Source organism: Astyanax mexicanus, chromosome 12 (genome assembly GCF_023375975.1).
Source record: "Astyanax mexicanus isolate ESR-SI-001 chromosome 12, AstMex3_surface, whole genome shotgun sequence".
NCBI lineage: Eukaryota > Metazoa > Chordata > Actinopteri > Characiformes > Acestrorhamphidae > Astyanax > Astyanax mexicanus.
In genome coordinates, this window is record NC_064419.1 from 29144232 (window position 1) to 29288410 (window position 144179).

The 144179-nt window shown below is 37.6% G+C and overlaps 2 protein-coding genes across 3 annotated transcripts; both read left to right on the forward strand.

Moving 5' to 3' along the window:
- Positions 1–53977: 53977 nt before the first annotated feature.
- Positions 53978–64723, forward strand: piwil1 (piwi-like RNA-mediated gene silencing 1). Its single transcript, XM_049486154.1, has 21 exons — positions 53978–54109; positions 55400–55503; positions 56319–56430; positions 57481–57609; positions 58001–58215; positions 58313–58434; positions 58551–58631; positions 58929–59126; positions 59220–59328; positions 59416–59542; positions 59632–59749; positions 59950–60064; positions 60156–60343; positions 60430–60502; positions 60878–61078; positions 61375–61478; positions 61615–61685; positions 62537–62690; positions 63280–63405; positions 63511–63658; positions 64063–64723. Exons 2-21 carry the CDS (start codon positions 55435–55437, stop codon positions 64177–64179), a joined length of 2577 nt encoding a protein of 858 aa, XP_049342111.1. The 5' UTR covers positions 53978–54109; positions 55400–55434; the 3' UTR covers positions 64180–64723.
- A 2347-nt stretch (positions 64724–67070) lies between these two features.
- Positions 67071–108446, forward strand: stx2b (syntaxin 2b). Of its 2 annotated transcripts, XM_007237386.4 has the most exons (11): positions 67071–67432; positions 69564–69644; positions 70017–70116; positions 79054–79128; positions 79278–79351; positions 79466–79574; positions 83240–83316; positions 84296–84433; positions 104516–104626; positions 106302–106499; positions 106599–108446. In XM_007237386.4, the coding sequence occupies exons 1-10, from the start codon at positions 67403–67405 to the stop codon at positions 106452–106454; spliced, it is 948 nt and encodes a 315-aa protein (XP_007237448.3). In that variant the 5' UTR covers positions 67071–67402; the 3' UTR covers positions 106455–106499; positions 106599–108446. The 2 variants fall into 2 exon arrangements, with proteins under 2 accessions (XP_007237448.3, XP_007237449.3); XM_007237387.4 differs by lacking the exon at positions 106302–106499 and having other exon boundaries at positions 67073–67432.
- The last annotated feature ends 35733 nt before the right edge of the window (positions 108447–144179 follow it).

Genomic DNA, 144179 nt, shown 5'->3' on the forward strand with positions numbered 1-144179 from the left:
TATTTTGAAATATAACTTTTACCAGTTCACTGAGTTTCACTACATAGTTCTTTTTTTTTTAACAGTCTGTGCTATGCTTATAAAAAAAACGGATTGTCATAGAAAACATTTTTGCAGTCCGGAAACAACCTTTAAATTGATGCATTTTTTTTAGATGTGCAGACTTGAGTAACTTTTTAATGTTAAATTTAAGTTTATAAATGAATTGTATGAATTAATTTATAAATTACACACATACATGTATTATATCATTAATATTATTATTATAGATAAATATAGGTTTCTTTTATTTTTGGGTGTGTCCGTTCAGAAAAAAATGTGACTGATATATGACCTGCTGTCAGGTCAAGTGTTTCAGTTGTATTTAAAATATGTCACTTTGTTAAGCACAGATGCAGTTTAACAATCCTATTTACCACTCTGTTATTTTACCTCACAAAGAAACACTGTTTACAAAAAACCCGTGGGAAAAAAATGCTAAGCTCCACTTTTATTGGCTGGTTTATGGCAGCGGCGACAACGGCTCACAGAACCCATTTATTATAGCGTAGTTTTAACACTGTAACTAAAACACTGTAATTATTTCAGAGTCTTACCAGATCGCGGTGTTGTCCTCTTGTGTCTAGTGTCCACTTGGCGCGGTGTCTGGTTACCTAGCTTGGAGAGAAGTAGCACATAAACACACCATGGGTTGGGTGTATGTACATTTTTTGGGGGGTGTAAATATAATGAATCTGTTATTGTTACATAACAGTTTGGTTGTTTTGTAATTGGCACATTTTACAGATCTGTTCAGATTTTCTTTTACAGTAAAGGATGAACAGCAGTGTTTGAGTCCATTTTTTCATGTAATACAATTCCAGTCCAGTTTTCCAGTCTATGTAAACTCGAAATGTAAACTCTACTCATATCAAACCCTAAATATGGTTCCAATCCTAACTGTAAAACTAATGCTTTTGATAATGATAAAAATCAGATAGTTTGTTAACAATTTTTACACTGTTGATACCACTGCACTCCTAAAAAGCAAAAAGAAGCAAAGCTTGGAAGACTCATTTATGGTTGCTTCAAACTTTTAACTTTTTAATGGCTGGTAAAAGGACTATTTCGTTGTAAATGGGTTGTGTGAGTATAATGCACCTCTTTAAAGTGGTATTTTTAGGAGCGTACAGGGGACCATCAGTAACGTGTGAGCTGTTTGATGAGGTGCTTTCTGTTCATGTTCGCTGCACTCAGTGGAGCGTCAAACTCCGCTCAAGCAGGAGATGAGCCAGGAATCCAAACAGACTCCGGGCATGTGATGAGAGGGCATGATGATGGCCTCATACAGTGCAAAGCTCAGGGCCCAGCATGCTCCCGGCTGCTGACCTGTGATCAGTCTCCATGACCTAAATCAGAATCGCAACCATGAAACTGAGACTAAAACCTGCTTCTAGATCAGCGTTAAATCAGTCACACCTCTGAGCGCTGGTGCTGGCCTTGTTTAGCACAGGCCGGGGGAGAGAGAGAGAAAGAGAGAGAGAGAGAGAGAGAGAGAGAACAAAAAAAGTTTGATGGCATCAAAGAGATTAAGAACAAAGCTGTATTTTTAGCCTTTTTTTTCTTTGTTTCAAACCCAAACGGCTGGCTTTCATATTTTACTCCTATTAAAATTAATCTATTCACTTCCATGTTCCACTTAAACAATACGTAAGCCAAAGCTTTAAAGTTTGTTTTGGTTTCCAGGGTTTTTTTCTCTCTCTTTTTTTCCTGCAGTTTATAATTGTAACATCAAATCGGATCAGTTTTGAAGTGTGGCCTTTGATTTAAATGATGCGGTTTCGCCATTGCAGGACGGAGCTTGAAAGTGTGTCAGCATCAAACTCAAAAAAGGCGAGAATGATTGTGGTGTGATTCTGTGGCCGGGACGAGCGGGTATTTAGGCTTTTATATCAGCGGCCTTTGAAGGGCCTTGTACAGTAGGAACGTTGCGTGAAATGCAGCAGAACTTCGGATATAGACGGAACAAGGACAGCCGACTGCGTCTCTGATCCCCAAAACTGCGCTCAAGTTCTGCCTTTAAGCTAAAGAAGCTTCTGAGGTTGGGGAAAGAGTTTGGACTATGTATCTATGTGTATGTGTGTGTGTGTGTGTGTGTGTGTGTGTGTGTTTATGTGTGTGTTTGGGACCGGGGAGAAAAAGTGGCATCACTTGAAAAGCCTCTGCCCTCTTAAGAAGTGAAGCTCCAATCTGTTGCGACGGAGCGTGATATTCAAAACATTCCCACTTTTCTATGCCTTCTTGCATCTTCGGTGCGCCAAGTCAGGCTTGACCATAAAAGGACGTTACTGATGGTGTTATGCATGTCTTAATCCGGGATTGACCTGTAAGGTTCAAAACTAAGAATAGCAGTTTCCAACAGGCTGAACAGAGTAGTCTTTTAGTAGTTTAAAAGGTATTGAATTGGAAGTGGAGCTGACCCACATGACTATTTGGAACACAGCACAGTATATTTTTCACTCTCTTGAAAGTAATGTTTCTTAAAGGTTTTAGATGCACAGTTCTAGGGAAAAGGGTAAACACTGGCAATGTGATTCTCTCACTGAACAAGAAAAAAGTACTGAAAAATAGTAAATAACATTAAATTCATCTACATACCAAATAGCCATAGCACTTTGTATTATAACAAATTTAAAGCTGGTCTTTTGTCTATTGCACACACCCAAACATTGTGTTCTAAACTCTTCATGTGAATGTTGATTAAAAAATGATATAATACTGGTTTTATTTAATATGCCTAATTGCCTTTTAGCTATTCTTACCAGTAACAGCTCATTAAAACCATATAATTAGAGCATTTAAAAAAAAAAAGACTAAATTAACACTGAGCCACACTGAGATCGGTCTGTTCCCCTTCCAAAACTGTCATGTGACCCCTTTGAAAAAAAATAATCACCCACCCTTGGATTTATGGAACCTCAAGACAGGGTACAACACTGACATCTAGTGGTCAGGGGTTCAAACACAAACTAAAATGAAACACTGTCTGATACCAAACTTTAATTGTGATACTGTAAGAAAAAACAAACAAAAAAAAGCAAAACTAAGGTATATCAATATTTTCTATTTCTATCTCTATTTACTTCTCAATGTAAACCCTCAGTTGGGCACATTTCTTGTAAGTTGAACTTGAAGTTGAAATGTCTGGACTGGACTGAAGCTCTGCTTTACACTTCAAAAAGGTTCCTCACATTCCTATTTACAAAGAACTTTTCATTGAACGGTTCTTCAGGAACTCAAAAAACTTATAACCAAAGGTGTACACATGCACCAATCAGCTATAACATTAAAACAACCTGTGTAATATTGTGTAGGTGTGTAGGTCCCCCTCATGCTGACAAAAAAGCTCTGAGGATTGGAATCCACCAGATCTCTGAAAGTGTCCACCAAAATTAATGTTAGACGCAGATCCTTTAAGTCCTGTAATTTGTAAGGTAATTGAGGAGTACTGGGCACCAATAACCCAGCTTACTTGCTGTACTTCCTTGTAAACAGTGACGTGCAGACGCTATAGTCCAATGGGCTTGGGCAACTGCCCTTTTGCCTTGGCTGATATTGCCCTTCCAAAGGAGGGGAAAAAATAATATAGGCAAATATGATTTCATATTTCAACAAGATTTTCTTTATAATTCGTAATTTTGATGGGGCGTGCCCTTTCTTCAGGTTAGAGCAACTGCCCTTCAAGATTCCTGTGCACGTCCCTGCTTGTAAATGTGTAAATTTTGTGTCTATTAGTGTCTTATATTATTTATATTTATATTTAGTTGCACTTTAGTCCACTATCGCTCTATGTTTATTTTATTTTGTTTGATTTTTTATTTTTGCTGTAACTTTAGGAAGGAGAGGTACACAGTTCAATTCTCTGTATGTTCTGTACATATGTAGTATTGACAATAAAACTACTGGTACTTGACTTGACTTGTGGTGGGTACGGACCACTGCATACCGAGAGCACCTCTGACCCACTAGTTGTACAGCCACCACAATTTGTTTTTTGTCAGTACCATTTTTTCTGAGTACCAGTCAAAGGTTTGGACACTCCTCTTCTCATTCAATGAGAAGATTTTTCTGATTTTTTTTTTTACATTGAAAAATAAATATTAAAGACATTAAAGCTATAGAGGAACACATGGTAAACAACCCAGAATATATATTTTATACTTTGAGGACATATCTGCACACTCTTGGTATTTTAATCTCAGTGTCTTCATGAGGTAGAGTCACCTGGATTAGTTTTCTCAGCATCTTGAAGGAGTTCCTGGAGGTGCTGAACAATAGTTACTGATTTAGCTTGATGCTGTGAAGCTCCAGCTCATCTCAGATCACCATCTCAGTTGGGTTTAGGCCATAATTCCATATGTGTCCCTTAATTGTATTCATGTCTTTAATATTAATCTGCATTGCAAAAAGTAAAGGAAGTAACCACATAAAGAAAAACATTGATTCTGAAGGTGTGTCCAAACTTTTGACTGGTACAGTGAACTGGTACAGCGCCCCTGCATTGTAAAGTATCTAATTTCAAGGCAATAAATCTTATGTTTTTCTCTGATAAGAAATTTTTGTTTTACGCATAGTAAATGTAAGATCGTTTTACTTATTTTAAATTTGTTCACCTTATTATTAAGTCATTTAAACTCAAAATAAGCACAAAAAAGTCACCATTCAAGTTATTCTGATTCTTGTGTACAAATTTAAGCCACAAAATAAGGGATTCTTGCTTAAAGTCTTATTTTACTCATTTTGAGACTTTGTGATTCACTATTTTAAGAAATCTTACTCTGAAAAATTAGCATACCCCATTGGCAGATTTTTTATTTACATTTCAATTTACATATATATTTTTCTAGTTTTAGCCAATGAATTTTTTTCAGTATATATGTACACACTCTCTCACATGAGGGATACGATGGAATGAGCGATACAGCTATTCATTGACAAGCTGTTAACACCAGTTCAACAAGCATTTAATCTCTCTTGACGACACACACACGCACACACAAACATATTTTGATGGCAGGGATGATTTGTGTTTGGAGTCGAGAGTTTATCTCCATGTTGACTTTAATCTCTTAAAGAGCTCATCATTTATGCAGAACAAACATTAATATGGCTTCCATGCTTCCATTTCGCTTATTATTATTTCTCCCTTTAAAAAAAAAAAAAAAAAAAACCTTCCAGATCATTTGTGTAACCCCTGAACACACATATTTACTTATAATGAATAACAGCTTTGAAGATGAAAGATAAAACATCTGTCCGCCCACTAATAGCGCTCATCTCTGTATTTAGGAGGACGTTAGCAACAAAACGCTCCTTAACACAGAGCCGGGGAAGAAAGTTCTTGTGCTTTTTTTCTCATGGTCTTTATAATCTCTCTCCGTTAACCTTAAGCGTATAATTTTTGTGATAATCTCCCAACCATAACAAAGCGAAAGCATAATGCGTATGATATCTGCGGATTGCGCGCTCGTTGCTAGCCAGCACAAACATTCAGACGAATTCCACTTATTCCTCCAGAGTCATTAAGAGATTAAGGGCTGTTTTGAAGTTTTCTCAGGCCTCCAGCAGCTCACTTTAGGTGTCAAGGGCGGAGTGACGTGCGTGTGCTTGTGTGTGTGTGTGTGTGTGGGTGCGTGGATAAGTGTGTGTTTTTGTACATTTTCAGGATATTGGTCTTGACCTTGCAAATAACCAAGGAAGAAGTGCATTTTGCAAAATTATCATGCATACTTTTATAAAAAAAGCAAATTGCTGAGGTTAATGACACATGGTCCATGGAAGTATATAAATAAGTATAAGTAAATAAGTGAATCTTTACTGTAAAGACATGAAGACGTGAACTATTTACTTCCTAATGTTGCATATGCTACAAATATGCATCTATTTATTTATTTATTTATTATTAAATCAATTACAATATGGAAAATATAGCTAATAACAGTTCATCATGGTTCAATAAAATCTGTATAAAATATGACTAATTCTTTTTTGTGGACAAACCATCTACTGAATGCATTTTCACATCTGTGCCAGAAATAGGTGCATATTAAAGTATGTGAATTATATTTAGCAGAGAGACAAACAGACAGACAGACAGAAATGTACTTACACATATGCTTTTAACATTACTGTAAATTTGTATTTTTTTATAATTTTGATATTGGTATATGTTTTTTTTTACAAAAACAAAATCACTTAAAGAGTTTTATGGGAAAGGAAAAACATTAACATGCAAATGGACCAATAGAAATGCATTATATTATAAATGTTTTTTTTCCCCCCATTAACAGCTACTATTACAGAGACTGTAACAGTAGCCAAGATACAGTATGCAATATATATATATATATATATATATATATATATATATATATATATACATCTTCATAAGGTAAAAAAAAAAGTGTGTGTGCTTGTGTGTGTGTTGAAACAGGTCTGATCACACCGGAGCTACAGAATGAAATATGTGTTTAGTTCTTTGCCTTGGGGACATTCAAGTCTCTACAGCATCCCCATACTGCTAAGGCTTAAGCTCACAACACACACACACTTGCACACACTCACACACACACACACACACACATACATACACACACATACACACACACATGCAGCAGGGTTATTATAAACCATGCTAACAAGGTTAACAATAAATTGAAGCTTTTAGACACTGATTATTATGCAATCTTTTTAAAATAAAAGTACTTAAAAGGGTTCCTTGAGAGATTTAGTTTAAGTGTGAGGAACCTTTAAATTATTGAAGAATCTTCACTTGACATGAGGGATTTTTTTAATTCACTTTTAGCAACATTAGCACTGTTTGACCAAACCCTTTTTTTAAGGCCACCTGGATGGGGTCTGTAGGTGTGTGTGTGTGAGTGTGTGTGTGTGTGTGTGAGACTGTAAATATCCCTGACAACTTAGCACTCCTCTTCTTTTCAACACTCTCTCACTCTTTCCGTTCCTCTTTCTTCTTTTCTTTCTGTGTTTTTTTTCTTTTTACTTTCTGAAGTCACATGACATGTTTCTGAAGTGTGTGTGTGTGTGTGTAAGGGTGGAGAAGTTTGAAGTAGAGAGAGGAAGATATAAGATGTTTTTGAAGTGATCTATGATCTGAGTATAAGTTGGGTCAAAACTGCCCTTTGAAGGGTTTTGGGGTACACACGTATACACACACACTACACACTTACACACACGCACACACACACACACGCGCGCGCACACACACGCGCGCGCACACGCACAGTGTCTAAATAGGGCCGATGTCCACTTGCTCAGCTGTCATTGTCAGAATTATTCTGTTTGTCTTAGTGTGGTCTCAAACAGCAGACAGGAGTGTGTGTGTGTGTGTGTGTGTGGCATACAAGAGTGACAGTCCTCACATCAGCGATCTTCAAAGTCACATGTCTGCCAACCTCCCAGGGGCCTCTCATACTTCACATCTTTTTCTGAGTCTCACACACACACACACACACACTCACACAAAAGATAACTCTACACACCTCCTCTCATCTCACTAAATCATTCTCCAACCGACAGACAGTGAAGCAGGCCTGCTGGAGAGAAAGCCCCTGCTGCACTCTGCTCACTGACACAGTGGTGTAGGCCCACCTTCACCCACCAGAGAACCCTCCTTGAAGACCCTGTAAAGGTGTAGTTGAAGAAGAAGAGTTTGGTACATGAAAGTGACATACAATAAACTTCAAACACTGCTATTCCCGCCTTTAAAAATCCAGCAAAACTAGAACAGAGCTGTAAAACAGGTCAATTAAAAAAAAAATCCAAATTGTTACACAACATATTTAACTTGTTATGTTGTATGTTGTTGTTGATACTGGAAAGCAGCTAATCACCTCCAGACTCTAGTTATAGGAAAATGGATTCATTTTAAAAATTATGTATCAGTGTCCACAGTCAGAGAACTCATCTGAACATACTAGCTAATGCTAGCTTTATCTTATTTTTTCTATAGCATCTAATTTGTGAAAATAAAGTGAACTACCTCAAACTGGAGGTAAACACACATCAAGTAAAAGCACTAGCTCATTTTAGCAGTTAGATTCAATTAATTGAATTGATTTGGTGAAGGCTAAATGCTAACTGGCTCCAATCTATATATAAGATATTTATTGGTATACTTTTTATTTGTAAAACAACATCTAAACAGTTTTCATGTCAGATCATAGAGGTGTTGAATTGTATATGAAATTTTGTCCATGTAAACAACTTTATTTAACATGATTTGAGGAAGTGTGATGAACATGGCATCTTGAAGTTAGCATCATGCTAATTGGTAGCCATATGGTGCAATCATACATGCCTTGTTTGGCCTGACCCATAAGACTTTTCTGTTTGGACCAAATCAAAAAAGTAAGGAACCAAAATTTGGTCCAACCAAAAGAGGTTCAACTGAACTGTGGTTCTGTTTATTTGCAGTGTTAAAACACTTTCCAGATGATTTAGACAAACTCATTAAAGAAGAAGAAGAAAAAATGTTGATGTGTCAAAATCTGACTCTCCATTGTGTGCATCCTTGTCACGCAGCAGTACAGGTATAACAGATTGTACTTGTTATTCCTGTATCTACTGTAACTGTAGATTAATCCTTATTAATAATCAGAAATAAAAAGGCATCTAAGGAGAACTTCTTGCAAGGTGTCAGATTCAGCACAACATTGGCTACCAGTTGCTGCTCGCATCAAATTCAAAGCTCTTACAATCGCCTACAAGGTGATGACAGAACAGCTCCTTCCTACCTGCACTCACTCCTGAAGGCTTACGCTACCTCCCGGCCGCTGCGCTCCTCCAATGAACGTCGCTTCGCTTTGCCAAACACTCACACAAAGCAATCCAGACTGTTCTCATACAGAGTTCCCCAATGGTGGAACAAACTACCTTCCACTACCAGATCAGGAGAATCTCTCGCTATCTTTAAGAGACTCCTGAAGACAGAGCTCTTCAAAGAGCACTTACTCTCCTAACACCTCTAACTAACTAACTACTCTAACCTCATTTCCTTCTTATATTCTCCTTTCCTCCTCTATCCCACTTTTCCCAATTTTAATGTTGAATCAACATTTAATGTTCAGTGGTTGAGCTAATGTTGGAATTTTAACGTTGAATCAAAATAATGTCCTCAACCTTCTGCCTTTTGAATCAGCATTTTACATTTCATCACCATATCATTTCTATAAACGGTTGGATGAAGGAATGAAACAGTGTTTTACTTCTATTTGCAGTAACTGCTTTTTAATTTAACACCATGTTCATGTTCTAATAGTTTTACTGTTTTAGTGTTTTTGATATCAGATGTTGAATCAGATTGGTACTGGTGGGTAACTTTCTTTATACTCAGATTTACTACAGTGATGTAAGTTTATTGTTAACACTTTGTTAATCATAGGATTTTCTAATTTTAGTGAGCTATGGTTTATTAAAGGTTGAATGTATGACGTTGAAACAACGTTGCTAAATCAACGTTGATTCCCTTTTCAAAATCAAAAGTTGATTCAATGTTGGTTCAACCATAAAATTTACGTTGATCAACGTTGAAATGCCAGCTGCCAATGTAAACTATAGGGAGACACAGTCCATATGATGACAAATAGATATGGAAAAGTTCTTTATTATGCTCAATACAGCAGTGTAAAACCAAAATTAAGTATTTGTAGTATTAGACCCATAGCTATAGTTCAACGAATATGAATATGTATAACTCAGACATCTATGTCTCGGTTGATTGGCTACACCTGGATTAACAGTTATAGTGTAAAATATGTAGGTCACACAAAAATGATACAAGAAATGAAAAAAAACAAAACTAAAATGGAATATCACGACTTTGACCTCTTACATTACCCTAGATTCCGGCAGTGATGTGTGGATTTGTGGAGTTTCTTCTCTGTGGAATGATTCTGAATATGTTTCTCGCTTTGTGTGTGTATCTGTGTGTGTGTGTGTGTGTGTGTTTGTGCGTGTGTGTGTGTGTGTGCGCGTGTGATGGATGAAGGCTTGTCTCTCAGCAGCAGCTGCACATCATTCCATCTCTGCGGTTATTTTCATACACAAGAAGAAAACGAGTGACTCGTGTTTGAAACAGTCTTCTTCTTTCCCCAACGGGTGGGCTTGTTTTAGTTTGGTGGTGGGAGCCTTACCTGAAATTTGAAACTGAATTTACCTCAGAGTATAGTGCTTTTTTTACTGTTTTAAAATTGAATTTAAGCACTTAACTTTTATCAAGATATTTTATATTTACTCAATTATTATGTAGTATATATTAAAATATATATACACATTAAAAAACAGAGGTAAGATTCGAGTACTTTCTTGTACTGAAAGGTACAATTTTCATAACAGTACTCACAAAGGTACAACAGGGTCAGATGAGCTCCCTCTGACGTACAACGTCTTTCCTAACAGCATAAAGTACAGATCCATTTAACCATTTAACCAGCAAAAAGATACATTCGGTATTTTGTACACACTAAGAAATATAAGTACAGGTTTGTACTTAAAAGAGTACAAAGCTTGTCGCTGGGGCTGAACCTTATATTGAGGTACAAAAAAGTACCTTTCTGTGAAAGTCCTTTTTTATACCCATGTTTTTTTGAGCCAGTAAAGATTGACGATCCAAAATTCTCTGGCTTTCAAATATAAAATGCGCAATTAAAATATATATTGTTTATTAGTACAGTGATACAGAATACTGAATGTACCTTTTGGCTGGTTAAATGGTACAAATCTGTACTTATTGCTGTTAGAAATGATGTTGTACTTCAGAGGGAACACATCTGACCCTGTAAAGACTAATATTGTACCTTTGAGGGAACAATTATGAAAAATGTACCGTTAAATACAAAAAAGTACTTATATCATACCTCTGTTTTGAGTGTATCACTGTACGAATAAACACTATGTATTTTTAATGATACTTTTTTCATTTAAAAGCCAGACAATTTTGGATCATCAAGTTCTTGACACATATTGAGTTAATGCTAATGTTTATATTTTTTATAATCTTTACTGGTACAAAAAAAACCATGGTACAAAAAACAAGCCTTGTACACTTTTAAGTACAAATCTGTATTTATTTTTCTTAGTGTGTATTTTACATTTGTTAATTTAGACTCCTGTGCACAGTCAGTTCTTGTATTTGGCGAGTTAAAATAAAGAAAAATAAAAACTTAAATGTAAAAACTTAAGACTCTTTGACAAGAATCAAACTGTGATGATTAGATAACTGGGTTAGAGCATCCTTAAAACAAGCGCTTTATGTGTTTTGTAGGGTGTCCACAAGTTGTCATGGTTAGTAACTACCAGGATGCTCATTGAGGACCTACCTTACAAGGAGATACCACAGAACAACTTACAGAGGTCTTGTGGAGTCCATGCTCACTCAGTACCTACTCAGTATTATGCTAGTAGCAGTAACTTTATGGCTCATCTGTGTACATACAGTTTTGGAAAGAAAATAAGTGAGTTTCTTTGATTTTACTAAATTGAAAACCTCTGGAAAACCTTGCTGAACTGCCAGTAGTGGCATAAAGTTATCCAAAAGCAGTGTGTAAGACTGGTGGAGGAGAACATGCCAAGATGTTCATTTTACTCAAACATATACCTATAAATAGCAAAATCAGGCAAACCGATTCAGAAACTGAAGTGGTCCTTTTTTCCAGAGCTGTATGTATACAGGTAGTTCCAAGGAGGTTGTGGGTAAAGTTCTCACTCTGTGTTATCCTCCTGTCCATGTGGGAGATCCTCCTGAAGCTCCGGTTTCCTCCCACCACTCAAAAACACACAAGATAGCTGAACTGGCTGCTAAATTTCTTGGTGGGTGTAAGTGTGTGGGTGTGTGGGCATGTGTGGTACCCCGTAATGGCCTGATGCCCTGCCAAGAAGGAACTCCTGCTTAGTTTTAATATTATAAAAATGCATTTTTTTAGATGTTTTATGATGTGTTTTATGATGTATGAATATTTTAAAAAAAGTATTAATACTGTATTTATTCATTTATAATCAATCAAGTTTTATATTAGGTTATTATAACGTCATTCTCTATGTACTACAGTTTTCTTGGTCATTTCAGAATCATGTACAGCTCTGTTCATCACTGTTAAACATTCCTTTCCTTCCCTTCTTGAAGTTTACAGTTATATTGCTTTGTAAGAATTATTTGAAAGCTTAAAAGCTGAACAATACCTGTTTATACTTTTATCTGCAACCAAATCTGGTTTTATTTTATTTCCAAACTCTTCTCCCATAAACCGCTCCATCCGTCATCCACCCTGTTTTTGGTTCCCACCTGTTTTATAGTCTGAATTGTGTAACCGGACGTGGTTTTCATCACTCTGACTGACTCAGTGGAGTGTATAGAAGTGCACTGACTCACACACACACATGGGTGGTGTTCCAGATGGTGTGGGACAGTTCAGGTAGAGTTTGAGGAGATGAGGTTTCTTTGCCTGGGTGTTTGCAGAACAGGTAATGTTGATCTGACAGAGCCTGAGAAACGTGAGGGCAGATTGATGGAACAAGATCCCACTTAACCCTCATAAGTTACATTTTTGAAGGGAAAAATATTTTACCTCTTTTTGGGGGGGGGGGGGTTTGGGGTCTTTGCTGATATGCCAAAAATCATTAAACATCAGTGTGTAAAGTGATCGTGACATGTTGCCTCAGTGGATGACTTGGAAATGCCCACACTTGTGAGGTGTTATCATGTGAGTGAGGCTGAGCACTGGTTCACTGAGTACTAATGAGAAGGCAATGTGAATTATTAGACTTTGAGCAATCTTTAAATTATTATGTAATAATAAGGTTTGTATGGTATTATTACATATATTTGACAAATTAGACAATTCTCAAAATCTCAAACCTATTAAACTTTGTCCTTCTCTTATAAAACCTCACACAGGTCCAGTTAATAGTAAGTGATTCCAGTTTAATGTCATACCTTTATTATCAACTGTCCATAAACATAACCTTTATATGGATAAATGTACTGTACACCCTATCTGATTGTTACCAAAATGATGGGACATGTTTGTCAATAACATTGGTTTGTTAAATAACTGAAAGGATAGCTGGCTAACAAACTGAAATCAGTCCAATGTTGTTCCCCCAATAACAGCATAGTATTATTTGCAGCTCTAATACTATAAAAGAATGAGAGAAACTTGAAACAGCGCTGTAGCTGATTCTGGAGACTGGAGATTTTTCCCTTTTTTTTTTTCAAAAATTCTTATTTTGTCCATATAGTTACTCACAGCATGAAGCTAGGTGGACTAATGGGCTGCATCCCCAAAAATGCACCTGTTTAAAACCACTAGTTAGTAGAGCTGTGCAGGGTGTAGGGTGTGATTTGGGACAAGTTGGTGAACACTACAGTTTAAAGTGATCTGAAGTTCAATGTTAAAGGGCCTGCATGCATTATCATATATATAATGCTCCTAGCCTTCAGATCAGACCAATTTGGGTTCCAATATAGAATTAAGTCTAATCTGTCTATGAATTAGACTGGAAAATTACATTATGCCATGCTAGATTAACATGTGGACCAGACTGGAGTCTATTTCTTGCATAAGTCTAATTATTGTACAGATCAAAGCACAGTTACCATATTTACACTGAAAAAAAACAATGCGTAAAATTTACTTAAAAAAACGTTTCTGCATTTGCTTTTTTTTAAGTAAATTTTATTTCAGATAAATGTAAGTAACTTTAACTCGGTGTCAACTGTCACTGTCTCAACACATGGATGGCATGTAATACATTCTAATTAGTATACTAAAAAAATCATAACATGCCATCCATGTGTTGAGACAGTGAGACTCGGTCTGTTTACAAAATAAATCGTTGAGATTATGTTAATATTTGAATGTGTGTTTTAACTAAAATTATATATAATAATATTGTATAAATTAGGTAATTGTAATTAGGTAATACTGTATGCAGAAATTAAGTAATGTTTACTAAAAGAAAGGATTGATTCAGCAAAAATAAATTAAGTAAAATTTATTAAAATAAAGGATTGACTGAAGTTGTGTTTACTTATTTACTCTATGTAACATTTAAGTCTTGAAAACTGAGTTGAAGTTACTTAAATTTACATGAAATTAAATTTACTTGAAAAAAGCAAACGCAGAAAGTTGCGAAACTTTTTTTAAGTAAATTTTACGCAGCATTTTTTCAGTGTAATTAATCTATAGTTTTATTTCTTTAGCTCTGAGTTCCTGCAGCTGAGATCTGATTAGCGCACGTTTTTTGTGTCACGTTTTGTGATGAATCTTTTCTGGTGTTATATAATGCTTTTAGACACATGACAATTCACTTTACTGTAGTCCTGCAGGGTTAGAATGTAGCATTTCCAGTTTGATTATGTGACTCTGTGTAATCCAACCTTTCGAGAGATCAAACAGTAAGTGATGAGTGCAATCGATAACCGTGCAACAACATCAGAGCAAATCAAATGTCACTAACAGTTTTGACAGTCTAATGATGGGTATTAGGCTACATTATAGTTAGGCAGAGAGAGAGAGAGAGAGAGAGAGAGGGAGAAAATTTACACGTCTAAACTTGCAGGAAACTCTCCGTAAACATCAGGCTTTGAACCCGATGCCCATTCTCATGTCACCCTTGCATAACTGAAGCTAGACGTTAGCACTGTAAGCCCGTGTGAAAAGTGTTATGCTACAGATCAAGGAAAGATCCTCTATGGGCCGTTACCGTCACGATTCCGATAGAAGACAAACTTCCACCAAATGTACTCGTACTTGTAGGCAGTGGTGTATTCTTTAATGCATGTGCGCTTTATAAAAAAAACTGTAGCAGTCCTGCTCAGAGATTTTATCTTTTGCCAAGTGTTTGATCTGTAGATAGGATCTACTCTGCACTGGGGGGTATGAGAAGGTGCTTACACAGCTTCTTCACTGTATCTCTCTCTCATCTCTTTTCCGTGGCCTCTTTAAACGGCGAGTTTTCACAAGGAAAGGCAGTTAAAGAGCAATCATGATGGAAAAACAATTTGTACTGGGACGCTGATCAGACGACACCAGCTTTGAGGTCATAGATGAGTGTGAGTTTGGCAAAGCGAGGCCATGTGTGAAAGAACTTACAGTTTAAATGGGTTAAGGCCTATGCACAGACAGAAATCTGTCTGTATCTGTATGTATGAGTGGTGAATATGTACAGTATTTGTGTGTATATGAAGGCTACAGATTTGGGAATAATTAGCCTATATATCAGACTGGAGTTTTTTATCAAACAAAATTCAGACAATATTGCAGTTATCTATTTGTTTATAATGGTGTCTGATTGGTGGATTTAGTACACAAGTGTAATTTGTTTGATTAGATATAATTCACATACACTCACCGGCCACTTTATTAGGTACTACTTGCTAGTTCTGGGTTGGACCCCCTTTTGCCTTCAAAACTGCCTTAATCCTTCTAAGGCTAAGATTCAGCAAGGTACTGGAAACATTCCTCAGAGAGTCTGGTCCATATTGACTTGATAGCATCACGCAGTTGCTGCAGATTTATCAGCTGCACATCCATGACACGAATCTCCCGTTTCACCACATCCTAAAGGTGCTCTATTGGATTGAGATCTGGTGACTGTAGAGGCCATTCGAGTAGAGTGAACTCACTGTCATGTTCAAGCAATCAGTCTGAGATGATTTGTGCTTTATAACATGGCACATTATTCTGCTGGAAGTAGCATCAGAAGATGGTATTCTGTGGTCATAAAGGGATGCACATGGTCAGCAACAATACTCAGGTTGGCTGTGGCGTTTGAGATACGATGCTCAATCGGTACTAATGGGCCCAAAGTGTGCCAGGAAAATATCCCCCACGCCATGACAGCACCACCACCACCAGCCTGAACCGTTGATACAAGGCAAGGTGGATCCATGCTTTCATGTTGTTGATGCCAAATTCCAACCCTACCATCGGAATGTCGGAGCAGAAAAATTGAGACGTCACCAGGTAACGTTTTTCCAATCTTCTATTGTCCAATTTTGGTGAGCCTGTGCAAATTGTAGCCTCATTTTAATTGACAGGAGTGGCACCCTTTTTGATCTTCTGCTGCTGTAGCCCATCCGCCTCAATGTTCAATGTGTTATGCGTTCAGTTATGCTCTGTTGCAGACCTTGGTTGTAGACAAGTGGTTATTTGAGTTACTGTTGCCGTTCTATCAGCTGAAACCAGTCTGGCCATTCTCCTCTGACCTCAACAAGGCATTTGCACCCACAGAACTGAACTGCACCTCACTGGATATTTTCTCTTTTTCAGATCATTCTCTGTAAACCCTAGAGACGGTTGTGTATGAAAATCCCAGTAGATCAGCAGTTTCTGAAATACTCAGACCAGCCCGTCTGACACCAACAACCATGCCACGTTCAGAGTCACTTAAATCACCTTTCTTCCCCATTCTGATACTCGGTTTAAACTGCAGCAGATCGTCTTGGCCATGTCTACATGCCTAAATGCATTGAGTTTCTGCCATGGGATTGGCTGATTCAACATTTGCGTTAATGTGCAGTTGGACAGGTAAACCTAATAAAGTAGCCGGTGAGTGTAGTTTGCATAGTGTACACGAATCCACCCAGTGCATGATTAGTCCATGGATTGGACTGGAGTTTTGGTAAGCTATGATTTAGACTCTATTACTGGTGGGCTGCACAAATGACTGGTTGGTCCACAATGTAAAGTATTACACACTTAGTGATTAGTGTACAGATTAGACAGGGATCCAGTTAGTGCATGTATGTTTTACATACACTATATAGACAAAAGTATTAGGACGTATGCTCCCTGCTTTTGGAGTTGTTTCAATTGTTCAGGGTGGACTTTTATTACATTTAGCATCAGTGAGGTCAGGATGTTGGATGATCACCACCTCCCCCCACCTCATTCGGCTCCATACAGACCTATTTTATTGGAAAAACATAGTACATTTCAATGGAAGCCAATATAACAAGATTTTATTGCAAGTCATTTTGGAGCATTTCTATTGTTCCATTCTTTATCATCATTATTATGTGAAAAATAAAAGTAGAAGAATTCTGCATAGTGAATAGTGTTTTTTATAAGTTATAATGTCAAAGTCTGAACAGTTTGTTTTAAAAGGATAATGATATATGTATAATACAGCTAGGACATATACTGTATATATTGTATGACCCCCTAATCTGTTTAAGTGTGTGTGTTGAGAGGTGTTCATGCCCAGGGGCTAAGAGAAGTTTTGCCATTATTCCAGATTCTTCTGTAATGACTCTCTTTAGTCTCACCTCTGATAATTGCAATGGGCTACTTTGCTCTGACAGCACACACACAAACACACACACACACACACACAACTTTAGCAATCTCACACACTTGACAAGCCCACCTCTGGAAATGTGCATGTGTGTGCCTGTCTGTGTTTTTTTTTTTTTTTTTGGGGGGGGGGGGGGGGGGGGTAAGTATAGCATTACATGTGCACCAGCTGTTCACTCTGAGCAGTGGGTTAACAGTCTGTCTGATAATAGACAGTGACTCAGTGAGGATCTGTTGAAGGACTGAACACAACCATGTTTTGATCACACTGGAGTCCAGGTAGCCTACATTAAAAAAAAAAGTCTTATCTGATCTTTAGGAGAAGTAGACTCCAGTGTGAATTGTGGACTAATTAGACACCAGTATGAACTAGCAAGTTAATTAGACTGTCATACACTGCCTGTCCAAAGAAATGAAGCTCTTTGAAACAATGCCACAGCGAATGCATGTCCCAATCAAAGCTAAAGGCGGTCCAATATATCAATATATGAATGTATTACCTTTTTTTTACTGTCATACACTGCCTGGCCAAAAAAAAGGTCACACGCTCTAATATTTTGTTGGAACGCCTTTAGCTTTGATTGCGACACATTCACTGTGGCATTGTTTCAATAAGCTTCTGCAATGTTACAAGATTTATTTCAATCCAGTGTTGCATTAATTTTTTACCAAGATCTTGCAGCAGCATTGATGATGGTAGAGTCTGACCGCTGCACAAAGTCTTCTCCATAAGGTTAAGGTCTGGACTCTGTGGTGAACAATCCATGTGTGAAAATGATGATCTCATGCTCCCTGAATCACTCTTTCACAATTCCAGCCCCATGAATCCTGACATTGTCATTTTGGAATATTCCCGTGTCATCAGGGAAGAAAAAACCCATTGATGGAATAACCTGGTCTGTATTCAGTATATTCAGGAAGTCAGCTGACCTCATTCTTTCAGCACATACTGTTGCTGAACCTAGACCTGCAGACCAATTGCAGCAACCCCAGATCATTTGCATTGGTAAATCCAGACTGTGTAGCAATTTCTAGACTAATCAGACACTATAATGGGCTAACTGAAATAAGGTGTTAAGTGGGGATGCATAGACACAATTTGTTCCCAACTGAGTACAAGTACGTTTATTGTTTATTATTTGTGCTTGACAATACCGATACCTACTTAGAATTAAGCAGGAGCATTATGTATTAGTTTAGGTGTTAGTTTAAAGTTGTGCGATACAACATTTAATTGGTTAATTTTTGAGAGTCACATTATATGAACATATAAAAAATATTTTCCTAAACAAAGCATATTTAGTTTTTCTCAATTGCTGCTTTCACATGATGTCAGTTTTATCAGAAAAACAGGTTTTGCACAAGAAGGCAGAGCCGATTCAAAGCATGTTGGGGCCCCAAGCAAAATGGACTTAAGGCTATTGCAATGTCATGCCATTAAATACAATATTAGTAAATCTAGAACCTGGAACAGATCTGCATTTTCCTGGTAATCCTGTTAATATAGCATATTACAGTGTGTAGCCAAATTATCAGCCTGTTCAAAATCATTGAACCAATTGTTCACGTTCATTACCAGCATTGATTGCGAGGCAGGTCGCTAACATAAACATTACCCATATATTCTATTGCTAGCTTACCTGCCCCTTTATGACACCATTTGTACAAGACACGCAGGTCTTATTTATCCAGTGTAAATTATCACTTACCGCTGTCTTGTTTTTTCTCTTCTTCCTTTTCCTTTCTCTCCTTTCTTTCCTGGTTTCCTAATTAATAACTCTTCTTGATTGGCTGGCTGACTTCTGTCAGCAACTAGCCTCATCATGTGAATGCAACAACAGAGTAAAATGTATCTAATTTTTTATTTAAGGTCTAACCTTAACCGTACTAACCATAAACATAACCTTAACCCTACTAATACTAATCTTAACTCTAACATAAAACCATTTATCCTCATTTAAACCATTTAAACCCTACATGCTCTAATATTAACCATAAACTAAACCATAAATGCTCTAATCTTAACCCTAACCCTAACCATATGCTCTAATCTTAACCCCAACATTATGCTCCACACTTAACCCTAACCTAAACCTTATATGCTCTAATCTTAACCCCAAGATAAACCTACATGCTCTAATCTTAACCCTAACCTTATGCTCTAAATTTAACTCTAACTTAAACCCTATATGCTCTAATCTTAACCCCAACCTTATGCTCCAAATGTAACCCTAACCTAAACCTACATGCTCTAATCTTAACCCCAACATAAACCTACATGCTCTAATCTTAACCCTAACCTTATGCTCTAAACTTAACTCTTACTTTAACCCTATATGCTCTAATCTTAACCCCAACATAAACCTACATGCTCTAATCTTAACCCTCATCTTATGCTCTAAACTTAACTCTTACTTTAACCCTATATGCTCTAATCTTAACCCTGACTTTATGCTCCAAACTTAACCCTAACCTAAACCTTATATGCTCTAATCTTAACCCCAACATAAACCTACATGCTCTAATCTTAACCCTCACCTTATGCTCTAAACTTAACTTTAACTTAAACCTTACATGCTCTAATCTTAAACTTAAGCTATTAGTTTAGATTTCTTAACAAAATGTTTGTGTTCAGAAGTCTTTTAAAATTGAGGACCCTATAAAAATCCTTATTTAAGGTATATATAATTTTTCATATAGTCATATAGCTGTTTTCTGAGAACATCTGGTCCTCACAGAGATAGTAATATAAGAACACGCTGAAGACAGGTTTTGACAGTATTGGAGTATACAAAAACACACACACACACACACACACACACTCTCTCGTGCCCAAAGTCTCTGATCAACCAACACCTTAGAATGACGGAAGAGGCAGCCAGTGGAGATAAAAAAGAAAGGATAGACGGAAAAGAAGAAGAACTCCCATGAATGTTTATTCTGTAGCATAAAGAACAAGAGCGGTTGAAAGGCGAGGTCAGGTGGGACAGGCTATATTCAGCGTTCCCGGAGCACTCCGCCGGAGGACGAGGAAACAGAAACAGGAGAAAAGAAAGAGTGAGAGAGAGAGATATTGACAAAGAGAGAGAGAAAGAAAGAAGGGGGAAGAGGGTGCGACAGAGAGAAGAAAGAGCGTCTGAGTGATTTACATACACCTGATCCTGGGATCGACGAGAGGGTGTGCGTGAAAATGTGTGTGTGTGTGTGTGTGTGTGTGTGTGTGTGTGCGTGTGTGTGTGAAGTCGCTCTTTGATGTCTACGCCTTGTGAAGGAGTGCTTGAGAGAAAGTAAACAGAAAGTAAAGGAATGAGGCATTTGTAAACACACGGCTAATGTTCAAACTGAGTACACCTCACAGCACATACACTCATATAGGCCTTACACACATTTATGTATAGGCCGCACACACCTGGGTCAACCTAAACCAAAAGATTTATGTCTATTTTATATGTATAATGCAGGCCATTGTTCTCCACTGTGTTATGACTTGCATGTCGTCTGCTTTGCGAAATGTTCCAGACGGAAGACTGGAATAGATCACAATATGTCATCTTATGATTGACGAAAGCAAAAGGGAAGCAGCCTGGGATGAAATTACAGGTGTCAGGAACATGCCGTGTGGTGTAAAAAAGCAAGACATGGAGAGGTTAAAAGGCTAGCCCTGTTTAGAAGAGTTTAACTTTGCACGCGCACTTGTAGGCCACTTTATCAGAAGTCCCTCCTTTCTTGCTCCAACTTGCTGGTGGACATTCTGAGAATGTATAATATGTATAACTATAGATAAACTATACCATATGGGGCCCAAACATGAATGAAGTTCAACTTATAGAGCGCCTTTCTAGAAACCCAAGAACGCTTTACAATCATTCATACTCAGCACTCATCCACACAGGTGAAAAGCAGCAGCCAATAGTGTACAGCGTACTCTCAACCGGAAACAACCGTCCACCTGGAGGACTGCATCTGGCACTTCAGCATTTACCCAGGACAGAGTGGCAATTAATACCTGGGCACAGTCATACATACATTACACACACACACACACACAAACTTACATAAATACATCAGATTCATTTAGAGTATTACATTTTTCTAGGCAATTTAGAGTATCTAATTAACCTGATATCCATGTTTTTGGACTGTGGGAGGAAACCGGAGTACCCGGAAGAAAACCCGCGGAGACACGGGGAGAACATGGAAACGCCACCCAGATAGGGGCTTGAACTCAAGACCCCAAGACCCCAGCGCTGGGAGGCGAACATGCTTATCACTTAGCTACCGTGCCGCCAAACAGAAATGAAATCCCATTTGTAGCCCACTCTGGCCCCATCATTTGCCCATATGAGGGGTCCATGTAGGGCCAGTAGATGATTTCTCACATCATTCAGTTGCAGCCCAGATTGGCCCAATTAGTGGCCCACAAGAGCAAACACATACAGGGCCCATATGGAGCGAATAGATAATGTTTGTGGGCCCAACCTGGTTGCCTAAAGGGGACCCATCCAGCAGCACAAATGTTGGCTGAGATTGTCCTCAATCTTTTGAGCTGCTTTTTTCAGAAACCCCTCACTTGTAGCTCCACCTGCGCCTACAGTAGTCCAGAGCTTCCCAGCCCTGGTCCTAAAGGACCCCCTGTTCCACACATTTTTGTGTTCACCCATGAAGAGCGGGTGTATCAGATGATGTAGGGGGCGGGGTAAGTATGTTTGAAAGGCACTATATACAACTATACTACTATACTAGTATACCACAGTAGTTTTAATAGTGTTGGCATACAGTGACTGCCACTATATAAAGGCAGTCACTGTATGCCAACACTATTAAAACTATTGTGGTATACTAGTATAGTAGTACCTGTACCTGTTTCTTCTGTAGGAAGATTTAATGTTTTCCCGGAAATTTCTCTTTATGATTGAGTATGTGTGTGAGCGTGTGTGTGTGTGTGTGTGTGTGTGTGTGTGTGTGCGCGCGTTGGAAGTGGGGTGTCTTCCACGGTGACTTAGCAGAGCAGGATTGTGGGATTGTATAGGTCTAATCTGCCCCTCTTTCTAATCCTCCCAAAATACACACACACACACACACACACACACACTAATCTGCCCCTCCGCTTAATCCTCACTGCAAAGTGCTCAGATAATGAAAAGCCATCAGAATTCCACAGCTGAGGGAGCTATTGTTGCCTGGTGTTGGAGACGGATCTTCATGGCTCTGCAGCGCAACACACACATACACACACATCACCATGCTAACATACACACACACACACACACACACACATTACAGCACATATTAAAGAAGGATATGTCTCTATCTTCCCCCATACACACAATGTGTAGTAGGACATAGTCTAGACTTCAAAGATATTAGCTGTTAAGAGAAAGACAGACAGAGTTAGAAAGAAAGAAAGAGGTGAGGTGAAGAAACAAGGAGATAGAATGAGATGAAGAAATGAGGGAGATAGACAGAGAGAAGGGAAAACAGAGAGAAAGGAGAGAAATGAAGAAAGAGGGAGAGGTAGGGGATGTGAGGAAATAAAGAGAAATAGAAAGATAGACAGAGAAGTGGAGAAACAGACATAAATGTGGAGGAAAATTGAGAGTGATTAACAAAAAAGAAAGGTGGAGAAAGAGAGAGGCAAAATAAAGAGTCATTTTTTCTTCTTTGTGCCTGTAGGGGGCACACATTAGCGCTGACCATTATTCTATACAGAGTGTATGTAACTATGGAGAGTGTGCTAACCTGTTAGTCCAACAAAAACAAGACTGTGAAGATGTAACCCACTGTAATAACAATGAAATAAGTACTACAAATAAAGCAAGTATTAATCTTCTCATATGAGAAAAAGAGAAGAGAAAAAGAAAAAAGAAGAAGAAGAGGCAGAATGCAGACTGGCTGGAGAGTAGGAAGCAGTATGTGCTCCTCAGTCAAAACATTTTATTCCTATAAACTTGCTGATACCTTGGTAATTTTATGACATTTAAGCCTTTTAAGATATGTTTGGTACAGTATTTTAGACGTTTTGTTCTAGAACTTTAAAAATGCTAATGTTTGCTGTTTTACCAAAGTGACCAGCAGCAATGTAAGCTGCTGCTTCATTAGCTGTAGGCTAAGCATGCTATTGGATACATCCGACAAAAAATTATTAAGCTGACAGAAAAATCAAATTGCATTGCTACAGTGATAGTTACACTCCTATAACGCTATGCTCAGGCTTGATATCCCTTTATTCAAACTCTAGGGGAGTACGTTGCTACGTGACCCACATAGAACAATATTTTTTCTCATATTATTCCTATGTTGCATGCACAAGGTGATTTAAGCTGTGTTAATTGTGTACCAAGTTACACAAACATTAGCCTTACAGGACAGAAATCAGTAAATGTAAATGTATAAAAAATTGTGCTAACATTAGCCTTACAATACAAACACTGTCCAAAGCTTTGTCTTTCAGCACAAAAATACACAAGGTTAGCGTTACAGTACTCTGTATTACAGACTGTACAGTAAATATCATCGCTGTCCAATTAAAAACACTTATCTCCAAAACAGCGACTTTACAGGAGAGAGAAAAAAACCTTGTAAATTTTCAATGTAAAAAGAATTTATTCCAGGTCATTTTGAAGAATTTCTATTGGTCCGTTCGTCAAGAAATTTTGGCACAGTGTAAGGGACAGTTTGTCTGTTCAAATTATGTAGTAAACTAAAAATCGACAAAGATGGAGAGTGTTTTTTATTGGACAGCGAAGATATACACTTTTTTTAGACATACTACTTATTTGCCCATTTGAAAAAATATACACAAGGACAAATTCCTAAACCTTTAATTAATTTTATTAAGAAATATATTTCACATACTAAAATGTATTTTATAATACATTGGCTATTTACCAAATACGTTTAAAATTACATTTATTTTAAAACATATGGGGCATTATTAAACACAGATATGAAGTATATCTTAAATATTTCTCATGGTAAAATGTACTTTTGAACATTTGATCGTGTCTTTTTAAGAGAACTATAACCCATGTATTTTAATATATATATATATATATATATATAGTACCAGCCAAAAGTTTGGACAAACTGTCCCACTCAGTGTTTTTCCCTATTTTATTCTTTATTATTTTTCTACAATATAGTTTAATATCAACACATATGAAGTAATGTAGTAAAAATGGGTTTTGGTCTCCACAATCCCCTGACCTAAACCCAACTGAGATGGTGATTTGGGATGAGCTGGAGCCTCACAGTCTGGAGGACAAGCAGTAACTATGTTCAGCACCTCCAGGAACTCTGTTCATTTCAAGACGCTAAGGAAAAAAAATCCATATGACTCATGAAGACAATGAGAGTGTGTCGATCTGTCCTTAAAACTAAATGTGGTACTTAGAAGAGTCTAAACTATAAAACGTATTCTGGTTTGTTTAACATTTTTTGTTTAATGTATTCTAAATTGAACTTACAATGAAGACAGAAAACACATTAAATCAGAAGAGGTGTGTCCAAACTTTTACCTGGTACAGTATATGAAATTTCTTCTTCATACGGGTGCACCCAAAACCTGTCACAAAAGGTGTTGTACATCTGGCCCACAGTCAGTTTCCTGCTTTTGTCAAGTTAACAGACACTCATTCAGACCCTCATGCTGGGATGCTGGTAGAGACAGTAGCCGTAAAGCCATGAAAGCAAATCAAAACAAATCTCTCATTCACTTTCTCGGGCGTTGTCTTCATTGTGTCTTCGAGCTGGGTTCATCCGGACTCAACATCAACCACAAATAGAGGAAATCTGTTCAGAAACACAAAAGAGAACACCTGCTTCCCTTTTCTTCAAAAACAAAACACCATCTACCGGCACAGAGAGGCGACCCATTGACATCGCGATGTTGGCAGGCCGTAGCACGTCATTCCTCCAGCCTGAAAAACACTGTCAAGCAGCAGACGGGGCTTTACTATTAAGCAGGCAATTTGTGGTCAGCGAGATGAGGAGAGACTGGTTTGTTTGCTCTGCAGGGTTACAGACAGGCGTAGTTCTCGAGTAAAGAAAAGAGCACAGAAGAGGAGTTAGCGCAAAGCTAATGCTAGCTCAACAAATGCCTCAGCTAAGCTAACTGTACATATTTGGAGAGGATGATTTCTTTTCTTTTCTTTCACAGTTGAAACCTGGCAACCAACAGGGAATGGAACAAGTGAAATAGAGCATGTCTACATTATTCTGAACGTATTCACATGATATATGACTATACTTTACAGGCTTAATATGACAATTACAATATACAGTACATATACTGTATGTAGGGCAGTAGTAATTAATTTTAAACAAAACAATACATTATAATTTAATATATGTGAGCTGTTGGTGGGTTTGAACAATGCATACAGTGTCTGGAAGAGTTCACAAAGAGAAGATCAGCACGCAAACCTTCTAACCTTCTACCTATACACAAAGTTTTGACTAAAAATAGTACACTGACAAAAGTCATGGAAAAATAGTGTGTCAATTTCCATAGTTATACAACATTTAACACTCCTTGATTCACAGTGTCATGTGTGTAATGGAAATACCTCATAAATGGCATTACCACCCACAGTGGACAGTGCAGTGGGTGGTAATGATTGTGACCGGCAGTGTCTGGGTAGAATTTTCATTATTAAGAAAGATTCTTTCTCCCTTAATAATGAAAACCTTCCTTTAAAAACTGCATTTTGTGTTTGCTTGTGTTGTCTTTGACTAATATTTACATTTATTTGATGATCTAAAACATTTTAGAGTGACAAACATGCAAAAAAAATTACAATTGAAGGGGGCAAACACTTTTCTATATTTCCAACATTTTGTCGAAACCATGTTGAAAAGGGTGTCCTGCGACTTTTGAGACATATACATAGTTAACATTTATATAGAGTTGTTTGTTACATTGTGAATATATATGATGAAGGGACCAAATATAAATACTCCAATATATTTACAGAGACTATGCCATACACACACATACACACACAGCTGCTATGTGTATGTCTGAGTCACAGGTGTCAAACGAGGCCGAGGGCTGGAGGAATGTAACTCTTGGCTGGCAAACCATTATAATGATATGGTAACTACAAACTGTCTGTGTATGGAGGGTGTGTATATGTGTGTGTTCCCATGTGTCTCTCATCTGTCGGTCAGACTCATTTGTCAGACATGTAAGGGCCTATTGGAAAGCCACAGTGACATGAATCATGAATACAGGTTCGATTGGCTGGTTAAAATGGGATTGTTTCTCTGAAATGGTAAGAACCTTGTATCTCTATTTATGTTTTTAGATTTAGACTAGTTTTAGTTTTTACTATTTCCATTGTAAAAAAAATTCATGATGAACCACTAGAACCAAAAGTGTTTTTTACTATATAAGACATCACATTCACATTGGACTTGCAAGATAAGTTACAATTAAGGCACCAATTTCTGGTGTATAGAGGGTGAAAGACACTTTGAAATATGAACTAGTATATATCCCATGATTTTTGCCAGGTCCCATAAAAGCTGAAGAATGCTGCCTGACTTGCATTGAATGTGGATGTGATTTCTGATCACTTTTCTATAGCAAGACTCTTTCAATCAAAATCATTACCGCCAATGAACTGTCCACTGTGGGTGGTAATCCCTTCTATAACTTCTATGACACACATGGCACTGTGGAGTGTGAACTGTTTTCAGTCCAAATAAATAATCTATATTAAAATAAAATCATCAAAAATGTGTCCTGTTCAAGCATCACAATCACATGTCTACAGCATCAGAAATCTCACCTTGCAAACACTTTTATGTAGCGTTTTTTTCAGACACTTTTTTGCACAAGGCTATCAGTTCAGTTCTGAGATCTTCTTCAGTGCTTTCATTTATAAAAAATCAACCCTGAACATTTTGTTAAACAAAAAAAAAAGAAGAAAAAGAGAAACTTTACAGAGAAGGTCTCTGGTTTCACTTCAAAGTCAGGTTATTTTTGTCCTGAAAACACACACACACACACACACACTCAGACATACACTCTGAAGATTAACTTCCCACCACACTACTGAAATCTTCAGTGTGTCTCCTTTTGGTCCACAGCATGATGCTGAAGAACACAGGAGGGAGGAGATTACTTTACCTCATTAACACTATTCCTCTCTTTCCCTCTTCTTCCTTTCTTCTTCTTTTTGCTCTGTTTCCTCCATCATTCAATCCACTCAATTTTAAATACACTCTCTTTCTCTCTCTCTTTATCTTTCTCACACACACACTCTCACAAACTCTTACATACTTACAAAACCAAAACCATGTGCCACATTTAAAAACCAAGGTCTCTTAAAGTGAGATACTATAACTAGCCAATTAGTAACGATAGATAGATAGATAGATAGATAGATAGATAGATAGATAGATAGATAGATAGATAGATAGATAGATAGATAGATAGAAATTGGGGACAGTGGCTCTAATGGTAAGCTACACTATATGTCCAAATGTTTGTGGACACCCCTTCTAATGAATGCTTTCAGCTGCTTTAAATTGCACCCATTGAGACAATGTGGGTTGCAATGGGTGCAACTTAAATTAAGTCTAGAGCATAATTACTGTTTATCTGCCTAATGCTCACAGCAATGTTTTAAACTGTCTCAGTTGTTCTCTCCCATGCTCTCTTTTTCTCACACACTCTCACATTTTTGTCCATCTCTGTACCTTTATCTCTCTCGTGTGTCTTTCTCACTTTCTTACTTTCTTTTATCTTTCACAGTCAATTTGTTGCGTTTTGTCTGGTCGTTCACTTTGTATGTTTTTCTCAAATTCTCTCTCTCTCTCTCTCTCTCTCTCTCTCTCTCTGAATGATCCAGCATGCTTTACCCTGCCTGAACTTGAGAGAGAGAGAAAGAGAGAGAGAGAGAAAGAGAGGTGAAAAAAAGAAAGCAATGGGGGGTGGCATGAAAGGAAGGGGTGATAAAGCAAGTTGCTGAGTGAAAGTGAGGCATTACCCTCAGGCCCTTAACCATATATTCAAACACACACACACACACACACACACACACACACACACACACACACACATGATAGTAGTTTATAGTAGATTGACACACACACACACACACACCCTCCATTTGTTCCGTGACAAAGTTGGCTGGAGTTTAGAGGAGACAGTGACAGCTGCTTCTGCAGCATCTGTGACCATATTCCATTTTTCACATTTTTCAGTTGATTAAGTTCCTCGCAACACACACACACACACAAACACACACACACACATACTAAGTACATTTCTAACCAAGCAATTTAGACTGCTGACAGTTTAATTACTCTTCAAATGAAAAGTGAATAAGGCCTAATGAAAATTTTAGAGCCTCCTCTAAGTGACAAATCATCTTCTATTAGTAAGACTGAAAAAAAATCACACACAGATTCACACCAGTACTGGTTCTGCAGAAAGACCGCTTGTCGACAGGTACTGTCACTGCCTGCTGGCCCGGCCTGCTGATACACTTGTCTGACCGTGAAACTGATCTCAGGATTGGGCCGTTCTAAATGCTCTGTGGACTCAGCTGTTCACTCTTGTCGCAAACGACAGGAGGATTTACAGGCAGCAGCGCCCAGCACTACATTTCACATTTCACCCTGCGCTATGCGCTATAATTCTTTCTCAGACAAACCATTCTGTTCCCTCATTACCCTAACCCCTCCCTAGTTCCTTTTTGTTTCTTAGTATAACATACTCAAACACATCTAATGTTCTTTTCTTGGGTGTGGGATGTTGCATGTTTAAAAAATAAAGTCTCTCAAAGTTATATGCTTAAACTAGCCAATTAAATGTAGTAAAAACATTGAGGTAACTAATGCTCTAGCTAACTTTAATGGTAAGCTACACTATATGTCCAAATGTTTGTGGACACCTAGTCTGATGAATGCTTTCAGCTGCTTTAAGTTGCACCCATTGCACATTGAAACACATTGAAGCAGATGTGCAAATGCAGAAAACAAACTAAATCAAGCAAGTCTACTCTCTGTAGAAAGTAAAGCCAATAGAACAGAACTCCCTGGAGCAGATAATCACAAACCTGTTGGCACCATGTCAAATGTCAGGTGTGGGCTACGGTCTATAGGGTATAAAGCCCCCCAGCATTGACCTGCGGAGCAGTGGAACTGTGTTCTCTGGTATGATGGCTGGTGTTTCTTTCAGTAACTTTGAGATGAGCTGGGAAATTGGGGATGAGGTGGAGTACTTATCATCCAACATCCTATTCTATACATTGTATTGGCAGTACTTCTCTATATACTGTATGTACTGTGAGGCAATGTGGGTTCCAATAGGTGCAACTTAAATTAAGTCTAAAGCATAACTAGTGTTTATCTGCCTAATCCTCACAGCAATGTTCCAAACCCTGTAGAAAGTTTTCCAAGAAGTATGAAAACAGTTAATCCAACACATAAGGCCTGGTAGTAACCAGCTAGCTAGTTAGCACAGTTGTCCTCACTCCATAAGAAGGGTGCGGTTGAAAGTTTAGAGTGTGTTGAATCAGAGGGATCTGGGTTGGCAGGTGTTGGAAATTTGATCAGAAATCAGATTTTCACACAGGTTGAGTGGAAGGTTTGAGTGGAAAAATGTGTGAGAAATGGCTGTCATTGCGTGAGATTAGCGCTAACTATGTAAGTTGGCAGGCCTGCACTGTGTCATAATGTAGTGAAATAATTTAGAGATTTCCTGATGCTTTAAAGAAAAAATGGACTTTTGGTGTAGTAAAACGATAAGAATGATAAAAAGTAGGTAACACTTTATAATACTGTTTCATAGTTAATAGGTAACTAAGCAGGAACTAAGCAGTAACAGAAAGCATCTAAGAGTTTTAGATGCTTTCTGGAGAACTTTAATTAATGTCTCCTATGCAATAATATTACGTTATAATGTTTTTTTTTTTCTTCTAAAAATGGGGGTTAAGCAGAATAATACATACTGTAGTATTTTACTGTATGTTGCTAATATTTGAAAGAAACTGGGGATAATAAGATAATTAAGGTTACTACTTCTACAAATGGTGTCGCTTGCTTAAATAAGTCTTTAATATCACCACTGATCAAATAATTGTTTGTGTAAACTGATTTAGATGTATAGTTCCCCAGATGGCATGTAAGGGTTTTCAGTAGTTAATGTTGATTAATGTTGAGCAGTAATTAATGAATAGTCCTTTATTATAAAGGAGACATAATTAGTAAGTAGTTCTCCAGGAGATATGTAAGTCTCAGTAATTATTGTGGAGTTAATTGTGAACTACTATAATCATTAGTTCAATGTAATTATTCAGCACTCCCTGGTAGAGATTTAGGTGTTAATGCAGCACTATTAACTATGGAACAGTATCATAAATTGTTAATGAAGTGTTAATAAGTGTGAATAGCACACCTCTGTTCTCCCACAGCGTTCTGAGATCCAGAAATTTTAACAGTTTGTCCAATCACCCTTCAGACTGGGTGATATGGGGCATAATTTGTGCCAATATATCGCTTTTTACACCGTTATTCAGGCTCAAAGTAGCTCCACACCTCCTTGCTAGAATCTGAAGAGCCCTGACATTTAAAACTAGGCATTAGTAACCTAAAAAGTGCACAAGAAGCTTATAAAAAAACACTGTCACCCAGTCTGATAGGTGTTTGGACAAAGTGTTAAAATTTCTGGATCTCTGAACGCTGTGGGAGAACGGAAATGTGCTATTCATGTTTTACTACAACAAAAGTCACCTTTACACCGGAGTTCTCCTTTAAAGCTATTGTAATCTAATTTGTGACTTTTGACGTCATAGAATTACACCTCTAGCTGCCCTGATTTTCCACTGTAGGGAAATCCCATTCCCAACACAGTGCTTTGCTTCCAGAAATGGAACGCAGGCCGTTTTTCATTTTCCACTCATATTTGGAACTCCTGATCGAACCTCATGGCGCGCAGTGCGTCTTCATGGTCATCAGTTCTGGTTAACGGACCGTACTGATGAGCGCTCGGATTACATGGTTGAATTTATAGCCGAATAAGTCACATGTGCTGGCTCTGAAACATGACACTACATGGATGGTCCTCACAGAGAGAGAAAAGCATTTCTGCTCACAGATCAAGGTCACACACACACTATTCACAAATACACACACACACACACAGACTCGCAGATAGATAGTCCAATCAGCACAAGCTCCTTTTGTACGAAAAAAAGACGAGCGTGGCACTGATCCGTAAAATCATCACTGCTGGTGCCAAGAAGCTTTTTAACAGGTTCCAAGGACCGTGGCTTACTTTTTAAATAAAACATAAACAAGGAAAATATCAAACCCATTAATCTTTCATTAAGCTAGCCGGATAAAAAAGAATCGCTTAAAGTATCATTCGTTACCATCACTGTGAGAGCACAGGGCCCCCTGCTGACTTCAAAGACTTCCTCAAAGAAAAAAGAGCAATGGGGGGGAAGAGAGATAGATAGAGAGTGAGGGAGAGAGAGAGAGAGAGAGAGAGAGAGAGAGAGCACCGCTTAGCTATCTGCTTGCTACTTTGCGTTTGGCAAAGAACCAGCTTGTGCCTGTTTTTTTAGTGACTTAAAAGAGACAGAGCGAGAGAGAGAAAGAGAGAGAGAGACTGTGGGAATCAGTTCTGTGTTGCCACGCCGATAAGCGACCCTTGCTCACCATGACAAAGTTGATGGTCAGTAGTCATGACAGCAATTCCCTGTTTTATATATGCCATGATAGTATGTGGCTAAGTAAGGCCTACAGTAAAACTTTTTCAGTGGAAGTCAATATAAAATATTGGACTTTTCTACCCCATCCCCTCCAAACCCAAAGTACACATGAAGCCAGGTTAAGACACTGAAACCACATGAACAAATGCGAGATGGTCCCAATTAAATTTAGTCAAAATAGAGACAAAATATTAGTTTCTGTCGTATGTTTTGTCACGCTGGTCGCTGCTGAGGTAGTAAACAGCTTTGGCCCATCTGCTCTTCTTTTACGATTGATAGCAGTTAGCATTCTGTAGCATGACAATATTAGCCAGCACTAGTCTAGATCAATTTACCTATCTCAACTACACATGTGAATGGGCAGTGTGCAGGATCAGAGACTAAAACACAAAGAGATTTCTGCTCTGTAATAGATTAAAATTCAAATTTATTATTATTTATTATTGTTCCTTTAAGTCATTTTGGACCATTTCCATTGATATTTCATCATGAAATATTACACATCGTCAAGACCAATTGTCAGATTCATATTATCTAAACAGAGATAGAAGGTGTTTGTGTGAAATTGATGATAAGCATAATAACGAATATCTGTGCTGGGAGAGTTATAGCTTAACAACTGTAGTAGTGTTTATTTGTTTAAAATGACTAAAGACATTTTCACACCTGTAGTTCGTTTCTTTTGTCCAAATCAATTGATGAGAGTACTTTAAGTGTTTTCTAACATTTTCTTGGTTTGGTTTCACACAGGCACAAAGTTAAACGCACCAATGAACCACATGATCGCACTGTATCCTCTGATTGGTCAGCACGTATATCTGTACAGTTTAAAGCTGCTTTAACACAGAATGGTTGTTTTGAATGGTTGTTTTGATCCACACCCAAGCGCGATTACTGTTTTCACACCTGCTCAACCAAACCACACTAAAGATAAAAACGAACCAGAGTCCGTTTTAACCGGACCAAATTGTGCTGGTGTGAGAACATCCTAAGAATTTTTTAAATGTGAAGTTTGTTTCAATGTAAATAGTAGCAACTTTATTTTTCACTATTTAATTGAGTCTGTTGCAACAGACTGTGGCCTTTAAACTTGTCCCAATATTTATTAAGAAAATTGGCCTTTCACCTGTGTTGTGACCATCTGTTCACTGCAATATAATGTTTTAGGCAACTGAAGATGATTTTTAGAAAGGCTCTCTAGGGTCAATGTTTTTGAGGAATGAAATCTCCAGTAAAAGTTCTATCAGGAGACTCTGATGCTACATCAACTTACCTTGAGCAATCACCAGCTTTTACCTGACAAGATCTCTACTCACATCTTTTTTTTTTTAATGTATATACAGTATATACCTTTAGAGCCTTCTTTTAAAACATTGTTTTGAGTGTTTTTGAGCAGACAGACAAGAAACACGGCTTTTTGAAAATGGTAACATTGTTAAAAAACATTTACCAGATACATAACTGACTAGTATACATTCATAGATCGTCATAGATAAGGACTTAATTCCCTGGACTTTCCATTTTTACTGTTTTGGTTAATCCAATGATGGCTGTTCCACAACTGGGTAGTCAATCAAGATCACTAACAGGAAGTTAAAGAGACTGTAGTCTTGGTCAGTTAAAGACATTTTGCAACTTTTGGCACTGTTAACCTAAAAATCAAAGTAAAATGTATGCTGTGACCATTTTTTTCTCCACATAAAACAACAGTTAAAAGATCACTAAGTCCACTTCTAAGTCCAACATAACATTGATGTTCATAATATAAACATTTAAAGCTCCACTAGGTAGGACTGAGATTTTGTGCTCGTGGGCTGCCCGTACAGTAGTAGACTGTAATAAATATTTCAGGCAGATTAGTTTCTCTTTCTCGTTTTCTGGCTTTCACAGACATGTTCAGTCTCTTTCCAGCTTCTGCCAGAGTGTCTGTATGTTAGATTGTAAAGAATGAACCAGTGGTCCTTGTAGAACTGTTAGAACTAAAGGTCGGAAAGCAGGTCGCAGTTCTCTTGAGCGTTGCGGCCGCCTCGGAAAACTTACAGAGTCTGGTTTGAACTCAAAGGAGCTCCGGCACAGACACAAGAGCACAGCTATTCCTCCTATTACACCTCAGTCAAGCGCTGCAGTGAGTTTCAAGTTGTAATTTTACTTCTTTAAAAAAATAAAAAATCAAGGAAATCCTACCTTGTGCTGCTTTAACCACAAGTTTATGTATATTAATATAGACATAGTATATACATACTATATGTACATACAGCATGTTTATACTCTGTGAGCATTCACATCCCTCCATAAACCTGCTTTTCTTCCCTTGGCTTTGAACCTTTGTCGCAGAGCATCATTAAAATTGTAAATCACACACCCCTCTCCCAGCTCTGCCACTGCCCTCTGCACCCAGCAACAGCTATAGCAGCTGTGCAAGCCTTGAAGGCAGATGTAGAGCTTTGATTTGACTTTGGGGCCACAGGGCCTCAGCTAGAGCTTAAAAACTTTTTTTTTCCAAAATCTACAGGACCCGAATATTCTTGCTGATTTGTTCATCAGTTTAAAACACTAGATTTCAGAAATTTGATGAGCTTAGGTGGGGTTCAGTTGCTTGTTTGGTTTCTCACAAACCATCTCTACCTTGTAGTTTTTGGTCTAAATCTGTGGCTGTTGTTGTTTTTCTTTTTGCTTCATTCTTTCTCCCTTGATTACCTTAAACAATTTAAGTACTTTTTATTGTAAGTTTTTTTTGTCAGATACAATTAGATACAGAAGCAATCAGATAGAGTTTTGTTTCAGCTACAGATGGAACACCATAAGATGTAATTTTGTTCATTATAATTGTGCTAAGGAGGTCTAGAAATGAATTTTGTCAGTCCAATTTAGTCAGAATATTCCCAGCTACAGCCCAATTTGCTGGCAAAATCCCAACTGACCCCTCACATCCTGGACATCACCTCTTCCAGACTTTCCCCTCTGGTAGAAGGCTTCAGAGCATCAAAACCAGCACAACACAATATGCTAACAGCTTCTTCCCCAGAGCTGTAGCACTCCTTAACCACACTGGACACCTCTGAGTCTCCAACCTCACTCACTGAACTGTACTGACTGGATTTACATTTGCTCACTTGCACTTTGCACAGCTGTATAGATGTTCTTCTGTAATGTAAACATCATCTGCAACTTTCGTTAAACAATATTTAACATAAACCTACCTCAAGAATCTTTGAATACAATAATACTAATATGTGTACAGTTCTGATTTTTATTATTATTATTTTTTTTTTCATTTCATTTATCTCTTAGCTTCTATTACTCTTCAGTGCTCTTCATTTCTTTAGTACTTTTAACTATATTCTTATTCTAATTATTGTTTTTTGTACCGTGTTTTGTAGTGTATTGTTTGTCAATAGTCTGTGTAATTGTTACATGTCATACATGTGTTGCTCTCACCAAGCCAAATTCTTTGTATGTGTAACATAATTGGTGAAAAAAAAATGATTCTGATTCTGATTTAGACATATTTTTCAGCTACAGTCAAAATTATGATAACATTTTCTTAGCTACAGTCAGATTTAGATAACATTTTCTCAGCTACAGTCAGATTTAGGTAGCATTTTGTCAGCTACAATCTACGGTGGCTGAGAAAGCCCAACGCAGTGCAAATTGAAAAGCGCTGCAAAAGCACAAAACACATCCATCAAAATTACAACACAGGCGCAGCAAATAGAAAAACGCGCTGCAAAAAGAAAAACGCGCTGCAAATAGAAAAACGCACTGCAAATAGAACCACAACACAACGGAAGTGAGTCACAACACAACGGAATTTTCCCGGGGGACCTTAAAAGATACTGTACCAGCTAAGCTGCGTCTTCAGTAACGTCTCGGACTTCACTATGTGTACAAAGGACAATACGTGGCAAACAAGGCGTTTTGTGAAGCAGAACTTTTAATAATATGCACACAACCGTGGTAATCACAGGTAATAAACATTACTTACTTTTCAGAAGCTTGTTTGCCACTTATTGTCCTTTGTATACAGCTGGTACAGCATCTTTTAAGGTCCCCCGGGAAAATTCCGTTGTGACTCACTTCCGTTGTGTTGTGGTTCTATTTGCAGCGCGTTTTTCTTTTTGCAGCGCGTTTTTCTATTTGCTGCGCCTGTGTTGTAATTTTGATGGATGTGTTTTGTGCTTTTGCAGCGCTTTTCAATTTGCACTGCGTTGGGCTTTCTCGGCCACCGTAACAATCAGATTCTGGTTGATTTTTTTCAGCTACAGTCAGATACAGATAGAATTTTCTCAGATACAGATGGATTTTTTCAACAACAGTCATACAGAAGGAATTTTGTGAGCTACAGTGAGATTTGGATAAAATTTTCTCAGGTACGGTCAGATTTGGATAGAATTTTCTCAGCTACAGTAAGGTTCAGACAGAATTTTGTCAACAACAGTTATATACAGATAGAATTTTGTCAGCTACAATCAGATTCAGATATAATTTTCTCAGCTACATTTGTGTTCAAATTGAATTTTGCCATCTACAGTCAGATACAGGTGGAACTTTGTCAAATACAATCAGATTCAGCTAGAATTTTTAAATGGCTACAGTCAAATTGACACAGAATTGTATCAATTACAGTCAGAATCAGACAGAATTTAACCAGCTTCAGTCAAATTCAGTGTTTTCAGCTACAGTTCATTTGTTGGGCAACATCTAAGTTCAGAGTGAATTCTATTGAGAGCAGTCAGATTCAGACATAATGTTGTGGATCACAGCCGGATTCAGACAGAAGTTTCTCCAGCTACAATCAGATTTGGATTGAAATGTTGGTTCTGTGGATCAGTCTTGAACAGAATGCTACCATGACTATATTTGGGTCCTGATTTACGCTCCTGCCTCGGTTCTGGCACACAGCTTAGACTGGTGCTTTGTAGCCAAGCCAGGCTGGATTGGACATGGCCATCAGCAGCAGAGCTCTGTGTGGGTAAAGTGGCAGCGCTTATGGTGTTGGAGTCTTGCCAAGTGGAGAGATGGTGAGATAAGCTTCTCGGCTGGCGGCTTTTTTAGGTGTCTGGGGCTTGAGAGTGGCCAGACTGCAGTCTTTTAAAAACTCTTTATCTGTGATTTTATGTAAACACTGGAACAGTTCTCATCCGCCTTTTCACACCTCATTGTACGGGCACTTTGTCAGCTCCGCCCACTTTGGAGAACAGGATTATTAAGCAGGTCTACAATTACAGAGTGCAGCTTCTCTTTTACTGCACAGTTTTTCACACTGGAAAGTCTGGACCAAGGTCCAGGACCATAATTCATGTGTTTGTCACACTGTCTAAATTTGCAGTTAAACAAGACTATTAAATTAACTAATATTAGTTAGTAAAACTAATATTATTCCTTTGGCTGAAATTGAAACTAAACACAATTAATCACCTTTATTTTGCCACCTTTTTCACCATTATCTACATGATATAGCCTAAATATGTTTATAAAGAAAAAAAAAATACAAAACTATAATTTAAAAAAATGTATTAAACACAGAAACACTAACAAAGTGCAACATTTCAGTATAAATGATTCTGATTTATTTTTTATTTTATTTTTTTGCCATTTTCGAGCAAGTGCTTTTTCTTGCGCTGTGTAGTTACACTTACAGAGAGGTGTGCGCCAAGCTGCGATGTAGCAATGGTGTTGGGGTCGCGGCGATGCATAGGCTACAGCGTAGGTTCTCCATAGAAGTATAAATTGGCCTTAAATGCATATTGCTAGATATGTAAATCCATCTTCACATACACTAATCAGCCATAACATCACTCTGATCACTCTGACACTGAGTTTGGCACAAGTTCCCTTAAGCCCTGTGTAACGCCAGACAGAGTGGAATGATGCTAGCCGAGTAAAATGCACAGACTGGTTTATTAACAGGCAGAAAACCAGATATTACAACCAGAAAGACCAGGCAAGTCTGGTAGTGTATAAGGACAGCATGGAGGCGTGACATCCTCTAAGTTGTTGGAGGGGGTTTCCATGCATAGCATCAGTAAGCCTTAGGGACTCTGATGATCATGTTGCTGGTTCACAGTTTGTCCTTTCTTAGACCACTTTTGATTGGTACATTTTGTAGAGGTATTGACCCCCGTATACCAGAAACACCACACTTCTGTAGACCTGCCTGATGTTTTGGACATGTTCTGACCCAGCAGTAATCAGGTCATCACAGTTTGGTTCATGTCTAAGTGTCTCAGATTCTTACACTGGCCCATTTTTCCTGCTTTCAAAACTCCAACATTTAAAATTGAATGTTTACTTAATATTGCTTAATATATCCGTAACAGACGATGCTGTAGATAAAAGATAATCAATATTTATTTTACCATTTCACCTGTCAGTAGTACTAATATTATGGCTGATTGGTGTATTCCTCCAAACAAAATCTCAAATAAAGAGGATGTGCTCTCATTAAGGCCTTTCCTGTTTTTCCCCAAGAAAAGCATTCACCAAAACACGGACTAATTGTTCCCCTGCCACCATTTCAACACTAAACATCATGATTAGGCCTCGGATGTTTCTCTTAGTGTGTTTTGACTTTGGGTGGTCACCTACCCCCCTCCGCCCTGGTCGTGATGATGGAGTGGTGAGGGTTTTGCTGCAGCAGAGGAAGGGATGGATGGAGGAAAGGGTGGATGGATAGATGGACGAAGGGATGAAAGCAGAGGAGAACACTGGTTTAATGAGATGCCAGAGCAGTGGGGGAGACGGTTTTAATTACTGCGGAGGATTGGTCTGGAGGGGTGGAGGTGGGTGGTGAGTATGTGTGTGTGTGTGTGTGTGTGTGTGTGTATTTATGTGTGTGTGTGTGTGTGTATGTCTTTGGGTGGGAGTTCACACACCACTACAGGAGCATGCTGAGATCCAATGCCTTTGATGCTCACTTCAGCGTAGCGTTCTCTCTCTCTCTCTCTCTCTCTCTCTCTCTCTCTCTCTCTCTCTCTCTCTCTCCTTTTTTTGCTTCTTCTTCTCTTTCTCTCTCTCTTCCCCTCCTTCTTTCTGCTTATTAGATCAGAGCTGCTGATAGCTCCCTGCACCTTTGTTCACTACCAAGCTTTGGACCAAGAGACGTGAAAGAAAGTGTAACTTCAGTGCCCTTCAAAGAGTCACTATCAGTGTTGTGGATAGCAAGTTAATCGTCTGTGTGAGCTGTGTGTGTGTGTGTGTGAGTGTGTGTGTGTGTGCATAGGAAAGGCCAGATATTGGTCTTCTGCAGATAAAGAAAGTCTTGAATGATATAAGATCACATAGGATCACATACAAGACCAAGATGTGAACTCTAATGTGCTCTCCATTTACTCTTTTCTTACATGCAAAAGTACAGAGCACTATATAGTGCAGTATTACAAGCCACTGAATTCGACAAATGAGCAAACACTTCATTATGCATATGAGATCACTTGTGGTATGGCAGATTGTGTCACATAAACAATCTGAACGCTGACCAAATAAGGTACGACAACTTAGTAGAGGCCCAAAATTACAGTAATTTCCAAATACAATCAATGACAGAATTAATCAAACAATTTGAATTGATAAAATGATTCAAAACTCATGAAACCGGAACTTTTATCAAACACTTCTGTGTGTTAAATAATAAGGCATCTTACAAATCAGCAAAAAAAAAAAGAATAGAAAATAAGAGAAAAATAACCCTCCAATGAAAATGGATATGGACATTTTGTGAAACATTTAAATGTATTTTAAATGCAAGTTCAGGTCCAGAAAGTAAACAATGTGTAGGAAATAAATGGCTAAGATTTTAGTGAACCTACTTAAGTATTCAAATTCTAATTCTGATCTGAAGGTCCAGTTTAGAAGACCTGATGGTTGATTCATGTGAATCGTTTATGTGGTTTGCTCCCAAAAGCACAGGTTCAGACATAGCTTCTGTTCCTAAATGATAGAATACAAATTATGAGACGATACATCTAAATTAGGTTTGTTGAAATTCAAATGAATAAAAAAAATAATCTAAGTATTTTCACCCATGAAATCATTCAGAATTAATAATCAGGATCTTTCTTTATCAAGCGCTTGTTTTTAAATGATAAGGAGCAAACAGGAGTTACCATTTAAAAAATATATAGAATAATATTAAAAAAATACATTTTAGTTAATAATTCATCAAGTTTGTGAATCCAATGAACCATTTCAGTTAAACTGGTTTAACAGAGGTGTAAAATTCTGTACCTGCTGTCTGTGAAAAGAAAATACAACAGTTTGGTGAATCTAATGAACCATTTGAAATGAAAAATGAATCAAAATGAATCAAACAGACACATTCTGAATCAAAATGTCCAGTAGAGAAGGCCTGATGGTTGATTTATGTGAACCGTTTATGTGATTGGGTCCGAGCGTCCCCAGTGGGAGGCTGCCGCTCAGTGTTCCCGCAGCCGCCCAGCTGTGGCCCGACTCTTTTGTTGACTTTGTAAAAAAGATCACATAGCTTCCCTGCTCAGCGTGGAGGGACAAGGAAGCTGAGTGGGGGCTTCACCGGGCTCTGCTCTGGTCAAAATAACTCCCACACCCGCATTCTCAAACACACACACACACACTTTCACAGATACAGCTAATAAACCTGCCTCCTGCCCCTCTTTAATAAAGGATGAATGGGAGTGAGCACATGCAGGCCTTTGGGTTCAGAAATACCTGTACCTGTAACCAGCAATATTCTGAGCAGGTTTAAAAGGTGTCAAAGAATGCATCTATTGAGCATTATATTTAAATATACAGTACTGTGCAACAGTTTTAGGCACCTACGCAAATTACACTAATCCATTTATCTCAGCTATATGAGCGTTTTACCTGAAACACATATGATTTGAACAGAGGCAAATAAACATACGTACAGTAAAACGCAACAAGGAATTCTAATTTTTGACTTAGTAAATTGAAGAACAAAGTGTGGTTCCAGATTTCTCCTGGATGCCATCAGCCAGCATATGTATATGTTCACTGTTTTAATGAAGACAGGGCCTTAAAAGCACTTTTTTTTAATTGCTGTTTGTATTTATTGAAATGGTAGTGTTTCACTGAGCTAATAAACACTTGCTTAAAAGATAAGAAGCTTTACTTTACTGAAATTCCCACAGGTGCCTAAAACAGACTGTTATATAACTGTTTTGGAATTTTGCTACATTTCCAGCTCTGTTTTAGTTTAGTGGGTTTTTTTTTTTTGGAGGAGGAGGAATAAGACTTTCACTTTCACAGTGTTTCAAACTCTAATTCAAATTCAAATCTTCCAAGGAAAACATAGTTAGTTATTCTAGAGTCTCTAGAGTGTGAGCAAAAGCTATATGATTCTCCCTGAGCTAAAGAACGGGTACCTGATATTAGCTGGGTAAATTATGTTACAAGAAACAATAAAGCTTGATTTGATCACTTAGTAATTGTACACTTTTTAATTGAATTTAACCCACCTCAACACGCCACCTGTAAAAGTTTGACTTGATGTTGATTATTTTTGGTTATTTTAAAGTATATTTAGTTTGCACTTTATTCCTTTTTTAATTGTGCTAACTTTTTATTTATTTGTATTTTTTATTTACTTTAATTAATAATGTATTTTTTTATATTATTGTTTATGATTTTATGTTTTGATAATATTGTATTTTATTATAAAATAGTTTTTATTTTTTCAGTTTGTCAATGTTTTCTTGTTTAAAAGATATCTTGTTTTTATTTTTCATACTTTACCTTTTTATCTATAATTGAGTAGATCTTAATTTATTTCTCAGTTGTTTTTTTGTAAGGTTATTATTAACTGTACATTTTTTTTCAATACCTGTCTATTGTAAAAGCTTAACTACATTTAAAATGAGATTTACCCTTAATGTATCTCAGAGTGAAAATAAAGTTGGATTGATTGATATAATTTGTTACCATGATCATTTAAATTTACAGTAAATTGATACATATCTTGTTGGCGTAGCTCAGTAGGAAATCTGGAAGCAGAGAGAAACAGAATGTACTAAACATGACAGATAATCAATAGCACTGTTTGTGGTGCACACTGAATATGTAGGAATAAACTGATGTTTGGATCATGATTGTTTATCTACCAGATTCCAGCATGTCAGATATTCTGTAGTTAAGACAGTTATGTCAAATAAGATCCATTTTTGAGGATCCAATGTTTTTTTACAAATGTACAGATAAACTGGAATGGGCTAAAAAAACATAGTCCCTTTATATAGAGCAGGCCAGCATTTACATTCCTGCATACTTGCAGTTTGCAGTCTGGGTTTGTTTTTCACGCTAGCTGTAAGGTACCCTTATCGTCTCGGAAAGCCAAGGTCGAGCCCCTATTCTCTCATATCACAAACTCCTACTAATGGCTGTTTTTTTTTTATGCTGCTCAAGGATCACTGCACACAACCCACCTACTGAACTCAGAAATTACAGTGGATACAGTAAACTGATCTCAGCTCAGTGCTTAAGGGCTAATACCGCCAGCTTAGCTTGACTAGGTTTTTATCTTTGCTTCACCCTGCCCCCATTACGCCCCTACAGCAGTGCCCATAGATGTGGAGCAGGTCAAGGGCACTGCACTGACTGGCTCTGATTATGTGTTATCAAGTGTGGAAGAAGAAGCTGAGCATGCCAAAAACCACAGCACCGCCTCTGCTTGAGGAGAGCTGGAGCTCGAGGAGGCTTTGAAGGTTGCCTTTTGTTTGTGCTCGTGATGAGAGCAGTGTCTAAAAATGTTGAAAGTGGAAGAATCGCTCTGCCTCTTATCCACAAATGCAACCCAATACCAGCTTTACCCCCTGCTGAGAGAAGTCACTGCAGGCTACAGGTAGTAGCTGACGTGTGCTACGCTATTGCCATGTTTTAAAACCGTGTGTATGTGTGTGTAAACCTGCAGTTAGCAGGCTGTATCTCCCTCTGTCACACTCCTTCAGAGAGCAGGGCTAATCGGACCGGCACTGTGAACGAACCACGATAACCAATTTTTGTCAGAACTGCTCTAACCCACTCATCCCAACTGCTAGCATTAGAGATATGCCTACTCGGGCTACAAAACTGGTCTGTAGACTCACACAATAATGGGTGCAGAAGCTTCTAAACTTAAGTCATTAGCCCATACACTGGTCCCTTGACGCATATCTCGGAAACCATGCTAACTGCACATGTGAACATGTGGTTCAAAGCTCAGAGTGGAACAGGGACAAAATTGAGTCCCATTTGCTCAACTCACTCCACAGACTTCAAAGCGCTCCTTCATCTCAAATAAGTTAATTGAATTGCACTCTTGGTAAGTACAGTTCGTCATGTTTCAAATATCTCCAGACAATTAAAGGCAAAGCGAACGGATTGCTCTGGGCCTGGACAGAAGGATGAAAACTTGGTCAGATGCTCCATTTTGCCAATTCTTTCACAGCAAGTAGGCTAACACACGCAAAAAAAAATCAGCTGTCTCTTTGAAGAAGAACATAGGCTAAACTTCCTAGTTTTCTGGCTCGTACCAATTACCATGATGGTAAGAGTGACTTTTACATGAGAATTTGTTTTCAAGGCCCTGCTAATATTAGCGATCTATCACGTTGTACTGGCAGAACATATTCAGTCTGTCCACTGTACAGGGTTTCCTGAAGGATCTTTATCTCAGAGGCCATTTGATTCCACTTACGAAATTCAAAGAAGCCATTTGAAGTTAGTCAGAGCTAGTTAGCATGAAGATAATGCCTTCATTTTGTATTTTGGGCAGATTAAAGTGTAGAGCTTTGGGTTTATCATGGACTCTCTTTGGCACTTATCCATGGTCTTTTCCTTTCTTTTTTAGCGAGGTCGGTCTTAAGCAGTTCAGGGTTTGAGTGAGCCATGCCTAATCGAGCTGAGTGAAGAGGAAAGATGAAGCACAGTGAGGGAAAAAAGAAGAAGAGAGAAGTACTTTGGATGGTGAAGAACAAGATGAATAAAAGGTTCATTTCTTTGATACAGTGAAAACTTTTGTGGTGGGACATAATTTCTGCTTTTCTGCTGTTGTCACATATTTTTTTTGGGAGGGGCCACAATCAAGCCACAGTTCACATTTGAGGGCCAAATTCAAAGCGCTCAAGGACAAAATGGTTTACTCTTAACTTTATATTGGTTGTGCACCCTTTGAAAATAATAACTGAAATCAATCACTTCTAATACCCATCAGCAAGTTTCTGACATCTCTCAACTGGAATTTTGGACCACTCTTTATATTTGAAGGGTGCAAGATCTCTCCACAGGTGATCAATGGGATTTAAATCCAGACTCATTGTTTGAGGTCATTGTCTTGCTGGAAGACCCACAACCTGCTACATTGTGACCCAAAATGCTTTAATAATCTTCAGAGATTTCATGATGTCTTGCCTTGCATACAGTCAAGGCAACCAGTAGACAAAGGAACATAAAGATTTCTGGAGATGGACTTGTAACCTTGACATTTTTCCACATTTTTGGTTCTCAAGTCCTCGGACTGGTGCCAATCATTTTGTCCAGCCCCTTTTTTAGGGTTTTTTATGCAATTACTGTGTGTGAAAATGTTCTTTTTTCTGTGTTTTTGGTGTTGTTCCAATACACACACAGAACATAAATATTTGTGTGACCAAACATGTGTAATTGCAATCATTTCTGGAAACAAATTAGGGGTCCCAATACTTTCAGCCATGACTGTATACAGTATAAAGCACTTAAATAGGTCTACATGCACCATCATCTCTCACTGCAATCTCTCACTACAATGCAGGCAACACACTATTCTGATTTCTATAACATATTCATCTTAGTAACATCACGCTAGGCCACCCTTTCTGTGCCAACATAAGCTTTGTTCTGTTTTCACAGAAAAACCCACACCCTCTTGAGGACGAGAATGGAAATATCTGACATTTTCTGATATTATTAAGTAGGAATATCACCTTCATGCAAGTTCTGACATCTCCAGTTGGATCTGCTGTCGTTTTAGAACCTCCTCACGTATTTGAGTCTAACTCTGCCACTGTCTGTCTCTTTCTCTCGCTGTCTCTCTGTCTCTCAGGTGGTCCTGTTTTGAGGCCTGGTGGGTTATCATCAGCCTAGCAGGCAGGGGGCACCTTTACTTTTGGCCTACCACTGCTCTTTCCTTTGCTTTTTTCCCCTGCTCTCTTTCATTTTCTCTCTTCTTTCAGCTCCTGCCTTTGTTGTGTTTTGAACATTTTTTAAGGCGGGCTGTGAGAAACTTTTTTTTTTTTGATAACTTGAGTTTGGTGCTGATGACTTTATCAAAGCCAGTGCTGTGAGTTCTGGAACAGCGTGACGGTGTATATTCTAACAAGACTTCTGCTAAGAGCTGCTGTTTGTAGATGTAGTGTATCAGGCAGCAGTGGTATGGATCCTGAGCTGAATGCTTGTTAGCATGTAGGCTGGCTGTATTTAAAGGCTCACATGGCCTCTCTGCGAGTAGGCTGGTGCAGGCTTTGGCGTGTTTAGCTTTAGTGTGCAGCATGGAAACCATGTGGTGATCATGGCAGGGGTGCCCATTTGAGCAAAAGGGTCTTGTACACAGCATTTGCATAACTGCACCACATATTTACAGCCTTTGAGGTTCAAGTCAGGTTTTATTAAATGATTAAAGTAAACAATGTGATAGGAAAATGGTGGGCTGTCATGGGCTGTTTAATGCAGTTTTGCCTTCATAAAGATTATTGGGGATGTTCAGTAGCGCAGCAGGTAGTGTGTCTGTGTCTGTGTGTGTCGCTGTCTGTAAGGAGACCCATAAAAACACATATGTGGTAGGTGAATTAGCCATGCTAAACTGCCCTAGGGTTGAGTGATACCTTCTTGTTTTTCCCTTTTGCACTGAGAAAGATAAAGAGATAAGTATCTGATTGGCCTCTTTTAACTACAGGCTAGATAAAAATCTGAACTTTTAATTCAGTTTCCAGTCCTGGATTTTGTTCTTTCTTGTTTTAAAGTTTGGGGATTTAAAGACCTCTCTGTTGAGAATGTGTAACTGCACAGAGCATGTGGAAGAGTATTTTAATAAAGGTTTATAAATAAAAGGCTATTTGTAAAGTTCTGTGTTTTGGATTATATCGTTTTGTATGTTTTCTTTATTGTTAAAATACTGTCAAATCTTCTTTAAAAGAAAATATATGTATAACTGATTTGCCACATAGTGTCACACGAAAAAAAAAAATTAGGATAAATATTTTAGCACTAGAAACCGGACTCTTCTGCCCTCCAAGAACTATCGAATTTTTCGTACTATAAGGCGCAATTAGAATCCTTTAAATTTCCCAAAAAACGTCAGTGTGTCTTATAATCCGGTACGCCTTGTGTATGGACTTTACCAGTCAGGTTGTAAAGAGCAGTAAAACCACACTGCTGAAGCCTAGCATTATACAGGGGTTTCAGTTTAGTTCACCCCAGCTAGCACTGCTGGAGCAGTATTAGCATTAGCAGCTAACCGCTAGCTCTTTCACCTTTTCAGAGGTGAGTATTATCGACCTGTAGCCTTACATTTGTTTACTTTGTTTACTTAGTTTTGTTCACTTAATTAAGCTTAGCTTCACAGGTCTCACACAAAAATTATAACACAGATCAGCTGACTTGTGTACTAACCCTTTCTGGCACACACAAAGAATTTATTTCAAAATGTGAAATTTACTTATATTGGCGAATTACGAATCATAAAATTAAACTTGTGATATTTTAGGTGCTGGGTAATTTCTGAAGCAATTTCTTTGTGTAACTACTGTACAAACTTGTGCTGACTATATATAATATATATATACTTGTGTTTTTATTTAAACACTGTAGCAGGCTGGAAAGTTTTCCATGCTTGTGTGCTGTACAGGTTGGTTATGCACCCAAAAATAAAATCAAATAAGCACTTAAAATGATCACTGGCCTGAAACTGTAGTTTACATCACTTCCTGTGTGCTGCATTAAACAATTAAAACACTCTCTTGAGACACAATGGCAAAGTAAGAAAAATGGATGTGGATGATCTATTTGTGAGAGCTGATGGGGTCATTAGTAATTGTTGATAGTAATTGTTTCCCCCCCCCCATTTCTTTATATTCTACGGGTAAGTTTTGACATTGATTGATGTTTTTCCTAGATTTTAATGTTCTGAGGAATTTTTTTGGCAAAGGTTAATGTCACCAAAAGTGTTCTGCTTTTATGACCAGTTGCCAGAAGTGTTTGATGGGTGGACAGTAGCATAAAGTGTGTATGCCTTTGTCTGGGCTGTTTAGCGAACAGTGTGTACAGATTTCAGTGTCTATTAATTTTATTTTAAATGGCTTTAACATATTGTAGTATACTCTATGGATTAGTTTCTACTGCATAAAGTGGAGGTTAGTATTATTTTTTTGTTTTTTTGAGAATATTTGTCCAGAAATTGGACAATTGTTACTCACTTCTTATTTAAAACATTTAAGAATGTTTTAATAAATCACCTCAAATGTCTATTTAAACGTTAAAATAAATACCTAAAAATACTAACTAACACAGACCACTGTAAATCTTGGTCTCTTGTGATTAAAGCTGTACTAATCACTGACACAAGCCTCAGAGCTCCTTCAGACTCGAATGAGCGTTAACATTAGGTTTTTGAAATGCCAGACACCATAAAGGGCCAGTGAATCAGTAAACCACGTTTTCAAATCAGCAAGGGATTACAAGGAGATCAAAGTCACATGTCTGCTCATATAACTCTGTAACTTTCATCCACAACTTTGATTTCGACCTCATCTCTCCAGCACGAGACGTCCTCAAATCGCTTCTGCATTAAAAAAAAGCCCAAATGAGCTAGCAATGCCATGCAAAAGCCTCGGCATTCTCCATCGCCCCTAAGATGACACTGATCCGTCTTGTTCACGGGCAGGTAAACAGTGATGGAGGATTTTTCTCCCCCCAGGATGAAGCCTCTAATCACTCTTAGATCTCAGACATGAAAGCCAGCCGGAGATGTGCCTCCAAATGCCCTTCGAGGTGCCAAGTTTTCCCTCTGATGGCTGAGATGTTGAGGCGCAAAAGATGGAGGATGGAGGGCGGAGTCATCCCCTGGCTTGGGATTAATGACGGGATAGACGGGATGGCCGGATGGGTGAAGTGGGGGATGGTTCTGCCTAACATTTAAAGCACTAATAAGGAATGGAAGTTTTATTCTAGAAAGAGACAATTCTTAGATTCCAGGCATTTGGGATAACATTCAACCATTCGATAATGTTAAATTCCATTGATGATTGGGTTCCAATGGCAGCAAGTGAAAGGTCAGTTATTGAAGTTGATGTGTTGAAGCAGGCAAAAGAGGCAAGTAAGAATCTGAGACACTTCTGAGAGACAAGAACCAAAATGTATGGCTAGACAGCAAGAGGGTCAGAACATCTCCAAAGCATCAGTGCCGGTCTTGTGGAGGGTTTTGGTTTGCCTGGGTCACTGCTCACCAGTGAAGGACAACTGGTGAACTAGCATCAGTGTCATGGGCACCCAAGAGACGTTGTTAACATCCAGAAACCACAGAACACTTTCAGAGGTCTTGTGGAATCTTGATGGGTCAGAGCTGTTTTAGCCATATATATCACCGGCTTCCTGTAGCTCCGGCATCAGATTCAAAACCATGAAACTGTCCTACAAAGCCAAAATGGTACAGCCATTACATAGTACTTGATGGCAATGGTCAGACCCAGATCTGTACCTAAAACTCGCCAAGCTTCCAATACGTCTTGGCTTGACCCACCATCTTTCAAAACAGACATCCAGACTTTTTTCTGTCCTGGCACCAAGGTGGAGGCAACAAGTAGTGTCCATATGCAGACTCCAGAACCCATAAATTCCAAGAGTTCCTAAATTAGCACTTATCTTCTTGGTATCCATATTGACTTTTATATTTAGCAGCATTTTGATTTCTGGGTATCTCTAGCCTCTACAAACTAGCTAAGAATATTTTCAAACTACATGTCAAAGCTTCTGTGTAAGTCATTCTGGATAAGGCTGTCTGCTAAATTCCTTAAATGTTAATGTAAATGTTTGGCCATATATTTATGTATAGAAAGAAGCTGGATGGATAGAAGGCTGGAATTACTTATATCAAGTGTCCCTGAGGATCGTCAGATGTAGGAACACATCAAGTTAATGTGCCATTCATATGATCGATCGTAAAAGAGTTTTTAATATTTTCTACTTAATAGTATCATATTTTTAAAATTGTCAGGTTTATAAATCTTGAAAAGTGTGTGGAATCGACTCTTGGAATCGACTTCCATCACTCGGCAATTTTGGAGTTGTCTCCAAAATTCCTAAAATCAAACGCTAGCATTAATCTTTCATCAAAGGGAAGAAAACAAGAAAGGGAATAGGCCAATCAGGGAGAAGGAGCGCTTCTCATAAATACAGCTGGACACCGTTTTTGTAACAGATCTCACCACTGTTGAGATTTTGGGAACTAGACTAGACTGTGCTAAATCTTTTCATCAGGCAAAAAAAGAGAAGGTAAGTTATTATTATTAAACCAACTTTACTTGTGTAAAAAGAGAGGCAGTGTGTGTTATCTCCTTTTTAATCTCCCACAGCACCAGTGTACTGAAAATGCTCTGAAGGCTTTGAACAGTATTTTCTCTCTGCCGCAAGTCCATTAGCATCGGCTAAGCTTGAACCATGCAAATGCTCACTTAAAGCACAAAAGAATGGGCAACATAGAGAAGAAAAGTAACTTGTGTCACAAGAAGTGCATCAAAAAGAAGGCCTAGCAGCGACTGAGAAGCAATAAACAGTGTGATAGGAGATGTTTATGAGCGACTGGCGCATCATCAAAAGCAGAAAGCATCTGCCTTTGACCAGGGCCCACCTCACTGCGACGCTGCCCGAGCTCATTAGAGCTTCGCCTTAAATGTGAGCTCGCGGAAAAAGAAGGGGGAAAAAACTGCAGAAAACTTTTAAAGCAAGCGGGGAACAACAAATGCGGCAGCTCATTGCCAGATACAAGAGAAATCTCTCCCGATGCACGCCGCCGCCGACTTCCCTTTGAACAGGCGACGGCAAAATGAGAAGTGTTCATTCAGAATTCGTGTCAAAGCCTATTTCTGTGCATCCCACCAACCCAGCTTTCTCTGATCCTGTTTACATCAAAACAAATGATGTACGATGAAAGGAGACAGCTTTGCAGCGCAGGGGCGGGGAGGAGGCCTTATTTCCCTCACAAAACTAAAAAAGACATCATCAAGTCTCAAAGGTCCGCGCAGGCCTAGCGGGTAAAGAACTTTACTGGGGAAAAAAGGGTTGGGTGTAATAAACCCCACCCCAGTGTGACTGCTGGGGACTGTCTTAATTTTTAATGAAGCACGTTCAAGTAAGCTAGCTTTGCAAAGCTTATCAAACAGGCAACATTTTACCATGTTTTTTATAATTTTACAATGTTTACCACGATATTACCATGTTTTTATAATTTTACCATGTTTTTATAATTTTACCATGTTTTTATAATTTTACCATGTTTTTATAATGCTACAATATTTACCACAATTTTTCCATGTTTTTATCCAGCACAAGATACCTTGTGCTGACTGACATCACCCTTTGGACTGATGAGGGGAAAGAGCTCTATCTAACTCACCCAGAGACAGCAAGGCCAATTGTGCTCTCTCAGGGCTTTGGCAGCTGATGGCAAGCTGCATGACCGGATTCGAACCAACAATCTCGCAATCATAGTGGCAGCACTTAGCCCACTGGACCACTCAGCACCCTATTTTTTACCATGTTTTTATAATTTTACCATGTTTTTATAATTTTACCATGTTTTATAATTTTACCATATTTACCACGATTTTACCATGTTTTTTTATTTTACCATGTTTACCACGATTTTTACCATGTTTTTAAAATTTTACCATGTTTTTATAATTTTACCATGTTTTTATAATTTTACTATGTTTTTATTATTTTACCATGTTTACCACAATTTTTACCATGTTTTTATCATTTTACCATGTTTTTATCATTTTACCATGTTTTTATAGTTTTACCATGTTTTTTTTATAATTTTACCATGTTTACCACGATTTTATCATGTTTTTATAATTGTACCATGTTTACCATGATTTTTACCATGTTTTATAATTTTACCATGTTTTTATTATTTTACCATGTTTAGCAAAATTTTTACCATGTTTACCACAATTTTTACCATGTTTTATTATTTTACCATGTTTTTATTATTTTACCATGTCTTTATTTTTTTTACCATGTTTACCACAATTTTTACCATGTTTACCACAATTTTTACCATGTTTTTATTATTTTTACCATGTTTTTATAATTTTACCATGTTTTTATTATTTTACCATGTTTACCACAATTTTTACCATGTTTTTATTATTTTACCATGTCTTTATTATTTTACCATGTTTACCACAATTTTTACCATGTTTACCACAATTTTTACCATGTTTTTATTATTTCACCATGATTTTATTATTTTACCATGTTTACCACAGTTTTTACCATGTCTTTATCATTTTACCATGTTTACCACAATTTTTACCATGTTTACCACAATTTTTACCATGTTTTTTATTATTTTGACCATGTTTTTATAATTTTACCATGTTTTTATTATTTTACCATGTTTGTCACAATTTTTACCATGTTTTTATTATTTTACCATGTGTTTATTATTTTACCATGTTTACCACAATTTTTACCATGTTTTTATTATTTTTTACCATGTTTTTATAATTATACCATGTTTTTATTATTTTACCATGTTTTTATTATTTTTTACCATGTTTTTATAATTATACCATGTTTTTATTATTTTACCATGTTTTTATTATTTTACCATGTTTACCACAATTTTTACCATGTTTACCACAATTTCTACCATGTTTTTATAATTTTACCATGTTTTTATTATTTTACCATGTCTTTATTATTTTACCATGTTTACCACAATTTTTACCATGTTTACCACATTTTTTTACCATGTTTTTATTATTTTACCATGTTTTTATTATTTTACCATGTCTTTATTATTTTACCATGTTTACCACAATTTTTACCATGTTTACCACAGTTTTTACCATGTTTTTATTATTTTACCATGTCTTTACCATTTTACCATGTTAACCACAATTTTTACCATGTTTACCACAATTTTTACCATGTTTTTTATTATTTTTACCATGTTTTTATAATTTTACCATGTTTTTATTATTTTACCATGTCTTTATTATTTTACCACGTTTACCACAATTTTACCATGTTTACCACAATTTTTACCATGTTTTTATCATTTTTTACCATGTTTTTATAATTTTACCATGTTTTTATTATTTTACCATGTTTACCACAATTTTTACCATGTTTACCACAATTTTTTACCATGTTTACCACAATTTCTACCATGTTTTTATTATTTTTACCATGTTTTTATAATTTTACCATGTTTTTATTATTTTACCATGTCTTTATTATTTTACCACGTTAACCACAATTTGTACCATGTTTACCACAATTTTTTACCATGTTTTTATTATTTTACCATGTTTTTATTATTTTACCATGTTTACCACAATTTTTACCATGTTTACCACAATTTTTACCATGTTTTTATAATTTTTACCATGTTTTTATTATTTTTACCATGTTTTTATAATTTTACCATGTTTTTATTATTTTACCATGTTTTTATTATTTTTACCATGTTTACCACAATTTTTACCATGTTTTTATAATTTTACCATGTTTACCACGATTTTATCATGTTTTTATAATTGTACCATGTTTTTATAGTTTTACCATGTTTTTATAGTTTTACCATGTTTTCATTATTTTACCGTGTTTACCACGATTTTTACCATATTTTTATTATTTTACCATGTTTTTATTATTTCACCATGTTTACCACGATTTTTACCATGTTTTTATTATTTCACCATGTTTACCATTATTTTTACCATTTTTTTTTTATTATTTTACCATGTTTTTATTATTTCACCATGTTTACCACGATTTTTACCATGTTTTTATAATTTTACCATGTTTAACAAGATTTAACCATGTTTTTATAATTTTACCAGGCAAAATAAATAATAACATTGATTATCTTTTTACATTATAACCTGTCAATACTTTCTTTGTGATATTTGGGCCAAATTGTCCCTATAAATGAAGATCAGTTGTAAAATTAAAACTATTAGCCTTATGTTATGTAGGCCCCTCTGGTAATGGAGAACCATTAATATTTGAGGAATCTTGTTAAAGGCTGTGTGTGTTCATACACAGGTTATTTATGGCATTATTACAGGTTTTGAATTAATCAAACAGCCCAATGCACCACTTCATGCTCAAGACTGCATTTGATCTGTTGATGCACAGTATCACTAAGATCATAATAAAGACTGCTTGCGTGCTTTCTGGAGAAACGACAGTAACAGTTGTAGCAGATTAAGGAATCAATTTGAAGAAAAAACGGGTTTGAATGTACTGACAACTACATACATTTACGATCTGTCAAAATCTGTAACACGTCCCACAACAAATGTCTGTTTTCTTTGGGGAGAACAAGAAGGAGATGTTTTCTTTTTCATCTTATTTAACTGTCAGTCACCACTAACGTTCATAAGTGTGTTTCAAACTAGTGAGTAGGCCTATTTTAAAAAGCTGTGCGCAGTCGCCACCTCGTGGGCTGGGGGGGCTCTTTGCCTGAAGTTGGTCATGAGGCCACCTGTGGGGGGAAACGCACTCCACTCAACTAAAGAAGTATCCTTCCAAAGAAAGTAGTACTTCATCCTACACCTACGTTTAACGCATTTAATTTCAAAACTACCGTCATAAAAATGCAGAAATGTCGTCATTTAGGAAATGTAAACTTTTGATAATAAAATGCCAAAAAATAGTGTAATGTTGTTTGATGCGGAGGCCGGATGGGTCGAATGATGCGGAGGGATACATAATTGACGAGGAGTGTGAGCAGTTGCAGCTCGTTCTGTGAGTGAAGTTAATCAAATCAAATAAACGCAGGGAGAGGTGAGGATGGATGAGCAGAAAAATCATCTTAAATATAAGATATTACTTAATTTAATTATTCAGTAAATGTTTAGAAATGTGCTCAGTAATTATTATTAAGCATCTGCTTCACTGTAAATGTGAAATGAAGTCGTTTAGAGTCAAAAATCGTCGAGTAAACTCGAGAAAACTGGCTTGTCACAAGGCAGGCCTATTAAAATGAGCTAAAGCTAAATAGTTAACCCGTGTTAGCTAGGTTAGTTTGCTAACTACCTATAGCTATAGGTTAAGGATATCTAACCAAGGTAACTCGGTTAACCAGCTAACTTTAAAGCTAAATTATGTTTTAAGTTGAATAAGTAACTTAACTTTAACGTTTTGTTAAAACTTCGTAACATGTCTATAATGTTATCTAAGTAATAACCAACTAGGTTAGCTAAAGCGTGTTCAGTTAGCTAGTTAATCTAGTTACCTAGTTAGGTTAACTAATTAACGTTAACGTTAATTGGTTGATTTATATATTTTTGTTTATAAATCTGACAGTGTAAAAGGGCATATATCCTTCTTGTCACACAAACTAGTCGTTTAATTTGCTCTCAGATATTTTTTTTACTGACAGTTGGTCAACAGCTGTTGGGCTGTTAAATATAATGTGAATTTGTAGAAGTATGAACGAGCAAAGCCTAGCTTTAAGAGTGGGTTACAGAGCCTTTCTGTACTTTTAACAGCAGTCACTCTGTCTGAAACAGCCATAAATGTGTGATGAGGTTTATAGTAACAATTGGCGAGTAAACTGGCTTGTAATAAGGCAGGTCTTTTAAAATGATCTAACGTTGCTGCTAGTTCATTTTACATTAGCTTAGTTGGGTAACGTTAACTAGTTAGCTAAACGTTTCTTTTGTTAAATACTTTTAAGGTTTTGTTAAAACTTCGTAGAACGTTAACGTATAACAAGGTAACTTATTTCTGTGTAAGTAGTTAGTAAACCGAGCTAGACGCTTATTTGGTTGTGTTGTCGTTGAGGCCTTTTAATGTTTAGCCCGGTTCTATGTATTAATGCGGAGTATAATTTATTCTGTAAGTTACTTTATTAATTTACGCCTTATTTGTAAAAATTCAGTGGTTAATCTTTGTGCAACTTATTGTGCAGGTCGCGGTTGGCAGGTAAAGCCGTTGCGCTAACGGCGGGTAATTAATCTCGTTTAGATCTGATCAGAGACATGGATCGCACTAGAGAAACACTGCGCCTCCATTTGGGCTAAACATAAGTAGTGTGATTTCCCCGCCATTAATGTCTCTCTGTTTTTTTAGTTTGCAGGGAAATTCAGTGACTACATTAAGAAGAAATGACTGGTCGTGCCAGAGCCAGATCCAGGGGCAGAGCCCGGGGTCAGGAGACTGGAGCTCCAGGCGCGGTAATAAGGGAACATTGTGTCCAAACTTTGTTAAAATTAGGGCAGGCCCGTATAAAAATGTGAATTTAGGGGTTGATTTCTCTTTAACAAAAAAAACAACTTTCAGGAAAAATATTGATTAAAAAGTGGATAACTGCAGCCATAATTAATGTATAATTTATTAATGCTTGCTATTAATGTATGGGACATTACCTGCCGCACAAAATATTGGTGAGCATACTTTTTAAGGAATTTTTTTCCAAATGTTTTTGCTTGCATTTTGACTCTGGCAGCCCTGTTCAGAAAAGATGTATGTCATCTTGATTTGTTTCTGACAATAATACACATTGACCAGAGAAGTTGCCTTATTTTTATAGTTGGTCCCTCTTGAGGTGTCTTATTGGTCCAAGGAGTTTTCAGCTGTGAATGTGAATAAAATTTGGTGACATACAAAACTAAATACAGAATCAAGGCAGACATTATGCTGCTTTATTACATGATCAAATGATTAAAGTGGTTACTATTACATTCATTGATAACTGTTTACCTAAGTTTCAGTTTATCTTCCATTTGGATAGTCATGCTTTAACTTTACCCAAAACATACTAAGTTGTACTGTGACCAAAGGTTAATTTAAAATCAGTGAGCTTACAGGTTTGCATTATAGGGAAAATATTTGCAAGTAATATTTGTACGTCCAATGACCATGTGTGTAAAACTAATTGCAGCATTTTGAAAGCAAATTTCGCATTAAAAGAAAAATATAGTTTGACTAGGCTTAATTGCCGCAATCTCAATGGGGTTCACCGTAACACTAAGAGTAAATTATTTTGCAGCAACCCCCTCCATCTGAGGAGGCAGCAAGACCTGTTCCACCTCCTTCTGCTGAAGGAGAGCTTGTGGGGAGGGGAAGACAGAGAAGAGCCCCTGGAGCAGTGGCATCCGAAGGTAGCGTGGAGACATCTTTATTCCTACCGTACTGTCTACTTTTACAAATTATTGTTAATTAGTAGGTAAATCACAATAATTGTTATTGACTTATCCTACCCTAAATTAGTAAGACCATTTGATGACTTTGATTTTGCCGCTGTTTATCTGTATGTATTTAAGCGGATACTTTTAACTAGGTGGGCTGTTCTTTTCTCCCATCTGCTCTGAGGGAGGAAAGTACGGTGGCCGAGAAAGCCCAACGCAGTGCAAATTGAAAAGCGCTGCAAAAGCACAAAACACATCCATCAAAATTACAACACAGGCGCAGCAACTAGAAAAACGCGCTGCAAATAGAAAAACGCGCTGCAAATAGAACCACAACACAACGGAGGTGAGTCACAACACAACGGAATTTTCCCGGGGACCTTAAAAAATACTGTACCAGCTTAGCTGCGTCTTCAGTAACGTCTCGGACTTCACTATGTGTACAAAGGACAATAAGTGGCAAACAAGGCGTTTTGTGAAGCAGAACTTTTAATAATATGCACTCAACCGTGGTAATCACAGGTAATAAACATAACTTACTTTTCAGAAGCTTGTTTGCCACTTATTGTCCTTTGTATACAGCTGGTACAGCATCTTTTAAGGTCCCCCGGGAAAATTCTGTTGTGTTGTGACTCACCTCCGTTGTGTTGTGGTTCTATTTGCAGCGCGTTTTTCTATTTGCAGCGCGTTTTTCTTTTTGCAGCGCCTGTGTTGTAATTTTGATGGATGTGTTTTGTGCTTTTGCAGCGCTTTTCAATTTGCACTGCGCTGGGCTTTCTCGGCCACCGTAGGAAAGGCCAAGGTTCCCACACGCACATGCACACACAGTCACATAAATAAGATCACCAAAAAAAGGTCACACACAAATTTTGTTGGACTGCCTTTTACTTTGATTTTGTGGCACATGTTCACTGTTGCATTGTTTCTATAAGTAGGGCTGTTGTCTTGCGTTTAGAGGCTGGAAGTGAACTCTTAAACTGAACTGAGGATTTCTAACTTTGTGGTATTCTGGGTTGTGTCTAGCCCTCCTCCAGATTTCTGCAGGCTTCCAGCAGGTGAAAATTGGTGAGAGAGGGGGTCGCAGGCGAGATTTCCACGATGCTGGGGTTCACACTCGACAACTTATGGAGCATGTTAAGGAATCTAAGACAGGTTAGTCACTGTTTGGCCGCGTATTTGTGTAAATTTGCAGGTGTGTTAAATGTTACCGAAGGTTTCCATTAAAGGCTTCTACTTGCCACAGGAGCAAGGACATTATACAGATGTGGGTCACCTATAATCAAAATCTACTGCCATTTCAATGATTGAGTGCCTGCACTGCCCCTACTGTTTTTGTATACTGCGCCTTGCGTTGTGCACCAAACGGATGCATGACGCAGAAGGCAGTCATCATGTTGGTTAACATTAAGTATGTCCAGCCTAACATGAGTCATGTGTCTGACCTAATAAGGGTTTCCCCCCTCCCCCCCCCTTTTCCCCAGAAAAGTAAATGTTGCTCAAGCATATCCATAGAACTGGAATTGTTATTTTTTTTCCCCTGTAGGTGTGTCTGGTTCCAAAATTGAGCTCAGGGCAAACTTCATGCGCTTGTTGTCTAGACCCCAGTGGGCTTTGTATCAGTACCACGTAGACTTTAAGCCACCTATGGAGTCTCGTCGTTTGCGGTCAGCTCTCCTCTTCCAGCATGATGAGACACTGGGCAAAGCACGCACTTTTGATGGAGCTATACTCTTTCTACCCCACCGACTCCATAACACGGTAAAGTAAATTGTGCAAATTTTAAATCTGTATATGAATGTAATTGGAAATGCTAGGTTTGTATGGAAGCTGAAGGTGGAAGTGTTTGTTTCTGTAGGAAACGGTGCTGTGTAGTGAAACTAGACATGGGGAGAGAGTACAGATTACAGTGACTTTGACCAATGAGCTGCCTCCTTCTTCTCCTGTGTGCCTGCAGTTCTACAATATAATTTTCAGAAGGTATAAGCAGGTCAATTGTGCTTTTTTCCACATTCTAGTTGGAGTTGATCTGTTATCAACTCAATAGAACAGTTATTGTTTGTTTACCTTTTTTTCCCTCTTTTTTTTTTTTGCAGGATTCTGAGGATGCTGAACATGCAGCAAATTGGCCGCCATTATTACAATCCTGATGACCCCCTCAACATTCCCCAGCACAGGTTCTGCAGCATTTTTCTCTGCGTGTGTCAGTGTTCTGTCCCTAAACACTGTTCTGTGTCAGTTATGCCTTTTTCTGCACTAAGCTGACTTGTCTCATAATGGATAAGATTAGTTTCTAGTGATGTTACAACTATGAAACAAATCCACAAAAGCTGTTCTATCACTCTGTCGCACTGTCTGTCTGCTGTTCACTCTCTCCAGTGGCAAATACAGTAGAAGATTCTTTAATCTATGCATTGCCACCTAAAGCTGAGATTGTGAAGCATTTACAGCATACGTTTTTTCTTTTTGTGCAGGCTGACCATCTGGCCTGGGTTTGTGACCAACATTTTGCAGTACGAGTCCAGCATCATGCTGTGTACTGATGTAAGCCACAAAGTTCTGCGAAGTGAGACTGTTCTTGACTTCATGTATAACCTGAGAAAACAATGTGGAGACCAACGCTTTCCTGATGCCTGTACAAAGGAACTGGTGGGCCTAATTGTCCTCACCAAGTAAGAAACTTTTTTTACATTTTTATTGTTTATTGTTAATGTACATGCTGGTTGTATGATGAATCTAAATTAATGTTGTGGCATGTTTTAAAGGTACAACAATAAGACATACAGGATTGATGACATTGCCTGGGACCATACACCCAACAACACCTTCAAGAGAGGAGATGCCGACATCTCCTTCAAGGACTACTACAAGACGGTAGATGTTTTATATTGACACTTAATGTTTGTTTTAGAGACTCATTTCTTTGTTTAACATCGGATTTTGTGTGTCTTAACTTTGTAGCAATATGGTCTGGACATAACTGATGGGAACCAGGTTCTGCTAGTCAGTGAGGTAAAAAGGATGGGCCCTTCTGGAGCACCTCCACCAGGACCTGCGTTGCTCATCCCAGAGTTTTGCTACCTCACAGGTCAGTCTATCTACAGAAAATGGTGCTCAAACTATAGAATATTACCCAGACTCTGACAACCTCTTCACACAGCCATGTAACCTATTCAGGTCTGACTGATAAGATGCGCAATGACTTCAACATCATGAAGGACCTGTCTTCTCACACCAGACTGACCCCAGAACAGAGAGAATCTCGCCTCAACAGATTCATTACCAACATCAGTAGGTAAGACCCAGTTTATAGCATTTGTTTTTTACTTTGTAACTGCCAATAGTTTTCGGTTCAATAAAATATCCCCATGCTTAGTAATGAACTGCTGCTTGTTAAAAAATTTGCTGGTGTGTGCAAGCACCACTGAATTCATCTTAAGCCATTATAATTATTCCATTGTTGTCATTCTCATTCTCTGGTTTTCCCTCTTTCAGGAACACGGAGGCTCAAAATGAGCTCAGCACTTGGGGTCTGAGCTTTGAGAACAAGCTGCTGGGTCTGACTGGAAGAGTTCTACCTGCGGAGAGGATTCTGCAGGGATCTAGGACAGTAAGTATAGCCACTCAGTTTACATTGATGTACGAAGTTTAACTTGTATCACATACCTACTAAGTTGAGCTTGTTTTGTTTGTCTGTGCAGTATGACTACAATCCATGGGCTGCAGACTGGTCTAAAGAGATGAGGGGACTTCCTCTGATCAGCAGCATGCCTCTGGAGTCCTGGCTGATGTTTTACACTCGTCGTAACAGCGATGTGGCACAATCTTTGCTGCAGACCCTTAACAGAGTGTCTGGACCAATGGGCATCCGCATGCAGAGAGCGGTCATGTAAGTCATCAATCTGTTGCATGTCTCTATAGAGCTCTGCTTTAACTGCACCTTTTTAACAGCGTCTGATTGTTTTCTCTGAGCAGGATAGAGTATGAAGATCGGCAGGAGTCTCTGCTGAGAGCACTGCAGCAGAATGTGGGACCTGACACTCAGATGGTAGGTCAAAACACACATGCTGTATTAACTCTGCAGTTATAAATGACGTGAGCTTTATAGACAAGTTACAATAGTGTTCCTTGTTAATTAATTTTTTGTCATATTGGCTGTCAGCGCACCCACACTATGTTCCAGGAAGTCCATAATACTTGCTTTTATTTTTTCTTTCTTTTTTCAAAAACATTTTTGCTTTTGCAAACTTTCTGCTTCTTAAGACTTTCATTGCAAAAAAATGGAAGCTATTGATACAACACTCCCTTTATTTTGGTATATTGAATATTTAAGTATGTATTGAGATAGCAATGTCTTGTATCAATGTGAATGTGTCCTAAAACTTCTATTCAAACTTAAATTGTTTTTGTTCTGATTGTGTAGGTGGTTGTGATCCTGCCCACCAACCGCAAGGACAAGTACGACTGTGTGAAGAAGTATCTGTGTGTGGACTGCCCGACTCCCAGTCAGTGTGTGGTGTCTCGCACTCTCAGCAGACCTCAGGCCCTCATGACTGTGGCCACAAAGATTGCCCTGCAGATGAACTGCAAGATGGGAGGAGAACTGTGGAGCATTGAGATTCCAGTAAGGCTTTCAAAACCTGTGCAATTGTCAATAAATTATCCGACCTAATCTTACCTGTTTATATATAAATTTAACTTGCTTAAATAGTCTAAATAACTGGATTATTTCAGTTAATTTTGCAACTGTGGACCCATTGAAAGATATTTAAGGTTTTGTTTAGGTAAACACTGGTTTGGCTGTGAATTTGTCTTTAATCTGGGTTGTTGATCCGGTGGACTACAGTTACACTTGTTGCCATTTGTGCACTGAGATGATCTGGTTGAAAGACTCTTTACACGTTTGTGTCTCCCTTTCAGCTGAAGCAGCTGATGATTGTGGGCATCGACTGCTACCACGACACTGCTGCAGGAAAGAGATCTATCGGAGCACTTGTGGCCAGCCTCAACCATGGAATGTCCAGGTACAATTAAATGTCTTTTGTGATGATTTCCTTTTTTCTAAAGAGTTTCATCAAAAGTTTCGAAAGTGATTTCTCTTTCAGTTTTATATAAGTTTACAGATTTTCTAGCTCTTTATTGCTGTCATATATTTCGTAGGTGGTTTTCCAAGTGTGTCCTCCAGAGCCGTGGTCAAGAGATCATCGATGGACTCAAGGGAGCATTAAAAGGCATGTGATGTTGCTGGAAATGTAACTTTCCAGATTTCAGTGTGTTAATACATTGGGTGCAAAAACGTCTGACGACTAAATCTTATTTTGTAGTCTTCATATTTGGCGCTCCTGATCAAACCTTGATTTTTTAATGGCTGAAAAGATTAGTCAAAGCCTTTTTTTTGCGTACATTTTTTCATTTCCTGTACATCACCAGATCCTCTGAATTATGAGCTTGTTTGAGTCTTAATGCCAATATTGCTTGCTCATCCAGGTGAAAACGAATGCTGTGCGTAAGCAAGCCCATTGAGCATCTTAGCTCTTGACACAGCCTATGATTCACATTTTTAGTGTTATGGATTTGCTGGTATGTCAGTCTGACCAAGGTGGTTGTCCAATTTGAATACTTGTTTATACCATTCGACTCCACTGGTGAAGCTGGTTTATGAGTTTAGATACTGTTCTCTAATGGCATCACAGCATGCACAGTAGCATTAACTTAGTAATAATCGTATTCATACTTTTTTTCATATTTTGACTCAACATTTTAATACAGAGAATTCAGTGAAGTACAAGTGAAACAATTTGCACAGGAAAAAAAATAAATAAATAAAAACATTTTAAACATTTTTACGATGTTACATTTTTGACATTTAAAATCGAGGTTGGACCCAGAGTGCCTGATATGGACAGAATGATGCACAACTTCATTTTGCCATCAAATGCAGTGACTTGCTACCTGATTATTTTAATAATTTGTAATAGTTTTTATGTAAGTTCTATTTAAAGTGCTCAGAAGGATCCAAAATTCCTTTGTCAGTTCAACACTTAAATATCTCAACAGTTAACATTGCTGTGTGTCTTTTCAGGTGCTCTGAAGGCCTACTGGAAGTACAACAACTGTCTGCCATCGCGCATCATTGTGTATCGAGACGGTGTGGGGGATGGCATGCTGCAGAGTGTGGTCAACTACGAAGTGCCCCAGATCATGCAGTCCATCAAGACCATGGGTGAAGACTACATGTAAGAATCGCAACTCAGTACCACACATTAAAGGCTAGTTTCACAGACAGGGATTAAGCCAAGTCTTGGGACCAATCCCATTTCTCATTTATACCCCTACCCCCTTGTTTTCGAGTCACCCTTCCTCTTAAAATGAGTTGTATGGGTAAGTGGCTTAAATCTTCCCCTTATAATAAAAGAGCACTGTGTCATTGCTAGGCCACTAGCTAGTGGTTCTCTGTAGGGTGCTATTGCATCATTCATGGTGAAAAAGAAAATTTAGCTAGTAAGCTATCAAGACGCAACACTCAAAATTATTATGCTTTTGAAGAATATGGCCATAACATTAAAACTATGCCAATATAGCACATTTTTAATGCTTGTTTTGCCATCTTGCCTGAGATTTCTTATAGCTTTCCATTTGAAGTGTGCTTATACTTCACCCTTCCTGTCGAGCCTAACAAGAATCGGGACACCCTATCCTTAGGCGTGAATGCAAGAAATGGCCGTTGAAACTAAAATGTAGTTTCGACCAGCTAGGCTTTGTAAACGGCCCTAAATGATTAACCCTTGTCCGTGTGTGTTTGTGTCTTATTTATCTTATTTGCAGGCCCAAACTGACAGTTGTGGTGGTGAAGAAACGCATCGCCTCCAGATTCTTTGCTCGCATTGATGGAAAACTGACGAACCCTCCACCTGGAACAGTCATCGACACAGAGGTCACCAGACCTGAGTGGTATGAACATTATGTAGTATATTATGAATGATTTTATTTTTTATTTTGTACTGAGCCTGTACTTATACTGTACTTATGTTTGATGTATAATTTTTGCTCCATCAGGTACGACTTTTTCATTGTGAGTCAGGCAGTGCGCTGTGGCAGTGTCTCCCCCACCCACTACAACGTGGTGTTCGACAACAGTGGACTCAAACCAGACCACATGCAGAGACTCACCTACAAGCTCTGCCACATGTACTACAACTGGCAGGTAACGGCTTTTATGTATAATGCTTTAGATGTTTAGCTTATTAACTGATTTATTAACTTTAATTGCAAACATTCAGATCTTTACGAAAATCCTCAGGGTCCACTTGTTCATAGGTACTATGCAAATAACACTTCAATTAATTCACACAATGAAGGCCTTTGAGGCCTTTGAGTTGTATTTGAAAGTCCGTTTGGGTCTGCAATCTGCAGGATGGTAAATCTCAAGGGTTGGGCCCCTCTGACTTAAGTAGAAATGTTTTGTAAACTTGTGCATCTACCAGTGTCCATTTTTTCTCTTTAGTATTTCTTTTGATTTATATTTTAGAATGTTCTTTTAAAAATAACATAGTGTTTGTAATGTGTACTTTATCATCATTCACATGATTTTATTTTTTGTCTTCTCAGGGAATTGTCCGAGTGCCTGCACCTTGTCAGTATGCCCATAAATTGGCCTTCTTGGTGGGACAGAGCATACACAAGGAGCCGAACATCAACCTGGATGACTTCCTTTACTACCTGTAACTGCAGTCACTTTAGGGCTCGTTGTCATGACATTACAGAACAGGATCCAGGCGCCAGTTTTTTTTTTTTTTTTAGTATCTGACTTCATTTAAATGAGCATGACCGTTTTAAGTTGTTAAATGAAAGAAAATCGAAGGCACTTTTTTTCTACTGTTATAGCATTTAGAGAAGTTTTAGTTTTTTAATGTGGCTTTTTTGTAACTAATGCAAATGTTTGCTTGGTCATGCCTTTCCTTTATTTTCCTCTGCCACAGATTCTTGAAGTTCAAAAATAGTATTGTTCAAATTAGCTATCTGGTTAAGCAGCTTTCAGATTTAACGTCCTAAATATATGTAAGACAAGTTTAAAAGTTGGTAGCTGTTCATGTTAGAAGGAATGTATTTGCAGAAATGTTGAGAATTATGGCGGGTGCGGATTGAATCTTGTTTGCATTTAAGAAGATAGAAAATTGGATTTAATTAAATGTATCCGTGCACTTTTTGTGAATCTTCATATACCATCATATTTCATTGTTACATGCTCAATAAATTACCATCTTCAAAATTTCTGATTTCTCTGAAATAAGCAAAATATTGGATTAAAATTTGAGGTTTAGTCTTAACCATTCACATTCAATAGTGAAACAGACCATAACACAAAACAGACGTTTTTACTGTTACCAGGAGATGGAGCAGTTCTGCACTTTCTCTACAATACATGCTGTGTTCCCTACTCTCCCCACTCCTGTGCAAATAATTCTTTTTTGTGTTACAGCACATATTAAATCTATAACATGCTAATGAAGATTAAATTAAATTAAGTTAAATTTAAACAGGACTGTAGAAATTATATTAAAGCAGCTTCCTACAAGCCTTTTGAGATCCTCATTCTCTTTTAGTAATTATTGAGGCGTTGCCAGGTATGTCATGTCACATTCTTTTTAATTGAATTACCCCTCAACAATTTAAAATACTTTTCTACTGCCTATCTAATGCACTTGTGTTGGGCAACTTTCACATCTAAATAATTATTACTTAGTCATTTGGGATATGTAGGAAAACCTATTTTGCATTGTATGCCCTGTTTAGATATAGAAACCACAGTTGTCTAAATATGTAGTGCATTACATAACTAGAGACCTCATTCTGTGTTTTATTTTGAGCCCTTAAATTAAGCTTACAAAAAAAACATTAAGCTGGAGAATACCTCCCATATATCCCCTCAATTTAATAAATCAATTTCTATATTTATTTAATCATTAATATAATGAATCACATGCTCAATTAAATAAATCATTCTTTCCACTTATCAACCTTTCCCTTGATTCCCTCAATTTTACAATGAATTCCCTCAATATAATAAATCATTCTTTAAGTTTAACACTCAGGTCCCTAAATAACTTTTTAATGATATTCATTTTTTTGAGGATGCACTTGTATATTAGGTCTGCAAAATAACATTGACACCACAAGTAAGGATTCCAGTGGTCAAAAATAATGTATTGAGGCAACAAGATATGCTATATGTTATGGACATTAAAAATATATATTAAGCTACAAATTATACTGCATCCACAGCATAATATATAGAGGCCATAAAATAATATAGTGTTGCCACAAGATAATATATTGAGGACAGCATAAAATAAAAAAGTTACCAGGTAATATGTTGAGGACACAAAATAGTGTGTAGAGGTTACAAGATAACATACTGAGTCTGAAATAAAATATTAAGGCCACAAGATAATATATTGATGAGGACAAGATAGATTATGAAGCCATGGGTTTATATATTAAGTTAATAATTTAAGGTAATAAAATAATTTATTAAACACAAATTATACTGCATCCGCAACATAATATAATGAGGCCATAAAATAAAATATTAAGGCATCAAGATAATACATTAAGGGTCACTAAATACATTAACAAACATATTTAATATGTTTTAGGTCACAGTATAATATATTGAGGACATAAGGTAGAATTTTGAGGTCAAAATAGTATGGCGAGGTCACAAGATAACATACTGAAGCCCATACAGTTCTTGAAAAAAAAAAAAAAAGAGACCACTTAAAAATTATGAGTTAACCTCTGGACTATAATCTCTGGAATATAATCAAGAGGAAGATGGATGATCATAAGCAATCAAAACCAAACTGAACTGTTTGATTTTTTTCACCAGGCGTGGCATAAAGTTATCCAAAAGTATAACTTTAGTGTGTAAGACTGGTGGAGGAGAACATGCGAAGATGCATGAAAACTGTGATTAAAATCCAGGGTTATTCCACCAATATTGATTTCTGAACTCTTAACTTTATGAATATGAACGTGTTTTCTTTGCATTATTTGAGGTCTGAAAGCTCTGCATTTATTGTTATTTCAGTCATTTTTCATTTTCTGTAAATAAATGCTCTAAATGACATTATTTTTTTATTTGGAATTTGGGAGAAATGTTGTCCGTAGAATAAAACAAAAATGTTCATTTAACTCAAACATATACCCATAAGTAGCTAAATCAGAGAAACTTGTTCAGAAACTTAAGTGGTCTCTTTATTTTTTTTACAGAGCTGTAACAATATCAAGGCCACAAGATAATATCTAGAGGCTGCAAGATAATATATTGAGTTTACAGGATAATACTTTAAGGCCACAAGACAATATATTAGTGGTCGTAACATAGTTTTTGGGAATGTATTAATAAAAAAAAACATAATTTTACCTCAGCTGTTCTTTACAGTTGTCTTTTGTAAAAAGCTACTGATGTTTTGGTTTGTGTGGGGACAGTTATAGCTGGCTAGGGTGTGTAAAAGTGTGTATGATGTGTGTATTTAAGTAGGTTTTTGTCCAGCAGTAATGACACACCCCATTAAGATAGTAATACAGGACTACAGCCAGTGAGAGCAAGAAAGGAAAGAAGGGAGGAAGCATCATCTTTGCTCACACGCACGCGCGCAGTACAGCTAGGTTGGCTAGATGTCGAGGGAGCAGAGTAAACTCCTGCCAAGTCCATTAGCTAACACATTTAGCTAATTTACTGAAGGAAACACCTTTTTATTATAAGATTAGAGCGCTTTAGTCGACACCTGACGGAACTCCGCGCTGCTGCTGTTTATTTCCACTGTTAGTTACCGGTTAGTTGTATGTTGGAGATGGGCTTGGGTTTGTATGCGGGTGAACGGGCGCCTCCTGTCAGCAGCAGATAACTCCGTTTACCGAGCTGAAACTCTGAGAGGAAGCTGTAATGAGGGACCGGCTGGCTGAACTGAATGCGGTAAGTGAAGTAGACAGCTCGCTGGGTTAACTTTGTGCTGTGTGTGAGTTTGAGTTTGTACTTCAGGCGAGTTTAAAATATGGAGCCGTTAGCCAGAGATGCTAACTAACTAACTAAGCCCGGGTTGCGCAGGTTTTACGCAGCGCAGGTTTAGCTAACTAGCTAATTAACTACTTACCTGCGCATAGCTTATTGGTAAAAAGGGGATGGTTAGCAAACTAGCTAGCTAATTAACTAAACTAACAATACTCGAATTTAATATGCAGCTTGGGTAGATAAGATAAATGGGATAATGTCCCCTTTAAACCAGTAAGACACTATCTACACTCCATAGACACTCCACAGGTTCCCTAAGCAGTGCTCTGGCCTTGCCCAAAGACACATCATTCACATGATAGGTCGGTTAAGGGAACTTCTAGACTAAATCACTTTATTTGGAATTCCCTACCCCGTCAGCATTTTAACCCAAAAGAGCCAAAGGTGATGTAACCTGTGTGTCACAGACTTTTTAAAAGCTGTGTAGAGTTCCTTACAGCGCTTTAACTCATGGATACTCTATGTAACACATAACTTACTGATCATCCTGAGAGCATCACAGTGTGTGAATCTGTTTTTATTCATCTGAAGTCAAGTCAGGTAGTTTTATTGCCAATGATGCTTATGTACAGGACATACAGAGGATTGACATTACGTTAGTATCCTCCCCAAAGTTACTTATAAATATAAAAGAATGAGAGATACTAAATGTATAATACAACAAGGTCACATATATAGACATACAGCTCTGGAAAAAAAAATAAGAGACCACTTAAAAATTATGAGTTTCTTTGATTTTACCAATTTGAAAACCTCTGGAATATAATCAAGAGGAAGATGGGCGATCACAAGCCATCAAACCAAGCTGAACTGCTTGAATTTTAGCACCAGGAGTGGCATAAAGTTTTCCAAAAGCAGTGTGAAAGACTGGTGGAGGGGAACATTCCAAGATGCATGAAACCTGGGATATTCCACCAAATATTGATTTCTGAACTCTTAAAACTTTGAATATGAACTTGTTTTCTTTGCATTATTTGAGGTTTGAAAGCTCTGCATCTTTTTGTCATTTTAGCCATTTTTCATTTTCTGCAAATAAATACTCTAAATGACAATGGAAGAAATGTTGTCTGTAGTTTATAGAATAAAACAACAATGTTAATTTTACTCAAACATATACCTTTTAATAGCAAAATCAAAGAAGCTAATTCAGAAACTGAACTGGTCTCTTAATTAAAAAAACACGTGAGACAAGAGACACAGGACAATAGTGCAACAGTGATGGGGGAGAGGATTAAAAGTGAATGACAGTACCAGTATAAACAGAACCCATATAAACAGTAGTGCAAATTTCACCTTATTTACAGAATGTTAGGTGGGCTGGGTTAGTGCTGGAGATGATTCAATTAAATTTTATTTATATAGCAGAGAAACGGGTCCAAGCATCTTATGAGCAAGCACCACTGTGATGCCAACAGTGGCAAGGAAAAACTCCATCACACTACGGAAGAAACCTTAGGAGGAACCAAGACTCAGTCAGAGGAACCCATGCCCCTCGGGTCGACCCGGACAGTACAAACAAATAGCAGAACAAAAACAACAGCACAGAGATTATGTGGAGCTATAGCTAATGTAGAAACAGGTTCTGAGTTATGAGTGTGAGTAGGTGATGGACTCATGCTCAGTGTTAATGTTAGAGATAATGTGGAGCTATAGCTAATGTAGAAACAGGTTCTGAGTTATGAGTGTGAGTAGGTGATGGACCAGAGGTGTCCAGAGACACCTTCACAAAAATGACCTTAATGGAAGGATTATCTTAGACACTTATAAGAAAGAATGTAAGAAGAAAAGTCTGATGAACAAGAACTGAACTTGCTACAAGAACACCCCTGCAGTTTGCCTACAATGTCTAACAGATGTGTATTTGGTGTTGTCGTTTTCTCTCATAAACAATATGTGACATAGAGCTACATTTAATTGTGCATTCTTTAGGTTGTCAGTTGCCATTTCCACAAACAAGAACAAGTGTATTCCAGAATTCTGACCCAATGGGCTAAAGACTCTTTCCAAGATTCATTGGTTATGGTTTTTCTATTAGGGAAGGGCCGGTGATGATGAGGATGGTAGCGTTGCTGTGTCTGTGGACAGAGGAGGCTTCATGGAGGACTTTTTTAGGAAGGTATGTGGCCATTACTTCACATTCTATTGTTGTTTTATACTTTTTGACATAATTCAAATCTAGCAGAATTTCATGATGAATGGACCAATAGAAATACCCCAAAATGACTCTTATAGAAATACAATTCAAATGGTTTGCACAGTAGAATTTTTTAGTGTGTGGATTTAATAAAGAAATCATATTAAAATCCTTAATCTTAATTAATTTATCTGAATCAATAAATTTGTCAGTTAAAACACACTACGACCATAGAGGAGAAGCCTTGTTTTTCCAGTATTGTTTGTATTTTAAACGTTCATTATTAAGATAATTATTATGAATATCAGTTTCCAACACTACCTGTTGGTGATTGTGTGCTGTTCTATGTTTTAGGTGGAGGAAGTCAGGGGTGTCATTGATAAAATCTCCTCCCAGGTGAATGAAGTGAAGAAGAAACACAGCACGATCCTCTCAGCACCCAACCCTGATGAAAGTGGGTATTTCTATTATCATTTAACACACAGTACACACCAAACACAGTTTTGAACAAAAATGTATAAAACAATACACCAAGCAAATGAAAAATAACAGCATTGATTTGGCTGAGAGCAGTAACCACCAGACATTAAAAAGAAGCCGCCACAAATAAGTAGAGCTGTGTATTGGTAAGGACCTGGTGATACAGTACATATCCTAATACAGGCGTTGTGTTATTTGATGTACTCTTATATATTGTGATACTGTAAGAAAGGCAGTAAATTGCAGTTTCTAATATTAAATTTTAGGAAAAACTGACACTGTCTAAAAAGCACACCTGATCAAATGAATAAAATCTGAATACAATTAAAATTGCACTTGACTTTGGATCTAAAGACAGAGTACAACACTGTTATCTAACAAATCGAGTTTCAACACCAAACAAAAGCAATTCTAGTCTGCCACCAATCGTTGTATATTAAATATTAATAAAAAAATAATACTGGTTTTGAGAATCATAATATTGCAATACTTTTTTACACCCCTACATATATGTTAAAAGTTCACAAATACAATTAAATAGCCATGTCAAAATTACTATAATGAACAGGTCTTCCAGGAAGATATGTGAACTAATGTCAATGATCAAACACAAACACTTCTATTATATTCAATAAAGAATGTTTTCACTACTGTGAAAAATATGCTTTACTACTGTTTTTGTAGTTATGATATTCTTTTAAAATTTTCTCAACAAATGCTGTAATGAAGATGTGAAAAACACAGTTAGCCTGATCCATAAATTAGTTGAAGAGGACCTTATCTAAGAGGTGGAGAACAGAGAGCTGTATGAGCTGTATTTCTTGGAAATATAGGTACTGCCTCTTGGGAAGCTTAATCAGGTGAATGAGATGTGTTCTATTCGGAATGATGGCTGGGAGCTCTCTGCTTTAGTGTGTATAAGGATTCTAATCCCACAATTTATAGTGACATTATTAGAGTACTGGCAGATTTAGACAGTTATACAAACTGCTTTTATCAGCTGTTTTTACAGATAATCGTAAATATGTGATGTAATTTGTTTAGTGAACATAAAATATCCAAAACAATATGTACAGTGAAGATAAGACTCTTTGCAATTAAGGTATATTTAGCTACAAATGCTATTAACTGATGGATTTATAGTTTGTTTTAATGGCACTCAGATGTGTATTATTGCCTAGTAATACAGTTAGAATTTTGATATATATGGAGTTAATGCATTATATTGCACTGCTGCATATCTACACACACATAGTACAGTGCTGTTTGTTTCAGATAAGTCAGTGCTTCCTGAAGACCTGAGAAACAGTGCACTTCTTGGTTGTATTTGTCTATTGTTGAGGAAACTACAGTTTCAGAACCTCCAGAAGTGATTGATTACGTGTGGAACATCTGTTTGATTATGAATAAGAGTCTTTGTGTTTTACTGGTGTCAGTGTGGCTTTGCATTACAACATGGTTTCACAGTAAATGGCATTGTTTAAAGATAAATGGGTGGACACACACACGCACACACACACACACACACACACCCCATTGGTGTACTAAATATAATTGTTTCTTGAACACATGGAGCTACTGCAGGAAACCACACATCACTCAGAAAACACACACACATGCGCGCACACACACTACTGGGCACTCCAGGAAACATGTAGGAAACCTCTCCCTTCCCCATAGGACATACAATTTATCAATCTGTATTTATCAATTACAATACTGAATTATTAATTTATATTACTTTAAGAAATTATTCATATAATGAGTTTTCTAAAACAGTAACAAACAGTTGTAGTCATTTAATATACTGAATAAACCTCTAAATATTTACAAATAAATACATTACACTAGAATCTTTAAAGGTGATCTGGAATGTCAAACTGTATTTTTCTTGGTATAGCTAAATAAAGAGTTCCGTAGATGAAAGGTAATAAACTGTGTTCCTTAAACACTGTTGTTTCTTCTTCAACAAAAAAAGAACCAAATTAAACATAAAAAAATGAGTCAGATCCAAAACCCTAAAATTATTACGTTACAGTCTTCATTAATTATATTTTTACACCCAACAATGAGGGCCTTCTAGCAGAGCTCTAATTTAAACCAGTGAAACAGTAGAACATACAGAAACTTCAGGAGAATAAGGTGTTGTTGATACTAGAGGGCAGCTCATCACCTCCAGATTCAGCTAGTTATAGGAACCCAGGTTATTATGGTAACCAGGATTTGTAACTGCAACATTTTCAGTGCCAGTGTCTGCAGATGGGGAGCACGATCTTGGCACTATGCTAAAAGCTAACAATAGCTAATACCAGACGTCCCAAGTCTCCCGGAAGTTGAGGGAGTCTACCACACATCAATAACCGTCCCCTGATGCCCGCAAAAAAAAAAACACCCTTTTTCCCCAATTGCATGTAGGAAAGAGAGGGAGAGAAAGGTCCTTCCCTCGTTTACATAGTCATGAAGCAGATGCAAAACAGAGAGGGTTCTAATTTGGCCTGTTCTCTGGAAGTCAGCCAATTAGTTTTTGGTGTGGGTAGGATGCGTTCAGTGAGTAAGAGAAGGAGCAGCATCTCAAAGTCCAGTCCCTGAAATAAATTTTTAGCAACTTGGGACATCTGTAATATTAACTTTGACCTTTTTATCTCTTCTCTTCAACCTCTTTGTTCCTTGAAAACAAACTAAACTGCCTCAGATGTACCAAACTGGAGGTAAACACACATAATATAAATTTCAGAGCATTCCCAGAAGCCATCTTTGAAAGAAATCCATATATAATCCGAATATACTGGTTAAACAACATGCAAACATTTTTAGTCACTCAGTCACTTACTACATATTAGGGCGGTGTGTTGGCGATACAGTGTGTATCACAATATAGGAGTTACCATTTAATGTTCACTATATTACCTAAAGTATTTGCACACACATCCAAATTCGTGATCATGGTCCCAATTACTGCCATGGCCACAAGTGTATAAAACCAAGCACCTAGACATGCAGACTGCTTCTACAAATATTAGTGAAACATCAGTCTCTGCAGCTCAGTGAATTTCACTGTTGTATTATAGGATCCAACTGTGCAACAAGTCCAGTTATTACATTTCCTCACTACCAAATATTCCACAGTCAATTGTCAGTGCTATTGTAAAAAAAAAAAAAAAAAAAGTGGAAGTGATTGTGAACGAAAGTAACTTGCTCTGTCAGCATAACATAAAATAACAGTGCGGGGTCAGTGGATGCTGAGGAACATAGATTGTATTCTATCACTTGGTGGAAAGTAACTAATTACATTTACTCACATTACTGTAATTGAGTAGATTTTATAAGTAATTTGTAATTTTTAAAGTAGTTTTTAAAATAGGTAATTTTACTTTTACTCAAGTACATTTTGACAAGTAATTTACTTCGCTACATTGGAAAACTCCCTGTTACTGAGTAAAAAATGAAATACTGGGGGAAAAAAACAAATTGTCTGAATTAAAAAAAAAAATGCCATCAATATGTTCTTCTTTACGGCACTGCACATGCACCGACCAACATTTTTTTTGTATGTTTTCATGTTTTTCATAATAATTCCTTAAGCAGTTAAAGCATAGCAATGGCAAGTTAAAAAAAAGAATAATAATAAACTGTAAAACTATAAAAATACAGTTTATAGTCACCTATATGACCATAACCTTTTAACTTTTTAACATTAAAGAAAAAAAATAATCATAGACACCTATGCCACTTGTTCTTAAAAATGTTTTGTGGGGTGGTCTGAACAAAAACTGCATGAAAGGACCAAATTATTTATGATTATTTATTTATTATTCATTTATTATTATACTTTTTTTATGTAACTTTTACTCAAAGTATATTTTAAATTGAGTACTTTTTTACTTTTACTTGAGTAGATTTTTAGATGGGTTCTTTTACTTAAGTAGAATTTTAGCAAAGTAAAGGTTCTTTTACTTAATTACAATTTTTCAGTACTTTTTTCCACCTCTGCTTGAGACCTTCAAATTTTCATTGGTCTTATAGATCAGGTCTAGACCAGTAGAGCGTAGAGAGCTTTATTAAATTGGGATTCCATGACAAAGAAGCTCCATCCAAGCCTTACATCACCAATCAAATGCTGTCCAGCAGATACTTATGGCAGTATTATAAAACTGTATACAAGATGATATATTGCGTTTTTTTTTTTTGTTTGTTTTTTTTTTGCCCTCAAATTTTAGAAGAACATGCATGGTATAAAAACACACCATGATATGAATAAATTCTGAATAAAATAAATGTTTTTTGTTTTTTTTATCAAATCAGAACAGTGGGATCTCAGACCACAGAGTAAGGGACTGAAATGAAGAACTGTCTCATTCCAATTCCAAATGTAAACTATTAAAAGTAATTAATGCTCTGTCTTTGAGAATCAATGCAGTATTGCAAAACAAAATATTAATAATAATAATAATAATTTACGCCCCTATTATTTATCATGAAATACAAATATTTATAAAAATTATTTAAAAAAAGATATAAACACTATTGAGCCAGAACACAAATGTAAAGCATATCATTATCTGTTACAGACTGTAAAAGCATTGTATGCTTTATCATCACACAAATAGCCAAATAATCACTCGAGATTCACAGGGAAGTTCATTTTCATAATTGTAATGTGACCGCTCTAATCAAACAGTATATTGTATCTCCATTTCCTTCAATTACTCTCAGCCTCTCTCTCTTCCTCACACACACACACACAAACACTCTTTACTGACAGTTCACTCACTGCACTAGCTCTTAGCAGCTCACTCAGTCTTTGTAGGAAGAGGATGAAAGAAATTGAATTACCTCCTCATTTGCTGCTTTCAGAGCAGACCATTAATGTTGATAATGTTCATCTGAAACAGCAGTCGGTATGTCTGAGTGACGTCCACTGGGATGGAATTCTTCCTCATAACTGTCTGCTGATGTTTGGGTTTGTTACTGCGCACATACTCTGAATAGAAAGGGATCAGCTTTGCTATTGATCCGTATTGTAAGTCAGATGTCGCAAATGTCTCAAAGTATTCATTTGTGAAAACCATAAAACAATGTAACTGTCCTCCTGTAGGAGGCATGTAGGAGTAATACCATGGGGATGCGTATCATCTGCCTTGTATCTACATAATGGCAAGGCAAGGAAACAACTTTCAATGAAAGATAATGTAAAATTATTTTATGTTGGAGCATTTCTATTGGTTTGTTCATTATGAGGATGTGGTTTATTTACATCAGAAATTGGATGTCAAAGCTTGGAATGACTTCACACTCGATTTGACTGCATTTCAGTTAAACATTGTACACTATTTTAAACATTTCCAAAAACACTAACCGAAATGGATTGACAATTCTTTACTACTGTTTTATTCACCATATCCAACTAAAATATGTCCCCCTTTTAAGTTATCATTGTTAGCAACACCATTTCATAACAACCCGCATGTGTGTACGACTGATACAGACACTCATACAGCTCTGGAAAATATTTCTGAATCAGTTTCTCTGATTTTGCTATTTATAGGTATATGTTTGAGTAGAATTACCATTGTTGTTTTATTCTATAAACTACGGACATTTCTCCCAAATTCTAAATAAAAATATTGTAATTTAGAGCATTTATTTGCAGAAAATGAGAAATGGCTGAAATAACAAAAAAGAAAACAAGTTAATATTAATAATTAAGTTTTAAAAGTTCAGAAATCAGTAAAAACAAAGGTTTTCGTGCATCTTGGCATGTTTTCCTCAATCAGTCTTACACACTGCTTTTGGATAACTTTATGCCACTCCTGGTGCAAAAATTCAAGCAGTTCAGCTTGGTTTGATGGCTTGTGATCATCCATTTTCCTCTTGATTATTTTCCCTAAGTTTTCAAATTTGTTAAAATCAAAGAAACTCATCATTTTTAAGCGGTCTCTTATTTTTTTTCCAGAGCTGTGCTTAGACGGTGTGATACCATTGCTTGTACTACTATTGATGTGCAGTGTGGCCATCTTGGGATTCTAAAGTTGGATTTAAATTGTGGGGATGTTCCAGTTGAAATTTCCTATTTATTACAAAAAAAATGTTCAAATGGAAAGCCACATTAGACAATAGACAGTTTCAGATTACAGTATGTTTTCAGATACTCAGAACAAATCAATGGCTTTTTAGGAATTGGCATAATTGTCTCTGAATAACCAGTAATGTTACTTTCTCTCTAGCTACAGATAGTGGGCTACAGTCATAAAACTAATATGTTTATAGTAAACTTAGAATTTAAAAGAGACAAAGTTCTAAATTAGTTAAAATTACAGTATATGGGCTGAGAGTGATGGAGAAGATGTAATTTAGTATCATTTAGTAACAGTAACAGTAGATAGTGCTTAAAATGTGTAAATCCAGTGAATGTTTTGATTAAATAGTCATGTTCTAGAATTTCCCCTCGGGGATCAATAAAGTATCTGTCTGTCTTTCTGTCTGTCTGTCTGTCTGTCTGTCTGTCTATCTATCTATCTATCTATGTTATATAACAAATACATGCGCACAAACATGTATATAATAAATATTAGTGCAAATTAAAACTTAATGTGCAACTATCGACAAAAATGATTTGTATAGTTATTGGTTAGATTAAATGGGGTTTCCATAAATCATGTCTAACCTGGAAATATTATCTGTGCAATGTGGAGCATGGATTTGCTTTGCTGATGATATGTATGATACAGAGGTCAGAAAAACACAAATATGTATCAAGTATTATAGATGTGATGGGTGGCTTGGGGCTAGGACACACACTGTAAAACACGCTATACAAATACTGTAAATAAACAAAATAAGATTGTTTTTATTACTTAAGAGATATGTAGAAAATACATCACAGACAAGCTAATCCAATTTTCACAGACAAGCTAATCCAATTTCGATCTACACTGTTGAATCGTGCGCCTTTCTTTCTGAGTGTGTGATAATTGCCTCAGCAGTACTTTATTTGTGTGGCTGTTTCTCATTACTAAAGCCTTTTCTAACAGGCCTCAGGCACACACATGGGTGTGCATTCACTCAGCCTGCCATTTACATAGTAAAGGCCTCATGCTTGGCCTATAAAACACACAGCAGTGCAGTATTTCGTGTGTCAGTGCAGGATTGTATTGTGAGTGCTGTGTTTCTTGCTGCTCAGTTACTTCATTCATGTTAAATGAAATTCTGCTGTGCTGTGTTTTCACATAGATCTTTTTTTTTTCTTATACTGATGATGCCTAATGAAGGCTGACATGCAATCAGTAAACACGGAAAGAGCTGACCTGTAAGAGCCAGCAGGTGTTCAGCAGCAAATATTTGTTTCCTGGCCATTTGCTGGTAAAAGGTAGTGCAGACCTCTGCTTTATCTGGTTGCTACAGTTTTAGGTTTTATCTTTCAGCTTGAATTAATTCATTTAAAGTCTGTCTTTGTTTCTTAGCTTTTCTTCAATAACTTAATTTTTTACATTTTTTTCTTAATTTGCTCATATTTTCAAAATGGAGTAAGCATGATTTTACATACAGACATTTTATCTTTTTAATCAAAAAAATCCAAAAGCGCTCCTCATTTCTGAAGTAATCAACACGTGCATATTTTCTAAACATTCCGCTCCGAGGACTGAGCTAGCACCAAAAATAAAAGTTCCATCACTTTCTACACAAACTCCCAGTGGGATAAAGCAAAATATGAATGCATGGGCTTGAAAACAATGTTTTGAATCATTGATTCACTCAATGAGTCGACTCAACCCAAAACCTTTTTTTTTTTTTTTTTTTTTTTTTTACCAATTTCTTCGTCATCTGCAGTTTGATTTGTATTAGGCGAAAAATAATCCCCTCCCGTAATCGGCCAGCACTACATAGAATTAACAGTGCAGCAATAACTCATATTTAAATTTAATTTTAAAAAGTTTTCAATAAAACATGATGGGTCAATTCTGGACCATCATATATGCATATACACTTAATCTATTTCAAGTAAGGCCAAAAGTGTTTGTTGCGGCCTGGAAAGCCAGACCAGTAACATATGCTAGGACGACACCCGCTCACGAATTTAAAGCCCAGACCAAAGATGATACCAACCACAGAGATACAAGCCAAAATGATTTATTTTGAATAAATAGTAGCCTTTACGTCAGGGATAAGAAATTGCCTAAAATAACAAACAAACAAAACTAACTTAGATATTTAAAGCTAACTTACCTAACAACAAAAAAAAAGAAACAAAAATACATAAATCTTCCCTCCCTCCCTAAATAACAAAACACAGGAGAAAAGAAACCCCCTCCCAAAGAAACAGGCCTTATCCCCTACAGTGCTACCTTGGCTTTTAGTATTATTTGAAGTGTATTTACAGAAGTATTATAACAAAGTTAAATAACATGTGTCTACTTTAGTTATCTAAACAGCTCGGTTTTTACTCACAACAGCACAAACCGTAAGATAGAAAGACAGGTGGTTTGGTCTGAGCGGCGTGGTGGTTGAATGGGTCGGGTGTCGCGCTGCACTCCACATCGGCCAGCGCTTTATTGTGACGCAGGACCAGGATCAATTAATCAGCTCCTCCCTCTCACAGGTAACCTGCAGGACTGATAGAAAGAGTGAAGGAGAGCGCAAGAGTGAGGTAGCTTAGAAAAGGGAAGGCAACAAAGAAAAATATAAACATCTCCCTCCGTAACATGTTTATAATTATTCTTTTTTTTTTTGTAGTTTTTCTTGTTTTTAGATTTGGAAACCCTCTAGTTCCTGCAGTTTTAAAAGAATGTTTGGGTATTTTTACAGTTCAATGCTCTTTTCTTTACAACTGATAAAATAGCTTTTCTTTGATTTGCCCAGAAGATTGGTAACCAAATGATTACTAAATGGTTGAAAATTGGTTTCTTTTTTTCAGGGACTAAAGAAGAGCTTGAGCAGCTGACTGCTGAAATCAAGAAAAATGCCAACTTGGTGCGGACCAAACTCAAAAGTAAGTATCTAATCACCTTTAAAACTGTCTACTTTATAAACTGTGATGTGAGAGTACAACTAATATCACCTAATCTAATTCCTTTTCCTCCTATATCTCTCTTTGTCTGTGTGTGTTTGTGTTTATGTGTGTCTGGCTCTTCTTCTCAGCTATGCAACTGTCTTTGCCTCCAGAAGACCAAGCCAATCATTCCTCAGTGGACATCCGCATCCAGAAAACACAGGTGAAGATCAAGTCCAGTGTACAGTGTCTAGTACAGTGTTTATTATAAAGAGAGCAATCTAGAAATTTGGGGGGTGTTTACACTCTTCTCTTTTCTCTCTGTGTGTCTGTGCAGTACTTTGTTTTGACTCTGAAGTTTGTGGACGTGATGACCCAGTACAACACGACCCAGGTTGCCTTCAGAGAGAAAAGCAAAGGCCGAATCCAGAGACAGCTTGAGATCAGTGAGACCCATTTCTAAACATGATATTAAGGGTGGGAAAAATATTGAAATTTTGTTCTGGGGGGATCTGTGGATAAGGCACAGAATACAGGGTCATCTCAAAAAATTTTAATATCTTGGGAAAAGTTACTTTATTTCAGTAATTCAGTTAAAAATGTGAAACTCATATATTATATAGATGTACTACACACTGAGTGATCTATTTTAAGTGTTTATTTCTTTTATTGTTGATGATTATGGCTTAAAGCCAATAAAAACCCAAAAATCAGTGTATGAGAAAATTAGAATATTGTATAAGACCAATTGATACTTTCTGCAGTGTGGGCAGTGTGCCAAATCCTGCTGGAAAATGAAATCCGCATTTCCAAAAATGTTGAAGAGTGGAGAGACACACAGTCCAAGCTGCTTGAGGTCTAGTGTGAAGTTTCCACAATTAGTGATGGTTTGGAGAGACATGTTATCTGCTGGTGTTGATCCACTGTGTTCTATCAAGTCCAAAGTCAGAGCAGTGTTTTCCCAGAAAATCTTACAGCATTCATGCTTCCCTCTGCTGACAGCTTTTATGGAGATGCGGATTTCATTTTCCAGTAGGACTTGGCACACTGCCCACACTGCCAAAAGTATCAATTGGTCTTATATAATATTCTAATTTTCTGAGACACTCATTTTTGGGTTTTAAGTTATTATAAGCCAATACATGTATATAATATATGAGTTTCACATTTTGAACTGAATTACTGAAATAAAGTAACTTTTCAAAGATATTATTTTTTTTTGAGATAACCCACAGTACAATCACAGTATTGTATTTTGGTACATTAAGGTTTGCAAAAAGAAAAATGCACAAACAAAACCAAACCAGGAAAAAGCAAGTCATTAGCGACAATAAATAAAAGAATAAAATAAGTTCCACTTGTTATTGTTCACAAGCTTGCATTTCAGGTAGTCTATTTTCTATTTTAGACTCTACGTGAAATGCTTTGTAATGACATTTATGACAATAACTATTTCATAGTGTCGTAACAGACCACCCCTTAGTAAAACTTACTGAAGCTCACTGATATGGGTGTTTCCCTCTAAGGTGGGGGCTGTGTATGTGTGTGTGTGTATGTTTGTGTACGCATCTCCAGTGAGAGTAGTTTAATGAGGTCCCTGATTCTCCGCTGTCACATGAGACGGCTCGCTCTGTCACCAGAGACTCTGTTGTAGCCGTTACCCAGGTTACACACGAGTGGAGAGCCAAGTACACCTCAGCGCAATAAGCCAAAGGCAGCGGGTCATGTGACTAGATCTGTATTCATGCTTGGGATCATGTGACCGTATGTAAGCGAATGGATTTGTCATTGGGAAGTCATGTGATTGTTGTAGCTTTGTAATTGGCCGAATACAATAGGTATAGAGGTCTGTTTGTTCTGGGAGAGTGTATGGGCTTCAGGTTATCAGGTTATTCATCTTGTAGCTGTACATATTGGCCAATTTATTGGAAATGTCATATATAGAAGCACTCTGTAGCTTTACAATTGCTGACTGTAGAACATGTACAACTTTTGGTTTAATAAGGAGCAGGTAAAGAATCCTAACATTAAAAAATGGTAAAACTTTAAAATAGAAACAAATTAAGCATTTGGCCAAAGAGCTAATACAGAAAAATTTCGTTATTTTTCCAACTTTTACATTTACTTTTACATTTACAGCATTTAGCTGACATTCTTATCCAGGGCAACTTACAAAGAAATTCCTATTACAGAGGAAGGGCCAATGTGGTCCTATTCTTATACTCAAGGACTCTTGTTGGTGTAGCACAACATAGTTAGCCAGGCCTGTAATTGAACCCCAAACAAAACATTTATCTCAGAAGTGCTATTCTAATCACGATTTTCCTTCAGCTTTGTAATTCTAGTCACATATTTACTTCAACATTGCAGTTATGGTCGTAACATTTACCTCAGTAGTGCTATGCTTATTATAAATGTGCTAGTTAAATAAAATTTAAGTGTAAATTTGAACATAAAAAGGCAGTTGGTCTTTTGGTAGTAAACTAATACCAAGCATAGTAAGTGATGCTGAACATTTATTTTGTATAATTTATGCAACTAACAAGTGAAAATGAACTTAAACCTGCCGGTTATCTGCTCCCTGCCCAGTCTCTCCTTCACTCTCTTTATTGCATATAGCAGTACTATTATTTTTCTCTTTAAACTACAATATGAATGAAATAAATACGTTTTTGTTTGATATAAATTATTTTTCATGTTTTACAGGTACATCTCTGCTTTGAATATATATTTTAACTTTTATATACAAATCTTTTCATGAACACATTGATCAAATAACAGTTTGTAGCACCATTGTTTTTAAGAGTGCACTCAGAGACTCAAGCTGATGAATCATTCTCTGGTCCAGCACTAAACACTTACTGGCCACTTTACTAGAAACCCCACCCTTGGAGATCCATCTCACTGGAGACTGTAGTCCATTTGTTAATGTGCAGTTTGTCTTATCCATTAAGTCCTTTATCAGAGGTCTGTGTTCTGAATTTATTTCTATATTGTACTATTAATTACCATGAAAATATTGTTTCTAGTGTTTTATACATTTGCTTTTATAAAATAAAATTTCTCTGAAAGCAATAATGTCCAGAAATGTATTTGATAATAATGTAATAAACTTAAAATAGTTTCATAATGAATCTTGTAGTTTTAAGACTAGATGTAAGATGATTTTATGTAATCTTTGATGCTGTGAGTGTTCTGAGAAGAGTCCACCACCTAAATAATGTATAATTAGTCTGGTCAGCTCTTTTGATTTGTGGCATGAAAATAGTAAAAAGGTAGAAAAGCATAGATATTTCAGGCCCTTTTAGTTTACTACCATCTGAAAGGGAAATTTGTAATAGTTGATTATTGGTAGGATTTTTATGTGTGTATATATGTATGAATGTGTGTAAAAAAAATTTAAAAAGATGCTGATGTACACTCTTTCACTCTGGGATACTCCCTCCATTGCTTCTCTCATCTGTCCCTAGATACTATACACATGGGTGTAGTCCACCAGGAGCAGCAGGGTTATTTTACAGTGATGTGCTAATTATTTGCTTGTAGAGGGCTATTATGAAAATGATAAAACTAAAAATAATAAAATTAGTTTTTTTATAAAAGTAAAAATAATGTTTTTTATGTGTGAATCATCAGTGATTTAACTGACAGCTTTTGTAATTAATTTGTTGTTTTTATTGTAATTTAACGCTGCTTTAAAAAGTGATTATTCATAAAAACACTAGATTAGATCAGTAAATCTAATCAGCAGTTCAACAATTACTAATGTGATCGAATAGTAACAGATCGAGATTACTCTATCTTCCATATTTTTCTCTCTCTCTCTCTCTCTCTCTCTCTCTCTCTCTCTCTCTCTCTCTCTCTCTCTCTGTCTCCCTCTCTCTCTCTCTCCTGACACACATGCGCACACACACACACACACACACACACACACACACAGAGGCAGAAATTCACATAACCCCCTGGGACAGACTGAACTGTAAATAACCCAGTAACGCTCTCTCACAGTAACAGTAAAGGCCAGGGTTTTCCTTGTGAAATTCAGAGGCCTTTGAATCTCAGTGTGTTTTCATATTCTGATACTTACCTGTTTTGGTTTGTGATCTTGCAGCTGGAAAAACAACCACAAATGAGGAACTAGAAAACATGCTGGAGAGCGGGAACCCGTTGTCCATTTTTACTGCCGATGTGAGTTTTTTGTTGAATCTCCACCCCCACATTTATAAAAATATCAGGATTAATTTTTTAAAGTTTTTTTTATAGATTTTCATTTCATATAAGGTGTGTTAGAAATGTATGTTACAATTATGGAGACATATTGTAATTTTAATACCATAAACATTTATTTTTAGAAAATAGTTTTACAGCCTAGTAATGTAACAATTATTGAAGTTTTTGAATAATATCTGATTTTTCTCCTAAAAGTCCTAAAATAGATAAAGAGAACCTATTTAAACAAATGCGACAAAAATATTATATAAATTATCATCAACTGAAACTGCCAATCCCCCCCTCCTCCACATGCCCATGTCACGACCAAAGGATATTTGTGAGAGCTTTAGAAAAAGAGCTATTGATGTTCATCAGGTTGGAAAAGGTTAAAAACCATCTCTAAAGAGCTTGGTTTTCACCAATCAATCCACAGTCAGATAGATGTGTACAAATGGAGGAAGTTCAAGGGCAAGTTTACTCTTTCCAGGAGTGGTTAACAAACAAAGATCACTTCAAAGGACCCCAGGGTAACTTCTAAGCAACTGAAGGCCTCTCTCACATTGGCTAATATTAATGTTCATGACTCCACCATTGGGAAAACACTGAACAACAATGTTGTGCATGGCAGGGTTGCAAAGAACACACCAGGTAGTGAAAGCAAAGGTTTACAAGGTTTTGCCACTCACAAATATGTTAAATTTGATGATTGGATGATAAATAAATGACCAAGTATAATATTTTTGTCTCATTTGTTTAACTGGGTTCTCCTTATCAACATTTAGGACATGTATACAACTGTAGCAATGGTACTGAATGAGGTGTGCCTCAGTACTTTGATCTATATAAGTGTAGCATGACTGTGAACTTGTGAATTTTGTTTGTGTGTGTTTGTTATGCTCATATTGGGCACTAATGCTGATATAGACTTGACTTGATGACTATTCTTTGCCCTCAGATCATCCCTGATTCACACATCAATCGGGAGGCGCTGAATGAGATTGAGTCAAGACACAAAGACATCATGCGGCTGGAGTCCACCATCAAAGAGCTTCGTGAGATGTTTATGGACATAGCCATGTTGGTGGAGACACAGGTATGGTACTTTGCTTCTACTAATAGTGTCCAGGTTCATGTTTCATGTAATGGATGATGTAATAGACATTATATTAAAATAGGGCTGTCCCTAACGATTATTTTTTAAACGATTATTCTAACGATTATTTTTTTCGATTAGTCGACTAATCTATTAATTGAGAAACATATTTAAATAATTATTATTTTACGTTTTAAAGCAAACGATAAATTACTATATTTATATATAATAACAACAACAACAACAACACAAGCCTACTAAACCAAACCCCACACTTATAATCACTTACATGTACAACACGTTGTTTAGATCTATAACGCTAAAAATGGATAAGCTCCCATACACCACAACCGTGTGTTGTTTTCTGTGACCGCTAGATTTTGTGACCACTGGCAAGTAGTTCTCAGCAGACCGGTGCACTGGCCGATTCGAAACGTGTTCGTTTCTAATGTTTACCCCGACTGGCCAAAACGGTTCAGTTTAGGGCTGAGGGTAAGGTGTAGGTATAGAAAGCTTCCGTTTTGCCAATGAACGCTCATAACCGTGAGCACTGGTCACAAAATTCCGACGGTGACAGAATACGGTGTGACACCGCAGCGCCGACGGCGCTAGCTAAAATAACTTAAGGCAGCTAGCTTAGCTAAACACCTGAACTTATGAATAATGCTACTGTTTCTGGAAACTATATATATAAATATAAACCAAAAATGTATAATTTCTGCCTGTGGCAGGTTTAAAACCTTTGGTAGACAGTCTTAAGTCTTTTTAAGGACACCCGCGGAGACCCTGATGTAAACGGTAACTTACTGTGTGACCCTGTTGACATAGTGCTCCTGGATGTTTGCGCTTCAAGTGCTCCTTTTGCACATATGGCAGAGGACCACATTGCCTTTTGCGTGAAATGCTCCCAAACTTTAGATGCCCGCTGGCGTTTTTTTGTAGCTGGAGATTGCTCTCCGGAGTCCAAGCTCTCTAGAGCTTAGATTCTCTGCCCAAACCCGACATGACCCGAGGCCCGCCCGTAAATCCGACCCGGGCTCCAGAAAATAGTCCGAGATGTAGGCGTCTGTTTTTAGGGTTCAAGCACCGAAGGTGCGTAGAACCCTATTGTTTTTGCTAAGATTTTTCTTCTTATTAGGGTTCAAGCACCGAAGGTGCGTAGAACCCTATTGTTTTTGCTAAGATTTTTCTTCTTATTAGGGGTTCGAGCACGTAGTGCTAGAAACCCTATTGTAATTGTTCTGATTATTATTATTATTATTATTATTATTATTATTATTATTATTATTATTAGGGGTTCGAGCACGTAGTGCTAGAAACCCTATTGTAATTGTTCTGATTATTATTATTATTATTATTATTATTATTATTATTAGGGGTTCGAGCACGTAGTGCTAGAAACCCTATTGTAATTGTTCTGATTATTATTATTATTATTATTATTATTCTTATTCTTTTTCTGCCATAGAAGTGATCGGGCAGAAGAAACCGTAAGGCCTACAGGGCTGAGACTTGGTCATATGGTAGTACTTCTCACCGCTACTCAGATTCAAAAGATGAGCCCGATCGGCCTCAAGGGGGCGCTATGGCGAAGGTCAACGCGTTAGGCCTCGTAACTGCCACGCCCTGATAGCTAGAGCAAAAATTCTTGCATTATATGATTCCTTGGTTAATGGCAAATCAAAAAGGTCAATAGAACCACTAAGCTCCGCCCACTTAGATTTTTTGCTATTTAGCATAATATGCAAAACCTACTTTTGAGAACTTGTCCTAGGGTCATTGACCAATCCGGTCATATTTGGTGTCAAACAACTCAGCAGAGTCCCAACCTCAATAATTATCAAAAAAATTGTGAAATTTGTAAACAATATGGCCGCCATATGCAAATTAATCTTACCGTGGCACACCCAAATTTACTCTAACAGCTGTAACTTTTGAATGCTTAAACCGACACTAATGCCACTTTAGACCGTTGATGCCAACATGATTCTGAGATAGCCCGTCAATCTGTGTAGACATACGCCCCCAGGGGGCGGAGCCAAAGCTAAAAATCTGTTTCTCAGGAACCGTACAAGCTATGAAGCTCTCCTTTGGCATGTATCATCTACGGCCTATGTCCTAATGTTTTACAGAAGGAAAATTTGATATGCAAATTTTTGCGATCGTTATTAGCCAATCAGTTTCCAGCAAGCTTTTGACATGCTAAACAATGACCAATCAGGACGATACTTATACCCTACATGTATCTCAGGGCCTTCTATCATCCATTAAAATATGGCGTTGATTGGCCTCAAGGGGGCGCTATAGCAGAAAATCAGTTATATCTAAAGGTACAAGTGGCCTAGGCTTGTTATTCTTTTTTAGTTGTATACTTTGCTGTAGCCTTTACAACTTTGTAATTACATGTATTTACCAAAAATGGAAAGATTTTCATCAGTGGCCAAAAGAGTAAAAATTGCTCTTTTCGAACTTGTCTTTAAGTCCTTAATCAATCAAAATAACTTTGGTCTTGATGCAATCTTGAGACCCTGTAGGTAAATAATTATCAAAAAAATCTTGACATTTTAACTATTTGAGGCCCATAAACCTTGATCAAACATGTACGTGAAAGCCTTTTCAGAGTTATTTGGCCAAAACTCTGTCAAAGTTTAAAACATGCCAAAACTGTTGAAGCTACTAATTAACAATGACATTTGAAGCACATTTGCCAAGTATGAGCCAAATAAGTCTTCAGTAGGCTCTACAGTGAAAAAATAACTATTTTCAATTTATTCTATTTATCGCTATTTTCCAACCTAAATGGACAGAAGACAGGAACCTTTCACCCTATCAACACACAAATTTATACACATATATAGACTGATAATCTGATCTTGATTGCAAATTTTCAGCCAAATCGGACATGTTTTCCCTCTACAACGGCTGGAAAACTACAGCGATTTTGTAGGCCTCAAGCCTGTATTATCGCTTTTTTCAAACCTAAATGGACATAAGTCAGGAACCTTTGACCCTATCGACACAGAAATTGACATACATATATAGACTGATATTGTGATCTTGATTGCAAATTTTGAGCCAAAACAGATATTTTTTGCCTCTAATATGGCCAAAGAGCAACAGCCATTTTGTAGGCCATAAGCCTGTATTATCGCTTTTTTCAAACCTAAATGGACAGAAGTCAGGAACCTTTGACCCTATCAACACACAAATTTACACACATATATATATGCAGACCACTTAATCATGAGTACCAATTTGGAGCCCAATCGGACTTTTCTTCTCTTTTTAATAAATAGAAACACACTGATAGGGAATGTTCTGTCTTACTTATAGAGTGATAGATTTCCAGCAGGTTATATGTGGTCTCTTGCTGCGCTCTGGTGGTCATTTGGTGAAACAGCTACAGGTGAATTATTCTAAATTAAAGCTCTGCTGAACTTATTTAATCTTTTTTGTCTTGCTTAATTGAACATATTTATCCTTCTTGGTCATGCTAGTCAGCCACCTGGGTCATTCTTATTTATGCTCCACCCACTTAATTTTTTTTTAATTTGCATAATATGCAAAACCTACTTTTGAGATCTTGTCTTTGCCTCCTTGACCAATCATGACATGTTTGGTGTCAAACAGTTCAGCAGAGCTTACTCCTCAATAATTATAAAAAAAAATCTTTACATTTATAAACAATATGGCCGCCATATGCAAATTAGTTTTACCATGGTGCAGTAAAATGTCTTTAACACTTATAACTTTTGAATGCTTAACCTGACACTAATACCACTTCAGTCCTTTGATCATTACATGATTCTCAGATACCCTGTCAGTTTAAGTAGACATACACCCCCCCAGGGGGCGGGGCCAATGCTCGATAGCTGTTTCTCTACAACCATACAAGCTATCAAGGTCATCCTAGCCAATTATCATCTATGGCCCATGCACTAATGGTACACCAAATGAAAATTTGATATGGACACTTTTGTGGTCACTATTAGCCAATCACATTCCAGCAAGCTTTTGACAGGCAGAATGTTTATCAGGTCAAAACTTATACACTATATATGGGTTATTTATATGCCCTTTTTATGCCTTGTGTTTTTTGAATTTAAGAACTGAAGTTGTTTCACCAAATGCCCACTAGAGTGCAGCAAGACACCACATAAAACCTGATGAACACTACAGCTCAATTTATCAATGCTTTTCAACTAGTTTACTCACACCACTCATCTAGCATTGTCATTTTGGTCTTTATGGTCACGCTGGTTACCCAGCTTGGTTATCCAGTTTGGTGATGACGGTCAACCAGCAACAGGTTTTAAGCCTAACTGGCCTCCAGGGGCCTCTTTGCCTGTGACGCTCGAACCCCGTAAATCGCCGCTTGCGGCTATATTTATTATTATTATTATTATTATTATTATAGTTCTTATTCTTTTTCTGCCATAGAAGTGATTGGGCAGAAGAAACCGTAAGGCCTACAGGGCTGAGACTTGGTCATATGGTAGTACTTCTCACCGCTACTCAGATTCAAAAGATGAGCCCGATCGGCCTCAAGGGGGCGCTATGGCGAAGGTCAACGCGTTAGGCCTCGTAACTCCTACGCCCTGATAGCTAGATCAAAAATTCTTCGATTATATGATTCCTTGGTTAATGGCAAATCAAAAAGGTCAATAGAACCACTAAGCTCCGCCCACTTAGATTTTTTGCTATTTAGCATAATATGCAAAACCTACTTTTGAGAACTTGTCCTAAACTCATTGACCAATCCTGACATGTTTGGTGTCAAACAACTCAGCAGAGTCCCAACCTCAATAATTATTAAAAAAATCTTGAAATTTGCAAAAAATATGGCCGCCATATTCAAATTAATCTTACCGTGGCACACCCAAATTTACTCTAACAGCTGTAACTTTTGAATGCTTAAACCTACACTAATGCCACTTTAGACCGTTGATGCCAACATGATTCTGAGGTAGCCCGTCAATCTGTGTAGACATACGCCCCCAGGGGGCGGAGCCAAAGCTAAAAATCTGTTTCTCAGGAACCGTACAAGCTATGAAGCTCTCCTTTGGCATGTATCATCTATGGCCTATGTCCTAATGTTTTACAGAAGGAAAATTTGATATGCAAATTTTTGCGATCGTTATTAGCCAATCAGATTCCAGCAAGCTTTTGACAGGCTAAACAATGACCAATCAGGACGATACTTATAAACTACATGTATCTCAGGGCCTTCTATCATCCATTCAAATATGGCGATGATTGGCCTCAAGGGGGCGCTATAGCAGAAAATCAGTTATATCTAAAGGTACAAGTGGCCTAGGCTTGTTATTCTTTTTTAGTTGTATACTTTGCTGTAGCCTTTACAACTTTGTAATTACATGTATTTACCAAAAATGCAAAGATTTTCATCAGTGGCCAAAAGAGTAAAAATTGCTCTTTTCGAACTTGTCTTTAAGTCCTTAATCAATCAAAACAAATTTGGTCTTGATGCAATCTTGAGACCCTGTAGGTAAATAATTATCAAAAAAATCTTGACATTTTAACTATTTGAGGCCCATAAACCTTGATCAAACATGTACGTGAAAGCCTTTTCAGAGTTATTTGGCCAAAACTCTGTCAAAGTTTAAAACATGCCAAAACTGTTGAAGCTACTAATTAACAATGACATTTGAAGCACATTTGCCAAGTATGAGCCAAATAAGTCTTCAGTAGGCTCTACAGTGAAAAAATAACTATTTTCAATTTATTCTATTTATCGCTATTTTCCAACCTAAATGGACAGAAGACAGGAACCTTTCACCCTATCAACACACAAATTTATACACATATATAGACTGATAATCTGATCTTGATTGCAAATTTTCAGCCAAATCGGACATGTTTTCCCTCTACAACGGCTGGAAAACTACAGCGATTTTGTAGGCCTCAAGCCTGTATTATCGCTTTTTTCAAACCTAAATGGACATAAGTCAGGAACCTTTGACCCTATCAACACAGAAATTGACATACATATATAGACTGATATTGTGATCTTGATTGCAAATTTTGAGCCAAATCAGATATTTTTTGCCTCTAATATGGCCAAAGAGCAACAGCCATTTTGTAGGCCATAAGCCTGTATTATCGCTTTTTTCAAACCTAAATGGACAGAAGTCAGGAACCTTTGACCCTATCAACACACAAATTTACACACATATATATGCAGACCACTTGATCATGAGTACCAATTTGGAGCCCAATCGGACTTTTCTTCTCTTTTTAATAAATAGAAACACACTGATAGGGAATGTTCTGTCTTACTTATAGAGTGATAGATTTCCAGCAGGTTATATGTGGTCTCTTGCTGCGCTCTGGTGGTCATTTGGTGAAACAGCTACAGGTGAATTATTCTAAATTAAAGCTCTGCTGAACTTATTCAATCTTGCTTGTCTTGCTTAATTGAACATATTTATCCTTCTTGTTCATGTTGGTCAGCCACCTGGGTCATTCTTGTTTATGTTCCACCCACTTAATTTTTTTTTTAGTTGCATAATATGCAAAACTTACTTTTGAGATCTTGTCCTTGGCTCCTTGACCAATCATGACATATTTGGTATCAAACAGTTCAGCAGAGCTTACTCCTCAATAATTATTAAAAAATCTTTACATTTATAAACAATATGGCCGCCATATGCAAATGAGTTCTACCATGGTGCAGTAAAATCTCTTTAACACTTATAACTTTTGAATGCTTAACCTGACACTAATACCACTTCAGTCCTTTGATCATTACATGATTCTCAGATACCCTGTCAGTTTAAGTAGACATACAACCCCCCAGGGGGCGGAGCCAATGCTCGATAGCTGTTTCTCTAGAACCATACAAGCTATCAAGGTCGTCCTTGCCAATTATCATCTATGGCCCATGCACTAATGGTACACCAAATGAAAATTTGATATGGACACTTTTGTGGTCACTATTAGCCAATCACATTCCAGCAAGCTTTTGACAGGCTGAATGTCAATCAGGTCAAAACTTATGTACTATTATTGATATTATTGGTTATTAATATGTGCCCTTGTCATGCCTCACTGCTAGGCTCTCCGAATGCCCACTAGAGTGCAGCAAGAGACCACATAAAACCTGCTGAACACTACAGCTCAATTTATCAATGCATTTCAACTAGTTTACTCACACCACTCATCTAGCATTGTCATTATGGTCTTTATGGTCACGCTGGTCACCTAGCTTGGTTATGCTGCCCATCCAGCTAGGTCATTCTGGTCATTCACATTGGTCATTATGGTCCTGCTGGTCATTCAGCTTTGTCCTCATAGTAATGGTGGTCTTCCAGCTTGGTCATACTGGCCAACCACCTTTGCCATGCTGGTCATCCAGTTTGGTCATTATGGTCTTCCAGCTTGGTCAATATGGTCAACAAGTTTGTCATCCAGATTAGTCATGCTGGTATTCTAGCTTGGTCTTCACGGTCATGCTGGTCATCCTCATCCAGTTTGGCGATGCCAGTCAACCGGCAACATGTTTTAAGCCTAACTGGCCTCCAGGGGTCTCTTTGCCTGTAACGCTCGAACCCCGTAAATCGCCGCTTGCGGCTATATTGGTATTTATAATCGCTTCCCCTGCTTTTTCTGACCTAGAAGTGATTGCACAAAACAAACCGTAAGGCCTAGAGAGCTGAGACTTGGTCATCTGGTAGTACCTTAGACCCCTACTCAGCCGCATGACATGAGTCCCGATCGGCCTCAAGGGGGCGCTATGGCGAAGGTCAACGCGTTAGGCCTTGTAACTCCCACGCCCTGATAGCTAGAGCAAAAATTCTTGCACTGTATGATTCCTTGGTTAATGGCAAATCAAAAAGGTCAATAGAACCAGTAAGCTCCGCCCACTTAGATTTTTTGCTATTTAGCATAATATGCAAAACCTACTTTTGAGAACTTGTCCTAGGGTCATTGACCAATCCTGTCATATTTGGTGTCAAACAACTCAGCAGAGTCCCATCCTCAATAATTATCGAAAAAATTGAGAAATTTTTAAACAATAGGGCCGCCATATGCAAATTAATCTTACCGTGGCACACCCAAATTTACTCTAACAGCTGTAACTTTTGAATGCTTAAACCTACACTAATGCCACTTTACAACTTTGATGCCAACATGATTCTGAGGTAGCCCGTCAATCTGTGTAGACATACGCCCCCAGGGGGCGGAGCCAAAGCTAAAAATCTGTTTCTCAGGAAGCGTACAAACTATGAAGCTCTCCTTTGGCATGTACCATCTATGGCCTATGTCCTAATGTTTTACAGAAGGAAAATTTGATATGCAAATTTTTGCGATCGTTATTAGCCAATCAGATTCCAGCAAGCTTTTGACAGGCTAAACAATGACCAATCAGGACGATACTTATACCCTACATGTATCTCAGGGCCTTCTATCATCCATTGAAATATGGCGTTGATTGGCCTCAAGGGGGCGCTATAGCAGAAAATCAGTTATATCTAAAGGTACAAGTGGCCTAGGCTTGTTATTCTTTTTTAGTTGTATACTTTGCTGTAGCCTTTACAACTTTGTAATTACATATGTTTACCAAAAATACAAAGATTTTCATCAGTGGCCAAAAGAGTAAAAATTGCTCTTTTCGAACTTGTCTTTAAGTCCTTAATCAATCAAAACAAATTTGGTCTTGATGCAATCTTGAGACCCTGTACGTAAATAATTATCAAAAAAATCTTGACATTTTAACTATTTGAGGCCCATAAACCTTGATCAAACATGTACGTGAAAGCCTTTTCAGAGTTATTTGGCCAAAACTCTGTCAAAGTTTAAAACATGCTAAAACTGTTGAAGCTACTAATTAACAATCACATTTCAAGCACATGTGCCAAGTATGAGCCAAATAAGTCTTCAGTAGGCTCTACAGTGAAAAAAAAACTATTTTCAATTTATTCTATTTATCGCTATTTTCCAACCTAAATGGACAGAAGACAGGAACCTTTCACCCTATCAACACACAAATTTATACACATATATAGACTGATTTTCAGCCAAATCGGACATGTTTTGCCTCTACAACGGCTGGAAAACTACAGCGATTTTGTAGGCCTCAAGCTTGTATTATCGCTTTTTTCAAACCTAAATGGACAGAAGTCAGGAACCTTTGACCCTATCGACACAGACATTTACATACATATTTAGACTGATATTGTGATCTTGATTGCAAATTTTGAGCCAAATCAGATATTTTTTGCCTCTAATATGGCCAAAGAGCAACAGCCATTTTGTAGGCCATAAGCCTGTATTATCACTTTTTTCAAACCTAAATGGTCAGAAGTCAGAAACCTTTGACCCTATCAACACACAAATTTACATACATGTATATACAGACCACTTGATCATGAGTACCAATTTGGAGCCCAATCGGACTTTTCTTCTCTTTTTAATAAATAGAAACACACTGATAGGGAATGTTCTGTCTTTCTGATAGAGTGATAGATTTCCAGCAGGTTATATGTGGTCTCTTGCTGCGCTCTGGTGGTCATTTGGTGAAACAGCTACAGGTGAATTATTCTAAATTAAAGCTCTGCTGAACTTATTCAATCTTGCTTGTCTTGCTTAATTGAACATATTTATCCTTCTTGTTCATGCTGGTCAGCCGCCTGGGTCATTCTTGTTTATGCTAGACCCACTTAATTTTTTTTTTAATTTGCATAATATGCAAAACCTACTTTTGAGATCTTGTCCTTGGATCCTTGACCAATCATGACATGTTTGGTGTCAAACAGTTCAGCAGAGCTTACTCCTCAATAATTATTTAAAAAATCTTTACATTTATAAACAATATGGCCGCCATATGCAAATGAGTTCTACCATGGTGCAGTAAAATGTCTTTAACACTTATAACTTTTGAATGCTTAACCTGACACTAATACCACTTCAGTCCTTTGATCATTACATGATTCTCAGATACCCTGTCAGTTTAAGTAGACATACACCCCCAGGGGGCGGGACCAATGCTCGATAGCTGTTTCTCTAGAACCATACAAACTATCAAGGTCATCCTAGCCAATTATCATCTATGGCCCATGCACTAATGGTACACCAAATGAAAATTTGATATGGACACTTTTGTGGTCACTATTAGCCAATCACATTCCAGCAAGCTTTTAACAGGCGGAATGTTAATCAGGTCAAAACTTATATACTATATACGGGTTATTTATATGCCCTTTTTATGCCTTGTGTTTTTTCAATTTAAGAACTGAATTTGTTTCACCAAATGCCCACTAGAGTGCAGTAAGACACCACATAAAACCTGATGAACACTACAGCTCAATTTATCAATGCTTTTCAACTAGTTTACTCACACCACTCATCTAGCATTGCCATTATGGTCTTTATGGTCACGCTGGTCACCAAGCTTGGTTATGCTGGCCATCCAGCTTGGTCATGCTGGCCATTCACATTGGTCATTATGGTCCTGCTGGTCATTCAGCTTTGTCCTCATAGTAATGGTGGTCTTCCAGCTTGGTCATACTGGCCAACCACCTTTGCCATGCTGGTCATCCAGTTTGGTCATTATGGTCTTCCAGCTTGGTCAATATGGTCAACAAGTTTGTCATACAGATTAGTCATGCTGGTAATCTTCACGGTCATGCTGGTCATCCTCATCCAGTTTGGCGATGCCGGTCAACCGGCAACATGTTTTAAGCCTAACTGGCCTCCAGGGGTCTCTTTGCCTGTAACGCTCGAACCCCGTAAATCGCCGCTTGCGGCTATATTTATTATAGTTCTTATTCTTTTTCTGCCATAGAAGTGATTGGGCAGAAGAAACCGTAAGGCCTACAGGGCTGAGACTTGGTCATATGGTAGTACTTCTCACCGCTACTCAGATTCAAAAGATGAGCCCGATCGGCCTCAAGGGGGCGCTATGACGAAGGTCAACGCGTTTGGCCTCGTAACTCCTACGCCCTGATAGCTAGAGCAAAAATTCTTGCATTATATGATTCCTTGGTTAATGGCAAATCAAAAAGGTCAATAGAACCACTAAGCTCCGCCCACTTAGATTTTTTGCTATTTAGCATAATATGCAAAACCTACTTTTGAGAACTTGTCCTAAACTCATTGACCAATCCTGACATGTTTGGTGTCAAACAACTCAGCAGAGTCCCAACCTCAATAATTATTAAAAAAATCTTGAAATTTGCAAAAAATATGGCCGCCATATGCAAATTAATCTTACCGTGGCACACCCAAATTTACTTTAACAGCTGTAACTTTTGAATGCTTAAACCGACACTAATGCCACTTTAGACCTACGATGCCAACATGATGCTGAGGTAGCATGTCAATCTGTGTAGACATACGCCCCCAGGGGGCGGAGCCAAAGCTAAAAATCTGTTTCTCAGGAACCGTACAAGCTATGAAGCTCTCCTTTGGCAAGTATCATCTATGGCCTATGTCCTAATGTTTTACAGAAGGAAAATTTGATATGCAAATTTTTGCGATCGTTATTAGCCAATCAGATTCCAGCAAGCTTTTGACAGGCTAAACAATGACCAATCAGGACGATACTTATACCCTACATGTATCTCAGGGCCTTCTATCATCCATTAAAATATGGCGTTGATTGGCCTCAAGGGGGCGCTATAGCAGAAAATCAGTTATATCTAAAGGTACAAGTGGCCTAGGCTTGTTATTCTTTTTTATTTGTATACTTTGCTGTAGCCTTTACAACTTTGTAATTACATGTGTTTACCAAAAATGCAAAGATTTTCATCAGTTGGCAAAAGAGTAAAAATTGCTCTTTTCGAACTTGTCTTTAAGTCCTTAATCAATCAAAACAAATTTGATCTTGATGCAATCTTGAGACCCTGTAGGTAAATAATTATCAAAAAAATCTTGACATTTTAACTATTTGAGGCCCATAAACCTTGATCAAACATGTACGTGAAAGCCTTTTCAGAGTTATTTGGCCAAAACTCTGTCAAAGTTTAAAACATGCCAAAACTGTTGAAGCTACTAATTAACAATGACATTTGAAGTACATGTGCCAAGTATGAGCCAAATAAGTCTTCAGTAGGCTCTACAGTGAAAAAATAAATATTTTCAATTTATTCTATTTATCGCTATTTTCCAACCTAAATGGACAGAAGACAGGAACCTTTCACCCTATCAACACACAAATTTATACACATATATAGACTGATAATCTGATCTTGATTGCAAATTTTCAGCCAAATCGGACATGTTTTGCCTCTACAACGGCTGGAAAACTACAGCGATTTTGTAGGCCTCAAGCCTGTATTATCGCTTTTTTCAAATCTAAATGGACAGAAGTCAGGAACCTTTGACCCTATTGACACAGAAATTGACATACATATATAGACTGATATTGTGATCTTGATTGCAAATTTTGAGCCAAATCAGATATTTTTTGCCTCTAATATGGCCAAAGAGCAACAGCCATTTTGTAGGCCATAAGCCTGTATTATCACTTTTTTCAAACCTAAATGGTCAGAAGTCAGGAACCTTTGACCCTATCAACACACAAATTTACATACATGTATATACAGACCACTTGATCATGAATACCAATTTGGAGCCCAATCGGACTTTTCTTCTCTTTTTAATAAATAGAAACACACTGATAGGGAATGTTTTGTCTTTCTGATAGAGTGATAGATTTCCAGCAGGTTATATGTGGTCTCTTGCTGCGCTCTGGTGGTCATTTGGTGAAACAGCTACAGGTGAATTATTCTAAATTAAAGCTCTGCTGAACTTATTCAATCTTGCTTGTCTTGCTTAATTGAACATATTTATCCTTCTTGTTCATGCTGGTCAGCCGCCTGGGTCATTCTTGTTTATGCTCCACCCCCTTATTTTTTTTTTTTAAATTTGCATAATATGCAAAACCTACTTTTGAGATCTTGTCCTTGGATCCTTGACCAATCATGACATGTTTGGTATCAAACAGTTCAGCAGAGCTTACTCCTCAATGATTATTAAAAAAATCTTTACATTTATAAACAATATGGCCGCCATATGCAAATGAGTTCTACCATGGTGCAGTGAAATGTCTTTAACACTTATAACTTTTGAATGCTTAACCTGACACTAATACCACTTCAGTCCTTTGATCATTACATGATTCTCAGATACCCTGTCAGTTTAAGTAGACATACACCCCCAGGGGGCGAGGCCAATGCTCGATAGCTGTTTCTCTAGAACCATACAAGCTATCAAGGTCATCCTAGCCAATTATCATCTATGGCACTAATGCACTAATGGTACACAAAATGAAAATTTGATATGGACACTTTTGTGGTCACTATTAGCCAATCACATTCCAGCAAGCTTTTAACAGGCGGAATGTTAATCAGGTCAAAACTTATATACTATATACGGGTTATTTATTTGCCCTTTTTATGCCTTGTGTTTTTTCAATTTAAGAACTGAATTTGTTTCACCAAATGCGCACTAGAGTGCAGTAAGACACCACATAAAACCTGATGAACACTACAGCTCAATTTATCAATGCTTTTCAACTAGTTTACTCACACCACTCATCTAGCATTGCCATTATGGTCTTTATGGTCACGCTGGTCACCCAGCTTGGTCATGCTGGCCATTCACATTGGTCATTATGGTTCTGCTGGTCATTCAGCTTTGTCCTCATAGTAATGGTGGTCTTCCAGCTTGGTCATACTGGCCAACCACCTTTGCCATGCTGGTCATCCAGTTTGGTCATTATGGTCTTCCAGCTTGGTCAATATGGTCAACAAGTTTGTCATCCAGATTAGTCATGCTGGTAATCTAGCTTGGTCTTCACGGTCATGCTGGTCATCCTCATCCAGTTTGGCGATGCCGGTCAACCGGCAACATGTTTTAAGCCTAACTGGCCTCCAGGGGTCTCTTTGCCTGTAACGCTCGAACCCCGTAAATCGCCGCTTGCGGCTATATTTATTATTATTATTATTATTATTATTCTTTTTCTCCTGTAAAAACAGTTGTGCAGCCTAAACCGTAAGTCATAGAGAAATGAAACTTGGTAGGTAGATGTAGGATCAGTGCATCTCGGTGGACAACAAAAATGGCACCGATTGGTCAAGTGGTGGCGCTATAAACAAGGAAATTCATTTTTCACAATATTCTCAATAACTCAAAAACCATAAGACCTACATTCAAAATTCTTTTTTTGATGGATTCCTTGGGTCAATACCAACAACTTTCCAATTTGGACCATGCACTTCCGTCTATATAGATTTTGTGCTAATTTGCATAATATGCAAAACCTACTTTTGCAAACTAGTCCTAGGAATTTTGACCAATCCTGGCATGTTTGGTATCAAAACACTCGTGAGAGCATGCGCTTCAATATTCATTAAGAAAAAGTTGAAATATGTAAACAATATGGCCGCCATATGCAAATTAGTCCTTCCGGATATATGCCCCATTCACTTCAAGAGGTAAATTTGGAGCACTGTTTCTCAGCAACCGTGCAACCTAGCAAGTTGAAACTTTGCATGCAGAATCTATCATACAGCCTCTAAAGGATGTTCAAAGGGCAACTTAATCAATCAACATGGCTGAACACCATCAGCCAATCAGCATTCAGCAGACATTTTGGCAGGCTGAATGTTGCCCAATCTGGATGATATTTGGCAGTTATGTTCAGGTGGAGACACTGTAGTGACCTGCAAAGTGCTGAAACAATCCGCCCACTGGGGGGCGCTGTTCCAAAAAAACGAGTATATGTCAATCATGCTGTACTATTTTGACATCTAATTGTTTTTGCCATATTTAGTACAGTGGCTCTGACAAATTTCTCAATACAACTATGTTTAAAAAGTGCTTTGTTCATTCATAATTGCTAATTGTTTGAAAATAGCTATATTGAAACTACTCTCTGGATATTTGGCCTATCACCTCCATTTCAGTCTTGCTGCACACTGTAGAGTCTCTAGGTAAATGTTCATTAAAAACATTTGTGAAAATTTCACATACAATACTCTCCAGGCATCAAGCAATCTGTGCGTCCTTGGAATTTCTAACCTAAATTGCTGTAACTCTGCAGTATTTGCTGTAATCTCACAATGTTAAAGACCTCTGTACAATATCACTCTGATGAAGCGCCATTTAATACAGAACTACATTAAGAATAACTTGACATTACATGTCATATCAGAACATTCACTCCTTTGTGCCTCTTCTCAACATTAATAACAGGTGAAAGACTTTTGATCATTTTAAATGTGACAGAATGTCTCCAATTGTGTTAGACCTTCTTACACATCACCATCCTATGCTCTAGTAGGCACCATTGTGCTAGTTGGTGCTTGATGAAGCGCCATTTAATTCAGAACTAGATTTATAATAACTTCGTAATTACATGTCACATCAGAACATTCACTCCTTTGTGTTAATTTAAACTTGTTTGGTCAAACATTTCAGCTTGTTCTGCAAAGGTTCAAAGGTCAATCTGAATACCACTTTGTGAACATTCTGGTTGAAGCCACCTGATCAATACCAATAACATGTAGACACCTTTTGACTAGTTCTAACTCACTTAATGAATATCCTACAAAGTTCACTAGATTTACATGTGAATTTAAGCACTGATCAGGTTGAAAGGCCTCTGCTCAACATTAATAACAGGTGAAAAACTTGATAATTTCTAAATGTGACAGGGCATCTCCAATCATATTAGACCTTCTTACACATCACCATTCAATGCTCCAGTAGGCACCATTGTGCAAGTTGGTGCTTGAACCCGATGATTGCCGCTTGCGGCTATATTTATTATTATTATTATTATTATTATTCTTTTTCTCCTGTAAAAACAGTTGTGCAGCCTAAACCGTAAGTCATAGAGAAATGAAACTTGGTAGGTAGATGTAGGATCAGTGCATCTCGGTGGACAACAAAAATGGCACCGATTGGTCAAGTGGTGGCGCTATAAACAAGGAAATTCATTTTTCACAATTTTCTCAATAACTCAAAAACCATAAGACCTACATTCAAAATTCTTTTTTTGATGGATTCCTTGGGTCAATACCAACAACTTTCCAATTTGGACCATGCACTTCCGTCTATATAGATTTTGTGCTAATTTGCATAATATGCAAAACCTACTTTTGCAAACTAGTCCTAGGAATTTTGACCAATCCTGGCATGTTTGGTATCAAAACACTCGTGAGAGCATGCGCTTCAATATTCCTTAAGAAAAAGTTGAAATATGTAAACAATATGGCCGCCATATGCAAATTAGTCCTTCCGGATATATGCCCCATTCACTTCAAGAGGTAAATTTGGAGCACTGTTTCTCAGCAACCGTGCAACCTAGCAAGTTGAAACTTTGCATGCAGAATCTATCATACAGCCTCTAAAGGATGTTCAAAGGGCAACTTAATCAATCAACATGGCTGAACACCATCAGCCAATCAGCATTCAGCAGACATTTTGGCAGGCTGAATGTTGCCCAATCTGGATGATATTTGGCAGTTATGTTCAGGTGGAGACACTGTAGTGACCTGCAAAGTGCTGAAACAATCCGCCCACTGGGGGGCGCTGTTCCAAAAAAACGAGTATATGTCAATCATGCTGTACTATTTTGACATCTAATTGTTTTTGCCATATTTAGTACAGTGGCTCTGACAAATTTCTCAATACAACTATGTTTAAAAAGTGCTTTGTTCATTCATAATTGCTAATTGTTTGAAAATAGCTATATTGAAACTACTCTCTGGATATTTGGCCTATCACCTCCATTTCAGTCTTGCTGCACACTGTAGAGTCTCTAGGTAAATGTTCATTAAAAACATTTGTGAAAATTTCACATACAATACTCTCCAGGCATCAAGCAATCTGTGCGTCCTTGGAATTTCTAACCTAAATTGCTGTAACTCTGCAGTATTTGCTGTAATCTCACAATGTTAAAGACCTCTGTACAATATCACTCTGATGAAGCGCCATTTAATACAGAACTAGATTAAGAATAACTTGACATTACATGTCATATCAGAACATTCACTCCTTTGTGCCTCTTCTCAACATTAATAACAGGTGAAAGACTTTTGATCATTTCTAAATGTGACAGAATGTCTCCAATTGTGTTAGACCTTCTTACACATCACCATCCTATGCTCTAGTAGGCACCATTGTGCTAGTTGGTGCTTGATGAAGCGCCATTTAATTCAGAACTAGATTTATAATAACTTCGTAATTACATGTCATATCAGAACATTCACTCCTTTGTGTTAATTTAAACTTGTTTGGTCAAACATTTCAGCTTGTTCTGCAAAGGTTCAAAGGTCAATCTGAATACCACTTTGTGAACATTCTGGTTGAAGCCACCTGATCAATACCAATAACATGTAGACACCTTTTGACTAGTTCTAACTCACTTAATGAATATCCTACAAAGTTCATTAGATTTACATGTGAATTTAAGCACTGATCAGGTTGAAAGGCCTCTGCTCAACATTAATAACAGGTGAAAAACTTGATAATTTCTAAATGTGACAGGGCATCTCCAATCATATTAGACCTTCTTACACATCACCATTCAATGCTCCAGTAGGCACCATTGTGCAAGTTGGTGCTTGAACCCGATGATTGCCGCTTGCGGCTATATTTTAATTATATTTTTATTTAAAAAAAAAAAAACGAAAATAACGAAAACTGAAAGTGAAACTAAACTAATTTATTTATAAGCGCTGTTTTCACTACCGCAGTTCTACAGCGGGGGTGTTGTGCCGATTCTGTCCGCGAAGCGGGAGTCAGATTTAGCAGAGAGTCGGATTCGGCACAAACGCGGCGGCACCTCGCGGTCCGCGGTGTCAGTTGTAAGCTCTCGCGCTAGCCGCAAAATATGGCAGAAAACACTGAGGGAGCTGCAGAATTATGAATGGGACTAGAATAGGAGCACGAGGAGATCAAAGAGAACCTTCACCTGTGAGTAGTTCTCACCAGAACACGCAAATCTCTCTTTCTCTCTCTCTCTCTCTGTGTCTCTCTCTCTCTCTCTCTCTCGCACGTGAACTCCTCCGCGTTTGACCTGCAGAACTGTGTTTAGCTGTTCTTAAAAATCATTTTAATTAAATAATAGTTCTATGCTTCTATGTTACCGTGTTAATTAACATAATTCTGATCATATTTCGCTCATTAAAACAGCCCGAAAACAGCCAGTTGGAATTTTTGGGCCCGATCTAACCTCTAATGCTCTCCACAGGCGCCGCCATGTTTACGACGCGCCGACGCACGTTATGCAAATCGATGTATTTTTGTAATCGATGACGTCGATTATGTCGACGCGTCGCCCCAGCCCTATATTAAAAGTAATTTAATTTGAATTTGGAGTCCAAGTTTGTTGGATCAATGACTGGGTTTATCAAAACATTCAGAAATGGTCACAGTGATACACAGCATGTGGTAAAACATTGAGGGATCTGTTAGAGCACTTCAGGAAAACTGTTGCTTTCTATTACATCAGTTTTGCAGCAGACACTTTAATTATAACCATCCACATGGACAATTCCAGCCAGACACCGCTGGTCACAATCATGCTGTCCACTGTGGGTAGTAATGCCTTCTATGAGATTATCCGTTTTCTAAATGTGACACTGTGGATTAAGGAATGTTAATACCCGCACAACTTTGGAAACTGGCCTCACTCAAACTCAAATGGCTAACTAGTTTAGTCTTGCGTTGAACACGCTGGCCAATGTTCAGCCTCTTTCTCATGATAACCCCTCCAAATTATACAGGTGTGTCCTTTCTAAAGCCGTCCCCTAAAGCAGGGGTCACTAATAGGCGGACCGCGGTCTGGGTCCGGACCCAGACGTTGTCCAATCCAGACCCAAACCGATAAACTACTGAGAATGATTTAATTCTGACAGCGTTTTTTTAAAGCGGCAGAACATATATTGTCTTTATGGTTGACGTGCTTTACAGCGCAGTAAACTTACAGACCAATCACGTGTGTTGTAAGATCACCAAACGCTCTCCTCTGCCAATCAGATCTGTGCAGATGAGGGAGGGCGGAGCCACACAGGTGAAGCAGGACGGTGAGAAGTGGGAGAATAAAGCGAGAAAAGCTAATACAGATGGTGCGCACCAGAAAAATAAATTAAAATACTACCTTTATAAAACATACTAACAGAAATGTAACCTCGCGGTGTTACTTGGAGGAATTAAAGAGAAACAACCGGGACAAGAGTGCAAAATATTCCACTTTACTCCACCTGATCAGAACTCCTCAGCAAGAAAAAAAAAAAAAAACTCCCGAGGTCACAGGCGCGCTCTCTTTACTCCCAAAACAACCCTACTTCAACACTAAGGCAACCCCCAGAGGACAAAAAGCATTGGCAACTCCCCCCCATCAGTTTTACCCACAACATAATAAAGTCTGATACAGTAATAATATTAAATTAAATAAAACTGCTGTTTTTAAAAAAAGGCTGATATTTTGGCCAAGTTCATCAAACATTTCTCCATATATTTTACGATTTATCATTCATGTAAATATTATCATGACAGGCAAGCTTAAATCTAATATGAATAAAATTAAAGTAGAGTAAATATAGCATTTTGAAACAAAGTGAACATAGAGATTCACATTATTAGACTCAATATGTTAAATTATTGAGGGTGTTTCCATTTATTTTGATAGGTTGATAATGTTATTATTGTGACAGGCCTATTTAAAACAATAAATATTGTTGAAATATACTAGTATGTGTAATTTTTGTTTTTCAGTTGTTGATAAAACACTGACAGAACTACTATAGGCTTCTTCAGTAAACAGAATAAAACACTAAATTATAACACAAGTTAATATTGGCGAAGGTCCGGACCTTAGCCTGATGAAATTTTCTCTAACTGGACCAAACTGAATTCTAATTAAATACCCCTGCATCATGGAACAGCACTATATAAACATCATGATCTATTTATATAGTGCTGTTCCTTAATTTTTTACATATCATTGTGTATAATTGCTACTAATTTGTACTCTATGCACTTTAGGATGAATTTTAAGAAATGTGTCCATGTATCTTAAGATCAGTTGCTTGTTGTATGTTTTTAAAGGGGGACATGGTGAACAACATAGAGAAAAATGTGAATAACTCAGCGGACTGTGTATACAAAGGCAGCGAAGAGTGTAAGAAAGCTGTGCGGTACCAGAAGAGAGCCCGCAGGGTATGAAAACACACACAAACGCGCACGCACTCACATTCCACCTCATACTGCTTATGAGCATGCAGGTTTCAACTTGTCCAAATGCACCAGGCGGCTTCTTTTCATTTCAGCAATGCACTTACCTATTCATTTGAGCACTGTTTTTGTTTTTTCTTCTTTAAAAATCTGTTATCGCACTGATTCTCAGCCCTGGTACTGCTAAACATTTACACGTAAATTACGTGGAGTCTGGAGTAGCCTTGTTTTGGATGCTTTTGGGTTTTGGTCTTTTTACTCCCAGCCTGCTCACTTCAACACAAAAAAGGTTGAATTAACAGTAACTGATTAACAGGAAAAAAAATCTGAAGGATCTCAAATTTTTAATCATTAAGGCTCTTCCAATAAATACACATATATTGACTATTGACTCAGTTTTTAAATCAGTATTTTCTATTTTTTTAAATCAGTATAATAGTAAGTGATTTTATTTTAAGTGCCTCTATGAATGTAGAAGCAACTTTTTATTGTTTATTTTATTTTAAAGAAAGAATAGATTTTCTCCAAAGGGGGGAAATTGTTGATATGTTATTTGGTGGATGAACATAGTACCAAATTCTAATATTCTACATAAAGATGGTTTGAAACTATTTATTTCCACAATGAAAAACATGCATATATTTTGAAGCATATATTCAGGTTTTCATCTGTTTAATTAAAATAGGAATTATCCATGCCATATTTTATTGCCTCGTGTGTTAAGGCAGGAAAAGTATATAATAGACGAGTATACAAGACTTGGTACTCCAGAATAAACAGCCTTGACTACAAGGTCGTGTGTTCAATGCCTGCACCCAATAAACAGCAGCGCTTATCGCTCTTTGTGCCAGGGACACCATAGCATAGCTGGCCCTGTGCTCTGGACTTGGCTTTCCAAGCTGGGAAATGCAAAGAATATCATATATTGCATTTGTCCAATGAAAAACATGTATATCCATTTTTGTCCATTTTTAGTTAACTACATAATTTGAACACTGTCTCAAAATTTCTCTTAAAAAATGGACCAATAGAAACTCTTACATTGACTTGTAAGTTGAAAAGTAAGAAGGATCTGTCTCTTTTCTGTAAATTCGTTTTTTTTGGAGATACATGTTTCTCATTGTACAACAACGATATGATATAGTATATTCATATTTTTGTCATGTTATCTATTCCTATTTGAGGTCCATAGCTGGGAATGACAGCTTTAGCATATCATACCACAAAGTGCCTTCTACAGGGGGTTTTAATCCACAGCCAGACCAACTATGCAGGAAAACACCACATAATTATTTTTTAAGTGGAGAGTTTTATTTACATCATATTCATTTAATTAGAAAAATTCTTTTTGGATTTTTTTTGGTCTACAAATTACCAGTCAAGCAAATTCAAAACAAAATGTTGATTTAGGAGGAATTGAAGTTGCTCAGAAAATGATTTTGTCACCAAGCAGGATTAACATTGATTGGCAAGTCAGGTATAGTTAACCAACCAAACGTTAGCCCTCTGATAGTCACAGATTTAGGAAATGGGCCACTACATAACTTTGGACTGGTGTCCATGATGGAGTCCATGATGATTGGATTGAACCCCCTGACTTAACCCTGAACCCTGCAGTGACTGCTAACATTTTTTCTTTTCTTTTTTTTGCTCTGCACAGAAATATATCATTTTGGCTCTGATTGCACTGGTCATAATAGCTGTGCTTGCACTAATCGTGGGTCTGTCTGTGGGCCTGTCGACAAAATCCACTAAAACCCCTGCCTCCTCCTCCTCCTCCTCCTCTACTACCACTCCAGCCAATCCTGCATAAGCTTGCTGCCTTCATTAACACCAACACTGACCAATCGCAGAGCAGGTATTGCCATGTGTGCGTGTAAGACTACATAATCACAACTGTTGTCGATGGTTTAACAGTTTGTCTGCTGTTGTTTTTTTTTTCTTCTCTCTTCCACAGAAAAGGGTGTATCTTGCCATTTGTTTAGCGTTGTGTGCTGTTGTCGTCATCCTGGTCATCGTTGGAGTCTTTGCTCGTTAGGCCAGAGCCCACAACCAAAGAGCACACTCCTCAGTTCAGCTTCTGTTAAACTATAAGCTTTGTCTACAGCGTTTTTCAGTCTAATGGCTATTTGAAGTGTTCTTAGCATAAAGTTAAAGCCCACAGACAAGTGCTGCAACTCGTTGTTCTTGTCAAACAAAATCCTCAAACATATCTTAGAAAATGACAACCTTTATAGGAGGAAGAAAAACCCTTTGAACTTTTAGTGGAAGTCAGTTGAAAATGATTTTGTCCCAAGTCATTTTGGGGCATTTCTATTGGTCCAGTAAATTTCAACTCCATTTAAAAGAATAACAACTAGATTCGTATTGTCATATAGTGAAAAATGCCCCAAAATTTTGATTACTTGAATTTGATTTTAATTTCACTTGCATACAGACATAAAAACAACACATTTAAAACTAAATACTGCCTGTTGTCTTCTGCTATGTCTGTTTCAAGTCTGTGTACTGTACACAAATTACTGTTATTGCAATAACTGACCTTATGCTACACATATGGCACTACATTTTGGGTTACAAATGCTGGACTTTTCCTTTAAGCCTATAATGCCTTTTGTCTTTTCCTTCTTTTCTAAAGAAAATATGCTAAAATTTATTTATATAGGCTTAGAGGATGAAATCAGCACAACCAAAGCCTTGTATACTTTGATAGTGTGTTTTAAAGTTGACTTATTTGTTTTTTGGTCAACCTTAGATTTGGACCACGCCTCCAGATTTGGGCTGTTTTACACCGTGAGCCTTTCCTAAACATAAGAATAGCTCTACAGCAGACCTACAGTAATATTTCCATTGTTTTAGTTTTACAATGCGTCTTCACTGTCATGCAAGAACTATGTATCTGTGTTATCTGTGTTATCTGTGTTTCTACATTTGAAACCTTTTGACTTGATGACATGATGTGAATCTGATGGTTGTTCTATCTTTTTACATTAAATGTTCTGATGTTTTTTTCTTCTTCTGTAAATTTGGCATTTTGGAGATTTTATGTTTTTGCCTGACAGTGATATCCATATTTTGTTTGTCACACATTGATGTTTAATGCTCTCATGTTGCAGCAGTCTCACTCTTTCTCTTGGTGTTTGTTTTATTCAATGTTCACCATGAGTAGTAGTTGTATATGTTTTGTTTCTGAACTGTAAAACCAATGTTTGCACATTTGAGTAGCGTAATGCTGCGCTGATGTCGCTAATGCTATGATGTGTAGTTTTGGTTGCTGCCTCTGCTCTGAGACGTCTGACTGAAGGAGGTCAACACAGTCCAACTAAGCGCTCTTAATGTTCTCCTTGTTCTCAAAATGTTTACCTTAGCAAACAAAGAAATGTGTAATGTTTTGTTGTACCTATTTTAAAGAGCTAATAAGCATGGAGTTTATGGTTGGACAGTTGCCATGTTCACATTTTGGTGGTTTATTGTTTATTAAGTTATGATGGCTTACTGTGCTCTTTCATTTCAGTTTTACCACTACAGCCAAAGTAAAATATCCACAGTTCACATTTCACATGCAGTATCAAATGCAACTGAGCAGGTGTGTTGGTGCACAGCTCCCTCTAGTGACCCGTTTATGTTTATGTAACTGTTATTGCTTACTCATAGGAGCTGTGCCTATGGGGGTTGTAAAAGATATATGAAGCAAATATTGAAGCATAAAATGCTATCAAACTATTTTTTAATAGCCACCAGATAGCACTAGTATGCAGATGACATAATTTCTTCTCTATAAACTGTATGTATGAGATCAATTTGATGAAGATTTTAGAATCTACATCAAAGAAAGATATTACACCAAATGTTTATTGATGTGCTGAGAATGTTTTGGCCTTAAACTTGGTATTTTATAAGTTCTTTATTAACAGACGGTGCATAAATGCACTGCACTGTAACACCAAATACTAGTCTACAAAGACTTTTCTAAAATTGTCTACGGTCCATAAAACATTCTTAACACCTGTGTAAGGCAAGGCAAGGCAAGGCAAGTTTATTTATATAGCACCTTTCATACACAACGGTCATTCAAAGTGCTTTACAAATTAGAAAATACACAGAGAAATCAAATAAAAAAATAAAAATAAAGATAAGTCAAATTAAAAATATGTAAAAGAACAAAAAGAATTTGAAATAAAAATAAAATAAGAATAAAGCATGAATAAAACATACATGATTAAAACAAAGAGAAGTAAAATTAAAAACATGTAAAAGAACAACAAGGAATTGGAAATAAAATTAAAATAAGAAAAAACATAATATAAAAGTGCCGTTACAGAATAAAAGTGGGCGGAGCTGCAGTGTTTTAAGCTGAGCTGAAAGCCTGATCAAACATGTAGGTTTTCAGTCTGGATTTAAACATGTTTAGTGTTGGAGCTCTTCTAATACTCTCTGTTAACTGGTTCCATTTAAGAGCAGCGTAGTAACTAAACGCTGCCTCTCCGTGTTTAGTTTTTACTTTAGGCAGCTCTAGCTGACCAGTTCCTGATGATCTGAGAGTTCTGCTCGGCTCATACTGCTGGAGCACATCAGATAAATATGCTGGTCCTGCACCATTAACACATTTATACACCAGTAACAGTACCTTAAAGTCTATTCTGTAACATACTGGTATCCAGTGTAGGGATTTAAGGATGGGGGTGATGTGCTCCCTTCTTTTACTTCTAGTCAGAACTCTGGCTGCTGAATTCTGAATCAGCTGAAGCTGTTTGATGGTCTTTTTTGGGAGTCCAGTTAGGAGTCCATTACAGTAATCAATCCTACTAGAAATAAAGGCGTGGATGAGTTTCTCCAGATCTGCTTTAGACAGAAAATCTCTGATCTTATTTATGTTCTTGAGGTGATAAAATGCTGATTTGGTGACGGCTTTGACGTGACTGTTAAAAGTGAGATCAGAGTCCATTTGTACACCAAGATTACGCACTAGTTCTTTAGATTTTAGACTTTTTGAATCCAGATAGGTAGCTAGTCTGTGCCTCTCATTACTATTCCCAAATAAAATAACCTCTGTTTTATCTTTATTTAACTGCAGAAAGTTCTGTCCCATCCATTTATTTATCTGCTCAAGGCATTTACACAGTGAGTCAATGGGACCATAGTTGTTTGGGCAGAGGGCCATGTAGATCTGAGTGTCATCTGCATAGCTGTGGTAAGATATCCCATAGTCACGCATGATTTCACCCAGAGGAATCATATATAAATTAAATAAGAGTGGCCCAAGAATTGAACCCTGGGGTACACCACAGGTCACTGGCACAGTCTCAGACACATTATTTTCCATTTCCACAAAGTATTTCCTTCCTTGAAGGTATGAACTAAACCATTTTAGGACAGTTCCAGAAAGTCCAACCCGGTTCTCAAGTCTATCTATGAGAATGTTGTGGTCAATGGTGTCAAAAGCAGCACTGAGATCCAGCAGTAGTAGAATAGACATTTTTCCTGAGTCTGTGTTTAAGCGAATGTCATTGATAACCTTAATAAGCGCAGTCTCAGTACTATGATTGGGCCGGAAACCTGACTGAAATTGGTCTAGACAGTTATTTATGGACAGAAAGTGCATAACTTGCTTGAAGACAATTTTTTCAATTATTTTTCCAATGAATGGTAGATTAGAGATTGGTCTGTAATTGTTTAATAAGTTTGTATCTAAATTTTTCTTTTTTAAGAGAGGCTTCACAACGGCTGTTTTTAATGAATTTGGAAATTCACCCGACATGAGTGAGGTATTTACTATTTGAAGAATGTCTGCTGATATTGAGTAAAACACATTCTTTAAAAACTTGGTTGGTAATGTATCAAGACTGCAGGTGGATGATTTGAGATGTCTCACTGTATCAATTAAAACTTCTTCATTAATAGTATTAAACTGGGACATGTTGACTATGATGCATGGTTTTGGAGAGCACGAGGGCTCGTTGGTGAATGTAGATGTACTGATGTCTTGCCTGATATTGTGGATTTTAGTATTAAAAAATTTAGCAAACTCATTACATCTCTCAGTTGAAACTAGCTCAGAGGTCATATATGTAGGTGAGTTAGTTAGTCTGTCAACCACAGTGAAAAGAACTTTGCTATTGTTAATATTATTGTTAATAATGCTGGAGAAGTAGGTTTGTCTACATGTGCACATTATTTTATTGTAATCACGCAATCTATCTTTAAAAATTTCTTTGTGAATGTGAAGCTTGGTTTTACGCCATCTGCGCTCAGCCTTTCTGCATTCTCTCTTTTGGAGCTGAACTGCAGCATCATTTCTCCATGGTGCTTTCTGCTTGCATGGCATGGTTTTAACTCTAACTGGTGCAATCTCATCTAAAACTCTAGCAGTTTTTGATTTAAAACTATCCAGCAGAGTATCTACAGAGTCTGATGGTTTGCATGGTGCAGAGCACACTTTGCTCACAAAAAGTTCAGCTGTCATGTCATTTATCTGCCTTTTCTTGTACCTAATCTGTCTGGTTTCACTGTGTATTGAAGTCCACATTTCAAAGAATACACAGTAGTGATCTGATAGTGCAACATCCTTAATAGAGGCTGATATGTTGAGACCCTTTGAAATAACCAAATCCAGGGTGTGACCATGACAGTGTGTGCTTCCAGTCACATGCTGAGAGAGTTCAAAAGAGTCAAATACATCATAGAGTTCTCTGGCATAATTATCCTTGGAATTATCAATATGAATGTTAAAATCACCAGCAATAATAAAATGATCAAATTCAGTAGAAATAAAAGACAGCATATCTGTAAAATCATCAATAAAATCAGCATTGTACCTTGGAGGCCTGTAGACAATTATTAGTAATATTCTTGGTGTCCCTTTTAAAACTGCACCTAAATATTCAAAAGATGTGAAGTCACCAAGTGATAACTGCTTGCATTGGAAAGTATCATCAAACAGCATAGCTACACCTCCACCTTTCTTGCCGGTACGTGAGACATTTAAAAAGTTAAAGTTTGGTGGAGCCGACTCAATTAATACACTTTCAGCACTACATGAATTTAACCATGTCTCTGTTAAAAACAGAAAATCAAGCCCATAATTTGTAATAAAATCATTAATTAGATAGGACTTGTTTGTAAGAGATCTGATATTTAGTAGAGCTAACTTAATAACCTGTGCATTTTGTTCCAAAGCCTGTGGGTTACAATTTACATACTGCAAGTTGGATATATTCACATTATGTGACCTATACTCTCTGTTCTTTCTGCTTCTGATAAGAACTGGAATGGGGGAGATAATTGGCACACAGGGTCCGTACTTGTTTTGAAAACATGTACTGCTGACTTCACCACTGTAGCAGCACGGACCCAAAATATATCAGTTTGCTGGATTACTTGTGGCGGCCTCTTCCCTTATGGTGGAGGGAGGTGGGAGGGGCTCCTGCTGGTGAAGAAGTCGAGAGCGGAGCAGTCTGTCCGGTGGTTTAGGAGCTTGTCTCTTCTTTTTGGGTTGTGGGGGGAGTTTGTTTAATACTTCCTCATGTTCATGTTCACTGGGCTTCATTTTGGTCCCCTTTACTAACTCCTTGATTGGGGAGTGTAGTGGTGGTGAGGATGGGGGTTGCTGGGTCCGTGAGGCAGTAGGTGACTGTGGAGGAGAAGTTGAGCTGATTTTCCGCTGTACCTGAGGACTCGCTGACAGAGAAAGCGTCAGCCTTGTCCCTGCAGATACCAGCTTCTCCATGGTTGCTGGGAAGTTCAGGTGGGGTGATGATGGGGTGGAGATGGAGGATGATGATGATGAGGTAGAGATGGAGGATGGTGTGGAGTGTTCATGCAGTTGCGGTGTTTCCGGCAGCTGATACAGCAGATCATGGCTCCCGTCCGATAACTCCGCAGTCTCTGTGGGGGGAGGATGTTGTGTCTCTGTACTGCAGACAGTGTCCTTGGGTGTTAAAGCTGACGTGTCTTCACCAGTGGGAACAGAGAAGTTGCACAGAGAAAAAATGAAGTTCTCTGACAGGAATTTGACTCCTCTCTTGTTGGTGTGCAGTCCATCTCGCCTGAAAAACTCTCTCTTTCCAAAAAACAGATAGAAATTGTCAATGAAGTTCAGTCCGTTTGACCTGCAGGTTTTCTGAAGCCAAATGTTTAAAGCCAACAGCCTAGAGAACATATTGCAGCCTCTTGCAGGCAGAGGACCACTGATGAATGTCTGAATGTTGAATTTGTGCAGTGTGGTAAAAAGATCATTAAAGTCCCTTTTTAACACCTCAGACTCCTCTTTCCTTGTATCGTTCTTTCCAACATGAACAATAATCCGTTTCACTGTTCTGTATTCAGCCAGTAGTGTTGGAAGCTTCTCATTCAGTTCAGAAACTGTGATGTTTGGCTCACATCGAACGATGAGTTTGTGATTATTTTTCATGCCATGAACAGAGTCATCCCCCAAAACAAGGGTGTCTGCTGTGGCCACAGCCTGGAGCCCTGTGGCTCTCCTGGGGTGTTTTGAATGGCTGAATCTTCTGGTTCTTTCTGTATCATACTGGCTGGTATTAGGAAAGTCATTGAGGTCTTGCAGTGGCTCAAATCTGTTTTGCAAACTAAGTGACTGGAACTGATTTCCTCTGGCTCTGTGCTCTGATCTCCGAGCAATAGCTTTAGCATTAGCATTAGCCAGATGTGCTATGTTAGCAGGAGTGGAGGATACTACAGAGCTGTATGTGGCATGCCGTTTGGGTTTAGCTCCAATGCGAACCCATTGCTGGTTTTGCCCATATCTTTCAGCTGTACTCACATTAGGGATGTCCACATGATCTGCTGGTCCAGTTCTGTTCGTCTCCACTGCTCGCTGCTCCGTTAAAATCCCTGCCCGTTGTCCGCTGGCAGCACTCCCACACTCCGATGGTCCTCGAACAGCGCAGAAATGCCAGTCCTTAAACTCCGATAACAAGGACCGAAAATTTGTTTCCAAAACAGTCATTCTTTGTAGAAGATTGTAGCAGTTCTGGCAGCACAGGTGCTCTGAACCCACACAAGGAGGCATCTTGTAGATTTCTTCTTTAGTACTCTACAGAAACTTGTCTGATTCCTGTGCCTATGGCTCTACTATAAAATGTCCAAAAGAAACTAGAAAACATAAAATAAGAAACAAAATATGGTAGTGCTAGTGCTAATCTAAATAATGAGCTCAGACACTGTAGCTCTAAAATGTCTAAAAATAAAGAAAAGTATGAAAGATAGCAGAGCTAAGCAGAGCTAAGCAGAGAAGCGTCTGAACGGCACAGAAGCAGGAAGTAGGTTAATTGGTGGATTTATAAAAATATATATATTAATAAATAAAATTGCTATATTTGTGTTGTAGTCATGTTGACCTGTGGTTACATTTACTAACACTAACGAAATTTGAGTAGCCAAGTTTCTAAGGTTCAAATTATGCCTGAATCTGAATTTCTTTGTTAACAATAAAATTGTACAAAAATGAAAATAAAATATTTTAGTTCTCTTGTTGCTAAATGAAATCAAATCCTTACAGCATCGGTCCAAAACCTAGTAGAAAGCCTTCTCTGACTAGTAACTCTATACTCTTAACATAAGTAAAAACTATAAATAAGCGGGCGTCCCAATACTTTTGTCCAAATATTGTATCTGCACCAACAGCACTGTTTTAATAAAACAGATTTTACATTGTGCTGTTACATTACAGAATATAGTGCAAAAGTATACTTACCCAACAAATCTTACTAGTGTTGTGTGCTGGGTTTCCCTCACAGAGCAATTTAACCCATGTTTGGCACTGTGAGGATGGTGGTGTTAGCCACTAAACCACCCATGATATCAGTGATAAAAGTGGGCCTGTACTTATTGTCTTCCTACAGATGAGTGCTGAATAGATAAAACACCAGGAACCAGAAACTGATAGAACAATTGCTAAAGGAAGAAGACAGATTATTTGTTTTGCTGCTGGTGTTTCCTCCTCCTGCCTAATTCAGGGACTGAAGCTTCCACTCAGTATGATGTCAGACCTCAGATAATATTGTAAAATGGTTTTAATATCTTTAATATATTCTGTTTGTTTCTTTTGATTAAGCTGAATGTTTTTCTACTATTGTTAAGCTGAATCTGCTGCCTATTAAAAGAAATGTAAATGCAGATCTGTTGATTATTTTTTAAGGCTACACCATACAGTCATAACATTAAAGCCACCTGACATTAATGTGTGTGTGTTCTCCTTGTGCTGTAGAAACAGTTGATTTGTTGATGCATAAATTTCACAAGACCTCTAAAGTTGTTCTGTGGTATTTGAAACCAGGATGATAGACAGTAACTTAGCAACAAATCCTGCTCAGTTCTGTAAGTTGTGAGATGGGGCATGAGCATGAGCATCAGTGAGTTTTGGTGAATTCTGTGCCTGTCATCACTTTAACAGTGGTTCTTTATTGGGAGCATTCGCTCAGTCCTGTAACATAGTGTGAACTACTGAAAGACGCTCGCTGAGCCAGGTTATGTTACAGGTTATGTTCAGTCAGAGAGAGAGATTGTTCAGTCAGAAACTTCACTTAAAATACACACTCTGGTTTTACTATGGCTGAATGAGCCCTTCTGAATTCTCCACTGCTCTATCAGCCGCAGTGCGCAGTTGTAGTGCAGAAAACGGGCCAAAGAGTCTAAAAGCGGCGTGAGTGAGCAGTTGTAGCACAGAAAACGAGCCAAAGAGTCTAAAACATTACAGTATATATTAACTGGTATACAGTATATATTAACTGGACCAGGCAATCCCGCTGATTTCAACGGAGCCAGGTGAGGCCAATCGTGTCACTTCCTGATCGGCTTCTCATGGGGCGTTAACTGTGAAAGCTAGATATTGCGCAGGCGCCAGCATGATGCGAATCTTCCGCGTGCCTTGCAAACAACTGTTTATAGGAGCTGCATAGAAATATTCACTTCAAAAGGAACACAGTGAGAAAAGCTCCATTCTGTCCCAGAATGGGGCTTTTATTGAATGAACATCAGATATAGATTAGAATTACTGATAGCCAATATCAGTCCAAGGATTTACTGAAGAATATTTATAGTTTGTCTATATAACAAGCATTTAGAAACTCTGTGATGATAATAATAAATGTGTAATATAAACTATAGTTCTATCTATACATTATAATTCTCATAGCCTATCTATTTACTACTATCTACAATGTATTATCACTGTTAGTAGTAGTATTACATTTGCATATTAAGAGGTTACTTTGACCCTGTTCGGCGGCAATCGGCTCCATACATCTAGAATTACGCTTTTTTTAAGGTAAACTCCATGTTTTCTGACAGAGGAGGGTCTGATGAATATATTTCACTATGGGTTTATGTTGACACAATGTATAGTTTAGGCTGCAGACTGATATTAATTATTATTATTATTATTATTATTATTATAGATCGGTTTGTAAGAACCATGTCAGTGCTTTCACAGTTGTAAAAAAGATAACAACCATACCTCTTACTGCCATCTAGGGGTAAATGTCTCTTCTGACCCAGCATGTGTAAATATGGAATATATGGTTGAGGTATAAAAAATGTTTTATACTGTTTTGCCAAATTCTCTCCCTGATTCATTTCACACTAATATTACTGTTTAAAGTTAAGGCTAGTGTTTTCGTAAATAATAATTTTAAATCACTCAAATTTGTAACAGAAATGGTTACATATAAACCAGAGACGTCACTAAAGCAATGGATAACCCTCCAGATCGGTAAAACTATATTTAATTGTGTAATATATTCAAACGCTTCATTGCTTTTATTTTGAAATGGAAACTCAGGAGGAGCATGAAAAACGAAACACTTCCGGGTATAATTCGTTGCTTATTGTTGCTCACTGAACGCAGCTCTCTCATCCCTCAGCAGCACACTTCCGGTGGCACGTTTTGGAAGGGAAAAGCTGGGGGCCTGGTCTAAAAGCGGCGAGTGCGCAGTTGTAGTGCAGAAAAGAAGACAAAGAGTCTAAACCGGCGAGAGTGCGCATTTGTAGCGCAGAAAACAGGCCAAAGAGTCTAAACCAGCGAGAGTGCGCAGTTGTAGCGCAGAAAACGGGCCAAAGAGTCCAAAAGCAGCGAGAGTGCTCAGTTGTTGCGTGGAAAAGTTTAAAATAATAAAGTAAAAAAATATATATATAAGCTGTTATAAATGAGTCAAGAGTTAATTACTTGAATATTTTGTGTCCTCTTTATGTGTTTGAGAGTATCGGTTGTGTTGTGAAAGGGTAGAGTTGGTGTAGAGTGAATCTAACTATTTGAGTAATGTTCTAATCCATATTATGGCAAGAACTGCTCAACTAAGTAAAGAAATGAATAAATATATTTTAAGAAATGAAGGTCAATCAATCTGAAACAGCTAGAAACCACATGTTAACAGCACCCCAGATAAGAGCCACCTAAGTGCTTCACTGAGCGTTATGGTGTTACACTTTTAAGTGTATTACATGATTCTTTATGTGTTCCTTTATAGCCTGGAAGACTTCAGTATTCATTTTGCAATGTAGAAAAAATAAAAATGAGAGAATAAGAAGGCGTATCCAAACTTTTGACTGGTACCGTATATTATATTAGAACCAGATAATCAATGCTATTAATTTAAGCTATCTTTAAATTGGTTTTAATGTTATGGCAAATCAGTGTATACAGTAATCCATACATTATTATGTTGATGTCTGAGCTGTCCATCAAATGTGAGTGTGTGTACAGGTCTTAATGTTAGAGAGGATTCAGCCTCATGCTGATTACATCACCGTCGCCATGAGCAACATGATGTGTGTGACAAAAGTGGAGGCAGGTGCATGTAGTCTCACATACAGGGGCTACACACAGCAGCTGATGAGCTCTCCCCCTCTCCTCCCTCCATCTTTATGTACACTGTGTACAAGTGTTTGTGGGCATCCCCTCTGCATGTACACACACAGCTCGCCTAGTCCCTGTAGAGCAGGGGTCTCAAAGTAGCGGCCCGCGGGCCGCATACGGCCCCTCACGGGTTAACAAAATAAACATACATCTGGCCCGCAATTCAATTTAATTATTTATGCTTTATTATGTTCGTTTTCATATTTTATCTTAACTTGTATTTTGGTGTGTGTGTGTGGTTTTTGTAGTGATGGCAAACCGAGGCTTTCTGAAGCACTGAAGCCTTTTTCCTAATTGTATCGAAAAAAGGTTCATTACTCGGAGCTTCATAACACAGTGGACATCAGCGGCACCTGGTGGGCAAAACCTGAAAGTGCTTTGTGTATTTAAAGGACGAGGGGCGTTTTTTTTGTCTTTTTACAGTTTTTAAACCTGTTCCAGTGCATTTACATGACATTTGAGGTTTAAATAAAAACTGAAAAAAGGAAATGGAAGAATACTTTGATGTCTGGATAATTTAATGCATTATATTAAAAGACATAACTGTAATATATTTTTAATTAATATATAATACACTTAGAATGTACCTTGATAAGGCACACTGGAGAAACTACACTTGTAATTCTAATTGCATTCACATTGTTGCTTTTTTCCCTTCACCATGTTATTAATCTGTTAATATACCAAATTTTAAAATTATATTATTCACTATTATTCACATCTTTCCAAGCAGGGTTTGTAACATGTTTACATGTATCACTAGTCCATTGCCTATTTTTCCATAGGCAAGGCTCATGTAGATATGCTGCATGGGGGATATGGAAGAATTTGATGAAAGAAATGTATGCTCATAAAGGTGAAGGTGCTTGTGTAAGGGGCAGGGGGCACATATTTAATGGACGTGGTTATGTACATGTGTAATTTAGTTTTTATTTAGGAATAAAAAATTTTCCACAGTGCTGGGGTTCAGTTGGTTATTTCAAAATATGTTGTCATAAGGCAACAATTTTACTGGATGTATGCCATGACAGTACACACATTGAACTATGAGGATATATATATATACATAATTATTGTACACTCTTACAGAACTAATAAAATGCCATATGTCTAAAAGGCATAGTTTTCTTTCAAAGTTTATATTTTCTAAATAATAATTTTCTACCTTATTTGATGGCAAAAGTTCAAAGTGTTCCCAAACTTCAGAACGGCCTCTTTTTCTTACTGGTTCCATTCTAATATTTTATTATCTACTATCTATATCTTATCTATCTATCTAAATATGATCTATCTATATCTTATCTATCTATCTATCTATCTATCTATCTATCTATCTATCTATCTATCTATCTATCTATCTATCTATCTCTCTCTCTCTCTCTCTCTCTCTCTCTCTCTCTCTGTATCTGTATCTGTATCTGTATCTCCGCTAACAACCCTTGAACTGCGCGCCAGGATTTGCCGCTTTTGAATCTTTCCCTGAAGCAGTCACGTGGTTGTGTGCCGAAATGAAGCTTCGGACGTCATTGGTCACGTGATCTTTGTAGAACGAATCAAGCATCGGCTCAGTGATTCGAACCAATGCGTGTCGTTTTTTCAACACACGCCTCGAAGCTTCAGGTTCAAGGGTAGCATCACTAGGTTTTTGTTTTTTTTTGCTTACGCTGCGTTGCCTGCTTTAGTAGTCTTCAGTAGCCTTCAGCAGCCGTGGTGTGTCCACTAAACTCCGTAGTTATAAACATCCTGAGGTTAGCAGCGCGCTAACTGACCTGTTTATAATGTAATCCGAGCAGTGCCTCCGTGACGCTGCTCTAACCTGCTGCTGTTAGCTGCTTGGGCTGAAAGATGAACTGTAGAGAGCTGTATTATCCGGTTAGTGGGGTTATTTTATTTCATACACAGAAGAACTTACAAATTTTTAAAAACGCTCCAGACTGGCTGAGCTGAGCCCTGTAGCCCGTGGCTGGGCTGCAGCTCTGACTAAGCAAAGACTGCGGGCTTGTGGTGCTGCAGCTGCAGCTCCGACTAGTGGTTGGATGAGGAACTGAGGAAATGCTAAATCTGTCACAGCTCACAATTTTTGATTTTATATTTATTAAGCCTTATTTCAGTATCAAACGTTTTGATCAAAGTTAATATAACTTATAAATTAAAAGGATTTATGTTAATAGAGCAACAAGCAAACATTTTTCCATGCAACTGTAATATTTGATTGAATAAATAGTATATTGAGAGTTATTTAACATTAAGGAGTAATTACATTCATTTTGTATTACATCTGGTTACATTTTCTTATATTTATAAGTTACATCTGGCCCTCAGAGGACAGCCAATATGCCAATGTGGCCCTCGGCAAAAATGAGTTTGAGACCCCTGCTGTAGAGAAATATCACCAGTAGAACTGAAAAACTATGTTCCCTGGAATGATGTTTTTTCATTCAATACTTTTGGGATGATGTGGGATCATGATCACCCAACATCCTGATCTTGTCGCTGAATGCTATCGAATCCTCACAGCAATCTTCTAAAATCTAGTAGAAATCTTCCCTGCACAATAGAAACAGTTATTCCAACAAAAGCAGGATGAACTCTTTTTAATACTCTTGATTTCAGATGTAACAATGCATGAGCTCTCTCTGTCTCTCTCTTACTGTCTGTCCTCTCTCTGTCTTTCTCCTTCTGTCTGCTTCCCTTTCTTCTTTTGTCTGTCTCTTCCCTTCCACCCCTCTGTCCCTTTCCATTTTGCTCTGTCTATCTTTCCCCCCTCTCTCTCTATTTTTCTTTCCCTACTTTGTTCTGTCTTTTTGTCTGCCTCTCTCTCTCTTCCTTTCTGTCCTCTTTGTCTGCCTCTCTCTCTCTTCCTTTCTGTCCCTCTCTGTTTCTCTACTTTTTCTCTCTCTCTCCTTGCCTCTGCTCCTCCCTTTTATCCTTCCCTCTTTGTCTTTCTCTCTCCTTTGTTCTATGCCCCTCTGTTCCCCTTTGTCTCACTCTTTGTCTGTACCTGTCTCACTTTTCTGTCTCTGCCACTCACTCACTCTGTCTCTATTCCTGGCTGTACTTCTGTTTTTCTTTTTGTTTTTTTGTTTTTTTATCGGTCTCCTCCTATACTCCCTCTGTCTCTTTCTCCCTTTATCTTTCTTTTTCTTCCATATTTCTCTCTCTCCTGTCTCAGTCCTCTTCTCTCCATCTGTCCGTTCTTCTCTGTCATCCTCTCTAACCCTGTCTGTCCCCTCTTTTTCTGTTTGCCATCTCTCTCTCTCGTTCTCTCTCCGTCTCTGCCTGTCTTCTGTCTCTCTTTGTCCTCTCTTTCTCCCTCTTCCTCTCTGACCGTGTCCCTCTCTCTTTCTCTGTGTCTCCTGGTCTGTCTCTTTTTTCTCTGTCTCTCTATGTCTCTCTTTCCCTGTTCCATTTCTCTGTCTCTATCTCTCTCTGTCTCTATCTTTGTCTCTCTTACTCCCTGTCTGCCTGCCTTTCTCTTCCTTTCCCCCTTCCCCCCTGTCTCTGTCTCCCTCTCTGTTGGTCTATCCCTCTTTGCCTCTCTCTCCCTCTATCTTTATTTTCCTCTTTTTGTCTCTCTCTGTCTCCTGTCTTCCTCTCTCTCTCTCTATATGTCCCCCTCTGTAGCCTCTCTATCTCTTAGTCACACTCTTTCCCCTTGTCTGTCCCATCCATCTGTCTGTACCCTTCTCTAACCCTGTCTGTGCCCCTCTCTGTCTCTCTTAATGTCCCTCTCTTTTCCCCTGTCTTTCCCCTCCAACTCCAACCTCTCTAACCCTTTCTGTCCCCTTTCTCTCTCTTAATGTCCCTCTCTTTCCCCCTGTCTGTCCCCTCCATCTCTAACCTCTAACACTGCCTGTCCCCTGTTTTTCTGTCCGCCCCCTGCCTCTGTCTCCATGCCCCCTGTCTTCCCCTCTCTGTCTCTCTGTCTCAGTCTCTCTCACTGTCTGCTCGGCTGCTGTTTGATTTGAATCCTGACTCATGCCGTTGTGGAGCCACACGGACGCAGCCGAGCTGATGTTAGGCCGCGAGCTGCCAGAGGCGTGTGTTATGTAAGAGAAATGTGCCTGCCTTGAAGAGACAGACACACACATACACACACACACGGCAGAATAAACAAAAACACGTCTCACCTGACCTATAAGGGTGAGTGAATGAACAAACGAAGCTGAAAGGGAAGCAGTGAGGCCGGGACAGTGTGTGTGTGTGTGTGTTTGTGTTTGTGTATGTATGTATGTATGTGGGAGGGGGTGAGTGTGTGAGCTGATGCTCATCCTCCAGTCTTTCTCTCCCACTGGATGAACCGCCAACAGCAGAAGAGTGGCTCTGTGAGGAGAACACACACAGCGTGAGTGAAACTTTCTCAATTAATAAATCAAACAGGTGTTATATAGCTGTTTTTTTCTGGTGGCAGCATTCCTACAAGTGTTGTGTTCTTTAATGTAGATCAGTTTAATATTACAGTAATAGTTGTAGAGTAATGTGTAATTCAGTCATATGATGGATTGTTTTCTCTCAGTGTGTGCTTATGGAGTGATATATTATATATATTAGAAGTGTTACAGGACATTTATACTGAGTGATGGAGAGAAGTAATGCTTTGTGATCTTGAGTGAAATGATCTGATTATCTCTTCGGTCAGAGGCTTTGTGTAGTGTGTAGCCTACAGTATATTCTATAGGAGCCTGCACAGTGGTGGCCTAGTTTTTCTAATTCTTTGCTGCTGGACATGAAATGATTAATGGATGTATTTAGGTTTTGTTTTTAGTGCTCCTAAAAGCCTTAAAGTAAATTCTGTATTGTAGATTTTTGAAATCACTTAAATTTTAATTAACGTCACATTACAGAACATTACAACTGGTGGATTTGCCTGTGTTGACTGATATCTGACTGTTGACATCTGCCTAGGATGTTTTTGAGCTAGTGGCACACCTGTGTTTTCCATTGCCAAGATAGTAATATGCCAGAAATGTACCTTTACCCCTATCAGCGTAGATATATATTTACAAGCACCGTTGCTATTTAGAAGAGGTAGTATGGTGTAAGTTAGCTTTGAGCATTGCAATAGGGCCCTTAAAATAAATGTTACTTTAAATTAAATGTGGGGGGTGGCAAAAAGTATGCATCTGAGAGCAGCAAAGCAGGTGTGTAGGTAAATATATTAGGTCGGCAACGGAGAACAAACAATACAGAGGGCAAGGCAAGGATTCAATACTTGGTGATGGACTGAGGAAACTGAAGGGTATGTATACTAAACAGATCAGGTGTGGACAATCAGAAGCTGGGAGAGCGGGAACGCCGTAGCGTCACGTGATTAGCTGAATCAGGAATGTCCATTGTGGGTTCAATCAGAGTCCAGAGCAGGCAGACTGAGAGTGTCAGGACTGAAAATCTTTTAAAGACTGGTGGAAGCTTATAAAATAGATGTAATAATAATAATAATAATAATAATAACAGTTTTCTTGTAAAACATGGTCAATAAATGGTCAATAATGCATGTGTACAGCTGTCAACAAGGGGGCATCAAACTCAAAGGATTATTTAAATGCTCTGCCATGGAATAAATACGAATTAGTCTTCACAATCGTAGGGAGAGCCTAGGAGCAAAGAACCTGCTTCAAAACAAAGCTGCCAACTTTCACACATTGGTTGTGATATTAGGTGGCTTTTATCTCACGCTCTTATTCCACACTTGCTATTCCTCATGCGGAACTAACTGCTCGCCACTGCTGAAGTTTCCCACAGCTGCTGCTCCGGCAATGGTGGCCTTCTGAAGGAGTGAGAGAGGTTTCTTAGTTAGGCTATGTTCACATAAACATTGATAAAATTTGATTTATTGCTCAGATGAGTTTTTGGTTATCTTGACGGTTCACATTCACAAATGTAAGTGAGCTGTATCTGTGTGTAATGTGATCAAATATGTCCCTAAAACACCTCATGGATATGGTAGCAGCTCATATGTGGAGCATATCTTTTGCAGCTGCACCAAGAGATGTGTGGGTACGAGAGAGTAGCATGCAAAAACATGCAAAAAGACGCATGAATTCTGATTCGATCGTTCACATTCATGGTGGCTTGGATACATATCCGATTTAGGACCACATATAAAAGTGACTCAAATCTGATTTGACAAAATCATATTTGACATATTCACACAACCATGAAAAAATAAGACCTGAGCTACATTGAGCAAAAAATCAGTTTTGAGTCACTTCAGCCTGGTAATGTGAACGTAGCTTTTGAGGCTCCAACTCTCAGCACTGAAAGCCTTTTGTTAAAGAGAAAAGTCTAAATAGTGGGTGGGATTGGAAAATGACTAAATTAGGGACTCCAACACAAGACTTTATGACTTATTGACAATTAACTCAAGTCAGATTTTTAGATTTGAGTTATTTTTCTGCCCTCTAGTGCTCATTTTGTAAATGACACAGAGCCAAAAATATAAAAATCTCATGCCAGACAGACTCGTGTCCTGACTGACTCTCAGAGCTCAGGTCAACCTGAAGTAACCTGAGCTTACTCACATTTGTACACACAGGTGTGTGTGTGTGTAGGTGTGTTTTCCCTGTTTGGATGGATAATCCCTCCTGTGGAACTGATAATCTCTTCAGGATTGATCTGTTAGTGACTGGAGTGGGGATGTGGGATGATTTTGCAATAGATTAATAAATCTGTGGCCATAAATGACAACAGGTTTTAAAAAGAATTTACCTCAATTTTTGTTGCAAAAAAAGTACTGATGTAAATTTTGATTATTAAAGTATAGATTAGAGTAGTTTATACTGATACCATACATACATTCAATGAATTGCCAAAAAAAGAACATTTACATACAATATGTTTAATATTAAATTATATCTTTAAATAAAATATGTACATATATTGCTTATAATTTATATATAATAATATAATAATATAATAAGCTTTTAATTTATTCAAGTTAATATTTTTGGAAATAAACATATTGGTCCAATTTACTTTAAATGATAACATTTCCAATCTGCTTATTTGGGAAATAAATTCATGTCTTTCGGCTACATCAGATAACCGTGGCCGAAATCTGATCTATTTTGTCATATGTAAACAGGAAAAAATATACATGAGGAGAATGGAAAATGGACAACAACAGCAAAGGGAAGTTTTTAGTGGCAAGATAATGAGGAAACAGACCTCAGAAACATTTGGGGTGAAGTCTTTGTTTAGACTGCTTGCCCAAGTCATATTTCGGATGTTATAGAGCGCAAAGCGGCAGGACCGAGCAACTGAGGCCACATGGTGCGTGATATTTTGTCATATCTAGTGTGTATCCAGATTAATTTTACATAGTCTAAACAGCCAGAAGCCACATTAAATTCATACTACATATGGTGGTGGTTTGAGACAATTATGTCTATGTCTCTATGACACTCAAATCAGATTTCAGTGTCTTTTTGTGCATCACTCCTAATGCGACAAACAATGACCACATCAAATCCAGGCTGATGAGAGGGGCTCTGAGTGGTCCAGCAGAGTAAGGAGCTGCTATGATTCTAGGATCACCCATTCAGAATCCCGGATCATGCTGCTAGCCATCAGCAGCCAGACTCAGAAGGAGCACAGTTGACTTTGCAGGTGTGTGTTAGCTGATGTATTGGAGCTGGGTTACTGTGCTTTCCTAAACGGGATTCATTTCACAGGGGGTCCAGAGGTAATTTTCTCTTTTATGGGGGTCCTCTGTGATTTTATTCCTGTCCAAAACGACCATGTATGTGTTTTTTACAGATGTCCTCAAAGAAAATTACAAGCTGAATTACCTACTGTTTTTTTGCTGAACTTCGTGGTCCTCCGGTAATTTTAGTCCGGATCCGCATCCGCATGAGTTTCATCACCTCGCGTTTGATAAAATAGCTATTTGTCTGCAATAACACTTTGGGTGCTAGTTTCCATGGAGATTTACGTAAACACAACAGCGAGTGGAAATGGAGGAGCTACTGAACGTGATGTCATGTGACCAAGAAAGCCAAAAAACTCACTGGTCCTCCTGTTGTTTTTTTTTTATAGCAGTCCGGATGCAAGAGTTTTATCACTGAGTAGAAGTGTGAATATTTTTTTACAGACGTCCCCCTGAGAAACTAATACCGTCTGGATAGGGCTTTTATTACATGGAATTCCTTGATGTACCATTTTGAAGTATATCCAGCATTATTCAGTGCACAATTGGCCTTAAATGGTTAAAATAATTCTCTAGTTTCAGTAAATCTATGGGCAACCCTTTTAAGATCTCCACTCAAGATGAACCACCATCCTCATGTGTCGCAGTCATTTGTGCTGTGGTGTGATGTGCACATCTGTTGCTCCCGGCCTACAGTAGGTCTGATCTCAGGCCTATTATCGAACACTACTATAAAGTGGTGATGTCACACATTAAAGGAGATCTCGCTCTTCTTTATCCGAGCTTCTTGGTGGTCGTTTGTTTTTATTTTTCTGTACAGTAACAGTGTAATCCAGCGCCCGCTCTTACGTAACTGCAGGAAGGCGCGGATATTAATAATCCCACGGGGGCCCATGTGGCACGCTGGGTGCTGTGACATCACCACAGGCCACAGAGTAGCAGCATCAGCAACGGCAGCAGCGGCAGCAGCAGACAGCAGCAGTGCACTGTGGGTAAAAAAAACACGCCGGAGGCACTGGGCATGCAGTCGTCTTTCTGGAGCACGTATACATACCGCAGGGCTGTCAGGGTGTAGATTATTCGTAGATTATGGACCATGGTACGTACTGCTATTTCTCCTGCACTCACACGCTGGGATTATGCTATATATTACTTGTAGATTAGGGGATTATGCTTTGGCGGATTGGTTTGAATGTATGACTTTGCTGATTTGCTGTTGAGTGCATGGATTTGATGTGATGCGAGAGTTGGATAAATGAATGGGGGAAACAGTGTGAGTTACATTTCTTGCTTTCTGTTGAGGATGAACTGTGTTGCTTTCTGTTAACAGTCATTTAAAAGTAAATTAGTACAGGAGTTTAGAAATGATGTGAATGTGTGTTGATGCTCTAGTCTTTGTAAGGGTGCATTTTATTTTTTGTAAACATAAACACACACATTTACAACCTTATTATTTATGCATATTTACAATTATCATATTACTAATCAGTGATATCATATTACTATCATGCTACTAATGAGTACCATAACTTGTGACTGTGTAATAAAGAAAGTTATTATCAGTTATTACCCGTTGACTGATGTTTTGTTCAGAACACGTTGCTTTACTTTTTGTTAGAAAATGTATTGATTAAGATTTGATTAGGAAAAATACATTTTAACATACATTTTATTCAGAACACATTGACTTGAGTTACATTTTGTTAAAAACACATATAGCTCTGAAAAAAATTAAGAGACCACTTTAGTTCCTGAATTAGTTTCTCTGATGTTGCTATTTATAGGTATATGTTTGAGTAAAATGAACATTGTTGTTTTATTCTTTAAACTACGAACAACATTTCTCCCAAATTCCACATAAAAATAGTGTCATTTAGAGCATTTATTTGCAGAAAATGAAAAATGGCTAAAATAGCTAAAAAGTTGCAGAGCTTTTAGCCTTCAAATTATGCAAAGAAAATGAGTTAATATTCATAAAGCTTTAAGAATTCAGAAATCAATATTTGGTAGAATAACCCTGGATTTTAATCACAGTTTTCATGCATCTTGGCATGCTCTCCTCCACCAGTCTTACACACTGCTTTTGAATAACTTTAACAATTTAAGCAGTTCAGCTTGGTTTGATAGCTTGTGATCATCCATCTTCCTCTTGATTATATTCCAGAGGTTTTCAATTTGGTAAAAAAAATTTCAGAGCTGTATAGTTGAGTTATATTTTGTTATTGTTTTGTGTTTAGTTTTTGTTGAGAACACATTAATTTGTGTTTATTAACAATATTTCAGTTAATATTTCATCTGAAAACACAATGTATTGTTAGGAACATAGTGAGTTAAGCTACATAGTTTTGTTAAGAATACACTGAGTTGCAGAGTTATGTTTTGTTGTTAAGTTATTAGGAACGAATTGAGTTACGTTTTGTTAATCCAATGAGTTGTTACTTTTTATTGATGCATTTTGTTAAGAACATATTAAGTTACATTTAGTTAAGAATTAATTTGAGTTGAGTATGTGTGGGGATGATGATGGGATATGAGATGATGGAAGGGAGGGTCCGGTAGTGTGAAGTTGACGCGATGATGTTAATGATAATGATGAAGATGATGTGGGTGTGTGTGTGTGTGTGTGTATTGTAGGAGATGGTGAAGGGGGTGCCTGGCAGTGTGAGATTGAGGCGATGATGATGATGATGAAGATGATAATGATGTGTGTGTGTGTGTGTGTGTGTGTTGTAGGAGATGATGGGGGGTGACCGGCAGTGTGAGGTGGAGATGATGCTGAAGCAGTCTCAGAGGGAGCTGCAGTGGATACAGAAGCAGCTGTCCATCATCTCTAGCAGAACCAATGGACCAATGAAGGCCAAGGAGAAGGTGAGTGAGGACACACCCCCACTTTACTTCTACTACTTTTTTTTTTACTTAGTATTGTCTCCTTCTCTGAGACTCCACCCACAGAATTGAAACATGTAAACTTTTGTTGTGTGTACACTATGGTTGATTATTTGTAATTCTTTATCTGATTGAGACACTTTGTATTATGGTATACTCTTAAATCCAGGGGTAACCAGGGGTGGGGATTAAAGTGCATTGGACTAAAGATGGACTAAAGGCCAAAATAATAAAACAGTATACAAATTCATAATATGCTGCTTTGGATTAGTTAATGCTGTAATGCTGTAATGGTGTGATGTCATAAACATATAACAAGAGTCCATCTTGTATGTGATGTCATAACAATTCATTCTGTGATCATTAGGGGTGTCACGATTCTCTAAATCCTCGATTCGATTTCATTTTCGATTTGAGGGTCACGATTCGATTCGATTCTCGATTTTCTTGTTTTTTTTTGTTGTTATTATTTTATGCCTCATAAAATTTAAATAATATATTTATTATTATTATTATTATAAATATTATAAATATTATTATTATTATTTATTAAGATATATATGGTAATGCCATCTAGTGACTTTTTTTGGTAGCAACAGTGTGCACTATTAAAACAAGCAGTTTATCAGAGCTGTGTGTGGATGGCTGGTGAAACTGCTCATTACATGAAGCTGCAGTTCTTCATCCAACCACTAGCAGCAGCAGCACAAGCCCCGCTCTCTTCACTCAGTCACTACTTTCAGTACAGCCCAGCCACGGGCTACAGAGCTCAGCCAGTCCGTTTTTACTGTTTCTGTAAACAAATAAAGGTTTTAACCCCACTAACCGGATAATACAGCTCACTACAGTTCATCTTTCAGCCCAAGCAGCTAACAGCAGCAGGTTAGAACAGCCGACACGGAGGCACTGCTCGGATTACATTATAAACAGGTCAGTTAGCGCGCTGCTAACCTCAGGATGTTTATAACTACGGAGTTTAGTGGACACACCACGGCCGCCAGGTAAGTCTTTTAAAGGCTACTGAAGACTATTAAAGGCTATTAGAGTGTAACCCCTGGCTCCCAGGGGTTACAAGAGGTTATTGAAAGCATTATTGGGGGGCAGAAATCAGTACAGGCTGGTTAGATAAGTGATGTGGGTATTGTCTTATAAATATTTACACATAACTTATATCTCTCCTGAAAAGCTTTTATTTTAGTCAGAAACACGCTTGTGTTTACTTTATCTGAGAGAAAGATGTTTTTTTAATTCAATGGAAAGCAACAGGTGTAGTCAATTATAAGTTTAAGATTTTTAATCCACCTCACTGTGATCTATAGTCAGTGTTCTCAAGTCACACTGACACACGCATTTCAGCGAGTTCACACGCTCTCACCTGCGCGCACCCACCCCTCCGTTAGATACAGATACAAAACCTGCGCGCCCAACCCCCGCCCCCCCTCCCCCGTTGGACAGATAAAAACAGTGATCACACTCCCGCCGACTGCGCTCATGCAGTGGCTATCTCTATTTAAATGAATAGGATGCGCTGTGTTGGTGCCGCGCCATTTGCGTAGCGCGCTGCGCTATTTGCGTAGCGCGCGGGAGGGATCGTCGATCCTCTTTTTGACTTCGATACTCGAGATCGTGACCTCATTTCGATTCGATTTCGATAAAATATCGAGATCGTGACACCCCTAGTGATCATTGTAATGTCAAAACCATTCATTTATTTATTAATTTAATCATTGTGGATGTGCTGTGGCGATCGTTAATGTTGTGACGGTTGTGTGGTTGCGATGTCCCAAATCATTTAAAATACAACCTAATTTTATGTGTCATAATCTTATGTTGTGATAAAATCCATTATGGATGTGATATCACAAACATGCGTGATTTGATGACTGCGTGGTTGTGATGTGACAAACGTTCATGTGGCATCAAAATCATTCATAAAAATAATAATAATAATGATAATAATAATATTTTATTTATATAGCGCCTTTCCTAAAAACTCAAAGCGCTTAACAACACAGCCATATACAGAATGTATAGTGCATAAAAACAAGCATGCATACAAGCACTTACACATAACAGATAAATTACGTGCAAGAATTAAAAAAAAAAAACATGTTCAAAAAAACAATTCATGTTCTTTTTTTTGATGTCACACAAGCCATTATGTGAAATGCTTCATGAGTGTGATTATTCATGTTGTAAAGGGAGCAATTTCACAAACATTCATGTAAAATATAATATAGTGTCACAACTAGGGATTGGCACAATGATATCAGAATTATTTCGTTAATGACTGATAATTGCCTTTTTTAGAATAAACGGCATCAGCTGATTTGGTCAATATTCCAGACCAATACTTGCTGATGTATTTATTGTATGCCAGAAAACCAACGCTGGCCACGCTTGGCCGACACTGTCTGTGCTATTTTAAGCATTTTTATTTATTTTTATTAGTTTTAATAGATCTATTGTTTTATTTAACCTGTTAATTTAGTAAAAGATAGTTTAAGGCTGTGACCAGTCTCTTTCTTAGCTAAATAAATGTGAAACCAAAAAAAAAAAAGATTTCTCAGGATACAACTTTCATTTTATTGTTTGAATACATTGGGTTAAAAGCTAAAATATATGGCAAATATATGCTATCTTTGTATTATAAAGTAATACATTTGTGTCTCTCTATAAGTTATAGCTAATTGTGCATATCAGTATCGCCATCGGCATTTATATGTGTAATATCAGATATCGGCATTGGCTTAGAATTCCCACATCCTTGCATCCCTAGTCACAACCACTCGTGATCTGTTCCTTTTTAACGTCAAATTTTCAGTGGCTGTGGTGTGACAGTTGTTCATATTGTGTCTGCGATGTAAAATGTTTACATGATATCCGTCATGGATGTGATGTCATAGTCATTTCATGATTGTGATGTTACCAGTGGAAATGTGAAATCCATCAGGGATGTGTAATGTCACTATCATTAATATTATCATTTGTGTACTGTTAAAGTAAGTTACCTGAAACGCATCATGAATGTGATGTCACACTTACTTATTTTGTCATGGTTGCAATGTCACAAATGTTCACAAAAATCTATCATAGAATTGATGTCATAATCATGTTGTACATGCTGTAATTGTTATGTGATTGTGATGTCACGAACATTCATGGATAGTCTATTATAAATGTGATGTCAGTCATTCTTGTTGTGTTGTTATATTTGTTTATATGGAATACAACACTTAAATTTATAAGTTAGTATTATGATAACACAACCATTCACATTGTGATATTAGGGGAAACGTGATGTCACAGCCATTTACATCATAAGTAATATATATATATCTATATATATCTATATCTATATATATATAGTCAGCTATTCGAGTAATACTTTTTTTCTGCATAATTCAATCTGACTTTTTGAATGGTACACATATCACCAAACAGCATCAGGTATTTTGCATAGTTTAGTCAGAATTTAGGAAGTGTAACTTTACTTTAAACAAAGAAATGGTATACGGAGGAAAATCAAGAAGATATAGGAATTAAAGGGCCCTTAAATTCATTAGTAAAGCTTTTGCGTTGTTGTGTTTTTCTCTTCATTCAGTGACTCTTGCTTGCACTCTTTCAGTGTGGTGTTGAATCTCGTGAACACATTAGTTCTCAAAGCATGTACATGTGATGAGCAGGGTCTCTAAACTCTGTTCAACCACTTCAGCCACCAGCAGACCTGCTGCCCTCTCAGTCTGGAGGTCAGAACTGTGTCTGATTGCTTCTCTTTGTGCAGTGTGTGCCTGTTCTGATCTGTTTAAATCCCTGAGTTGATTTCCCATTAGAATCTGATGAAGTACTACTAGAAGTGTTATGCAACGCTAGCAGCTATTGAACACGCCATGTCTAGCAGAAGCTGGTCAATAAAAGGGAATGTCTTTTCTACAGGGGATATTTATATTTAATGCAGACATTATGGCAATACATGCGGTTAATGTGTCTGACAGCAGTCATGCAGCAAAATTTAACTCACGTTTATAACTAAATGAAGCTTGACTTTATTACATAAGTTACTGTATGTGTATTACAGAGTCCACGGTGTCACTCACAGGGTGTACATCCAATGGAATACCTCTTCTTCTCTCTTATTTCATTATTTAGTTCTCTTAGCTCATTGAAAATAAAAATGGCATTGTGTTTGTTTGTAAATGTAGATAGTAGATGTAGATGTTTGTTAATTTATATATATATATATATATATATATATATATATATATATATATATATGTGTGTTATCTGAATTTGATTTAAGGTTGTGTGAATAGAACTATTTTGCAAATAATGTACGTCACATTTTAGCAATGTTTTTAGTCATTTTAACCAGAAACGAAGAGATGTTACTACGAGCACCAAGAATACTACTATTACCACAATGTACAGAATTAAAGTATTTTTATTGTTTAGACCTGGCCTCTGGTCTCAGGTTGGTTGGTTGCAAGAAATCCAAATTTCTACAAGTTTAAAAAAAATATATGTTATTTGTTGTTTGCTATGAACCAACAAACTAGAAAATCAGTGCTTGTACCCCTAAATAATGTGTAAATAGTTTTCTTACTTATTTCATTCCTGTTGTAACTTCACAACAGAAGTGCAGAACATAAATATTAACATTGTTTTAACAGCTGATGAGCCTTCAGCTGTGAGCAACGTCCACCACTGACCATTTAAGCCTCTCAGCCTACCAGAAAAAGAGGTGGGACGTTTGTAGTTTGTGAGGGTGCTGAAGTGTGTATGTGTGTGAATGGGTAAATAGGTGAGGTTAAGGCTATAGGTGAAACACAGAAGCAGTCACACACTCATACTGTCTAAATGTGTGGTTCAGAGGACGACCACTGGGGGCAGCAGTGCCTCACATATGAACAGCAGCTTTAAGGGAAAACCCTGATCTGTGTGAGTAAATCCCCACTAATACTGCATCTGGGATTTCTGATTGGACAAAGGCACTGGGTTCACATACACACACAAACACACATATGACAATATATATATACACTACAAAAACAGGGTCCCAAACTTTTGAAAATAATATAACAAATGTTGGTAAATATAAGAGGATAGATTCAATTCCAATACCAGCTCACCTGATTTACCAAACCAGGTGTTGAATGAGAACTATAAAGAGTGCTAAACTCCCATCATAAGAAGATGAAAAGAAAACTGTTTGAGAGTTGGAAGAAGTGTGGAAGTGTGTGTATGTGTGTGTCTGAGAGAGAGAAAGAAAGACAGAGAGAGAGAGAGAGAGAAAGAGAGAGAGAGAGGGCACAGTCCTTAAAAACCTTAGATGACCTTGCTGGGCCCAGTCCTGACCTGCACTAAAGCTCTGCTGGAGGGACACAGATGGACAAGATAACAAACAAAGATAGAGAGACTGAAATGGGAGGCTGAGAGAGAGAGAGGTTAGACTGTTGTGTCTTGGAGAAAAAGAGGATAGATGGAGATTGGAGAGAGAAAAGGAGAGAGAGAGAGAGAGGGAGAGAGGTTAGACTGTTTTATCTTGGAGAAAGAGAGGATAAAGAGAGAGAGAGAGAGAGAGAGAGAGAGAGGTTAGACTACTGTCTTAAGAAAGAGAAGATGGAGATGGAGAGAGAAAAAGAGGGAGATATAATAGAGGGTCAAATTCACGAGAAGAGGGGAAATAAAAAAAATTAAATTAAAATAAAGAATCAAACGTGAAAACAAAAAAGAGGGAGAATGAACAGGACAGAGAAAATAACGAAAGACAAAAAAACTGATAAAACTATAAAAATAAAAGAAAATAAATTAAAGAAAACGAGAAAGAGAGAAAGTGAGTTAGTGCGCGCGCGTTTGTGTTCTCCTTCCTGTTCTGCTCCAGCAGAGCGGCGCGTGAGCGTGTGCGTGTATGTGCGTGTTCCAGCGTGCCTCTCTCTCCTCCAGAGCAGAGCTGCTCGCGCGGGTTTCGCCTTCACCGAGCGGCGCTGGCGGATGAACCGAGCAGTGAGAGAGAGAGAGAGCGCGCGCGCGAGAGAGAGGGGGAGCGAGAGAGAGAGGGACACACACGGAAAGAGAGAGAAAGGGAGAGAGAGATCTATCTCTCCTCCTTTCCCCAGCAACAGCAGCCCCATAACGCGGCCAGAATCATCGTATATCTTGGTTTGGAGGAGCGCGAGGAGGGACGCGGGAGAAGGTAGTGTGTGTGTGCGTGTGTGTGTGTGTGATGCTGCAGGGTTTTATGAAGCTGAAGTTGGCTCTGTTTTCTGGAATTGTCTGTATCTCTGTAGCTGCATGGTGCAGCAGTTTAGCCCCAGTCTGGCGCCTTCGGAAATAATAGGCAATTTCTGCAGGTTAGCGTTGCATTCTGCTCTCCTCTGCAGTGTGTGCGTGTGTGTTTGTGTGTGCGCGTGCAGCCCCGTGCTCATGTGCATGTAGATGTCGATGCCAGTGGTGCTGATGGGGTTGGGGGTGCAATTAAAGCATCTGCCCCATCACGTTCGTTCTCAGGGAGTGGACAAACTTATCATTTGCCCCCTCAACTGCACACAGCAGCTATACCTATACCTATACCTACACATATGCATACACCAGTTCACCGCAAACCGGCTGTATCCCATTATGCTAAGCTGTTAGCTAGCTGTTTACCTTTTCAGTAACCAGAAAACGAAGGCGAAACAAACGAACGGTCATATACATATAAAGATATGTTTGCTGTATAACCTATGTGTGATATGCGTTGTAGCCTTCAGACGTGTGTTATGAGCCCTACTAGCCCTAAAGCACTCGTTTCTCCATCGCATGTGCAGCAAACATGCCAATAAAGCCACTAAAGTGAAGCCCAATTGACACTAATTGGTTTTCAAGCGGCAACTGTGGCTGTGTTTCAAATCCAGCTTACTTAACCAACTGCACTATCAAGGGAAACTGAAGTGACCCGAAGGGGAAAATGCAAAGCTGTATCCTAATTAACGTTATTAATAAATAAGTAAAGACTGCAGACTGCAGATACCAAATATACCAATACAAAAAGATAGCACCTGCAAATACACAGTAGCCCGTGCTGTACCACATTTAACTACTGTTTTTAATTGAAATATGTGCATAAAGCAGTGCTAAATCAGATAGCTAGCTAGGTTAGCTTAGCTATCTAGCATTAAATGGTTCCTTAAAGTTAAACTTATCAACCAAAAAGCTACATGCTAGCTAATAATGTTACGCTGCATTTCATTTTAACTCATACATAAGAATTTCCTACTTCCAAATGGTATCTTCACAGTGCTAATCTGGGAAAATGCCAAGAATGGTAAAACATTTTGGTTGTAATAAAATTATATAAAATATTACCAGAATATTTTGGTAAATATCAGTCAACCAGTTTGGCTGTTTTTTCCTTTTCATATTCTTTTGTATAGTTGTTACCCTGGCTTCCATACCGTCTGAATGCTAATATCTTGTTTTGTAGCTAGGTTAGCATTTTTGTTTAGCTAGCTAACCTAGTGTTTCTTTGCGGCTAAGATAAAAGTGTCCAGAATTACACAAATCTATGTTTGACATTGTTGAGTTTTTGACATGTGTAAGGGTGTTTGTAGTAAATTAAATGTGCTGTTGAGATTTTGAACAGCACTATAACATGGCTGACACGTCATATAATTCACTATTTCTGTAACAGGGAGTGATTTTGAATGCAGCATGAGCTGTGAAACAGGCTAATTTCAAAACCACAAACTGTTACGCTACATTCTTTGGTGTAGGTCTGTCAAGATAACGATTTTTTGTGGCCGATATATTGTCCCAGAAATTTGCAATAAATAAAATCCATTCAAAGACCATTTAAATGCCACTGTCATAGTGATAATAGAACAGCATAACAAAGCAAGTATACACTGCTTATACACCCACTACATTTGTAATTAATATTAATCACAGTTTGATAATCGTTATATTTTTCACCTACTGCAGTTCACACTGTGTGTATTAAGTTGCAGTTATAGCATGTGTATTGCATGACTGGCTACAACAAACAAACGGCTAAACCCAATAGACAATATTATGATTATCAAAAATGATTGAGGCAATGTCCATTTATTGCACGATAGGTGACAGGCCTACATGGGTCATTATGTTTCTTCTTGTTATTTTTTTGATGTATTAAAAGTAAGTATGTGACTTTGTTTGTAGTGAAAAATGCTCAGACACTGATTGATAAACCTATTTGCAACCTGATATTTTACCTCAAAATGAAGCACATTTATTTTCTTTTTAAAATTGGACTGACTGTTTTATGTCACTGCTCCAGTTCCCAGCAGCCATGTTGCAAACTACTGTAATGTATTTTTTGTAATTATACATGTGTTGTGGTCCTCTCTGTATATTCTCAGTGTGTTGTTAGGTGAGGTTTGGCCATATTAGTTTTTAGCCTGGCTTTATCTTAAGGCTAGCTCACTTTCACAGGTTTGGCTTTCTTGTTGCTCGCTTTCCCTTTTTTTATGTGTGTTCAGCTCTAGTTTTGTAGTCATCTGAGGCAGTCCAGTTTGTTTTAGAAAGAGTGGACGATGGAGGGAAGAGATGTTAATATAAACACTATGTAGCCAGTGGGTCTAGCCTGTGCTAGTTCAGGGGGTTATTCTGGATGAATGCTTAAACCTCCTTTGGTTACATCCTCTTCTGCCGGCTTCTGTGGTCTTCTCTCACTCTCTCACACTCAGTAAGGCTGTTCTGTCAAAACAGAAGCCATCGCTGCAGTGTGTGAGAGATGGTGTGTTTTACACAGCGTGCTGAATGGATGTTGCCTCTTTTAGCTCAGTGTTGCCACACTGGCCCTGGCTGGGATGCCGTATGGAATCACTGCATCCTGTATGGGCCGCTTATACGTCACAGTTCTGAAAGGATGTTTTAGTTACAGGCTTTTTGTTTTGTGTGTGTGTGTGTGTGTTTGTGTCAGATTATGTGACTGGATGCTAAGACTTTCTGCTGATCTTTGCTAGAGGCAGCCTGGTATTTTGAGCAGAACCCTGAGGCTCTGTTCCTGTGGTTGGGTGCGTGGTGTCCTGCCGGTAGTGTAGGTTACAATAACACACACTGCTCTTCAGGGTTGTGTTTAAAAACGCTTAGGTTTTGTCAGGAAAACGATGAGCTGCTCCTTGGGAGCTGTACATATGTGTCAGTGCTGATATCGGTATACACATAGCTTTTATTATCTTTATAGACAAACATTGACTAGTATAATGGGACTCTCCGGAGGAGATACACATGAGCCTAATGCCACTAGACCCGATGCTAAGCATCTCAATTGGCCACCAGTGTCGATGGATGTTGGCGTTCGACATAGAAGACCTACTAAATGTAATGTTAATGTTCACAGAATGTAAAAATCTAACATGTGTATGTGTTTGTTTTTAATCATGGTGTTCAGCTCCCAGATTGTATTGTCTCTCTAACATTAGAACTTCAGGTAAACCCAATACTGGTTTCTCACATATATGTGACACTTTGATTTCAGCTGAAAAGCTATATCCCAGCATCTTTCTCACACCAAATTGACATCTAGTGCTTGCTTAATACCTTAAGGGTTATAAAACTTTAACAATTATGAGTACCTGACCTCCCTGAAGCTTTACTGGCTGAATACAATCACAGCTTTACAGCAATGTTCTAAAATATAGAAGAAAACCTTCTGAGAAGACTGGAGACTGGTACTGCAGCAAATAAGTAATCTACTCTTTTTTATAGTGTTCATTTTTGGAAGAAACTTTAATGATATATTTTAAGATTTGATAAATTGTAGAATTATGATTCAATCCATCATTAATTAGCCTTTGTGTGCGAGTACAGTGGTTCAGTGTTATCTATATCCTTTGATATAGATATAAATAAACATATATTCGCTTAAATTTTCAGATTCAGAAAAAAATCAGAAATAAATATTCAGTGATGCAGTGTGAGAGGCTATTGGTAATTTTGCTAGTATTTTCCTCGCCCTTGAAATGGTAATGGTAAAGAGTAGTTCGGGGCAGCTTCGCTGGGAAGCGTAAAGCTGAAGCCCATCCATGTACAGAGATACAGGATTAGAAGAAAATAGAAAGAAAGAAGGAGGAAGATGGGGAGAAGGTGGGTGCGAAGTTGTTCGACATGCAGGAGGAGAGGAAGTAAGGGTTTATAAAGGGCAAGTGGGAGGAGTAAAGGGCGTGGACCAATCTCCCAAAATTAAGTTATATACAAAACCCCATGTAAAAAATATGTGTTCCATGCCTATTGACAGATTTGTATGAAGCTTATTGTTTTAAAAAGACGTGATGATTTACCAGATGCACATTTAGAGAAGAACATTAACGTAAGCATTATTCATTACGTGCAGAAGTTAAATCGTGCAGATGATGTGGTGATTAGAGATATTGGTCTATATTTTTTCCAGTTTGAGTGTTTGATTGAAGAGAATAGCTGTGGCAACACGAGTGTGCAGAGATGTAGAATCGCTGTTTGGTCATTAATCCAGTAGCAATATTAGGGTATTAGAGTATTTTATTGCTTAAGCAGGATTAGTCTATTTACACTTTGTGCTGCTAGGCTAAATGGTAATAACCAGCGCGGCAGAGGCTTTAGAGAGAACGTCAATCCAAAAAAAAAAAATCTACTCTCTCTTTTCATTAGCAATGACTCTCTCTCTGTCTGTGCATAACGATGAATCATCAGTGAGCATTAGCACAATGCTAATGGTGAACAGGATGGGAACATTCTAATTGTTCTGTTTATTTCTGGCCTCAGGTGTTTCTTTCATCGACTCAGATTTCATGACTACATTAGAAAGTCTTAAAAACTACTGTGAATTAGAGTAAAACAATTAATTCATTTAATTAATGTTTTAAATATATTTAATTATTTTGTAAATGTTATGATTTAATTAGTAACAGTAAATGATTTAATAAACACTGTAAATTACTTTGAACATTGTGTAAAATATTAGGTGCTATGGATTAATCAGTTAATACTGCTATTTATTCTGTGAATTAGTCATTTTAATATGCTATATTTTCATACAGACTGTAATTTATTTAATAAATACTATACATTAGTCAGTGAATACTGCTGTAAATGATTTTATGTTCTAAATAATTTAGTACGTTATATATTATTTTGTAAATGCTATAGAGTATTCAGTAAATACTACAAATTATTCAGTAAATATATTAAAGTACACAGGAAATATTCTAATTAATCCAGTACATTCTATAAAAAGATTAAGTTAAAGTTAAATAAGATCAATTCATATAAATAAAGTAGTACTATTTCAAATGATGTTTCACACATTGTAAAGCTGTTTTGTTTAATTTTTTTTATTTATGGCTTTTCTGCGTTCTGCTTTTCGCATGGATCATTTAAAACACAATGATATTTAACCTGCACCCAAATCTAATACAGGCCAAAATTCACAATCACCCAGCACTGGGAGGAATCTGCAGAACTCCCGGCAGGATGTTTTCAGAGTTATTGATCAGCATGCCGAATGTATTTCATCAGACCTTAAGTGAAATGAATTTGGGAGATGAAAATCAGCTCATGGATAAATAATGACTGTCTGCTCACAGTGTGCTCTGTGAGTAACATCATGCCAGTGGCAGAATCCACAGAAAACAATCGATGACTGGAACATTCTGACTGGGCTTTTTAACTCCACATCTATTTTTATATCTACAGACAAGCTCTTTAGTCTAATGTTTCTGTGTGTTTTATTGGTATTTCAGATGCTATTTATATTTATATATGTAGAGATAAAGCTTATCAGACTCCAATCAGGGCTGCAGCTAATGATTATTTTGATAGTCGACCAATCTGATGATTATTTTTTCGATTAGTAGATAAGTCAACGATTATTTCAGCCATGTCCTCCATCTCTAAAAACGATGAACATGAGAATTAAAAGTCATTTAAATGTCTAGATGTTGTTAAACCATGGAAAATACTGATATTTATTGATTAAATATGTAATCTTTTGAGTTTGGGCACTTTTGGAGACACTAGGAGACTAAGTTGAGTGTAAATTGAAAGTGTGCCATTTACCCATCTCCCATTGTGCTTCTGTCCCCAATTTTTAGTCGACAAATTTAACTAATCAACATTGTCGATGAGGGGTGTGACGAGATCTCGTGGCATGAGATCTCGCGAGATTAAAAAGTGACAATATTTCTCGTCAAGCTTAAACCTGTCTCGCAGGAAAAAAAACTGTTTAGTGTGGATATTTTAAGAGGGATCTGGCAACACAGTAGCAGTGAGTGTGGTGGCTGAGCAGTGAGAGCAGCTCTCAGCAGAAGAGGAAAATTCGGGCATTTGCATAGAAAAGAGGTCACTAATGGGCGGACCTCGGTCCGGGTTGGACGTTGTCCAATGCGGACACAAACCTACTGAGAAGGTAGTTGTATTAGATGTACATAGGCAGTTGTACTAATCCCTTAGCTCTGTACTGTATTAAAAAAAAAATTCTGTCTCTGTTTGCACTTCAAGCATAGTCTTAATATGACTGGTTATGGTTATGCATAGTTTAAATTACAAGAGATTTAGGAGAAAAACCACAAACCATAGGCTTAATATGATTTGTTGTGGTTTGCATTTATTGTTTGCACTATATAAGACCTAGAAAAGTTTTATTTTTGTTTTTTATTCTTATTTCTAATTTCTATTTTTCATAGAATCAATGTGTGAGAGAAACCAGTCTGTTAAGTTTGCGTTATATTATTTTGTCAAATAAAGCTCTAGTTTTTTCGTTTTTGACGTTTTATTTAAAATTTCATTTTGAAATCTCGTCTCGTCTCGTTCTCGTGAACCCAATATCGTGTCTCGTCTTGTAATATTAGTGTCCTGTCACACCCCTATTGTCGATTATATTGACAAATAGTTGCAGCCCTGTTCTTTATAGTGTTCTACTAGAATCTCATACTATAGAATACATACTATGTTACTCCATTAAATGACTTTGGAATGGCCACATCTGTATAAGTTGTGAGGTGTTGTCTAGCAAGTAAGGTTAAACACTGGCCGGAATTCTCATTAAAGGCAAATTATTGGAGTTCGAGGGAGGCCCCATGGTGGAAGACATACGAAGTAAAGATTTTAATTCTGTAGTTGTGTGGGCATTTATCATTCCTCAGTCCACAGTGTCATGCATGTAGCAGGAACACAGCATCAAAGGCATTACCATGCACAGTGGACAGCACAGTGGATGGTAATGATTGTGGCTGGTGGCTGGAATCATATTCAGCTTAGATCCAAGGGACCAGTTACACATATCCCACAGGTCAGTGCAGCTCTTCAGTTTCTATGAGATTTGGCAAAAGTCATGTTGCACAATACTAGTTCCTGTCCCATGATCTTTGGCATGTAGGTGTATAGTCTCTACTTTTTCTACTACACATGTTACAGAAGAAGTTCATTATTGGGCAACTCATTGGTTTCCCTTAAGCTGGGATTGTGTGTGTGTGTGTGTGTGCATGTGTGTGTATGCAAGTGTCACAGCATGCCCTATGACTGGACTGTAGTAACATCTGGAGCAGATGCTGATCATGGCTGGCTGCACAGGGCACGTGTTTCTCTCTGTTTCTCTCACGCCCTCCCTCCGTTCATCCCTTCATCTCTCCATGCCTCCATCCCAGCCACGCTGCTCAGCCTCAGTAATATGAACAGCGCGGCCATCCATCCGGATTATGTAATAGGCCTTCCCCTCCCCTCAGGCCGCTCAGTTGGAGAGCTGGCTGTGGTGACCACTGGGCTGAAAGAGAGTCCTTATCAACATCACTTCATCATCAGCATCGTCATCCTCATTATATTAAGCTTAATTCCTTGCTGCGCTAATCATTTTTAACATACTCTACATGTCTGATCTGTCCTTTCGCTTAATATTTCTGAGTGGTTTATATAGATCATTTATAGTTCATATTCCAGTTCATATCGCTTAGAATCAGAGCATTTTTTGCAGTATAGGCATCTGTAAAAAGAGAACACAGCTTGAACATATAATGGAAGTTCATACTGTGCTTTCCGATGACTTAAATTGAGTTTCATAGTTAAAATTATGCTGCACGCTATTGGGAAATTTTACATTGTGAAAATTCTTTTTTAGACAGTATATATTGCAATATTAAACAATGCAGGGCCCATGACATCACCAGCCCCGCCCCCACCCACGCACTGTCTCGAATCCGGACTGATCAAAAGCTTAGTCAGTGCCAAGCACTCAAAACCCGAGGAAAACAGCAAAACAACAATAATCAGGCATTTAAATGGCTTTTTAAAAGGTAAACACGAGAGTTTATCTGAGATTAAAAGTGTGAATTCAGTTGTAACTGGAAATATCTGTGCTGTAAAACTCTGCCGGACTGAGGTGCTCAGCTTTCGACAAGTGCGTTTACAAGCACGTGCCCAAACATGTAAATGGAGGCTACGCTGTTACCTCGCATTTACTTCTGCAATGCTAAAAGGCTAATAGGGTTGTAATGATTTACAAAATTAATCAGTTAATTTGATATGAGACAGTAGTGTTTAAATTTGTTACAGTGTAAATGAAGAGATCCTAGAAAGTGTAAAATGTACATCTCTATAACAATTTGTAGTGTTTTTGCATGTATAATATATACATGACCAGTAAGAATTACACTGCAAGCTAAATTTCTTCATAGTACTGAAATTATTCTTTAGCTCTATTTGAATAGGATTAGTTTTACATGGGAAGGAGGGGTAATGTAATTATTTCCTTCAAATGCCCAGTAAAAATGTACCAAATCAGTCATTATAAGATTACAGTACCTTATACTTTCTATAAAAGTAGCTCTAAAAATAATCGTAGGTTCTGTTAATCTCTTGCAAATCCACTTGTGCGGAAAAGGCTTTTTTTTCTTCTTTTTTTTTCAGGCGCTCAAGGAGGTTTTGTTCAGTTTTGTTTGTGCATGGCACCAGTATCTCAGGTTGTTCAAGTCTGTGACAAACCTCAGTCTAAATGACTATTTAAAGGCATGACATTTCGCAAATTTTAGTAGGCAGTGCCAGTGTTTAATGTAGTCTATAGCAAACATACTTTTTGTGAACATGTAGATGCAACATTTTTCAACTAAAATGTTATTATTACCATAAGAAGGCCATAAGAAGGTTATCAGTTTTTTTTAGAGGAGACCACAGTGCATAAATCAAACAGCCACTCTCATCTCTGACATTTCTACTAAGATTTTTTTTATCCCGTTAAATACATTTTACGACATGTGTAATAAACCTGTAGTAAGATCACTTCAGCATAGGGGTGGGCGATATGGCCCTAAAATAATATCACAATATTTCTTGGTATTTTCGCGATAACGATACTCTTGGCGATATGACAAAACACTTTTTAAATATTGTTTTAAAAATACACTATACACTGCAAGAAAAAAAAAATGATTACATACAATATAATACTGCACACCCCTAAGTGAGATATTAAAAAATACAAGAATTTTATCAGATTTGTAACAGAAGTCAATGATCCAGAATGTCATGATAATAATAATAACACATCCCAAATATCTCCAAAAATATCCAGGATTAAAGTAAAATAAATGATATTGAAGATATTATCGTGTACGATACGATGTGGCACACCCCTACTTTAGCATGTAAAACTAATCCTGTCTATATTGTTAAACTGCTTTAACATGTGGCTCCAATACGTTTTAGACTACACCATAAAAACAAACATCCTGACTCTTCTCTGTGCCAGAGGACCAAGGTGGTGGAACGAACTTCCACCGGGGGTTCAGAACAGCAGAGTCAGAACAGAGTGGTCTTAAAACATCCTTTTAAAGAGTTCTTAAACTAATCATAAAAAAATCTCCTAGTGTTCTGAACATTATCAAGCTTTGTGTATTTCTTGATCATAGTCTCTACAAACTAGCCATGGATATGTTGAAGTAAACAGCAGGTGTAAACAGGGTGGTGTCTTTTTACATACATTCATGAGCAAAAACAGCTCAAGGAAGATCGAAGTGAATTAAAAGCAACCAAAGCACTGGAAGCACCAGTTTTCACACTGCAGGCATTGAATTGTTTTGTTATCATCTAAGAATACTCCTCATTGCTGCTGGATGTGAATTATGTGTGGTGACCTAAGAGGGCATTCA

Coding starts and splice junctions, on each gene's coding strand:
- piwil1 (XM_049486154.1), top strand. CDS start 55,435: ATGACTGGTCGTGCCAGAGCCAGATCCAGGGGCAGAGCCCGGGGTCAG. Junction 57,610..58,000: donor TGTTAAGGAATCTAAGACAG/GTTAGTCACTGT, acceptor TTTCCCCTGTAG/GTGTGTCTGGTTCCAAAATT. Junction 60,344..60,429: donor CGCATGCAGAGAGCGGTCAT/GTAAGTCATCAA, acceptor TTCTCTGAGCAG/GATAGAGTATGAAGATCGGC.
- stx2b (XM_007237386.4), top strand. CDS start 67,403: ATGAGGGACCGGCTGGCTGAACTGAATGCG. Junction 79,129..79,277: donor GGTGCGGACCAAACTCAAAA/GTAAGTATCTAA, acceptor TCTTCTTCTCAG/CTATGCAACTGTCTTTGCCT. Junction 104,627..106,301: donor ACCAGAAGAGAGCCCGCAGG/GTATGAAAACAC, acceptor TGCTCTGCACAG/AAATATATCATTTTGGCTCT.